Raw genomic sequence first — 109,100 nt, 5'->3', positions numbered from 1 at the left:
CTCTTCATGAGTTCATTTGCTTACTATGGAGCTGTGACTTCAGTGGTCTCTGTGGTATAAAAACATTCTGCTTGTGTGATATTTTTGGTGACATTGACAACAGATTTGTAAGTCATGGTTATGAATATGGTAATGTGCAAGTCTCCCGTTAAATTTTCTGTGCCCTAGGTAGCATGGTTGAACAGTCACATATGAAGTCGTGCGTTCTCAGGCAATGTTTCTTTGAGCTCCCAGTCTGTTTGATCACTTCTTCTTAACTTTTCCACTGTATAGTAAAAAATATTTGGTCTTTCTGGTGGTCAGATGTAAACCCTAAGTTTTGTGCCTGGTGCATCTCCTTGCCAGCAAGCTTATGTAATGCAGCGACCTGTGCAGAATGCAAGAGGAGATCACAGGATCACAGAATATCCTGATTATGAAGGGATCCACGAGGATCAAAGATGGAAGGGAACATTTTTGGAAAGAGGATTGTCTTTATGGTTACAGTGCCTCTGTGTGTGTTCATGTGCCCATGGGGGAAGTGAGGAGGGTTGTTCTGTTCTGTGGTCATTCTACCTGATCCTGGGCAAGTCTCTCAGCCTTCTTTAGTGTTGGTGCCTTCTCTTTAAATACAGCATATCCTGTGTCACTTTTTCCCAGGGCTGCGTGAAGCTACTCAGAAGCCTGTGAAAGCACTTTTCAGCCAGGGGGGTACTGTGTAAATGCAAATTAGTATATTGCTGTTTTAAAAATGCTTTTCAGAAGTTAAAACAGTATCTTTAAGCAGTTTATTCAAACTGTAGCCAAATGTCTGTTCAGTGAGCTCCAAAGCAAACTGAAGGAACTGTTTTCTTAAGTAATACTCCCTTGTAAGGAAATCTGGTGTCGTTTCTCAAGAAAAGAAAAAAAAAAATCACATTTGGGTGTTATCATATGCGTCACTTTTTATTTGACCCATGAATATTTACTCCAAGTTTCTCTGCAATTAACTTGGCAGTAATTATTAGCTGAAGAAACACTTCAGTCCCAGACTCTTTAAACTGTAAGTAGTGGATGAAGACATGAAAACACTTCCCCTGACCACGACATCCAACTGGCCCACTGTGAATCCACTGGTCTCTGTGGTGGGGCTCTGCTGTTCCATCTGCTTGTACTTTCATTCTGAGATGCAGCAATGTTCAATACACTTTCAGTTAGGAGCAAGACTGTCTAGGCAAGAACTATGTCTCAGATACTGCTACAGCATTCATTTCTAGCATTGAAAGTAAAGAAAAAGGTCAAGGTGCTGGGTTTTTTTAAACTGTGAAAAGAAACTAGATAGAAAAGGACTTGAGCTTGAGACTAACCTCTGATCAGCTTTATCTTGCAAGTACATAGAACAGTAACAGAATTCCTTATTTTTATTACTGGGCTTCTGAGAGAACGATTTCTATTTTGATGTGCATTACTTTTCATTCTAGCATATTGAAATCTCATTGGTTTTGTAATATGTGTTTTTAAGGCACTGTTACTTTTTCTTAACCTCTTTCAGCTTTGGTAGAATCTCTGAATAGCTTCTACTCAGAATTGCATTTAAGGCAATACAAGGCTCAAAATTCTTTGATTAGATTGCTTTTTGCAAAGATTTATTTCTGGCAACCTTAAAAATACTTATAATGTCAATTCTGAGGTCTTTTCATGTTGTGGATTTAACAGACAAGATACTGTCAGCTGAGCTGTGAGTCTTGCTAATAATATTATTATGTTGTTTTTTGAAAGATACAATTCTTGAAAACATACCTCGGAGGAGAAAATTCACAATAGCTATGTGCAAAATTTTTTTCTACAACAGATGGAAGAGCGTTCAAGGGTGGCTAAAATTAGTTTGAAACAGAAGATTATTCCTACAAGTACAGTAGTATAATTTGTACAAAATGAGCCAAATCCTACTAATTGTTACACTGGTGTAAATATAAGTAATTTCTTCACCTGGAGTTTCTCCATCTTTAGCCCCCCATTCTCATCTTGACAACAGCATAATATTCACTCGCTGAGACTCCAGTTCCAAATCTGCTGTAATATGGTTGTGGGTAGAGAGTTGTTGAATGACTCAGATGAATGTAGCTCAGAGTAAACAAACATGTAAATCATTTCTGGCTAGAGAGGGAGAGAAAGGAAAACGTGAGAAGAGCAGGGAAAAGCCAACCTCCAGTACGAGACATTTATGAAGGCACGATCAGCAAGGATCACCAAGTTCAGCAGATTGCAACCATCAAAAACTCAGGTCTAGATTTGCCACAGTCTGTTACCTTTGGAAATGAGAGAAACCGTATGAAGTGAGTGCCTAAAAGGCAGGTGTTACACACAAGCAGAGTTTCCCAGTTGTTGGGCTGACAGCCTGGTACCAAGGTGAGCAGGCTCATGTCAACATCTGCATCTGGCACATTTCAGTGGCCCAGTGTGAGAGCTGGGAACCAGGTGTGCTGCCTGTCCCAGAGGGAGGATGCCAGTGATGGAGGGTAGTCTCTCCAGTGTCCAATTTGGGGAAAAAATGCAAGCTAGCAAGTGATTCCTGAATGTTTCTGAACCTGAAATCCTGGAGAACAATGTGGAGTTGGTATGAGTAATTGCAGAGACCCAGCTTGTGGTTCAGATTAAGAAGTACCAGAGAGCTGAGTAGCTTTTAAACAACTGGGGGTTTCTTTTCTAGACAAGTCTCTAGCACCAAGCCAGGGCAAGGCAAAGGCTGCTCTCATTTGTTTTTCCTGCCAAGTGAGATGGCCAGTAAGCACAAATCACTGCTACAGAGCATCTTTCCGACCAGGTTCTCTTGAATGCCCAGTGCAGTTAAAAGTCATGGGAGACTGTGTGAGGAAGGCTGCAGTCGCTGTAAAGCTGGGGCAGGATTTTTATTCCTGTCAGCTGCCTGAGTGATTCTGCTTCAGCGTGTTTTCAGGATAAGTTAGGTTAAGTTCCCTCTTGGGGAAGCAAGGAATGTGCTCACATCCAGGGTTGAAATGAGGAGAACTGGGGCTGGTTTCCTCCTGCTGCATGTTCCCCAGAGTTCTGCCTCCCTGCTGCATAACCTGCCTCATGTTTTGGCCACTTTTACCATCATGGTAAAGAGGATGCTCTGTTGTTGTGTGGAGTTGTTCAACATAAAATTTGTGCTCTTCCTGACATTTCCTGCCTTGGAAAGCAACAAGGGGCCCTTAGAGGGAAGGGTGGCTGTAGGTATGGCATCCTTGTGGTGTTTTCTGTGAGATGATGGCTAGGAAGGGGAGGAACTGGAATAAAAAGGAATATTTCTGTATGAGTAGCAGGTAGACTTAGGTCCTCATTTCTCCCTTTTTTACGTTCTTTAGGGCACATCAGGTTCTATATCGTATTGGTCACCGTGGCCATGAAAGGAGACTTGACTTTGGCAGGAGGATGGTTTTTGCTAATAGGAATTATGGGTGTTTCTGTTAGATCATTAGACACGTATTATTATTTATTCTCGGCTCAGTTTCTGAATTCAAGCCAGGAGGCTGCTTTGTCCTTATTCCCTCTCTATTCTCTCTTTCTCTCTCTCTCTCCCTCTTCACATGCATTGAACATGTTCTACTGAGAACTGAAGCAATTTCCTGGCCCCTGTCACATGTCCTGCTTCCCTTTTGCATCCTTAGAGAGCAACCTGATTCACTGTTTGGGAAAGACTGGCTTAAGCACCTGAATAGTCAGATATGTTTCCTATCATGTCTGCTAATTAAATTGTAATGCTCGTTACCACGGGATCCTGTGGAAGGCAAAAGCATAAGCAGGTTGAAAAAGATGAGATGAGTTCACAATGAACAGAGAGTGGATAGAAAACATGAAGGTCTGCATGTATGTAACCTGTGGGTCCCTGCACTATGAATTGCCAGATGCAGGGAGAATGCAGAAGGGAACACAGGCCACTGCCCATCACCAGAGATAACATCTTGGGATAGAAAGATCATGGATTTAATCCATTCCTAGCACTGTGTTCTTCTAGCACTGACACATACAGCTTGCTAAAACAAAAAAATCACTTTCTTCTCAATAAAATAAAGAGGGAAGAGTAGAACGTATGGAAATAGTGCTTATTGGGCATTCTGGTTCCAGAATGATAACCAGGGTAGAGATTTCAGCCTGCTCTCTCACAGGTATTAATGGATTAACATAGGAGACTGCAAGAATTTCATTGTGTGAAGCCTTACTGACAAAGCCAGTGAGAGGATGAAGATATTTGGGGCTCAGGGTTCTGGGTGGGACCAGATGAAATAATTCCACTCTCACATTTGGTGTTTTGTCCCATTCATTCTGATTTGTGCTGAATTATGAAATGGAGTTGCTGATCTCTTACTTAGCCTCCAGCTGCAGTTAATGGAAATCTCTGTATTATGTGTATTTGAGGTATTTGAAAGTTTCCAGATGGAAAAACCTCCAGGTTTATAAAATTGCCCTAATGCCTTAAAATTGTTCATAATAGTAACAAGAGGAATAAGGATTCCTAGGACATCAGTGCCTCATCACTGAGTCTTCTCTTGTGAGGTCAAGTTAGAGGCAGGGACGTGGTCAGTGGGCAGGGGCTCTGAGGTGGGTGCCCAGGGAACAGCTGAGAAGGCTATTTCAAATAGAAGCATCTGCTGCAAGAGAAGGATTTTTTAACTGTAGAGGAGAGGTTTTGTGGACAAAGGAAGTAAAACCTGATCTATGGAAGAGGGCAGGAGAGCACAGAGAATGTTTGAACAAAAAGATATGAAGTGCCTGCAGTATATTTAAGGCTATAGTGAAAATCTTATACCCAGATTTTTCTGTTCTGTATAATACCATCAGGGGATCTTCATCTGGGAAGCGCAGACTGAGCCTCTGAAGAATCTGAAAAGTCTTCCTAAGTTTGCTTCTTCTGCAGTATCCCATTTATTCAGCAAGAAAACACAGACTAACTTCCCTCTTGAGAGAGTCTGTGGGAGCCATACCTGGAGCTGACTGTGCCCAGTGGCTCTGCATGGGCTGGTGGAGGGAACAAGGCTGCCCAGACACAACCCTGTGCTCCACCAGCCTCTTGGTTCCTTGGCAGGGAGAGCAGCTCCTGTGGGCCCTGGCTGACACCCCATGGCCAGCTTGGTGCACAAAAGGAGAGAGGTACCACCTGTCTCACTGTTCCAGACAGACCCTCAGTCCCCTCTCTGTGCTGTGGACATAAGGGGCACAAGCTGAACCCAAACCACAGGGTGCTCTGTAGCTGGGAAAAGGGCTTCAGGCTTCTCAGATTCAAGGTCTAAACCAAGTGTCTGCCTTAAAATGCACATCTTTGTTTAAGCATGGAGCTCTGTGTTTTTGGAGTGTTAGGGCAAATGTTCTGACATTTGTCTGTGGGTTTCTATGCATCTTGACACCATGCCAAGCTTGGAGTGATATCTTCCCAGCTCTCCTTCTTCACCACACACAGGGATTGGTGCTGCTGTGCCCACATGCACTTTACTAAGGTTACACCAAGAACTGGTGATGAGGGGACGTTATGGTCCTGTGAGCACGGAATGTCTTTGCTTCCACGTTATCTCCTGCAGTATTCCCTGCACCTTGTCTGTAACCTCATCAAACAGGCTGAGCAGCTGATGAGTGGGCGCCCTGCCTGTCAAAGACATGGGTAGGAATATCAGCAGTCAACAAGCCATCTCATTAGCTATTGGCATGAAATGGAATCAGGGAGGGTAGGCACCCCTCCCAAAAATAAACCCATTGCTGTCCACAGAAGCTGCAATAACCCCTGCTTGACTGAAATAGTTTGGGAAAAGAAAGGAGTTGATGAGTGTCTTGGCTGAAAGTAATAGATGCAGGATGCTGCAGTGGATGAGAGGTGTTCTAGTTCTAGCTCTTCATACAGGGGTTTCTGGACAATCTCCAGTCAAAAATAGTTCATCTGCACTGGCCATGCAGCTATGGAGTGGGTCAGGTAGCACAAATAACTAGCAAATCTTTCTGGGTTGTCTTCTGATTTTGCCAAAGATTGGAATGTACTCATGAATGGAACAAAGCAGAAAATGGGGTGGGGGTGTGCGTGGTGTTCTTTCTACAAAAATCTTACATATTCCTAACACGTCACTCCATTCTTCAAACGTAACAGTCACCAAGAGCCCAAAGTTTGTAATTATTTGTGCAAAGAGAGCCCAAGAGCCTTATTAGTTAAATCGCTCAGCAGAGAGCTGCAGAAAGACAAGGAAGGTCTGGGATTCAAGCTGCCAACATAAGGGCAAGCCTGGCCCACAGTCTGTGTGGTCTTTTTGTATGGAAGAAAGATCAAATTTATCAGTTATTAGCTCTACCTGATCCCTGCTCAGGGACATTTCCAGTTTAAGGCTAAGTTCAATTCTCAGAATTCCCAATTCTTGCCTCACTGAAGGGAAATGTGGCTCTAATCAGCCTCTTCTCTTTCACCAGTCCTGGGACTGGCCATAAGTCGAATTGCTGGTGAAAACTGAAGGGCTCCTCTGGACCTGTGAGGTGAGCAGAGAAGCAACAGCGGGAAATGGAAAAATCCCCACTGACTTTATTGAGTTTTGGATCTGGACAGGAAGAGCAACATTTTATTTCAGATAACTGTCCTCTGAGCAGTTTATTTTTGTTCTGTTTTAAGGCACACTAGCTGATGGCACCAAAATTCAGGGTGAAGTATTTGGGGTGTAATGAAGGAGTGGGGTTGCTGCCATGACCTTCCCATGTGCATTGGGATTAATCATAGAATCATAGAATCATAGAATCAATTGGGTTGGAAAAGACCTCCGAGATCATCGAGTCTAACCCTTGGTCCAAATCCAGTCCATTTACTAGATCATGGCACTCAGTGCCACGTCCAATCTGTGTTTAAAAATCTCCAGGGATGGTGAATCCACCACCTCCCTGGGCAGCCCATTCCAATGCCTGATTACTCTCTCTGTAAAGAATTTTCTCCTGATATCCAACTTAAATTTCCCCTGGTGGAGCTGAAGCCCGTGCCCCCTTGTCCTATTGCTGAGTGCCTGAGAGAAGAGACCAACCCCCACCTGGCCAGAACTTCCCTTCAGGTAGTTATAGACGGTGATGAGGTCACCTCTGAGCCTCCTCTTCTCCAGGCTAAACAACCCCAGCTCCCTCAGCCTCTCCCCATAGGACTTGTGCTCCAGTCCCTTCACCAGCCTTGTTGCTCTTCTCTGGACCCGCTCCAGCCCCTCAATATCCTTCCTGAACTGAGGGGCCCAGAGCTGAACACAATACTCAAGGTGTGGCCTCACCAACGCAGAGTACAGGGGAAGGATCACTTCCCTGCTCCTGCTGGCCACGCTATTTTTGATACAGGACAAGATCCCATTGGCCTTCTTGGCCACCTGGGCACACTGTTGGCTCATGTTGAGCTTCCTGTCAATCAGCACCCCCAGGTCCCTTTCTGCCTGGCTGCTCTCCAGCCACTCTGTGCCCAGCCTGTAGTGCTGCAGGGGGTTGTTGTGGCCAAAGTGCAGGACCCGGCACTTGGCTTTATTGAACTTCATCCCATTGGAATCAGCCCATCTCTCAAGTCTATCCAGATCCCTCTGCAGAGCCCTCCTGCCTTCCAGCAGGTCTACACTCCCTCCCAATTTGGTGTCATGAGCAAATTTACTGATGATGGACTCAATAATCTTTGTCTCTTGCAAAAATCAACTGGAAACAAAGCTCCTTCACCTGCAGCACTGACCTGTGCAGAGTAGGCAAGTTCAGGGCTGGTTTTTGTGTTTGCTTTTTTAGGATCAGAGCCTTTTTTTCCTGCTTCTGCATGCAGAGCTTCCCCTCAGCGACCAGAGGTGTGTATGTGGAGCAGGACACCTGCCTGCACCTGCATAGCAGGCGGCTTGTGAAGGTGACCTCTTCAGAAGTATCCTTCTGTCCCTCCCAGAATGGAGGCTAACTGAGCCCTGAAGTTCAGGCCCAGCCCTCAGAAAACACAGAGTTACAAATGGGTCAGTAAAAACTGAGAAGTTTCTCTGCAGTGTGACAGGCCAAGGTGAAGGGAACTAAGGAGTTGCTCCAAAGACGTGTGATTCCTGCAGCCCTGCTACAGAGCCCCTTTCATGGCAGTTCTCACTCAGAGTCCTTTAATCTGGTTGTTCTGCTTGGCTGAAGTCCTTTGACTGCCACACCTGGAGCAGTGAGGCTGCAGTGCTGTGAGAGGATGCTGTGCCTCGTTGTTCCTACGTTTGAACCAGGGTAAGAGCTCAGACATCTGCCACATCTCTGCTGCTGTCAGATTTTTCACAGAAACTACGTTGCTAGATGGATTTTCTTTTTCTGGTTTATGGACATTTCAGACCCTGATCTAGGTTCTACAAATGGCTCTGGTGCTCTTGGATGTTTGGCCAAACACATTTTTGCCAGTAATGGCTTATAGACTGGTCTCTCAATTTCTGTGATGCCTGCAGGGGAATTTGGGCAGCCTCAAGTTGTTCTTTTGCTTCATCCAGACACTGAGAGCCTGCTCTGTTCAAAAGCTTTCCAGTAGCACTGGCAAACTGAGTGCTGTTGCACACATTACAGCATGGGCTTTCCTCCCTTTTCAGGGGATGACCAGGTTTGAGTGGGTCACACAGCAGTGTGCAGACACAGAGCAGTGAGTCCTGGGCTGTAGCATGTTCCTGTGCTTAAATGTTGACACATTATGAAGAGAAAGCAAGATTCAAAAAAAAAAAAAAATCAAATTAGGCTTTTATTTCTTGTTCATTGCTGGAAAATCTGAAGTATGTTAAATGGCATTATTGCTGTGCCCATATTGCAGTTGCTGTTTAAATCGGCTTTATGGATTGAGCCTCTTAGTGTGGAGTTAGGGTAGATTAGCAGCATTTTCAGTCATTTTACGAACAAGGAAAGAGAAACACAGCAGTGTACCCGTGATCATGCAAGACTGAGAAGTCAAAGCCAGGTCTTTTCTTTCCTTGATGCCGTGCCACACAGAGCTGTCACTGAGTTCAGTTTATTAGTTCAGAAGCAATCGAACAGTGTTCTGCTATTAACATGGATACAGAAGGGGTACAAACATGCTGTGTAGATTTTTTGATGGATGGATTCCCATTGTGTTTATCTTTTATAGTCTCAACATACAGAATCTGCCTTTGTGAGCACTAAGTGGGGAATTGAGTAGTAAAAAACTGAGACCTCAGACACGAGAAATGAAGAATATGGGCAGTTCTTCAGTGGAAGTGTGAAATCTTTTATAGGAAAGATAAATATGATGGATAACTGATGCTGTTCAAAAGTACTGGTTTGTTTCTAAATTAACCAACACATAAGTAGACCTACTTCTATCTCTTAAATTTATTCTTTTACTATCTTGGTTTGGAACCAGAAGCCTAATCTAATGTTTTTTATCTAACATTCCTGTTGAATCCATATGGATCAATTATCATTATCAAGAGCATTACGTTGGTGCTAAAGAGACTGTCTTGCACCTGAAAAATGAACTCTGGAAACCGCCTCCTCAGACTGTAGAATTTGTCTAGCCCAGCTGGACCAGCTGTGTGCAGCAGGGATGCTGAAGACACAGGGGGATGTATGAATACCAGAAAGTTTTTTAGTTGGACCATCTCCATTTTCATAGATGTTGGGAGAATGACTGCACTTTGCATGAGGGCTTGAATCCATGGGAACTGATTAATACTACAAAGTAATGAACTATTGCTGGTGGAAACCCAGTGATCCATTGGCATTAGACCAGCCAGTATGTGTTTGTAGCACTGCTGTCAGTGCCTTTCATGTCTGGGCTGCTGGGGAGACATTATGGGGCAGAAAACCATAGATTTCACCCATAGGAAACATTAAAACCCAGCAGCATGTGATTGTTGCAAGAAAGAATCCTGTTTCTATTTATTACAGCCCAAGAACTTTCCATGACCTGAACATCTTTACTCTCCAAGATAATGTCAATACAGTCTTTGGGGAGTCCCCTCCAATGTTTCCTGCTACCTGAAACCCTATTTCTGCATGTTGATACAGAAGGTACCAGGAGATGGTCCCGCAAACTTGTTCTTTATTTGATTCTAAAGCTCCCCCTAAAGCTGCACACACTTTCATGCTCAGCAAAGCACTGGTGACATATGGACAGAGACATACTCCTACACTGGCACTTGTTCTCTTCTCTTGCTTTTTTTGAGGGTGCTGAGGAGGGAAGATAAAGCCCAAAAGTGAGTGACAATGGACTGAGTCAAAACGTAGCAGGCTTTGGGGCTGAGAACTGAAGAAGTTTGCTAACAGCATGTGATAGACTACGTCGGTGGAACATAACAGCATGTCACAGACCACAGTGGTGGGATGTGAAACGGGAAGCAAAGCACAGAGATGCTTTGATGTGCTACCAAAGCTTTGCAATACCTTCCCTGCTGAGCTAGAGAAGAGTTTTAATTTGGTGAGTCTAGTCAATGGCATCGTAAGTGCAGTGAAGCAGGAAGGAATCCAGGATAACTTCTCTTTTCAGTTTTACCTGTGCAATTAGGAGTTATGTCACTAAAGTCAGCAAGACAAATGAATCTGCATAAGCAGAATGAAATCCAGAGTGTATAACATGCATTTGAACAATTTGGCTCTGCTTTGGCTGAAGCAATGTGAAGGAAGAGCATAGTAAATTATTAGCTAACACTAGAAAAGGAAATAGAAAAGGAAGTTAAAAGAAAGGAGAGCTCTAAGTATTTTCTTCACTAAGATGACATATAAATATATACAGACTTAATTAGGAGGTTATTTGAAATCTCAAAGCCAACTATCAGCTTCTCACTTTTTCACAATATTTTGTTACAGCCTACTATAAAAAAGGCAGTTAATTAAAACAGATTTATTCATCCAATCATGCAGGTGTTACAAAGAGACACTGTTTCCGGAACCTGGGTATTTCTGTTCAATTTAATGGAAAGTAATAATATCATGTAGGAGGTACCTCTAACAGGCAATATTCATCCCTGTACCTTCGCGTTGGTTTGTTTGGTGCCTTCTCCCTGAGCAGACTGCAAACACTCCCTGAGACGTCCCGCATTTTAGGCACGAGGTGGAAGGATTTTCCCCCTGATGTTTTCGGTTGCAACGTTGTAGTTGCTTACATTGCTTAGTTAGACTTCGCTGTGTGCCCTCAGGATTTGCAGTCCTGTGCTAATGTAATACATAAAGTAGAGTCACCTTGACTTCGCGTTTATCAGCTTATGCAAGTGCTGACCTTTTGCTGCACCGCAACAGAAATGTCATTCCTGCTCAGCCTGGCGGTGCAAACAAACAGCTTCGTTGTCAATAACAGATATGGGAGCTGGCTGGCTCTGTGCTGGTGCCGTGGCTTTGGGAGCGTTGTTCTTGTTGAACAAACCAGAGTGGGCAATCTTCTTTTTTCCCCCAGGGAGGGATGGGGTGTGTGTGTTTGTTTGTTTAAGTGGTTTCACCTTTTTCGGGCTTTAAGGAAGACATACTGGAGGAATGCTGAACACTTCATGCCGGCTTTCCACTCACTCTCTGTGGCATTATCTGGTGCACTGTTTGCACGTGTTTTGGGGCAGCTCAAGCTTTGGGATCGTTGGCAGGAGCAAAGCATCTCTGGAGCTATTGCTGCCCCTCCTTTTCTTTCATAGAATGTTGAAGTCCAGAAAGAAATTTGGGAAACGTATGGATAGCATTTGATTTTTTTCCACTTGAAAAGTGGAACGAGTCAGTCACTGTCTAACAGTCTGGACTGTCCTGCTAAGGGTTTACAAGGAGCCTTAGTAGCTTTCCTGAAATAATACAAGGGAATTCTTGGAGGAGTCCAGCTTCTTTCACGCAGACCCCTCACTCCTGTAGTTCCCCTTGAAGGTGATGTGTGGTTTCTTGGCTAACTCAGCAGAGGTTTGGGACTGGCAGTATGATTTGCTGAGCAGGTTTTTTGGCTTCAGAGAGCATCTCACTTACGAGTGGGACACTGTTTGCTTTACCTGACCCAGCGCATTCAGAGTGAGTTTGAGTGCTGCTGTCATTAAAAGCACAACAGAAAACTCGAAACACAAATACTGAAAACACAAAATCTCAAAACACAAATAAAGGGAAACTGGGTAATAATCCTCATATTAAAAAAAAAATCCCCCCCAAATCTATTTCAAGACCTGAAATACACCCTTAGCAAAACATTTTGATTTTGTTAAGGAAAATAAGTCATCCATGACTGAGCGAGGGTGGACTGCTCTATGTCACCTCAGGGATGAAATAAAATCCAGAGTACCAGGAGGAAAAATGAAGACTTGAGGCAGAAAAGCATCTGCAACTTGGAATCCCTCCAAAGTGCATACTGTGAATAAATGGCACTTGGAGGCTCCAGGCCTGGCCTTGAGGAGAGGCACAAGGATTGCTGTGCCATCTTCCCATTGCAGGAGCGTGTGGATAGGAGACAAGCAGGCAACGTGAGGGCAAATACAAGAACAGTGGCATGGCTAGTGCAGGGTGTGATGCACAGCAGTGTGCCAGAGTCAGCTGAAAGTGGCACCTTTAAATAATTAAGGTAGAGCTTGGAGAAAAAACAGGGCAGAGGGAAGAGCTGTAGTCACCATGATAAATATATGGTGGAGCCCATACGGCTTATAGTCCTCGTCTTCATCATTCATCCTCTCCTTGGAAATCCAGAGGCAACCAGTGGGGAAAAAAACCCAAATTTGTGTGTTCAAGTACCTAATTTCTAACAAACACATGCAGAGGAGACACTCGCTAAACTGACATGGAATGAGTTAATTGCAGAAGACTCTCAGTATGTCTTTTAGGAGACAGGAGAAATTTCTGAGTTCACAGGATTGAACTGAGAGATTTAAGAGCTGCACTGATTCTCTCTCCAGCTGAAACAGCCTCTTGTAAGGAGAAAGGCTGCCAAAGGAGTGGATGAGTTCCTTGCCTTGGGATCTGTAGGATGAGCAGTGGCAGCAGCATCCCTTGCTCACTGCGGGGAGGAACTTGTGCTCATGTAGATAGAACCAAATAGGTGAATAGCTAACTTTGTCACTACCTAAAATCAGGGCATGGCTGATGCCCCTTCGTGGGCATGGCTGATGCCTTGTAGTTTTCCATGAAGGCTGTTTGGCTCAGCTTCTGCAGGCTGTTGGTCTGGCACAAGAGAACAGTATTTGTGGTTGTCAGAGGTAGTAAGGTCTACTCCACTGTGTCTTGATCAGAAATCAGTACAGATGGACCTGAACTGCAGCTCTGAAAATAGCTCTGAGAGGAAGGAGCCAGACCTGGGCCAAAGGTATGTGAAGAAAGCACATAGCAAGCAATTGGTCTAGTGGATTTTAGGCAGAATTGAAAAGATGTCTTTACTGGCAGCTAAAAAACAGAATGCAAAGGCTCCTGGAAGTGGGGAGGAGGACAGGAAAGTGTGTGCTGAATTTGTCTTCCCCCTGGAGAGCTGTGCTGGCAAAGGTAATTGGTGGGCAGGGGGTGGAAATCTCAGAGAAGGAGGGGCTGAAGAAGTTGAGGGAAGATAGGCTACAAGCACTGTAATGCTGAACAAAAAGGTGTTTCTGGTCCATTATGGCACTTCAGAACACAAGGTGTAGGGAAGCCTCAGTATGCTGAGAAGAATTTGGCCTTAGTTCATCACAGTAAAAAATTGTTTTGTTTTGTTTCATTTTGTTTTTTCACGCATACACTGGCTGTAATTAGCTACTAAATACAAACCCATTCCTTTAGTGTAGTTATAGAAAGGGACCTGAAAAATGAAGTCTTGAGAAAACAGTGAACCTGAACACTTTTGGTGAATCCAAATTAAGTCCTGTGTGTAATTAAGTGTATAGGGATGAAGGGTAATCCTAAAGAGTCAAAGAATTAATTTTAGATTTGTGACAGAAGCAAACTCAGACTCACTATTTTAATCAGTCACACAGTCTGTCTAGAAAAATCTCAGAATTTGAGGGAAGTCCCAATTTTCCCTTGTGATGATGCATGTAACATATCCTCCATTGATACTGCTTTTGCTGTCATTTTTGCTGTTCTGCTATGAAAACTTGATTGTGGGTAATAAAATTTAATGGACAATGTTCAAGAATTGAACAGCTAATTAGATGAACAAGGAAATGTGTAAAACTAACCATAGAGCTTGAAATTATGGAACTGTACATGGTCATTATGCCCATTGAAAGAGTAAGTGAAAAAAATTCCCAGGTCTTCATTTAATATCTATGTCAGTTGTTTGTTATACAGCCTGGGTTTAGCCTTTTGTATCTGTTTTTTAATCAGACACTTTATCTGCTTTTGTATATCTGCAAAGAAGAGTGCTGACAGTATTTGGAAAAAGAGAGCTGTGCAGTGAAATTTATTGAAGCTGGGAAGAAGGCTATAGATGAATTCTAGAAACAGAATATGTTCCTGTTACAGTAACCAAGACTGGGGCCTCTTGGTGTCCTTACTCGTAGCCACCAGTGATACCCCTAAAACCAAAGGAGGGAAGCAAACAGAAGTGTAATCTGAAAAACTGCTTCTCCCAAGCTGCACCAGAAAGGCAGTGGAAAAATCCCCAGTTTGCCACGTCCCTGGGACGTGGCTGTCAGATGGTCAAATGCTGCTGCTAAAACTCCCAGTTAGAGTCCTGATTACTTTTCAACCCCAGAGAATTTCTCAGGCACCTCGAGGATTTAACCTACACTTTATTTTGCCATGTGTGATGGAGTGTACTTTATAACAGACCCCATTCTGCTGGGAACCACCAGACCCTTCCCATAACTGGCACAAGAAGCCAAAGTCAGGGGAGAGCTGGGGACTAATCTCATTTCCCACACATTAATTGTGCTTGTTATGCCACAGAGCTAATGATGTGTGAGAAACTCAGCTGACGTGGTTGTGCTGCTTCTCTGGTCGTCCCTGACAGCTCTGTAGGTGTGCAGAAAGCTGAGCCTCAGGTAGCTGTGCAGTGGGGATCTGAGCCTGACACTCCTTCCTCCAGTCAGTGTCAAAAGTCCCCCTTCTCTGGAAACAGCTCCCCGAAGAGAGAATTACATTTTGAACACTGTGTACACAGCAGGAGGGAGTTCAAGAGTCCAGGACTGGGGTCAGCCTGAGCAAGCAAAAACTGGGAGTGCCACTCCAGTCTTTGCTCTATAAAGGAACCTATGCCAGGTGAAACAGTGTCCAAGTGATGTCTGGCATGTGCAGTGGTCCCTCCAGAAGTTTGCATTGCTACTCAAACTTTGTGTGTTTCCTGTGTTTCAGTGAACACCTTAAACACAGCTCACTTGTACAAATTTTATTCAGTAGGTGGGGCAAAATAGGTGAGGGTGTCTTCAAACATCACCCAAGCATGGAGGTATGAAGGATGAATAATGCAAACTGCTAATTCCATCTCCTTTGTGTGTAAGGACTGGAATTGTGACCAGCAGCGATTGTGCCCCAGAATTAACACCTCACTGAGATGGATGGGACTGTTCAGACCTCTCTGAGCCTTTTGTTCTTTTCTGGGGTGTCTGCTAACTCCTGTAGCTGTCTAAGCAGCAGATACCTGAATTTTCAGATTCTTCGCAGTCATTGAGGATGGAAGATTTCAGATGAAAAAGCAAGAGGAAACCAAAAGGAAATGAGGATTTGAATGAACAGTGCCTGTCAGAGGAGACTAGCAGTGCATCATCACTGTACATCTGCTGCTCCAGTGCCTCGTTTGAGTGAAAACATCAGTAGGGAAAACATCAGTAGGGAAGCCTTACTCTCCTCTGCAGTTTTCTGCATGTAGTTCAATCAGTGGCTAAGGTGTGGAGTGGAATGAGTTTTACTGGCCCTAGATATTCTTTCCAAAGTTGGTAGTGTCTCCTGCTTTGCTTCACCTAGAAAATGAGGGTTGATGATACTTTGTATTTTTCAGGGATCCCTAACCAGATGTGCTAGTAGGCAGGGATTTGAAGGTGGAGGGCCCTTTGAAAATAGTGCCTGTCTGGTAATATCTGTGCTGTTTGCATTTCTATCTGTAGCCACAGTTATGACTACACTTAAATAAAATTGTCTAGTGTGTGACATATTTTCTTAGCTGATATTAAGCTCTGTGTGGTACTCTTAGAAATGGTCTTGCAGGAAAGAAGCTTCAGCAGGCCTTGGCTGTAAGTAGGCCTGTACAGAAATGCACTTCTCCTCTGCCAAAAGCAGTGTTAAATTGGTGGCTGCTTTATCAGATTGACTCAAAGGGATCCTCTGTCACTACATGTGAACAAGGGTGTATGATATCGAGCTGGCATGGTTTAATGGACTGACAAAGCTGTCTTCATGGAGAACGCCAGTGATGCTTCTGCACTGAGTTATCTGAGTGATAACAACCTTTTAGCTTTATAAATAGCAGAGCAGGCAATCCTTGAAGTGTGTGGGCTCCAACCAGTGTACAAAATGCCACTGTTGCCCTGACCTGCCTGGTACTGGAGCAGAGCACAGAGACATCCCTTGCAGTGTAGATCATGCTGTCTTTTTCCTATCCAGGAAAAGGCTTACAGGGAAGGAGGTGCAGTGACCAGCAGAGAAGATCTGGCACCCCCAAAGCAAGCAGCTGTAGTACTGGAACAGGCCTCCAAGGGCAGTGGTCACAGCCCTGAGCCTGACAGAGTCCAAGAAACATTTGGACAACGCTCTCAGGCACAGGGTGGGATTTTTGGAGTGTTCCTGTGCAGGGACAGGAGTTGGACTACGATGATCTCTGTGAGTCCCTTCCAATTCAGGATGTTCTATGATTCTAGTATTGCCAAATCCCTGTGCTCCAAGGCCCATTTCTCCCCTCTCTGCCCCATGCCTCAAATCTGCAAGCTTTGGCTTAAAGCTAAGAGATTTTTAAACCTAGAGAATTTGAGACACTTTCTGTCTGGTTTCTGCATCAATGAAGTTCACTCAGTGACTCACACTCTTTACTTCACACCCTAGAGGCTAGAAACTTTTTTTTTCCCCCTCAGAAGAACACATTCTCATGTAATTATTGAACTCCCAAAGCTCAGGGCTGAAAATAAACCCTAGCCAATGTGGCTAGGCTCCCAAGGAAGTGACAAGCGTGGCATGACTGTAATCTAGTCTAGTCGTGCAGACTGTGAGCAGTTACAAACAGCACAGAACCCTGGGGAAAACTGCTCTCCTGGGGTGACACAGCTCCTTGATACCCTGCTGAGAGTGATGCTGCTTGTGGCCTTCTCCTTGGTGTGGTTTATCCTCATTCTCAATCTTAATGCCAAAAGAGTTGCTTCCAGAGTCACTTTACAGACATTGCTGCTCTGTTGGCAGAGATCAGGCTCTTGTGAGCCATCTGTCCCGTAAGAAACAATGCTGCCTCGTCAGGGAGATGGTGAGGACGATATCCTGCAAGTATATCTGTGATTTAGCAGCTCTGTGCAGGCATCCAGGGAAGACAGGCACATAAAAAGTACAGCTTTTATCAGGAATGCACAGGTTGGAAGAAACACCAAGCAGCCAAGAACATTGTGCAGGTAGATGTTGTTTGGGTGAATTAAGGAATTAGTCACCTTTCTTCTTCGCAGGTTCAGTGCTCTCTCTTCCTTTTGTTTGCAATAAATCCCAATTTTGATGTATGTCTACAGTGATCTAACCTATGTTTTGTGGAGGAGCCAGGAAAACACAAACCAAGAGATGTTCAGGGAGAGCAGAAGAGCAGTTGGTAAAACTGGGTGCATGGAAAGGAGAGGCCACAGCTACTGCCTTGTAGGGACCACACATTGTCTCATGGCTCATTCCTTTGCCAGAATTACAACTGACAGAATCCTGAGAGATGCACAAAGGACAGGAGGGGGACAGAGGTCTGTGGCACCCCAGGAACTTTCAGCAGGTTCCAGACACCAGTTGTGAGGGCTAGCTGGAAGGGAGCAGCAGCAAGGAGCCTTTACAGAGCGTTGGAGGGGAGAGGAAATGAATGTCAAGAGAGGAAAAGAAAACTGGTAGAGACAGCTGTGATAATTACCACCTTGGGGGTGATTTTCATTAACCTGCAAGATCTTCTTCTCAACAGAGATCAGACTGAAAAGGAGAAAGTGAGGCTGTGTCAGAAGAAACCTGAGAGGGAGAGGGAGGAGGGAGAAAGGGAAGACACAATGTCCTCTCAAGAGAATCTAGTAGAGAAAAGGTAATGCCCTGTACTGGTCTGTGGGTCCAACAGTGAAGACAGACCCAGGGGCAAGGTATTTGTTAACTTTCTTTTTAAGGTTTGAAAAACATTAATAGTTTAAGTAGTTTATTATTCATTAGCATAATTAGGAATACATAAGTCTAAACTCACTGAAAACAGAATTAACAAATTAACAGGTGCAGGAATTTGGAAGCAAGAGGTTTGGGAAAACAGAGCTTGAAAATTTCGGCATTAAATAGAGCAGTGAAATTGTGCCAAGCCTTATTTATGGATTTGTGCATTTCCTTTGCATAGGTCTACTCCTGTAGCCAGAGGAATAGAGCTCAATTTAAACATGAACCCCCTGCAGTTATACTGTAGCTGAGCCTAAAACCCAGAGCATACAAAATAAAATTCCTCTGAAGAAAAATTGATGAGCCTCACCTTGGATGTCTGAGGTGTCTTGAATGAACACTTAACTGAACAGGGAAAAAAACTGCAAAATTAAAACCCAAAGAAAATGGGAGAAAATTTTAGAATAGTATTTTGATGGAAGAATATAAATAAAGAAAAAAGCAGCAACATTAAGGTGTACCATAGACAAGAGCTTGGGGAGGAAAAAAATGCCCATCTAAGATGTTTCCCTTAGAAAGCCCAAGAACTGATTTCCAAGATTACGTCCTGCAGGTTTTTCAGTATGTGACAGAGTAACTCTGTGGGATATTTAAAATAAGGTTTTCCCTAGTAAGGTAGGACATTTCTAGTTTTTATCATCACCTCTTGTACAACCTTTTGTGGGACAGAACTGCTGCCCTCCATCAGGGCATGGGTCCCAGGAGAGGGGGGTCACTGCTGTGAGTTTGGAAAAGGGCACCAGAAGGCTTCCACTGTCAGATTATGGGGCAGAAGGATGTCTGCAAACGTGAGCCCAGGGAAGAGAGACCACAGTACTGCTGTTAACCACTGTGGCTGCCTGGATGGTGAGGGGCAGGTGTGGGCAAAACTCCTGCTTGGCTCTCTTTCTACAGGAGGCAGGAGGAGGGCAGGGGAAGAGCATTTCCCATCCCTGCAAAGGACCTCAGTGACACAGCTTCCCTGGAGCACTCTGACTCCAGACCACTCTGGCATTGAGGTGCCTCAATAGGCACCAAAGATCTGTTACACCTATTAAGCTGTATGTATATAATATATATGTGCATCTGTATTTCTGGGTGGTTCTGGCTGGTTGTCACTTGCTGTCACAAAAGGATGAAACCAGTAACTTCTGTTTGCTGCATATTTCCAGTCCACACAACAAGAGGATGAATGCTGTTCATCCTTTTAAAAGTCCTTTTAGATCTGTGGCTGAACAGCCACGTAAGAGCTGGGTGTTGTTGGGAGCCAAAGGGCACAAAGCAAGTATGCAACGATTAAGAAATAACATGGTTGCTCCTGCAAATCACTCCTACAAATCTCTGACCCAAATCTCTGATTTTATACGAATGATCTGGAGGTTGAACAGACAAGTTTTATGCTGGAGATATTATTCAGGAACCTTTTTAGGGCATTAATAGAAGCAAATATCTGATTCTCTGCGTTTCTTCACTTACAAGCAATATAACAGTGTTACTACTCTTCCAGGTTGCTTTATGTCTGTGCAGCATTTTTTGATGTCTTTTGGATTTGCCTGCTTAACACCCTTGAGAACAACATTTTTCCACTTTAAATGAATGTGTTTCTATTGCCTGCAGCCCTTCTGCAGGCCTTCAAAAACTGTCCAGTCTGCAGTTCTAGGCTCTTTCCTGAGCTATCTTAATGAATTAAGATTTGCTTTTGCTTCTTTATTTTATCTTCAGACTATTCTGTTTATTATCGTTGTCAGAAGAAGCTCCCTCCCACATCCTTTCTATGAAGATTTCTTTTTACTGTATGGCATTTCCACCTCTCCATAAAATATCTTGCTTTACTGCACAGCCAAGGCAGTTGTTTTGTCGAGGGACCATGTCTGCAGAGATAGCAGTGAAGAATGGTAGGACCAGGGCTGACTTGTGCAAAACCATGACTGAGACAAACTGTGATTGCCCTGCCACTGCAATCTGTAATGCTTAGTCTCCATCATTTTAAAATACGTGCGGCGAAACCTTTTGCTTGCAGACATGTTTCTCCTTCTCAGCTCTACAACCCTCCAGGTGGCTCAGACTACAGGATTTGCTGGTGGTGTGCTGGAACTAGGGTTCAACCTCATGAGGAAACTGCATAGAGAGGGGGCTGTGTCCTACGTCAGCTGGAGCTGATGCAAGAGAGACAATCCCCCCATGCCAGGTTGGAGGTGGTGAAGGAGAGGATAATCTCCCCACAAGAAGCTGTGCTGTATTCAGATCAGCTATCTGCTCTAGCGTCTTCAAATATTTGGATTTTTCAGATTTTTCTTCCTCTGCCTGGAAGCCCCTAAAAAAACCTTTTCTCCTGTGAAGGTTTTAGAAAGGAGAGATGTCTGAGAGCTTGTTCCCTTTCCACAGAGTGCAGGCATACAAGTGTCACTGCCAGGCACCAGCACCCCCATGGGAGCAGAGCAGCTGGCACTCTGCTTTTGGTCCCATTTATGAAAACGACTGCAAAATGCATGTGGTGTGCTCCCTGCCTATGGGGCACAGCTTCCTTGTATTCCTGTCCCCAGTATTCTGCATATGCAATGAATTTGGGTTTTAATTCCTCCATATTTACCGTGGTTTGGAATTTAACTCAGGGAAACAGAATTCATGGTCTTGCACGTTTTCATCTCTGCTTCAACAGCTACAGCAGCCAGAGATCACAAGCACAGGCACGGAAGCAGTGGACACAGAGCCTGGAGATGATAATGATGCCATGCTACATTAGTGCTGCATTAGCAGATAAGACAACAGGATGGCACGCTTGACAGTATTTCTCAGTTCAGTTGACATCTCTTTTTTGTTATTAGGTGGTGGAAAATGAATAGATAGCCCATCTCAAAAAAGTAGGGGACAGAGCAATGACGTCAGACAGACAAAATGAGCTTTCTGTTCTGCCTGCATTTGCAAAGATACGTACTATGAATATATTCCGGGGTTGTTTGGTTTTTTATAAGCCCCTCACAATGGTACATTTTTATTTATTGTCAGCTGCATGATGGCTGCGTGGAAAGAAGTGGGACAATTGCAAGCTGTATATACTTCACTGTAATAGTAGCTAAAAGCACATGCTGCAGCCATTCCATCACCATTTTAATAACTTCAACAGTTTTAGTAGCCGAGACTGATTTTTGTTGAAGGAATGCTGAAGTATTCCAGGGATGGGTCAATACTACCCCCTCCTTTTGTCTCACAAATAGGAGCTTTGCAATTGGCTCAACACCAGAGGTTTTTGCTGTTATCCTTCCTGTTAAGACATGCTGGAAGCTGTGTCTTGCTTTCAGGACAGATGAAATCAAATCTGAGATACCTACACTCTGCAAAGAGCCCTCTGGCAGAGCTGGAGATAGACAAGGATGTTGCATGCCCTGATCCCAAGGATGACTCTTGACCCATGTTCTGCATGGCTGTTTGGGCTGTGTGTGAGACACAACGACAAGGAGTGGATGTCCTGTGTATTATTATTGTCAGGTGAGAATATTGAGAGACCAAAAGTGTTGTTTTTCCCCACCTTCACAATTCAGATCTTGGTAGAAGCACTGAATTTAGTGCATCTCCTGTCCTAGGCAGTGCTGAAAATGAAAGCGAGCGTTACCAACTAACGTGTGTCTGTGTGAAGCCACACAACATCTTAAATCACAGTATCTCTCAATCCACCCCAAAATCCAGGTGCTTAGTGCAGACCACTGCTTGCAGACTCAGTTCTCAGCCTCTCTCAGTCCTGGCAGGACAGGGAACATAAAGGATCTCTTGTAATTTTTTGCCGTCCTAGGAATGGATCAGATCCACACTGCTCTAGCCCTAGAGTGCAATGTCTGCTTCCAGAAGCTGCAACTGCCCATCCCAGCGCTGTTCCTAGAGGAAACACCAGCTAAGGAAGATGTTCTTTCTAACCCTTACATCCAAAACAATGTGATTACTCACTGATGTCTGGGTGTTACACAGGACAAACATCATGAGGCAGGGCTGTGGTGGCTGTCAGAGATTTAAATCTGTTTTGTGACTTACATACTTTGATCTGGTAGAGAGGTTTGGAATGTACTCTAGGTGGAGGGATACTCCAAACTATCCCTTTTTTGGCTTCTCAGAAGTGCCAGTGGATTGGTGCCTCTCACCCAAATGGTTTTTCCAGTGCTACATTCCCTACTTTGGGCCAGAGCCCTTCACAGTTGGCCCTGAACTGCCTTACAAGTTACGTTGCATCTTAGTAATTTGAATCCATGCCCTTGTCTCATTTACAACTTACTGCAGGTTGTCTGTGTGTAAGCATCAGGATGCTGTGAGATCAAGGCTAGTGCCTCACACGGCCTGAACTCTGCTGCCTCTGCAGTTTGGTACTAGCCTGGCATTTTTCAGGCAGGAGAAAGGCAGTGCTGCTACTCCAGTGCTTTCATAAAGCATCAGTATTTGCCTTATAGCAGCACCAAAGAGTCTGTACCAATGGTCTGGAACTTTGCTCCTGAACAAATGCAGGATCCTGATGAAGTGATAAAGTGTTTGAACAAGTGAAAAATTGCTGTGGATATTTCAAAGAGGCAAAACTCACTGTGCTGGGCCCTGTCCAGTACCTACCAAACACTTCTCAGTATTATGCATCACCCCCAAGGAGAAGAGAGGGAAAACACAACAACAGACACTGTGGCTAAACCAGAGACATGTCAGTCATCCCTGAAAGAAATAGTGGAAGTGGAAGTAAATTCATTTAATAGGGTATGAAGAATATGCCCCTGTTCCCACCAGGAGTGAGTGAGTGGGAGCTGTATGGGGCTGAGTTAATGGCTGGGGTTAAACAGGACAACAGACCAGGATGCCTGAGTAGAGGGGATGAGGCTCACCAAGGCCCTGCCCTCCTGAGTTGCATTTCTGGCCTAACCTGAAATAGAGCCAAGACCAGTCAGTCCCCTCCACTAGGCTGTCCCAGCCAAAAATTACCACAGGAGAAGTGCTGGTTGTGTCTGAGTCCAGTGGCTCAGCTCCACTCTGCTTGCAGTGTATCCTCACCCACCAGGGAACAGGCCTTCAGAGAGGAGAAAGGGGACTCTGGCACCCCTTCCCATGCAGGACTGACCTGCAGAGCTGTGTATCCCAAAGCACCATGGCCCTGCTAGAGGAGCTGGCTGGAGGGATGCAGCCAGACACCCCTCTGTGGGGATCTGTCTGCATCCCTCCCCTCTGCCCTGGACCACTTTGCAGCTCCTGATGGCACATCCCCTCTGGAACCTGTAAGAACAAGCTGCCCTTCACACACTGGCACTCTGCTGCCAAAAAGGGCTTAATCCTGGGCCTTGACTGAAGCTGAAGTCTAGGGAGATGCAGGATGCACTGTTGCTTCAACAGTTTGGTAACAGGCAGGTCCTGTGCCTTTGGTTCTTTCTTTTGGGTGCACTGATAACTCCTCTGACTGCACTGCAGGGCAGGATGCCTGCTTTGTGTCTGTTTTTTATTACAGAGCTGCTCTCCCCGTGTCCAGCCCAGCGTGGCTGAGGAGTCTGGCTGACATTTCAGCATCGTTAACACCCCATCAGTGCAGTGTGAAACGTGCCTGTAGGCCAGCACTGGGGAAGTGTCCTCTGGAATCTGTCCCTGATGTGGATCTAAATAACATGAGAGCCTATCCCTGGACATTTGGGAAGCTCTGCTGTGGGAAGAGGAGGCTTGTGGGAGTCCTAAGCATTTGAGGCTTCTGATCTGGTCTAGCTGTTGGCATCCCAAACTCTCTGTCCATGAATTATGCTCTGGCTGGTGGAGGAGATGTAGAGGAGGATCCCCTATTGCAAAGGGAGCTTGCTCATCTTTGACCAGAAGGAGCCTCACTGCTTTGCAAGATGAAACAAAGCTGAAGCTTTCAGCAAGGAGCATATATATATGTATATATAAGCACATATACATATATATACACACATATATGTATCCCATGTGTGGTTGGTCTTGACTCATCAATTGATTATTCAGCGGAAGAGATGTACACCAAAGAGCTGGCCTTTCCAAATCAGACATACATATCTTTAATTATTGTCACCCTCCTCGGGAAGTTAAGAATTGCAGAGCTGGGACTTGAGTCAAATTGTGACATTTTGAGTTACTGGCAAAGAATTTTCTTTCGGCTTCTGTAAATTTTATGATCTGAAGTTCGAGGTTGTCTTCTTTTGCAAACACTGCTTGGATGAGAGGGTTATGTGCCACACCACAAGGCCTATATGGGTTCTTACCTATGCCTGAGGTGATGAGGAGTGCAAATTTTTCTCTGCATATTTTAAGGACATATCCTCCAATGTGAATCATGAATGACTGCAGCCTTGCATTTGTACCACATATGCTATTAGTCTCTCCCTTTTGCTCATCTTGGGCAGTGAAACTAGATTACTCATCCCTGATTTTATTAGCTGTTGGTTTCTCATTTTTTGTGTTGTACTACAGCCCTACAAGCTTTGGAAAGCACTTATTCCAGGGAATGATATATCTTATATAACTTATAAGCTGAATATGAACTTCCTGAGATCATCAGGCCTTTGCTAAATGGAATTTGCACAGCCATAGGCACCAGAAGGTCATTACAATTTTATGATTTTCAAATACTTCTGAGGTTGTGTGTTTATTCAGTCATGGGTCTTTTTGCATTTAAAAGCATCAGAAAAAATTTCTGCTTCTGGTGGTGTGATGGAGAGACATCATGAGAAGCAATGAGACTTAGGGTTGTAATCTGGTTCCCACTGAACCAGAAAAATCAATTTTCTGGAAGAAGAGGGTATCTTTGGAGAAGAAAAGGAATTACAAAAGGTTACAAAGTTGGTTTTATTTCCTCATACTGGGCTTAGCCAGGCATTATTAGTAAATAAGATCTAGAGCACTTAAAAGAAGGATCCAATCACAAATTCAATTGGTCCATTAGCTACATGTAATATTATTTACCTAAGTGGCCCTTCTGGACCATTTCATAACTCAGGTTTATAACCTTTTCTTAAAAAGATCAACAGTACTGAGCACGCAGTGTGTGAACACGATGAAAGAGGCCATTTTCACAGTTATGGGCCATGATTTCCAGACCTGGAGTCAAGATTAGAATTGCAAAATGAGGAAAATACTGTGTCTGAAATACAAAAAGGGAGAAATATCCACAGAAGAAAGGAAGGAAGGAAGCAGTTAAGCAAGATGTGTTGCAAAGGATCAGTTCTTTTATTGAGCTGATACAACTAGAAAGTGCAGGTGGGTTTTACAGCACATAAACTCTTCTGCAGATCCGACAGAGAAGATGTAGTGACATTTAAAGCCACACAAAGAGTTTTGCCAACATGTGTCAGAGTGAATCTCCAGTGGGAGGGAACAACCAGCCGCTCTGTGCAGCTTGGCAGATGGGGGGGTTTGTGGTCTGCTCTAATGTGTGATATGAGTTGGCTGCTCGTACAGAGTCCCATCAAGTGGGAAAGGTAACTCTTTTCTATTGATCTTGTGTTCAAGATCCGTGTTTGATTAGTTCCTCAGGTTGTCAGATGCTCACACCAGCTCAGAGCAGTGAGTTCTGATAGCTGAATTCTATACCAGTACGAGTCTCTGCTGCTCTCATTACAGAGGGAACTCAGCCATCAGGAGCAATGGTACTTTTCTACCTCTGAGTCAGCAGCATGAAAAGTCAGACGATGATAAAAGCAAATAAAATCCAGGAAGGTCCTATTTTATAATGAGCCTAGAGGTACATGGATATAAACTGGCACTGGCTCATTCCTTTACAGTTATCCCTTTTAATACAGGTCCTTCTGATTCCCATGAGACAGTGGCATGTGGGAGCATGTTGTGCATGTAAGGTGGAGTGGCTCAGCTGCTAACAGATCCTAAAAAAATTTGTAGCGACAACTCATGGCATTTTTAGTGGCAAAAGGCAGTGCTGTTGAGTGACCTTTGCCTGCCTGTCTTCATTAACCATCTCTGTAACTAATGGCTGCTACTCACTGCTTCTCCCCTGCTCTTCCTTTTCCTTGCCCCCTCCTCACTGCTGCTTGCCCATTGCTCAGGCTGCCCCCCCAGCCTTTGCCTGTGTCACCACATAACTCTCCAGATTCTGCAATTTTCATCATGTTCTCTCTCTAACAAGAAAATGAGAAAAGAAAGCTCATTTTTTCCCTTTCCCCCTTGGTGTTGAAGCGATCACTGGTTCAGCTGGGCATGATCCATGAGTGTGATGAGCTGACCATTTGGTATGGAGTTGTGCTAGAGAGTGGGAGACTCACAGGGGTGTTGAGGACAGTGCAGTGTCTTGGAGAGTGCTGATTGCAGATGTCATACAGATGGTGGCAGGTATAAAGCCACTTTTTTGTTTTCAGCCAAAGCCATTGTTTCCAACCCTTGACTTGAGTAATACCATTCCCTTGTGGTTGTAACATCTCCATCCCACAAGTCCAGTCCAAAAGTAGGCAGCAGGAGATTCCAACAAACCTGCCTGTGGCAGCTGTGACTCTTCAGAGTGAAAGCCCTGTTGGTGTAGGCGATAAATAGGTCTGAAGTGAGTGGTGAAAGATGCAGAGAAATTTTTACAGTAATAGAAAAACCATTTTAAGTTATTAGACAAAGTAATGTGGCCAGAAGCCTTCCTTTTCCAAGCCAGACAAGCTGTTTCTGCCAGGTATGGCTGCTTTTTAGGGGCTAAAACTCTGATTTCTGTGTCAGGCAACACAGAAGTGGTGTCAGGCTGAAATGGCTTGGAGATTTAGACTTATAGTTCAGGGAGAAGGACATCCCAGCTGGAGAGTGGTGATAGAGTCCAAACTGAGTGCGAAGTCCTCTTCCTGTATCTTTTGTAGTTTATTATGTTTATTATAGTTCTCTTGTTTCTCTGTACCTGTTTGTGCTGCAGGTATCACCACTGCATTAGCCAGTCACTGAATATTGTCTGAGGCGTCTCCAATCAGGCATAGACTGGAAATACTTTCTTTGCCCCAAATATTAACTCAAGTAGCAGAAAATGCCTCTCTGTGAAGATAATTCATATGGAAAACATGCATTTTCAGGCTGTCTGCACAGATTCCAAAATTTTAATGTTTCTGGTTTTGCTACCTTTTAAGAACATCATTGCTGCTTCTCCCTGGGCAGCACCTACCCCTTCTCTTCCCTGGATTTAATCAATATTTTTGTCATTTTTTAACTGTTAAGCCAGACACATGACCAGTCTGGGACAAACAAGTGGTCTAGGGTCTACCAGCATTGTCTGCTTCACCAAGAGGTGCTGCCTCCGGGAGACTGGTGGTATTGAGAAGCGACAGCGAGAGCAGGGATCCTTGTGCTTGTTCATTCCATCCAGAGGTTTGACTCATGCTCTAATAGACAATCCTGAAGGAGAACGACATCAGGTTTGGAAGATTCATCTGTAATTGCGCTGGATCTCTGGCTGAGGGACAGCTCAACAGCAAAAGGTTTTGCTGAAATCTTCCATGTAATCCAGGCAGGGTGTTTTGGTTTTGGGGTTTTTTTTGATACTGCATGCTCTCATTTACAAACCCAGTCAGCAGCACGTGTTTGTTAGGCTATGCAGTGTTGGCATGTGAAGAATTCAGGAAAACCATTCAGGAAAATCAATCATCAGTCTTTCCTGTTTAGTTTCATTGCAGCTTCTTATGTGCCTGAAGTATTTACAAAATGCTTTCTTGGACTGGGAGATGAGATTCCACTGAGGAGTTAAGATATCTGAAGCTTTCTTTTCTTTCTACAAAACTGTTGGAAAGGAAAGGGATTCAGTTCTGGCATGATGTTTCATAAGGTGACATTTGTTATAACTCATTGCAAATGTTACTCACCATCTACAAAGTGTTCAATTAAACTGAAGAGCAGTGAAAAATTCCACTTTAGTAGCTGCACTTATTACCAGAATCCCTCAGGTTTTTTGGAGCCAACATATTCCCCCTGGAGACTTCTACGCAGTGACTACTGTCCCCTGTGACCAGTCCTGCTGATTGGTGTTCCCTGCTCCCATCAGCCAGATTGTCACACTTGGACAAAATTTCCCTTCCCGTTTGGGTTTATCCTTACTTTCCCAAAGATCTCTTTGGTCATTAGTTGTTAGCAGACCTGTGCTTCATCCTTTTGTGTCCTGTTAATATCTCGGTGGGAATTAGCTGGACCCTTCATAAATAACATTTTCAAAAACAAAATTTGAAAATGACCTGTGATCCTCGATCCTTTTGAAAATCAGAGTCCTTGGTTATTGAAACTTGAAGCTTCTGAGTCACTGTGACTGTTCCTTAGTTCTAAAAGCTTTAGTGGCATAATGTTTCCATAGAAAATAAGCCAATATATTTATAGTTTCTATTCAGATTATAGTCCTTCTGCCTCAAATGCCTTTGTGTGTGCCTTGAGACTGAAATGTTGGATTCTATGATTCTGTATGTGCAGAGACATGTGTGAGCAGTATGGGAGTAACTCTGGATATGTAACAAACAAACTTTTCTTGCACTTGTAGGAAACTGGGATACTGAGTGAGCACATTTTCTGAGGTGCCAAACTGGCTGTTACAGATCTCTGGCTCCCCAGGAAGTTTGCAGATGCAGCTTTGCTGTGTGCTACAGCCACCCACTGTTCTGCAGTGTCAGCTGGGCTGGAGCTCAGATCCACCCACTCCCACCGTACCAGGCCCATCACTCTGGAGCTGAAGGCAAAATGCAAATGTATGTGCTCTGTGGAACACGGCTTCCCTACGGCAGGAGGAGATGGAAACGAGAACCCATGGCTTTGCGCTCCCAATTCCCCATCAGAACCACAGGAACCTCCCTTTTTCCCTGGATAGGGCACTAAAATGGAACAAAACTCTAGCTAATTTGCTGCAGGAAGCCATTGAGCTTTGTGCAAGGAGATAGAACAAGCACTCCAATTAGTTATAGCTGCTGGTGTCCCCTGGTCCTGACTTGGTGTCGTTTATCAATGCCCAACAGAGGTAGACAACACTAGTTCCTTTTTTCCTTACCTGTGAATACCTGTCGAGCCCATGTTTCCTATTACTCCAGTCACCTGTTAGGCTCTTAGGGAACCATAATTCATTCAGTTTGCTGCACTTGTTCCAGGGCACAATTTACTTCTTGTTTTCCTAGACCTAAAAACAACATCACAGCCTTTGGAGAGCAAGGGTGGGGGCTTTCTACATCAGCCTGTCTTTAGGTCCTATTTATAAGTGAGGAGAGTGAGAAAATATGTTTAAAAACATTCAAGCTTTAAAAATAAAACTGTGACCTAGTCAAAGAGTAAACATTAAGGAAAAATAAAGACCTATTTTAAGAGATGGAAGCAGAGAAGAAGCAGCAAAAATATTCAAAATGAATCTATTACTGTAAATAGGAGGGCGTAAATCAGCAGCTTCTATCACTGGCAGTTCAGAGATGCTGAGGACCTGCACCATCAGTGAAAAAGGAGGAATTGAAAAAAATATTGAGTGGGAAATAAAGCAAAGATGAGAAATCCACCTATTTGCACATGTGATAGGTTATCCATAAACAAGATCGTGCTTCCGACCAGATAAAAGAAATCAATGGCATAGTGTTTAAGTGAAATTAAAAAATACACTGACCGTCTGTCATTCTACATTCCTCTCCTGAGCAGTGGTGTCACCTTTATGCTTTCAGGAAGCCCTTTAATGTGGGGTTGCTCAGGGGGTGTTATGGTCACCATGTTGAGAATAAAATGTCTTAAAAAGGGATCGGAAGCTTTTACCGCGATGGACCTTTGGAAGTTTGTCCCCTCCGTGTCTGTTTTGTCACTTATATGTGGTTCTTCTCCCGCACAGGTTGCCCAGTCACTATGAACAATGGCCCAGCTATACTACAAAAAGGTAAATTACTCACCATACAGAGACCGGATCCCGCTACAGATCGTGCGGGCAGAGGCAGAGCTGTCGGCGGAGGAGAAAGCCTACCTCAGTGCTGTGGAGAAGGGGGACTATGCCAGTGTGAAACATGCCCTGCAAGAGGCAGAGATCTACTACAACATCAACATCAACTGTATGGATCCTCTCGGTCGCAGTGCCCTTTTAATAGCCATAGAGAATGAAAACCTGGAGATCATGGAGCTGCTGCTGAGCCACAGCGTGTACGTGGGCGACGCGCTGCTCTACGCGATACGCAAAGAGGTGGTGGGAGCTGTGGAGCTGCTGCTGAACTACAGGAAGCCGAGTGGTGAAAAACAGGTCAGTTTAGTGTTCCTGTTCAATTTTAAGCTATTATCCTGTGTTAGGAGAGTGGTACTGCACAGAGAGGTGCAGTGCAGCACTCGTAAAGCACAGTCCTTGGTGCAGGTCCATTGCTTTAAATGCCCGGAGCAGATGTGGGCAGTCCGGTTTGGATGCGTATTTTCCAGTCTGAACAAACATTTTCTGTGTGACTTAAACACTCAGCGTTTTCTGTTTCACTCAGTGTTTTTTCCAGCCCTACAGTGTTTGTGGACATACTGATTTACAGGTTGATTTATAGATGAGTACTTTCTAAAGGAATTTGTGGCTTTCTGAAATTACATTACAACCCGTAAATGTGAACTATTGCCATGCTGTTGTACTGATATTAAGTGGAATTGCTTTTCATAAGTAAATTCTGAAAGCGCACGTGCTTATAAATAACTAAAAGCAAGCAAAAGTCTGCTAGGTTTCAGTCCTTTGCTGTAGTGCAGACATACCATCTTGGTCTCCCTCTCCAGGGAGCTCTAGGGAAGAAATTCTGAGGCAGAACATAATGTTATAGCAAGAGCTAAGCTGCTGTATAGCTGAGCAATGAACAACTGTGACTTGTAGGAAGGATCCTTAGCTACAAAGCCATTCCTAAGTTACATAAGGATCTTTGTGAAAATCCTGTCACTTCAAGTGTGACATATCACACTACCCCAGCTGTGTTTTCTGGTTTTCTTCTTGTCATTTGTAAATATTCCTGCCAATAATTGGAATAAGTTAAGTACATTACTGACCACTGACAAATTTTGCATATTCACTGACCACTGACAATTTTTTGCATATTCACTGCTTTAGAAAGGAACATCCGAAACTTGGGTAATCCTTATATATCGAGTCTCCTTCTGTAGGCAACACATCCCCCTGTGTGTGAAGGAAGAAAATGATTAATACCAGTCAATCATAGAAGAAAACATTTTCAATGGATAGGCCCCTTAGTACATAGTTTTTCAATAGTCATTTTGTGTAGCCAAAGCAAACAATAAGGATCAACCCTGACAGCATTCAAGAGTGCTCAGCTTAATATTTAGAAAAGCAGCATTCTGCATGCTGTAGCAATGTGATTCTAATGTGTGATTTAAAAACTAATCTTTTCTATCAGACCTAGAAATTGAAATGATAGTACTGGGTTTTAGTCCGACAAAATATAAGTAGCAAAATATGGACCACACATGGAGAATGAGCCATTTTTAACTTAGTCTTCTAGCAATTCGAGCATCCTACAGCTCAACAGAAAGCAGAATAGAAGTTTTTTTCAGTGGCAATGAGGAACTGTCAGTAATTATTGCAGGTTAATAACAAGTTTCTCCTGAAATATCATGGAAAGCAAGCGATAGGATTCCTGTGGATTTCTGTGACATCTCTTGCATAGCAAAACTTGTGTTCACTCTAATTCATAGCCTTGCTGGGTTAACTGGGCAGAGATAAAGGTCCATGAAATAAGGTTGATTTATTGCAGCTGAAATTCAGCTCCAGTGTCTCTAGTTCAGTGATCCATTTCATGGTAGGTCTGTTTAATTTTTTGTTATCTCTGTGCCAGCGTGCAGCTCTCCTTCTGTAGCTAGGATTGTATCTGCTGCAGGGTTTACAACTTGGAGGAGAACACGTGTGGGGGAGAAGGAGATGTGGTGCCAGTTTCAGCTTTATTTACAAAGTTCGTTACAAGACCAGATTTCATCGGTGTATTTTAAACTAGTACTGGCTTGATGCAAGATTCTATGTACAAGCTAGGATTAACTTCCCTGGCTGGGTTTCAGGCTCTTCTGTAGACTGCAGGAAGTGTTTGGTGGTAGGGGGCTGCAGGACTGGACTTCTGTTTCAGCAGTTTCACTGATCGTTCATGCAATGATGGTAATTAACATTTATTTCATTTATAGTGATATAACATTAGATGGAGAGAAGTGCTTAGTTAAGCAAAGTTGGGAAAAAGTTGGTTAGCTTGTCAAATCACAAAGCTAGTATAGGAACACAAGTTCCTGATGCTAATTCCACAGCAGTATCAATATACATTCATTAATTATCTTTGCTGGACCCTTTCTCATAAAGTCCTTTAGGAATCCCATGCCTAATTACTTTAACAAAAAGCACCTGATAATCAGAGCAGCACAGCTTTGTTCTCATCAGCTACTTACATGTTCTAAAACATATAGAAAACATGGGGATTTTGTTGAGTAGTAACACAAATTCACACTTCGTGGAAGGGTTTCTATCTGGCTGAGAAATTTGTAAGATGGTGTCACAGCACTTCTTATATATCAGGTTTAGTGTAAACTATTCATTAAATGTACACAGGGTTCAGTTTCACCAAACAAACCTGAGTGAGAGCAGCTTCTCGGACCACATGTGACAGCTTGTTTCCCATCAGGGGCTGGTTGTCTTTGCTGTACTCCAGGCAAAGGTGCAGAAGCAGCATCTTCTAATTACTCTGCCTTAAATGCTCATTCATCTGAGCCTGGTGTCTGCAAAAACCTGTTCATTCCATTCTCCTGCTGTCTGCTTCTGAGCTGTTATTATTTGCCTCTCTCCCAAAGTCTGGTTTCTCTGACTGCCAGGCACGAAGAGCTATTTGAGTCTGTTCACATCAGCTCAGTTGATTGTTGTCTTTGCATCTCGAAAGCAGCTGAGTAGCATCATTCAGGATAATCCATTTCATGGGCATGTGTCTTCTCTCACTCCCACAGCCTTATCCTCATGCCACAGTCCTGATGGGAAAGTGTTACAGGTTGTGTTATGTGGGGTCACTGTGACTGTATCTAGTTTGCAAAAGATATGCCCAAAATGAGGTCGAAAACCATGGCCCTTTGACCTGCAAAGCTGCAGGTTCTCTCACCGGCCACAGAGTCTCTGCAAGCTGATATGTCCTGGATGCTCCATATCTGTCTCTTGAGAGCTGCCTGAGGGGAAGAGTTCTGCTTTTCCCCATGTGATGACCTTTTCAGGGAGCAGAAGTAAAAAAAACCCTTTCAAATATAAGAAGTGACCTCTGTTGTGCTCCTTATGTAAGAGAATCAAGGTCTCATTGATGATGTGAGGGACAGGGAGAAAGGGATGAAGAGGCTGGATGGCAGAGGTGCCTGGATCCTGTTATTCAGAGAACTTTTATGAATCATTACTCTGCAAACCTTTGCTAGACTGCTGTTTAAGCACCATTTACTGAAAATGCCATGAGAATGGCAGGGGTAAGTCATAGCCAGTAACTATAACAACACAGCTCCCTCACTGCAGTGTGAGGGGTGTCTCAGGAGAGGAGGAGATTACTCTGTTTACATGTGGAGCATGTGAGAGCCGGGAGCATGAACCTCCTCCCTCCAAAGGCTGCTGCAGAGCACATGCTAGATTAGTGTGCTGAGCAGTGATGTGGTAGAGTAGCTGTATTTCCTTTCAGGTTTATCTCCAAGCAAGACTCATAGGCTATTTTAAGAACTTAAAATTTCTTCTCAAATCCATTCTGTCCACTCTGGACCACTTATGGCCACGGTTTTGTGTGCTGCACTGAGTCTCCTGATAAAGATGAGGAGAAGACTTTACCAGTTACAGCCAGAATAATGGCTAATACATTTACTGCTGAAAGACACTGTTGGCTATGGGTGATTTTGGGGTCAATGAGAGAGTTGTCATGGTGCAAACACCTTAGTTTTGCTACCATGGGAAGCAAATGTGCTGATGTGCTTCACTCCCAGCAAAGAGTAAAGCCCAGGCTTTAAATGACCCATCCTTTTCTTCAAATTGGAACTGTTGGAACTCTTCAAACATACCACACCACGCTCTGGGGTGGACTCTCACATTTTTCTTTGTGTCCGTGTGCAAGTGTGGTCCTGAGTGGTGGAAGGTGCCTGTGAGCAGAAGTTGGGGTGCTGAGGCTGTCACAGCCCTGCCCATCCACCACAGCACAGATGGGAGCTTTTGTGGCCTTGGCAGGATGTGGTCTGGACATGGCATAATGCTAAGACAAGTTCTCAGGGAAATAAAGGAAATTCGATTATCTCCTCAAAATAGATTAAGTAACAAAAGAGCTTTTCTAGTTCTGTGATTTTTACAAGTTCACTTGTTATTTCCAAATGTTACATAATTTACTCCAACTAATCCTCCAAGCTTTTTAAACCATAGTTCACTTTGACCAGTCACTTTGTGTTGCTAATTGGTCACTTAAGTCATAGGGTAGTTTGGTTTTCCCCAAATAGATGATAGACATTGGGAAATCAAGCAAAATATTCATCAATATTAAGAGGAACAACAGAATAAACTAGTTTTCATGGAACCTAGAGGGTATGCAAGTGTTGCTCTTCCTGCGGGGATCTGTAGTATTTCCTAGGAAGTAAAAGTGAGCCTAATCTGGTGCAATAGTTATTGTTTGATTTTCTGGACAGTTAAGAGGCTGATGTTGTATTGCATAGCAGCAGAGCAGTAATATATGTGTACGTGGCATGGCAATCCACACTCAGTGGTGAGTGGCGTGTTATTCTTAAATAAGACAACAAATCACTGAATAACCACCAGAAAGAGTGGTAGACAGAAACAGCAAAATTCAGCATGTGCAGATGCAGCATTGACTTTGGCCCAGGCTTAGTGAGTCAGGTAGCTCGTGTGTTTGGGGCTTGGAAGTTAAAATACAAGTAGCCTCTGCATGAGACAGGTCCAACACATACAACGGCAAAACAAGACCTTAATGCTATTCTGTAGGTATGGAATAGCAGATATCTGGCTGGGGTCCTATGGGGTTGGAATTAACAGGGAACTTAAAATTACTTCTTTTTTTTTTTTTTTTTATTCAGTACTACCATGGGAGCAAGGGAATGTATATATGAAGCCTGTTGAACGAGTTTGCCTTTCCAGTAAAATCTTGTGTCTCTCAAACTATTTGACCTTTGAATTTTGTTGCATTTTTTTTTCTAAAAGTCCTCTTAGATATTCTTTTTACTGCACAAACATCAATACAGTGGGTTATGTTTTCAGCCAGGCTGGATTCTGCACCTAAGCTGCACTTAAACGGCGTCTAATTTCCAGCAAAGAGCAGGAAATGCATGTCCAGAGATTCACATTCACCTACATATTTGATTCACTTTCAATTTATCATTAGTAATAGTTGCATTTCCTGACATTTTAAAGCCGCTGAAATTAGCACAAATTTTCCCTGTGACTCCAGCTGAGGTCTTCAGGGGCATTTTCTTTACAGCTGCTTCTGTGAATTCTTTGAAGCAGCCCCAGTTCTCCACTGTGTATCACAGCTCTCAGTTTGCACAGATCTTGCCTCATTTTTTGCCTTGCTACACAGCACATCAGGCACAGGCTGTGCTGATGGCTGAGCCCTCCTTCCATTCTTTAAGGAGCTCTAATCAGTCATCTGAATTACTGCACATTCATGGTGTAGCCTTAAGCACCTTTCCAGGGTAAAGGTTTTCTTCACATCAGAGCTGACATGGACTGTTCACATAGGGAGGGTACGAGCATCTCTCTGGTATCTGTCGAACTTAGCAATTTGCTCAGGGCAGATGGCTCCAAATTAATCTGGCTCACAGATTGGACTACAAATGCAATTCCTCAGTAAACAGAATAAACAGAAAAGGGATCACAGTATTTATGGCTGTGACTCAGTTTGTTTCGATAGGCCAAAGGCCTTCTGAATCAATGAGACCTCAACAGATCCATATGTATTCCAAAAGAAGGAGCTTTACTGAAACAAACTCTGGAAGAATGTGGTTGTGAAGAGGAAATTATAGAGAATAAAAGGCAAATTTTCAGTCTTAGTTGCTAATCATCAGATACCTGCTGGTGAAAAGTTGATGCCACTTGATAGTGTTAGAGAACTTAAAATTTAACCTCAAAAATCCTCTTTCAGGTGAGCTGATGAGTGAAAATCCACCTTAATCTTCATGAAGATGTCATAGATCAATAGCCTAGAGACAGTCTTTTGTAAACCAGAAAACAGCGGTTTCATTAAGCCATTTTTTTCTTGCCCAAATCCAGTAACCTTCTTGATACAACGTGGTTTAGCTTAATTTTCCTACTCACACCAGATTCTTGTTCTGCAGTCAGAATCCATTGCAAAGTTTAACTCTTATCACCAACAGCCCTTGATTTCACAGACTTACTGGTGCTTACTAGATGTGCAAACTCATTGTCAGCCCTGTGCTACCACTGATGGGACTGTTTAAGTCAAAGGAAACAGTTCAGTTCTCAGATATCTCATGATATAAAATCTAGATTCTGCAGGCAACTGGGAAGAGAAGAGTTTTAGAAGCAGCTGGTGTTCCTCATACTCTGGCTGAAGGGAATCTGTCTCACCTTCAAGCAAAATGCAGGTGAGACAGAACAGGTCCTGCCCTGTGGGACCTGGGGTTAGTAGCTGTGGGAAATATTATCCTATCTCCTTCAGTAACAGGTTTACGTTTCTTTTAGAGGTGAAGAAGAGACCTGGGGACTTCGCAACTAAAATTCCTGATCCCTTCAGCACTGGCTCCTAATCTATAAACTGAGGATAGATATGGGGATATCACTCACATAGAGAATGAACAAAGTCTTGCTTATGTGCTGGTAGCAGATATTCTGGGTGCATGCACCGTCTTTTTCTGGAACCTCGCATGAAGTACAGAGTTATCCCAAAGTGAAGAGTGTAGCCCTTCTGTGACGTTAACCATTACATACCAGCAGTGTTTGAGTTCTTCCTTACTTTATGAAGATCAGCTAATTCAGGGAGTTGTTGCTGAAAACTAGGCATCCATATCACAGGCAGGGCCTCTTCTGCCTGAGCTCTGGCTGTCCAGCACTGTAACACAGAGTATAACAGGCTGGTGGGTGTGACTCAGTACAGGTGCTGTGTCCTTTGCTATGACTCAAGACAGTAATTTCCATGTTAATAGGAGAGCTCCAAAGTGAAAAGGGAAGGCTGAACCTGGTGAGATACACTGATTGACAGCAGTTTCTCAAGAAAAGCAGCAGTTGAGAAGAAAAGGGCCACAAGTTCTCAGTATGGAAATATTTGAAAGGCACAATAAAGAATAAAGGTTGTGTCTGAAAACAGAGGACTAGCTGTTACTGCTCCAAAACCTAATGGCTCTGTTAGCATCCAAGCTTTTCATTATTTTTATTGATGCAGTAATAATTCACAGCTATAGTTAACATGCCTTTGACATTGGCGGCTGCCTTCAAAATGAATTCCATCTAATTAAACTAAACAATAGAGAAGTCAAAGACCACTCCAGTTAATGACTGCATTTAACCAGAAGTTTCTTTCCTCCTTCCCCACTGCCTTGTTCTCTAAATAGTCTTAAGTGTAGGTGAACAAGGTGTGAGGCAAAACAGAGAACTGGGGTGATACTGGACCTAAGGAGTAGCATCAAGGTTAAGGCTTGCAGGCTGCAGTGGCAGCTACCAGGCATCCAACAGTGGCAGTAAGTCACTGGTTCCTTCTCCTGGGTCAGCCTAAAGTCTGTTATTAGTTCCTAGGAGTGCTGATGGGGTCAGGCCAAGAACTGCCTTACAGCATGTTCAAATGGGTCGTGCTTGTGATTGAATATACAGCCACATGGAGAAGTTGGGAATGTGCCGTTATACGAGATGCTTCCCAGAGAATTATCTTTACTCCGGAGGAGTGATCTCAGCACTTGCCTGCATTGGGCAAACTGTGCAGCGTATTTTCAGTCAGATGCAACATGTTCATGGGATTCAGCTGGATGGATGAACTATTGTAGGGGAACTATTCGTAGGGGAAAAAAATCCTTTCTGTGTTCCTACACAAGTAAACTTGTGGGCTCTCTATAGACCTGTTAATTAAGGGGTTCAGTTTCAAAGAAATGTATTTTATTACCTACCCAGCATCCATGAATATGCCTACTGGACTCACCTGCCTTTGCTCATAAGCCCCAGTTACAGCATCACCTGTTCCCTGACATCACACAGCACATGTGTTTGCCTCTGGTCTGTATGACTCCCCCGGCCCAGAAGTTTGACCCAGCTGTCTAGATTTACAGATACAGATGTGTGGGAGAGTCTTCCTGGGGCAATAGTTGCAACACGTTTTCCAAGGGAAGCTTCTCTCTATGGGGAAATTGAACGTAACAAATTACAGGCTCCTCCGAAACAAAGTCTGAGATCTATAAAAATCTATACAGAACTGCAGGGCAGATTGGCAGGAGTCTCCCAGCCCTTACCTGGCTGTTGAATAGGGCTGTGCTTGGGTGGCAAAGCAGAACGTCACCCTTATGGCTTGTTTCTCCCTGTGATGGGCAGTATTTTGGTGGCAACAGTGGGCAGGGATATCAAAAAAGGCATTGGCTGAGAACAGTATTCTCACTGCTTATCTCTGCATTGCTGCAGCAAGGGAATGCTGTAATCCAAGGTCTTTGCTCTGTCATTGCCTTGGGAGAACATGTTGGAAAACCGCTCCAGCCTGCAGGAGGCTCAGGGCCACGTGCACCGTCGGTATTTAGTTCATGGCAGTGAGAGAGGGCTCCTGTGCTCCACTTACACACTCCTCAGGCAGACAGGTGATGAGGTAGCACCAGGCTCTGCAGCATGAAAGGCGTATCATTAGCTAGATTCTTTCAACTTTTAGCACTAGGAATAACGGAGGATGTCACTGTCTTAGTGGGAATAAACAAAGATCACAACCATGCAGATTTTATTCACATGCAAGACCATGCCACCTGTCTAGATTGTAATTTCTTTTCTGTTGCAAACTCTGTTGGGGTCTTTTCATAAGCCACAGTGTCTTCTTGGTTAGTAAAACAATGCCAAAAGCACAACTTAATAGTTAAAATATGTAGTGACTGGGACATGGACAGCCTCGCTGGTCAGCAAGAGAATAATTTATTATTTATTTCAAGCCTCTATTTATAGAGGAACTAGTTTTGTTTCTAGTCTGTGAGCTAAGCATCTTCAACCTATCAACAAGCAACACTTGGCCCTATAAAATTACAGTATGCACATTTCTACCTATTAACAACTAATGGCCATCTTTACACCTATCAGCTTTCAACACCCTTTCTTCTTTTCTTCAGTCATTTTCTTGTTCTGGGTCACAAGACCTTTGACTCCACACACCTTGTAGACACTTCCTCCCACCTTCTGCCACATTCTCTTCCATTCTGGCAATGGCCTCTGCTCAGTTAACCCTTTGTGTGCCTGCTCTGGTCACGATCCTCCACAGAAATGGGAACAATGACCCCCCTGGTTCGTGAGTACCCAGATGTTTCCTGTGCACTGTCCGACAGCGCTGGGCTGGCAGAAGGTGCAGTCACTTGATCCTCTCTGCGATGGTGTTTTATGAACAAATCTGATTTTATTTATTTTTTTTTTAAAGAATATGGTCAAATAGGAACACAACCCAAGCAAAAAAACCCCTCCCTTTTCAAGCCCTGTTAGCAACGTATTACCTCACCTAAACTTAATGAAACATCTTTCACCTGCATAAGGTAATAAATTGCAGGAAGAAGGGTGTTTTATGTACAAAGATGACATAAAAGGCTATAGATAGCATGTTGATTAACTTATATTAGCACATCTTGTCCTTGTTACCACTAGGAATAGATGATACAGAGACCAGGTAAAATAAATTAAAAAGCTGGACAACTTTCCCTCACAGAATAAAACCTGAAATATATTAGAAAAATAGTAACCATAATAAAACAAAGATTACCTTGAAGATGGAGGCTGCAGATTTCCAGATAACCATGGACTGTCTTTCACCATGCTTGGGATCAGAGGAAAGCTTATCCATAAAATGAAAAAATATCTAAGGTGAAGCAACATTCCAAGGCCTTTAGAGTAGTTAAGAAATTTATAGGTCTGGATTAAGGAAGCTCTTTAACAAAATTAATTTCCAAACTTAAAAACAACATTAAAAATAAAGACTAAGCCCTAACAATTTTTACTCAAAACAGCTGCTCCTTTCACAGAATAACTCTTAAAATGGGAATGAAGAAAGGTGGTGGTGGTGGAGAAATGAACAAACAGCATTTTATGATTCCAAATGGGGGGGGAAATCAGCTTCAGGCATATATGAACCTAGGCTGCCTATCCAATATTCAGGAAATAATTCAGTTTACTCCCATGTCAGCAATACTGGACTTACAAGTGTGTTGGTATCAGAGAGTCTCAGGAAACAGCTCCAGCAAGCAGCCATGGAATCTCTGCATTTTGGAAAGGCTGTGGTAGATCCATAACATGCTGTGAGCCAAGTCCTCATGTCACTTATGCCACTTCAGGAACTTCATTACTGTCTGGATTTGTAACAGTCCTGAACTTTTGTCCTATGTTCGTTTTAACTGGAGAAGTGTCATCATTCAGCAAGCCCCAGGCCATGCAAGTGTATGACAGAACCAAGATTCACTGGGTAGTTGGTCACATCACAGAGATAATGTGACATAACATGTAAGCTGTGACTGCAATGAGCTTCTCAAACATTCTCACACAGATGAGAAGGCAGAACCAGGAGAGGGGGCAGCTGCTTGTGGCACAAGACTGGTCTGATTCCTCAAAACACGAGTAGGAGCCCATGAGCCCATCTTCCTGCTGGATTCAGTAGTTCTTAACTGGAGCGAGACAGAGGAATTCAGGGCAAAGCAGACTTCAGGCTGCATTTCAGTTCAATTCAAGAGGTTCAAACTCGAGGTAACTCTTTACAGCGTCCAACTGTGACTTGAAGAATAAGCCCCACTGACTGCACTCTTCCTTCACTCATCAAGTGCCTCATCTCTCCTCCACCTGTGTCTGAGGGTGGCTCAGAGGAGAGTGCTCTGTCTGCAATGACTTGCCACAGGCCATTTCAGTGTGTATTTGCAAAATCCTTTCCTTGTAAGGCTTCTCTCCTTATTCCTCTTTTTTAATCCCCAGCAAAGGAGAAGTTATTATGTAGCATCAGCCACAAATGGTGACATCTTTTGAAAATCTTTCTGGCTGTGTTGCATTCCCTAAACACATGACTGAACACAAGCTCTGATGCAGTTCTGCCACTGTCAAGTGCACTAGATTTCAGTTTAGCTCTGAAGACTAATCCCTTGAGTCTACCTCCATTTTTAAACACATGGATAAGAAGCCAAATTAAAACTGGAAGAATCTAGAGCAGATATATCTGTATTGTGCTTTTGTTTACTGGTTATGGAGAAAGCTGTTCAGTTTTACAGGTATCACAAATTTAATTTTTCACGTTCTTTCACTAGCAATGCATTATATTAGTTAATGACTATTAAAAATTCCGTGATTCTATATCATGCTGTTTTTTATTCAAAGGTGCCTATTTTACTGTTAATGTGTACCACCCAGTAACCTTGTATCAGCATTTGGCTTGCTACAAGGCACTAAAAAGTACTAATTTTCTCTGTTTTGCAGTATTAATCTGAGGGGCAGAAACTTTATTCAACTTTACAGGCATGGAAGTCACTGGGGAGATTTTAGACCAGAAAGAGCCTTTTCTTCAGGTGGATATTTTGTGACAGCTGTATTGAAGTCAGTGGAATACTTCAATAATAGTAGAGCTTGCTCATAAGTACATCTACAACGTGTGCCTTATGCCAAAGTTGTAAAGCTTGTTCATAACCAGCACAAAAGCCCTTAAGTATGGTACTTTTTTAAATATCTGTTTGTGTTGTCCATTATATTTCATTTACCAAATCACATCATTCCATGAATTGTGCTAGAGAAAAAGCCAACCTCCCTACACCTATACAGATACTGTCATCTCTCTGATACAAGGCATCTCTCAAGGCATTTTTGATTAAGATACTCAGTTACAGAAACATGCACCACTGTATCACCTAAAATTAATGCTTAAATTTATACAAGCATGTAACATTTTCCCGGAGACCCATTATAAGGTTCCTTCCAGTACCTAAAGGGAGCTTACAAGAAAGCTAGAGAGGGATTTTTCATAAGGGCAATGGGGAAAGGCCTTAAACTGAAGGAGAGAAGGAGCAGATTAGATATTAGGAAGAAATTCTTTGCTACAAGGGAGGTGAGGCCCTGGCACAGGTTGGGCAGAGAAGCTGTGGCTGCCCCATCCCTGGGAGTGTCCAAGGCCAGGCTGGAGCAACCTGGGCTAGTGGAAGGTGTGCCCATGGCAGGGGGTGGAATGAGATGGGCTTTAAGGTCCCTCCCAACCCAAACCATTCTGATAAGGAAAGTAATCCCTTTAGGATTCTGTCAATGAAAGAATTTGTTCATGGGTTCAGGCAAGGAGCAGGATTCAACTGACCATGCCAGTCAAAAGACATATTTTTCAAGACCCTTTTGCTGGCAACACTGCCTCTGTCTGTCTTGCTCTACAGAGCTGCAGCCAGTGGTACCACAGGACTATGATTCTGAACAAAACCACTGTCACTGCTAAAGCCCTTTCTGACCATCAAACCTAAACTGATGTACAAAATCTTTTTAGAATGACAAAAACTGGTTGTGCCTATCACTACACTTGTGGATGGCACATGCACTTCCCCCATACAGCTGCACACAGAAAAGAAACTAGAAATAGGAAATCCTGGATCAATAAGTTGCCCAAGCTTCCATTTCTATAAGTGTTATATTTGTAGCTTTCCAGCTAAGCTTGCATGAGTTTGTTTTGGCAATTAAGAAATCTTCTGTAACACACAGTTGAATCAAAAGGTATCCAAGCTGAAAATAAAGAAAATTAATATATCTACATTTTATCATGGGTATTTATTACACTGGTCCAGGTGAGCTGATAGTTTATGAAATGAAGATGGCTTGAAAATGGGGCAATTCCACCTGTAATAGGCAACAGTATTATTAGATCAGTTATTTCCAGACGAAAGTGGTGGCATTCTCAATGCCAGAACATTCTCAATGCCAGAACAGGATGCATGTTTATCTGACCCAAGAATGACATGTTTATCTGTTTCATCCGACCCAAGAAGTTTATAATTAGTGATTAACAAAACTAAGTAAAGGATTTTGTGGTTAGGCTTTGCTTTTTTTTAGATATTCTCTATTGCTTCAGATCTACAGTTGAGGTCCTGAAGCCTTCAGTAACTGGGAACTCAGCTGTGATGTTCACATTTTGTGTCACTTTGTTCACTGGCAGAGCCAGCAATGACATCAGTCACTGCTGAAGGGTTATGTGGGGAGACTGCAGCTGAAGAGCACCTGTAATTGCTGAGCAGAGACCTGAACATGAAGGAAGACCAGTGTCTGTCAGGGTCACCAGACCATAGTCAGGGGCACAGTCAATCCAGGGGGGAAGAAAAGTGTAAGATGCAGACACAGAAAAATGACCCCAAATAGTCATTAAAAAGAGCCAGACTCCCCTCAGAGTTCAAGATTCTGCACTTGACTGCCGAGTTCCCTTGCTGCAGAACAGCTTTTTTCATCTGGTTGTCCCTTTATATATGCATCAATAGATGACAGATGCTATGGAAACACTGTAGAGTGCTTTGAAGTCTTCTGGTGTTTGAACCAGTATTTTAGCTTCCATGGTCTATAAAAGGCAAAAGGTGTATTCACATTAGTCTATCAGTTTGGTTAAGGACAACGTTTTTGAGGTGAATCTCCTCAGCTTTCACATTTATTGCACCTTTGTTCACGTTTCTGAGCAGTCTTGGAACACTTGAGCTGTGTTGCTTTTACACGCACTAAACCAGAGGACCTGCTCCAGGGAAGATACCAGACCAGATTAAATTCAAAGTAAAACTCCTGAAAGTCCTACAGCAAGGCCATTGTACCTTTAGAGCCAGCTTTTTTCCTTTTTCTCTCTGTAGTTTTGTTCCTCTTACCCTGTACTCATGACTAACATCAGCAGAGATTCCTGCTCTTCCTAACCAGACCTCCCTTCCAGCATTGCAGTATTTGCTGGAAAACTTGTTTTTCTGTTCAGAGGAAAGCTTAGCTATACTGAACAGTGCTTTTCTGTGAGCTAATCCTTCATTTTCTTCTCTTTTAGTGAATTAAGCTTGTTTCTTCACCCTCCTTTTTTAAATAAAGGGGATTTCTCACTCGCTGCAGCATCATTCAGAGAAGCAGTGGTAGAGTTGTAAACAGCCTACTTTTATGAGGATTAAATCTAGGAAGTATTCAGTCACTTGTTGTTAATGGCAGTGTTAATTTCTCAAGTGAACATTACCAAGATGAAATACAGGCAAGACTCTTCTCCTATGCCAGTAGTGGCAATAAGATTCTGAAGGACTCAGCTTAACAGCTTATGTCAAGTGATGAGGTTAATGGAAAAGAATTTTGTTATTCAGGTCACTTAATGAAAATAACCTTGGAAGAGCTTAGCAGAGCCCTTGGGGTAGAATAAATTATTCCTCTTCTTGCTTCCATCACTGTAAGTTAACCCAAGACACAGAAGAAGCTGATCTAAACATGATCTCAACCGGGCAGAGAAGCACTGGAGGAACATCAGTGATGACAGTGTGTTGTTGTAATCTCTGCTGTCACTCCAGTGGTAGCATAGAGCCTTTGAGCACAGGCTAGCTTTGCACAGCCAGAGCTTTAAAACAAGACAGTTTATGATGCAGGTTATCAAAATGCTGCAAGAAGACAGCAAAAATGCTTACCACAATTTTTTGGCCAACGCACAGCCTTTGGGTCAGCCAGACACAGTAAAGAGGCCACAGCAGCCATCAGTCACACTGCTCCTGTTTTGTGTGTCGCTGGTTTGCTTTGCTGCTCAGAAATAAGCTTCAGCTCTGGTGATCTGAGACCTTACACTGATGCCCTGTGTCTCTGAGCACCACCATTTCCCTCCTTATCCCTCAATTAAAAGTGCTGGAAGCTGCCCAGGAGCACATGCCTTTATCACAGAGGCTGCTAGAGCCTCATGAAGCACTGCACCATTTTGAGAGTGAGGGCTGGTATGTGCCAGAATAAAGGAGGAGGGGTCACTTGGTTTGATCCCAAACATTGCATCAATAACTTTGAGTGCCCTAGATCCAGATTTAGAAAACCTCCGGAACAGACAGGAGTAGCACTATCCCCACCTGTAACATTACTACCTTCTCCTCAAGTGCCCATTTCATATTCCAAGCAACATGAATAACTCATCTGTGGAAAGCTGAAAATCCTTTTCACAGCCCTGGGTACAATAACTTCGATATAGAAAAACAAGATTAAATTTGACAGTAATAGGAGTGATAGAGGGGAAAAGTGTTCTTCCTTCGAGGCAGAGGCTCTGAATACAGCAACTGGCTGAAAAAGGAGGGGAAGAAAGATAAATGCAGTTATATTCAAGCATCAGGACTTAAAAAAAAAAGCTTCTAAGAAAGAGAAAAAAACCCTGCACCTTTCTCTTGACATTTAACAAACTACCGAAAGGAGCTAAACAAAGGAAAAGGAAGAGAGTCAAAGACCTTACAAAAAGAGCTGCTTTCAGCCATTTGTTACTAGATATCTTCAAATACATTTATCCAACCTTGCTAAGAGACACCAAGCCCTCTGTGACCCACAGCAAATCCTCACTACTGTTTTCTCTACTTCCCCATGAGCCCTATTTATCCTCTCCCTCCTGCCTCTGTAGGGACCAGCCTGAGTAGCAAAGGCTCTCTACACCCGTGTGTCTGTAGGCTGCCAGGGATTTAACTCCTCACGTGCCACATTTAGGGGAGCAAATTTATTCCCCAAAATCCCTCTAGCCCCCCAGTGAGCCCTGCTTCAGTCACTAGCCCTACATCTTGATGTGTTGATCACATTTGGGATCATGTTGTGCGTTGTGAACAGGCTCTGTCCCACTGTTGCATCTGTAGAGGTTTATTGATGAACTTTAGCTCTTTTGTGCTATAGAGGCCCTTCACTCCCAGGGAACTGACATTCTGTGACTGGAGCTTCACTGTCTCATAATCAGCCTTGGGGGTATCCTATGGAAGGATTTTTAATCACTTACCTCATGATACTTCATCACATCTATACTTTAGGATTTATACAGACTAATATTTCCTGTCATTACGACTCTTTGACAACAGTTGTCTCAAGCACCTTTGACATTTGCAAGGTGAACCAGACCTACTGTTCACCAAAAGCAGCATTCCTCCCTCCAGCAGCAGGATGCCAGGTGCCAGGGCAGGAGTGGTGGGCACACAGAGGACGGTGTGTTTGAGTGGTGATTAACACACAACAAAGAGACCTGCCTGTGCTGCAAATGGAAACACTGTGTGCTTGGGATGTAAGAGCATTTCCATCTCATTTAGCTCTCTGCATACAGTAATAAGACACAACAGGGTGTGCATTAAGCTCATCTTTCAGGAAGTGCAATAGTAGCTGGAATGCACAGCCTGGAGTGGCTTATTTCTAGTGGACTGTGGCTCATTAATTTTACATTTAACTTTTTTCAAGTTCATTTAAAAAAAACCCCAGTGAATCTATTCTGAGGGCAGTTATTCGATGTATCCTTACGTTGAAAAGTATTTTCAAATAAAATCAGTAGGGAAAAGAGAAGAAGAGCTTTTCCCACCTGCAGACCAGTGTTTGGTTTTTGCAGGACCTGCTACAAGAAGGTTCTTGGCCTGCCAGTGCAGAATATATCATGCAAATAGTGATAGCTATGGAAGGCTATTCAGTACTTACTCTTTTCTAGATTTTCTTTTTGTGCAATTACCTGTGCCTTTTGTCTTCCTTTCTTTCATCCCTTCGTTTTTTTTTTCTCTTTTGGTGTATGAACCAATACCCATTTCAGATGAGGTTTACATATAAAGCATTTGGATGGGGATGGGACTGACTTTTCAGACTGGAAGATGAATGGTCACAGGTTCCTGATTAGGAGGCAGACTGGCATGATTTGGGGGAAGATGGTTTTGCCAGAATAGGAGTGTGTGTGTGTGTCCATGGCTATAGCAGGATTTAAAGAACAGAGGGTGTTATAAAAACTCTGTTTTGTTATGACGTCACTTCAAAAGTATGAAAGAGGGACATCTGATTTCTGCTGTTCCACGTGAGATATGACTTCATCCCTTTATGGTTTATCCCTTCATACAGGTTCCAACCTTGATGATGGACACCCAGTTTTCTGAGTTCACTCCAGACATCACACCGATCATGCTGGCAGCTCACACCAACAACTATGAAATCATCAAACTGCTTGTCCAAAGACGGGTAACGATTCCACGCCCACACCAGATCAGATGCAACTGTGTGGAATGTGTCTCCAGTTCGGAGGTGGACAGCCTGAGGCATTCCAGGTCAAGGCTGAACATCTACAAAGCCTTAGCCAGCCCTTCATTGATTGCCTTATCAAGTGAGGATCCCATTTTGACAGCCTTCCGACTGGGCTGGGAGCTGAAGGAGTTGAGCAAAGTGGAAAATGAATTCAAGGCTGAATATGAAGAACTTTCACAGCAATGCAAGCGTTTTGCCAAGGACCTTTTGGATCAAGCACGGAGCTCCCGAGAACTGGAGATCATTCTCAATCACAGAGATGATCAAAGTGAAGAGCTGGACCCCCAAAAATGTCATGATTTGGCAAAGCTAAAGGTAGCAATAAAGTACCACCAGAAAGAGGTAAGAGCCGTCTAAATGTGAAGGTATTGGGTAAAACAATTCATTACTCACTATGGGTTTATTCAGTGTTTCTGGCTCTCAGGTGTGATATTGCATGGAGCAGAGAACCCTGTGCACCTGAATTAATCACAAACCAGCAGGCTCAGTGCACCTTGGTGACAAGGTGGATTTGATGACAGTTGAGGGCAACAGGACTCGGATTTGCTGCAGTGGGCTACGGCTTCTACAGTACCAACAATTTCTGTTTCAAAGCTACTTGAATCCCATTTCATTGTAACCCATCCCCCTGCAAAGAACAGCCTTCAGACATTTCCAGGTCTGTCTCTAAAAGCTTTTCCCAGTTGCTGCTTTTGTGCAGGAACCCAAAGCTAGAAGGGGTTGCCTAGCTCATAAAGGTTGACTCCTTGGATTCCTCATTGACTGCAGGAAATAGTATAATACACAATTCACTTCCTGCAGCCACCAAACACTTCTAAGCACCCATTCAACACTAATTCATAAGGGTCAGAGAAAGGAGAGCAGCTAAGGAGAGCAGCTAAAGAGAGCAGGAGAGATCTGGAGCACTGCTGCTGTCTCAGGTCTCCATGCTACCAGCAGTTTTATTGGGTGAAAATGCTTGTGTGATGCTCAGAAGAGGATCACATCATGCATATACTTCTTCACACTTGTGACACCTCAGGTTGATTCTTGGCCCTTGATCCATCTGTGTTTTAGGAACTGAGAAGCAATTCCCAGAAATTCAAACTCCTTCCTGTAGTTCCAGAGAAGAAAGCCATACTTCAGCTAAAGGACACAGAGCCTTTCAGAAGCCCTGCAAATCCAGAGATTTATGAGTTGATTCAATAAAGGCCATGAACTCCAGAAGAATGCTGACCACAGTTTCATTAGTTGGCTCTGGATTTTCTTTCTCTTTCCAAACCCAGACAGAATTTAGTAGATGATATATAACTGTTGGCCAGTGATATTCCAGGTTATCTGAAGGAGGAATTGAGCTGCTTGGTTGAGGAACTGAATTGCAATGTCCCTCACATTCCTCTGTGTCTTGGAGGGTGATGTGGGTAGCAGAAGAACCTGCTACATTCCTCTTTTCACTGCCTTCCCCAAATTCAACGCTTCATTTTAGGCACCGACCCAACATGATATGATAACATTCCACCTCCCCGAATGGCTGCTCGTGTCATCCAAAGCACAATAGTCAAGAAGTGAAAGATGCAGATTTTCTTTCATCCCTTTGGTCTGTTGTGCTTCCTGAGTGCCAGTGCCTTTGATGCAATGAGCTGGAGCCAGAACCTCAAGCTTCTGGGGTTCAGTACTTGGCCACTTACTGCCCTTACTGGGCTAATCCAGGTTGTGCTTTTCACTCGGGCTGTGACAGTGTTAGGTAACACCATAAGTTCTTTAGGGACACAAAAAAGTAGTGAAACATTAATCTGGAAGAGGGTAATACAGGTAATAGGGTCAGTGTTCACTGAGTCTAAGAAGGGCCAGAAAGACCACTTCTGCTTTTTCATTGACCTGACAGCCACAGATGCTGCTCTCACATGCACCCCTCAGCAGCCAGGCTACCCCTGGCACTGCTGTGTGTAGATCACTGCTGACCCTGATGTCAGGTCACTGCTGGCATCCAAGTGTAAGCCTGTGGCCACCCTTATCTCGTATTCACATTCAGCAAGTGCAAGTCTGAAGGACTTCACTGTATTTGAAATGTGGTGGTGAACAGTCCTGAAGATTTTTTGTTTTAGAGTAACAAATTTTTAATCTTGCTTGACAGTTTTTATCCTTTTTTTTTTTAGGCATATTTGACTTAATTCCAAGCATATGGACAAATTCCATGTTTTGTGACACACTCATGACAGTTCCAGCCTATAAATTATAGCAAATATGCTCTGTGTTGCCAGCTAAAGTCTGTGCTGTTTCCAGGTAGAATACTGGTGGGCTGGGGCAGAATGAATGAGGTTGGGAAACCAAATACTGAACCCCATCATCCTACCTAGTTGTTCACAAAAACCTGATGCATCCTGCAGGATGATTGTGGTTTTCTTATCATGTTAATTAGGCCATCTTATCATGATAATTAGTGCAATACAAAACCTCAAGCAAGATACAAACATCCTGCCAGATTCTGAAAAAATGACTAGGAACATTTGCCAGGGAGATGCTGAGAAATGTTTTTTAATCATGATTGAAGAGCATCAGACTAAAAGAATTTTTGTGGGGACAGGAAGGAAAATAGAAGCGAGTTTGGTTTCGTGAAAGAGAGTTCTGCAGAGAGAAACAGCAGACTTTTAAAAGCAGAGCATCTTGTTCCGCTGAAGCTTTTTGTCTTAACATTAAATGGGACTGGATTGGATGGAGAAGCTTTTTATATCTTAATGTTGACAAAAATAAAAGTCAAATCTCTAGTTGTCTAAGACAAGAATCCAAAATTGACTTTGGTTATTTTCTGGGGTGTCAATTGTTATTGCAGGTGTTCCTTCTTTCTATTCAGCATAATTTCACATTGTTTTTAGAATAATTGTTAGACAAATTTCCTGCAGCGTTTTGCTTTTTGAGTGAAGTAAACCTCAAATTTCCCTCCAAAATATAAAATTATTCCATTTCAGCCTACTTGGGCAGACAAGTTCAAGTTCAAGACTATTTTCAAAGAAGTTGTTAAGAGGAAATGGGTAAAGAGATCATTGCCTTTTGATGGAGGAGCAGGACTGTGTGTAAATCACTTTGCACCAGCGTAAGTGATCTGGGAATTCAAGAATCTCCACCAGACACATTATTCAGTGTTCTTTCAAGTGAACCCACCATGCCTTTCCCCTCAGCCCCCACTGCACTCCCATACTGAAGAGAAGGTGCTGGTTTGTTCCAGGTACAGAAAAGTAACAGCCTTCAAATTTCTAGTGCAGGTTGGTGACCCCAGCAGTGAACATACAGGACTGAAAAAAATCCCAATGGGAAAAGCTAGATGTCTGTGGTCAGATGTTGGAACAGGCTGGCTAGGGAAGTGGTGGAGTCTCCATCCCTGGAAGTGTTCAAAAGGTGTGTGGGTGTGGCACTTGGGGACATGGTTTAGTGGTGAACATGATGGTCCTGGGTTAATTGTTGGTCTCAATGATCTCAGAAGTCTTCTCCAACCTTAACGAGTCTGTGGTTCTATGAATTATTCTGTGTGCTCTTGGTCCAAACTGTGCCCTTGGAGGAAGGCTTTTAAAGCTAAATAAGTGCTAACTGTGCAGATGAATAGACAGTAAATTTTTTAACAGAGTATAATCGGGTTAAGTACCTAAATCCTGTTGGAGATTAGACATTTATCTTGCTGAGGCATTTGCTGAATTAGCTTCACCTTTTGGTGCTTAGCTACTAGAGAAAAAACCTGATCTTGCCCTTTAAGTGTTAGCAAACAATTAGCAACCAGCCCTGCCACAGACACACCTCCCTGTTCTCTGCACCGAGTCCTGTAAACACGCTCATGGAGCACACAGTTTATCTTTTAACCTGGCCTGAGTGCCTCAGTCTTCACAGGGAGCAATGTGAGCAAGGATTAGCAAAGGGAACCACTTCAGATGTGTTCTTCCTTCAGAAAGAGAGCAGCCTCATCCCAAGGGCTCCAGCTCAGCCAGTACCCCCAGGTACATCCCACTGCCAGTGCACTTCTGCCTCGTGACACACATACAGGTTTGTCTTTACAGTGATAGAAAAATCTCTTATTCTGTTTTTTTTTTTTTCACCAAAAAACCCTGGGAGGTGGAAGTTTTGATTATTCCCAACCATTAAACCTGTTTAATATTCTACAAACTGACAAATGTGTCGCTTATTACGAAGAAGAACTTTTTCCTTTGCAGGAGGGTCAAAACAATGGAGAATAAATTTCTTGCTTTTCGTGTTTGTTCTTAATACGCCCATAAATCCTAAAGGGTAAATTACTGTTTAGGCAGATGGAAAAAAACTCAGTTATACTGAAAAGATTAAAATGTGCCCTAAGGTAACTTTGCAGTATATTTTATGGCAGTAAATGTTCAGAAGCTCCTTCTCACTTCTCATTTCAGGTGTAGAATGGTTGTGTCCTCAGGTTCAACTTGCAAAAGAGCCCTGATTGTTTCTCCAGAAGATAGGAAGGACTTAATAGTTGTGATCCCTGTTTGTGTGATAGTCACAAAATATTAGAAAAAATGATGACAGCACTAGTACACTGGGAAACATGACTAATTACATCTAGCACAGACATGGCAGTTTTCTCAGTCCACTGTTAAAGAAATCATTTTCGAAGGATTGCAGTAATTCTGGTCTAAGAGACCAGCAGGTTTGTCATAAATGCTCTGTTGTATATAGCATTTGTCTTTGTATTATTACTTCTCAAATTCCTTTATTCATGACTAATTTTGGAAGGAGAAAGATGCTGAGAATTTAATACAAAAAGACACAGTTCAGCTGTTGAGGATCAGTCTTCACTATGCTCTTCTGGCACCAAATTAGCTCTGCATTTGTTAATTTGTTTGCATTTCTAAGAAAAGATGGGGAAAAGTCATCTCTTAGGATCTTGCCAGTCACATAAAGCACAGTTGTCTATACAGTGTGTATTGTTGTATTAGAGAATCAGAGCATAGGCAGCATGCAAATAGAATTTTTATGTCCTTTAAGTTTTTTTTTTACATTACCAATAATGTAGAAAACCATAGTGTAGCAGTGAATGGGGTCTAGAAGGGCAGATTTCTCTTTGTATTTAACATTCTGCTGTGCCACAAGAATAGCAATATACATTCACCTTATTCCTGTTTTCTGTCACAGGTCATTCACATCTTCAAAACCAAGTGAAACATCACAGTAGTGGGTTTTTAATGGATTTTTCTGCTGCTGGTACTGGCAAATAGCTCTGGGTTTAGTTTATGTGTCTGTAAAAAACGCACACAATACAAGACACTCAGAAAAGAAATTCTTTTGCCTGTGACTATATTGCTTAGCACTTTCATGGAATTAGATCAAAGGAGTGCACAAATTTCCTCTCAGAAATCTTAACTGTAGTCTCTCCTCATCACTGTGCTCTAATCGATGGCAGGAAAGGAGAGGAAGAGATTTGTTTGCTTTCCCAATTCAAAAGCATTGCTCTTTGCTGTTTTCTCTTCAGGATGAATCTTCAACGGTTTTAGTCCTGGTTTGTTGTTTTTTTTTCCCCCAGGACATTTACATAGACAAGTACCTCTTGAGATACAGTACTGGAGTAAATGAATAATCATTCCTGCCGTGCCGCATATTTTTCCACTGTGTCTTGACTCTTGTCAACTGTGTGGCTGCAGTCAGAAGCACAGCATCACTCTCCAGGGAGCATGCATAAACCTGGAAAATTTCTGAGGGCGCTTCAGTTAGCGTATAAAAAGAGCTTATAAAAATATCAGAGATGCATGAAAAATGAAACGCGAGATCTGTGAAAATCAAAGCTCATGTCCTCCACCTCTTTACCCATTTTGAAAGCCATTCAGGTATCCTGATGGATAGCCACAGATCTTTCTTTGCTTGTAGGCATAGCTAAGTTATTCTCCTGTGGGTTTGTCTGTTTTCTTGCTATACTGCCTGGAGGAATAACGATACAGGGCTGAATATTTGCATTGTGCTCTTTAAAGGCATAATGAAAAGCCTTCCTTGAGCATGCACAGCATAAGCAGGCTTTTACTTTCGGATTTCTGGAAGGAAATCATACCAGGTCGGGAAAAGATCTTCATTAGGACTAAACAGGGGAAGCAGAGCTGCTCCTTGTGGAAGCTTTTTTTTCATTTCCAGTGAATCTGGAACATCCACATCCCTTGGGGTGTTCGATGGTGAGGATGATGTGGTTACACCATGTCCAGGTCTGTTCTACACGCAAACCTGAGTGTAAGTTTAGGGATTTCAGAAGCGCTGAACGTGCAAATGTGACCTTTCCTTTTCCCACACCACCCATTCCATACAACAATCCACCGTTGTTGTATGCAGCAAAGTTCCCACCTGGTGTGTGGACAATGGCCTGTGCTAAATGAAGCTGTTTTTTCTCAAACTCAATCCCAGCAGGCTTTCATGCACGTGGTGCTAACAGAGCTGTTATCAGCAGTCTCAGAGGCAGGACTTTGGCATGGCAGGTGGGGAGATTTGTCTATATTTGCACCCTTAAAAGAGTCATTCCTGTTGACTACTGGTGGGGCATATCTCAGAGCCCCTACTCTATGGGCTCGTGCAGTTGCCAGATCTGTTTGTTCGGTTTTGGAAATTATCTTGGAAATTTTAACCTCTGCAGCTGTTATAAAAATTAGGACAAGAGTCATTGAAGTATAACTTCTCTCCAAACTTGGAAGAATAAATAATATTCAGAGAACTGGTGGTTCACCAGTTTGACAAAGTGGACTTGAATGTTTATTTGAGGAAACAGTATTATTTGGTATATTATTCATGTAACACCAAAATGTTCTAACTTGATGAAGGTTAGCCACATATCGCAGCTGTCACAGAGCAGAACTGCAGAACACTCTCTTTTGACAGCAAAATCATCTCTGACTAATCTTATCATGTGCAAATTTGAAGAAAAAACCTTGGTCAAGGACAAGGACTCTGCTTGTGTTAGTGTGATGTATAGCAGGCAGTAAATGCCAGGATCATTCTTTCAGTCATTTTTGGTGCCTTGTGCCTCTGACTTAATGATCTCCTGGACAAAGACAGGAAATACGTTGAAAGCCAAACAGGTTGCACTGTTTTAAAAACACTCAAGGATGAGTGAGTTTGTCAGTTCCCTTAACTGCAAGTTCCCCATCAGTCTTCTTGCCAGCAAGAGAAGAGGCTTGGGAAGCCAAAGCCAAAGTACAGGACATGACTGATGGGCTTTCTACAGACAACAGAAACTGGAGAGAAGTGGCACCTTCTGTATGGTATCAGCCAAGTGTTCAGTCTTCCCACATCTGAAGGTCTGGAGTGTATTTGGAGTCAGCTTTATATCACTGGGGAAGAGTATATCATGTTATTTCATACTTCACTTTGAATGACACCCTGAAATAATACACTCTGTAGAAAAACCATTGCTATGGATTCTTTCATTTAGGTACAGAAGTGATCACTGGTATTTACCCGATTTCTGTGAATTTCAACTTCACTTCTGTGGCTTAGAGAAGTGAGTTATGAAACCCTCTACAGAAAAGAACTGAGATTCCACACCCTTGCACCTCCCATGTATACATCAGATCCATCATTGTCCAGATGAGGTGACTGAGAACACAGTTACCTCATAAGTCTTCGCTGCAGGAGAAGTGAGATGAATAGATGGGTTAATCATAACACCCTCCCAAACTGAGATCTTGTGCAGACTGACATTTAAAAGTTGTGACTGCAATTTTTGTTCTTGTTCCTTACAAACCCCAGCTGGCTGAGTAAACATCCTCACCCCTCAGCAGCGATACTACTCAGGAGCAGAGGTGGCCTTTAGAGGTTCCCAAGAATGAGAGAAGTGTTTATACTGTGCTAACTTGCTCATTCATGGATATTGGAGTAAATTTACTCATTCAAGAAAAGATAAAAAGAAGAAAGAAAAAAACCCCGAAAATTAGTTTCAGCGTAGATGTGTGTCAGGTCAGAGAGGAAGCAAAGGAAAAATAATTTTAGAACTTTTTATTAACAGTAATTGGGTAAAGTAGGTATGTGTTTAAATATACTTGTGAATGACTTTTAAAGTTTTCATGTTTGCTTTACTTATCACTTAATGTAAATGTTAGAAATCCACTAGGGAGAATAAACCCAGTCTTTTATTTAAAAGTCAATACCTTCCCCACTTCACCTAAAGCCCCTGAGAGCTCCCAGTTTTCATTTCCAGGATCTGTAACTGCTGAAGTGCTGCCTGCAAGAGGACTTAGGAAACACTAAAAGATTTGTCTCCAAATGGTTTTTAGCCTGAGTGTTTTTCCAGTGCTTCTGAGGATGTGTCCAATATGTCCTGTTCAGCTCTTAGAACCCAGGTGTGTGTTGGGGATTCACTGACTCTCTCTGAGGTGAATTCTGCTTGTATTCAGTGTACTGCAGCACTCTGCCTTTGGAAACCCAGCCTAGATCTATTAAATCTTTGTAACAGAACCATATCCTGGGATGCTTGCTGAAATACATCCCTCAGGAATTTATTTATCCATGTTGGGCTCTTGCTCAAGGTCTGACCCAGAGGAACCCTGTGCTGGTGGGGTGTTTGCTGCAGGAGCACTGTTCAGCACCTCCACTTTATTCACTGCTGAACTTAATGCACTTAAATCCTGCTGACACCAACCGTAAATACAAACCTACAGCTAAACACACCTTTAAGCACTCTGAGTAGACATGAATTTAATTACAGGCTTAAAGATTTTATAATTGCTTCTTCCATGGGTAGGCATCCAGGATTTGCAAGCATCTGCCTTTGTCCTAAGATATGTGGGACTTCTTTTATTTAAATAATTTAAGCTAATCCAACATGAATGTGTTAAAACTGTGAATTTTGATGAAACTGTGGCAGGCTTTGAGAGGTTATTCAGTCTTTCCTTTTGCCAGCATTCACATCACTGCTGAATTTGCAATTGCTACTGCTTAAGCTGAGTTCATGTGTGCTATCATCAGAGAGATGTGGTATGAAGACCTTTAGTTAAGATTCATATGGCATCATAATTTAAAATATTTGAGGCCATATGTTCATCTGTGGAGGATCATGTTCATCTGGAGTTTGTTTTATTTGCCAGCTGAGGGTTTGAGCAATTTGGGCAGCACCAGATTTTCTTGAAGGACTCAGTCCAGCTCAGCTGTGTGATCTCCTTAGTGGCAGGAATGCTGCCATTTGGATTTGCATCAGTGCTTCACTGCTGGTACTAACAGGTGTGTGAGTAGCAGCTGTGTTTTTGATACGATATTCATTCTGGAAAAAAAAGATTATCCCTTGGAAGTATCTGATAAGGAATGTTGAGTTGTAGTCCCAAGTTATACAGCCTCCCCTCCAACTACTTTGTCTTATTTCTTCCTTTTTTTTTTTCCTGTTGCAGAAAGTACTTAATTAACATGATGAACAACCATTAGGTGTTTACCCTCTGCAGCTCACACTTCAGCAGCAGAATGTAAATAACTTTGCAGTCATTAACAAGGTTGAACTTTAAAAAGAAATATGCTACAAAAGAGGATTTTCTTATTCATCTCACCATTTGCAACACTGCAAACTTGAGGAGGCTGGTATTTCTTATCTAGAATATCTGGTCTCACAGGGCTCACTGGCTCTCTGCAGCAGGCATCAAAATAGGCCACACACAGATTCTCTCTCCTGTCTTGAGATAATTTAGAAATGGGGCTCTTTGAGTATTGCCCACTGGAATTTCCTTTAAGAGCAATCAAACCACTGCATTTCCATTCTTCCTCAGAAGATCTGTTCCTTGGTACAAATGGAGGGAGAAAGGTTTGTCTGGCCCTGGAAGTGTTTTGTGCTACTTGGTTCCTAGCAGGAGCATCCACAGGATTTGGGAGTTCAGGAAGAAGCTGGATTTTGAAAGTCCAGTTCTTTGCATAACATTTCACCTTGCTGAAGTCAGAGTAAAAATGATGACTTCAATGAGTGGTGTGATCCATTGTACCAAGTGTTACAGACTGCTTGGACTGTTGGACAGTATGTATTAAGCTTTTGGGTTAAGACATTAAGATGTGGCGTTGATTGATAAACCCAAGTCTGTGATAGGACTGACAGTGCAGGACTTTTCAGTATCTACATGGGAGGAAAGAAATTCTAGGCAATTAATTCTGAAAATTCAAGTGCAAAGGCTCCCCAGCTGTGTTGGGGGGTGTGGGGTGGACACCCCGGGTGTGGTGTCTGAGTGGGTCACCCCTGCCACTGATGTGGGATGGAGATGAGGGGCACAGACGTGCTGCTCCCACCCTGCCTGGCCACACTGTGCTCCCCAGCACAGGGGGAGATGTGTGTCTTTAGAGACATCTCCCTTCCATCTGCCAGAGGGGAAGGTGCAAGGCAGCACCTCTGCGGGATGGGACAGGACTTCCAATTGAGTGGAGAATGGCAATGGCATTTATCCTTTTCATGAGAGTTTGGGGTCATGGGAAATCTGCCTTCATTGCAGATCTAACTAAACTACATACCTATGCTGCTACATCAGACACTGGAGTTGCCTGACTGTCACACAGGCTGCAAAATCTACCTCAGTTCGTGTGAAAATCTGCCTTTCCAAAGCCAAAATAGCTTTAATTGTAGAAGGCAATAGCATATTATAATACCCCCAGACCCAGTAACCTTGCAGGCATCCAGCTGCTGTGTTTGAGATGCTCTGGGGTACAGTGAATCTTACCTACTCAAATGAGTGTGAGATGGGAACTGAAGTTAATTCCATGGCTCCCATGCCATGTTTGGCTCTCAGTGGGAACCTCCCTGGGAGCTGGCGTAGCTGACTGATAGAAAAACTCTGTCCTGCTTATTAACACAGGGCTCAGCAGTTGCAAATTAGTGATTATTCATCTGTGAACAGCATTCACTCTCACCATCCACAGCAAGAGTGCAGACAAGAACTCCAACAAACTCCAAACAGAAAAGGCTGTTGGCAGCCGTCAGGATAATCAGAATAAAGGCAGAGAGATACTGTGCTCAGCCCCTGTGATGTCTATCAGGGAGCTATTTCAGTTGCTCCCTGAGGCATTCATATCTCAGCCCATCTGTGTCTGATCCTAAATTACTTATGACTATGAGAGATCAGGGATTTCCCCATAGATAAGGGGAGGGGGGTGGAACATAATTTCTGTGTTTGATATTTATATTAATGGCAGAGCACGCAGAAAGCATTTAATTCCCAATAAGAATTTAGGTGACTTAAAAATATCAGTAAAGATTAGTTATTAAGAAAAAGACACTCCATCCAGCAGCTGCTTTTTTCCCTTACAAATTTTCTCCTTGCTATAGGATTAGGTGGCAATGAGTATGATGAACACTGAAGATTAAGTTCTCTAATAGCATGATCCAGCTGCAAGCCAAATGTTACACAAAGACCCTGGCAAGACAGGAAGAAAGAGAGAACATAAAAGACTTTGTACTACAATAGTCTCTACCCTCAGAGTGCTTCACAGCTATGACTGGAGTTGCTGATCTCACTTCTTGGAAAGGCAAAGATACTCATCCCCATTTTCAGAGGCCAGGAGACAGAGCATCTTGCTCCCAGGTGATGCAGGGGTGGTGGACTGTCATGGTTTGAGATAGCCCAGAATCCAATTCCCTAGCTCCATCCCCCCTCCCACATCTCAACCTAATGTGAGATGGGTTTTTCCAGACAAAACACACCAGACTCAAAGTGGGGGAAAGGGAATATATTACAATGACTGTACAAATAAATACTATAACACATTATACACAAAATCACAACTATCTCTACCATGACATATAGTATTTACAATGGATCAGATCTCCTCTCCCCTCCAAATAAAAGTCCAGGAGGGAAAGAAGGACAGATCCTTTCCAGTCTCTCAGGGCAGCAGCTTCTTCTAAGGCAGCAGGTTCTCCTCATCTCATGCATGCAGCAGTAACTGGATTGTTGTAGCTGGATCTCTGTTCAATACACACAAGGGGGTCTCCAGGCCCCTTGGCCCGTCGTCTCCAAAACGAGGGTCTTTCTCTTCCGTGGACTGCGTAGCAGGGACAAGCTCGCGTCACCACGTCATACCACGAAGCTCAGGGGTCTTCGTGGCAGTCCCTTTCCTCAGGGGATTCAAATTCCCCTTTGCAGAGCTCCGTGCTCTGTCTCAAGGCTGCTAGCTTAGCAGCAGCAGCGAGGGGGGCCAAGGTCAACCCCCCCGCATTCCTTCTCCGTCCCGGTCCAGCTTCCCAGGACGCTCTGAGCTTCTCAGCTCCTCTCTGCAAGTGCTGTAGCACTCCAAGGCTCTTTCAAGCAAGAGTCCATCATCTTCCTCCTTCCAGGAGGTCTCAAAGGAGTTTGGGGGGTTTGGTACAGTTCCTACCCCCAGAACTCTGAAGTTCTGCTGCGGGCTCTCTCTTCTGCTGCTTCCTCCGGTTCAGTTCTTATCTGTCCTGGCTCTTATCCAGAGTCTCTGGACACTGCCGCCGCTTCTGCTCTGTCTCTGTAGCCCCCAGCTGGGGCTGGGGGGGGGGCCAGAGGCCCCGAGGGGCTCCGGGCCCCTTTCCTCGTGGCTGTTACATCATGGCTACTCTTCTACTACCCAAACTACAACTCTTCTCTTCCGGTGCTTGTGATATGTTTACATTTCTGCAGGAGCGCTCATTGGACAGAGCTCCAAAACTTCCAGGGGTTTCCACCCCTGGGGGTTACCACTTTTCAGCCTCTGGGGGAAAACAAGGTTCAAACCACTACATGGACTCACAAGAAGGACTCGGAGTTGCATCTTGTCCCCCAGTTACTCAGCGAAGTGTATCTTCAGCTAGGGACAGGTTCTGCTTGACAGGTCATGGAGAAGGAGATGCTTTTGGGATTACCTCCTCTAGAAATGCATCTGCAGGCTTATCTACAAGTGGGGACCACCCTGGACAATGTTGTGCCAGCAGTACCATGGGCTTCAGAGCATCCATCATGATTCCACCCCAGCTGGCAACTCAGCCCCACGCAGCTGCTCTCTGCCCCACAGTGGGGTGAGGGAGAGAATCAGAAAAGTGATAAAACCCATTGGTTCAGATAAAGACAGGTTAATAGATGAAGCAAAAGCCAAGCATGCAAGCAAAGCAAAACAAGGAATTCATTCACCACTTCCCGTGGCAGGCAGGTGCTCAGCCATCCCCAGGGCTCTGCAACACAGAACGGTGATTTGGGAAGACAAATGCCATCACTCCAAATATCTCCCCCCCTTCCTCCTTCTCCCGCAGTTTTAAATGCTCAGCATGAAGCCATATAGTCTGGGCTATCCCTGGGTTCAGTTGGAGTCAGCTGCCTTGGCTGTGTCCCCCCTCCTTGGGCAGCCCCAAGACGACTCAATGGTGGGGCTGTAGGAGAGGCAGAAAAGGCCTTGGCTCCATGCAGGTGCTGCTCAGCAGCACCAAAAACATCCCCACCCTGTTTCCAGAACAAATCCAAAATACAGCCCCACACCAGCTACTGTGAAGAAAATTAACTCTTGCCACAGCACAAACAAGGACAGCATCAAATGTTTAGTTCCTATATTAGCTGAATTGAGCATAAATGCCACCTTTTGGAGGCATCTCTTTTCATTAATTCAGCTGTCAGCACATTCTCTGTCATGTTCGTGGGATGGTGTCTTGTGCTGCCGTTTTAATAGAGATTGGAGGCTCCTATAATGCAGCAATCCTTGGAAAAAATGCTCCATACTTAACAGCATTGGAGAAATAGTGGTTTGTAGTCACATATTCTCTTAAACAAACAGAGCTCCTGGTGCAGTACATTTGCCTCTTATTCTGGGCCATCTACAAAACTGGACAATAAGCAGATTTTTAAATTATCAGCATCTCTGCTTTTCATTGTGCAGAAGCTTTAACTGATACCAAATCCTGTCACACACAATACATTCATGTGAAATGATGAAAGGCTGTGATATGCACATGCACTATTTCTATCTATGGCACATGAAAGGCTTTGCAAAAAGGTGAGAAAACATATTTGGGCCCATACTTATAGGCTCATACTAAACTTTGACTTAGGAAAGGCCTTGGTCTAGTGTTGAAGACGTCAACTTGCTCTTCCAAACCTCAGTTCTGCTATTGGCACTGAAGAAATTCGCTCAACTTTATGAAGAAATTTGAAATGATGGATGATAACAGAAGTTCCACAATACTATTAGGATTTCAGGCTACTTCAAGCCTAGAAGGGCTGTAACTAAGCTTTTTCATGTTCTTGTATTTTATGTGCATTGATTTAGTGCTATGAATCCTAGACAGCCTTTAATGAGTTGAATATTCAGTGGTTTAGTTTAGTAAATGAATTTGATGGTTTAGTCTAAGTAACAAGGAAAGGAAAGTTACCAAAAAGCAATCAATTCTTTAGCCAGCACACCAATGACTTAGTTGACTTCTTCATGATAATTCATAATTCCAGTGTTTCTGCAAACTGGAAATTTTTTGTTTTTTCCATCCAGCTGCACTGCTGGAGATTTAAACAGCAATATTTACTGATTTTAAATCTGTAGTTAGTAAGATGGACTAATACAAATTAATAAAACTTATAGTGGTAAGTGCTTGGCCTTGTCTTTAATAAAGACAGCATCTGATGGTTTGTGGCATTAGGGAGAGCCTCTTTCCATGTATGCTTAAATTTCCCATGGGCCATTTTCAGTGAGGTTGGGACTGGCTTGATCGGAAAACTTAATGGCTTTTTCCATTTCCATTCCCTTTTGCCAATCTGCTCTTTAAAGCTGCTCTTTCATGATGTGTGAATTTCTCTCCATTTGAAGAACTAACATCAGATACAACTGAAAAAGCAGATTTTAGAAATGAGCCATTAGGCAGAGAAGAGGCGCTTTTAAGATGCTTGCAAGTTGCACAGCAACCAGAGGAACATATAGTCATTTGATTTCTCAAATGACTTTGACTTTGACTCAAGGGAAAAACAGTTTTGTTCTCCCCTTAGAGCTTTCTATCATATGTGATAAAGAGAAAATGTGTTTATAACATTTTCTTCCTGGAAAAAAAAAAAAGAAAAAGAAAAAAGAGTTGTGCCTCATGTCAGAGAAGCAGGAGTTGTAAATCAGTGCAGAGCATATCCAGTAACAGCTCCTGTTTGGGATCTTAAATGAGAAGATAGAGCAGTGTAACCTCCTGTTTCTTCTAGATTTTAAGCATAAAGCACTGACCCTTATGAAATCAGAGATTAAACCCCAACCAAACAGCCATCGAGGCTTGATGGTTTTTAGTTTCTGTAGAACTGTTTCTTTAACCTGCCCAGAGCAGCTGTGGCTGCCCCATCCCTGAAAGTACCCAAGGCCAGGTTGGAGCAACCTGGGCTGGTGGGAGGTGTCCCTACCCATGGCAGGGAGTGGAACAAGATGAACTTTAGGATCCCTTCCAACCCAAACCAGTCTGAGATTCTGTGATTTTATAATCACTGTCCCCAAGTGTGGAAATGCTACAATGACATTTTTCTGATCATTACAAGGTCTTGGCTTTTTCTGAAGACCCTGTCAGCTATTGCCCACTTTCTGCTACATGCATGTGCAGGTTGACTCCAGATCACATCCTCTTCTGATATTCTTTCCCAAAGCCCTCTGGGACAGAGTGTCATACTTGTATGCTAGATGCAGAAGTCATCAGAAGTTTATTGTTGTAATAACACATAAAAATCCAGCTTCATAAATACCAGATAGTCCTCTTGGAGATCTTATTTTCAATGCTAATTTGGGTCATTCTATATATTTGAACTGCCCAGTCCAAAAGTGGTCTGTTTCTAATACAAACATCTTGTTATAATATATAAAATATATTAACAAAATCTAAAAATACTTATAAAAGTGAATAACTTCATCACACTGAGCAACTAATTTTTCCTTTTGCTTGACCTTGGTTTAATCACTTTGAACACGGTGGTGACAGTGTTCTGCTCATATAGGCTGCTCTGAGAACTGCACTTCAATGTCTTCCCAATATTGGGCAGCTTTTGTGGTGAATGAATATTGAAAAAAATATCAGTGTGTGCTAAAGCTTTTATTAAATTAATGCCTCTTTCACACTGAATCTGTTCTCCTGGTGACTAAGAGCTACAGGAATGTCTAGGTGCCTTTGGACATGACAAGAAGAGCCTTGTACCTGTCTCATAAATGCACATGGGATGGCTGACTCAGGATGAGTCACTGAGGGCAGTAGTAATATATATGTTATATGTGCTTCTTCCAGAGGCAAAAAATCATACCAATGTGGGGTGGCAAAACAGAAGGACTCCTGTATTCAGTAGCCCTTTTGGTACCACAACATATTCCTTCACAGAGCTAGTTTAAATTGCAGTGGTGAAAGAGTGCTTTGCCTGATAAAATATTCCCTGAGGGCAGTGAAGAGTGTGGTGGCACCACATCCCCCCAGAGATCCCTTTTGAATACAGGTGAGCCAAGTTCACACAGAATCACAGAGTCCAGCTCTTAGGTGAGTGGCCCATATGGGGATCAGACCCACCCCCTTGGTGTTAACAGCACCGTGCTGAGCTGATCTCAAATGTAGTGAACAGTAGTGTCATCTTCAGGTTACTCCCTGCTTTGAACCTCCTTCATAGGAGGTCTCTTCTCCTTCATCAATGCTGCTACAACTGTTTTTGTGTCCATTGCAAGCGTGATTCTTTCTGATGTAGATATATCCAATCATACATATATTGCTACAGGAGCATGTTTATCCATAACTCTATCCATGCTAAGCTAATTTTTCTGGTTTAATTACAGCACAGTGAGTATAACAAGCATCCTCAGAACAATGGCTGAGATTTTCTTTGAATTTCCAGTACAGATTAGAAATCAAATACGTAAAGAAAAACACAGTTGTCTTGGTCTTGCAGACATCTCTAGTTACCTCTGGGTCTGAAAAGCTTTGAAAACCACGGGGCTGTCCAGGTATAATCAGGAACATAAAGTCTTCTGGCATAGAGCAGAAATATTGTGGCTTGAGTTTGAAATCCCAGAGGCTGTTGGGTATCAGAACAGTCTGAAGTCGATGCAACCTGAGCTTGTCTGGTGTGGACTCACTGAGATGCAGTAAATCACCATCACAATGCTATTTTTTACAGAGTGAAAGTAAACTCCCAAGTGTCACTTCTGGTGCTGTGATCAAAGATTTCTTTTGGCCTCCACTTAATCTCCTGCATTTTAAAGCTGCTCTCTTCCTGAATAGCGAGGCACAATTACAAATGTGCTGTCCTGCTTTCCAACAGATGTCACCTGGCTACACCTCACATTGCTGCCTCATGCCCGGCCCACACACACATATTGCGGCCTCCTTGCACAGAGCCACGTGCAGCACCCCCCACAATTCTGGAGACATTCTCTCTCTCACACACACACCCTCAGAGGTTTACACCTTTTCCCTCCTGTCTCATCTTTTAGTCACTTCTTGAAGATGCTGACAGTGCTTTGTTTGAGGCAGTCGAAACCTGAAACCTTCTGAAAAGAAACGTGCTCGAACACATGGGGAGAGAAACAGCTTGTAGTAAATTTTCATCGTGTCACTTTTGCACGAGGTTTTTGTGTGGTGAGTGGCTGATCTACATGAGGATGCTTCAAACAGAAAAATAATACTTCTTCTGCGAGAAAAAATCTTAAATCCTGTATAGAAAAATAAGAGCGAAATCTGCCTCCTTTCTCCCTCCTGCCTCCAAAATACGCTTTTCCACCCCATAGCTGGCCCTGAAGGTATTATGAGGGTTTGTGTGGGCTCTAACACATATGTGAGGGGGAGTGCACATGAAGCCCCAATCAGTAATAGTCTTTCTCTCTTTTTTCCTCAGTTTGTTGCTCAGCCAAACTGCCAGCAGCTACTAGCAACACTTTGGTACGATGGTTTTCCAGGATGGAGGCGGAAACACTGGGCAGTAAAACTGTTGACCTGTGTCACCATTGGACTGCTGTTTCCCGTGCTGTCCGTGGCGTATCTGATTGCACCGAAGAGCAGGCTGGGACTGTTCATTAAAAAGCCATTTATAAAGTTTATCTGCCACACCGGCTCTTACCTGACCTTCCTCTTCATGCTCCTGCTGGCGTCGCAGCACATCGTCAGGACTGACCTTCACATGCAGGGGCCACCTCCCACCATCGTGGAGTGGATGATCCTGCCCTGGGTTCTAGGTAAATCCCAAACACGACAAAGCTGAGCCACAGTTGCCTGACTGGCACCCGTGGCAACTGTGTGGGTACTCATTCCTGATCTCAGCATCATCAGCATGTGAAGAGATTTGGCAGCCAGCTCCAGAAACTGTGCAGAACAGCTGGGCTCCTTCTGGAACAACAGATCCTGCTGGCCTAGGGCTCTTCTGCTGTTCTGTTGCCATCTGACTTTCCTTTAGACATGACCCTGAATAAACCGTGGCAGATGCAGCTCTCTCCCTGCTTCCCCCGTGCTCTGTGCAAGGAGAGGGTTAGGAATTAGCTTCTGGGTCACACACAGTGTCACCTCTCCTGCTGGTTCAGTTCTGCTGGCTGGTACACAGCAGCAGGCAGTGCCCAGAGCCTGTCTGTGCTCCTGCCTGCTCCCTGCCTGGCTGCCCCAGGCAGTGTGCAGGTACCAGCCCAGTTTATTCCTGGGCTGCCAGACTCCTAAATAACCTGCAGGAAGGTGAAAAAGGGAAGATAAGTCTCACTCTGTGCTGATAATCACTGACCAAATCAACATCAAATACTCTAATATAAGCAGGAGAAGGAGAGAGCCCTGATTATAAGAAGGTTAAACATGAGGCTCTTATTCCAGTCTGGCTTGGGCAAGCACAACTGGGAAGTGTCTGTGTCCTGAGGGCAGGATGTACAGGTGAGGTAGGGTGAGATGAGGTGAGTGAGATGAGATGAGATGGGAGAAGAGCAGACAAGCATAGTTTGATATATTTTTGATGAGACTATTTAGCCTTCCAAACTGAGGTCTAACACAACAGCAAGTGGAAACCTGTGGGCTCCATCAGGAGCACAATGTCTCCTCTGATTCAGTGCCCTTGCTGTGCCATGAGCATGTGGCACCACTGTGAGCTGGGGTGTTACTGCCAGACCTGCTCAGTGCTGGAGTTCCCACTGCAGGACCTACCATGGCTCCTGGGAGCTGCCAGAGCCCCAAGTCTCCAGGGACATTCAGTGACATGGACAACCACTGGGCAATGGTTTCCACACCTTTATAGCTCTCCTCCAGCCTCTCCTTTCCCATACCTGCAGGCTCCCCTCTCCTGGTAGCACCAGGACACAGCTCCTTGTTTCTGTGTTCCTCCTGGTTCTGTGCTGAACAGCCTCAGCTGTTCCCTGTGCCAGACGTGATGCAAAACAAGGAAGGAAAGTGGGATGTTCCCAAATCACTTCGGGTGGTGACCCAGGGCACTGTACTCCTTGCACAGCTCTACCCACAGCCTCATTGTCTGATCAAACTGATTTATGGCATTTGAATGCAGATGTTGGTAGAAACTTCAGAGTAAGCTGAGGAAGTTAAATGTCTTCCCTGAGCTTAGGTGATCACTTTAAATTTGTGGTTAAAATTGAGGGAAATGGCAGGCTTGTCAACAAAATTGATTTGCAGATGAAAGAAAGATAATCCATTAAAAAAAGCACATCTTACACCTGCCTCCTCTTCTTGAGTTCCTTTGTTTCTGATAAATACAGATATTGTAGGACTGTTTATTAAATGGAGAAATTAGAACAGTTTCACCTGATTAAAAGTTATTATTTACGAAATATTTTCCACTATAAAAGGAGAACAGACACACACAGCATTGCTGTAACTATAGTAACCAGCAATGATAACTCACTATAAATACATTGTATGAGTTCTTCAACAGGATTCTTTTCACTGATTTATTTTATTTTATTGTTTTGTGTTCATACAAAGACATGGAGGCAGCTGTAATAAGATTACTTTACTGGCCTTGACATTATGCTTGTCTGACTGCTGACCTGCTGGCTGGCAGCTGAACAGGTCAGATTGATATTTGGGTGTGTGCAGCAGCTCATTTCAATTTTACTTGCTCTTAAATTGAACTTTCAGCTCCTTAAAGTTGAGTTGCAAGTAGCATATCAGTGACCACTGCAGTATCTTGTGGTTAGGTAGGGGCAGCAGTTTGAGAAACTATGTTAGTAATAACCTGGAGGTGTATTGGGGGGGGGAATTTTATGTTTGGTTGGTTGTTGGTTGTTTTTTGTTTTGTTTTTGTTTTTTTTGTCTTTTCACACATGGTTCAGGTCTTCTTTCAAGGATAATATTGGAAACTGGGTAATTCAAAAATACCTGGGGCTCTAAAGACATTCTCAGAAGCATGTAGGGGTTGAAGGAGCCTAGCTGCCATTTACTTTTTAATGGGACTTAGGCTTTCAAAAATACTTAAACAGATCTACAGTAAAGGACATACAAGTTACTTAAAATCATAACTGTATGCCAGGTGAGTTTAGCAGAAGTTCAGAAACTGCTCCTCACTCCTCCAGCTGCAAGGAGGTACAGTGAGCACTAGCAAGTGCCAAAAATTATTACCAGAAGGGATTTCAGAGTTGAGATGATGGGCTCTGGCTGTATCCTTGGGAACAAATACTCACCTCACAGGACCCCTGGCCACATCTGACATGAGATGAGTCACTGCCAAGGGAGGCAGTGCCAGGCTGCAGTGCCCTTTTTCATGCTGAGTCTTACCTTTTCTCACAAATAATCCCTGTGGGCTTTTTGTTCAGCAAGATGCATAAATACAGTGACTGAGCAGAGAGAATGAATTCACATCTTCCTTCTTTGGTGTGATATTTCCAGGTCAGGGAGGAACTGTACTGGCATGTAGAAGCTGGTACTAGGGTTGCTAGAAAAAGTCAGGAAAAAGTGTCTAAGAGGGGAATGAATTGCTTAGAGCATCTATGAGAGCAGAAAATCTATTAGAAACAACACCTGATACAGTTGCTAAAATAGTTTATTCACACAGAACAAATTTCAGCTGAGCCAATCCACTCATACTGGTTATAATAAACATGTTTCAAGCAGTCTCCTCGTGTGTGTATCTGGAGCTCTGGGTAGGAAACCAATGTCTTTTTCATCTTTCTTTAGACTACATTCCCCACAGACTTGTAAAATGTCTCATAATCAGCAGCACTACACTTTGTAGAAGGCAGAAGGGATGAGACATTTTTTCCAAGCTGTTAATTTCCAGTTGTCTGGCAGTACATCAGATATGCACAGTGCTTTAATGGCAAATAATGCCTCGTCATGACAATGAATTCTCTGCCTTTCTTTCTACAGGTTTTATCTGGGGAGAAATCAAGGAAATGTGGGATGGTGGATTCAATGAGTATGTACATGACTGGTGGAATCTGATGGATTTTGCAATGAACTCCCTCTATCTTGCAACTATCTCCCTTAAAATTGTTGCCTATGTCAAGGTACAGTAACTTGGAACAGAGAATTTGTAACGTGCTTGTGGGAACTGTAGTATGCAGGGTAAAAACTGTACAAATCAAAATTACAGATCAAAGAAAATAGCTGCTTTTCAAGCGGTCCAGTTTTGAAAATTCACCTGGAAAGCTTATTAATTTGTTTGGAGAATGAATGTCCTGCTCATCCTCTTTGATTAAGGAGATTGTTTGGGCATTGGGTAGAAATTTCCCCACTTTCTGTCCCTTTTGTAGCTACTCAGTTGCCAAAGCTGTTCGTGTTCCATACTGACACTAGACCTCCTTCAACCATGTTAGACATAGTGAAAACATGATTTTTAAATAAAATGGAAAACCAAGAATAGGGTTATCTTAAAAAATCTACAGGCAAGATTTATAATCTCTAGTCCTCCAGATCTGTAGATTACTAATCAGAAGTTTGTGAAAGGTCTACTGAGAAAAGCAAGATGGTTAGTAGGAGGCTTCTATCTGATAAAAAGGAGTCAACTTACTCTTCAATACATAAATTATTGGCAGGGAAATGACAAAGGAGCAAACTGGGGCTTTAACATCCTGTAGATTCTTCTCTGTCATGTTCCATTTGTGCTAGGAGTGCACATCAGAACTCATCCTCAAAAGCACCTTCCACATTTATGAACTTCTGATGCTCCAAATTAGCATATGCATGTGGTTTGAAGCCAGAGGGTGGCCTGAAGCACTTTCCTTCTGTCTCCCTTTCTCAAACATGAGACACAAATGGCATCCTGTAAAATTCCTTATGCAATAGCTCTCTTTGGCTTCAGCTGAGCTTCGTGCTTGGCCTGATTCTTTCCTCGGTGTGAATCAGCAGTAGCTTCACTGCAGTCAGTGTAATTACTCAGGTGTAAATAAAGCAACTGGATTTTGCTCCTGGGCCACTCACACCCTTTCTGGTTTTGCTGTGCTACTGTGTTGGTTTTGCCCTGGTAGAAGGGCACTACTTCTTGTAGCCAAGCTCCCAGTAATCAGGACAAGCCCTTCCCCAAAGCAACCTTGTTTAGTCCTGCCCAGCATGTATGCAGGCAGAGAGGGAAAGAGGAGAAAATTTCATAAAGCCCATTGACTCCAAAATGCAAACAGCCCTGCTATGGGGCCTTTGTAAAATGCTGAAGGTTGTGTCTTGGTGAGTCATGTTTTCAAAGGGAAAAGCTTTAAGCTGATGGTGCTCCCTGAAGAGGCAGCTCTGTAACAGCATCAAAGCAGGAACAGATTATGTCTTTTATTCTCCCAACTTAATTCTTTTATTCAGAACCGGTGAGGAAATTACAGACTTGAAAGGTTGGTCTTTAAACCGCAAACAAAACAAAAAAATTATGGAAATTGTAAGATTTGGGAACAAATCTTAAAATGTTAACAGTCTTGTTCTTTCTCACACACAAATTACTAGAGGAGCTGTGTATCCTTGGATTTATACAGTCACATAATGAGATTTAAACTCACAGCCAAACCACAGGTACAAATGATATACAGCTTTGTTTGTGTACTCTGTAAGAACTACAGAAACTTGCAGGTTAACTACAAAGACCTATATGCCAGCACACAAAAGAAGGTTAGCAGGAATATATCTATTTGAGCAGAGATCAAACCCTCTTGGATTAAACCTGGCTGATCTAAGGTCAGCACCCAATGAGGATCAATATCAGACAATTCTGAGAGGTCCATAAAATCTGCTAAAGGATCAGTTCTGAAACAGATGGCCACAGAAGTTCCCTTCTGACCTGTGTCACTTAGGGGTTGCAGTATGCTCTGAAACATGAGGATTTATAACTTTGATAATGGCTTCAAACCATTTTGCGACACGACTTGTTATTTATAGAACAGCCCTGAGCTGGAAAAGGTTGGGATATATGCCAATATACCATATTCTAACGCTTCTGAGATCTTCAAAGGATTACATGGACATTTAACTTCCTGCCAAATACCAGAAAAACTAAATTGCATACTGACATTTATGTTTTCCATCCTTGTTTTTACGTGAAGACTTTTTTTTTCTTGATTTATCTGGTTCCGAGACCTGGCTCTAATATTGTCCGATACCAATTAAATCTTCAGGTTAATTATAGGGTAGAAATACCTTCTTAATCAGTTTTCATTTGCTGCATTGATTTATCATGTAATGAGGAATGGTAAATGTAACAGCCTGATGTAATTTATTTGTACTGTTCTGTGTACATCTCTGCTGTGTTTAATCTTCTGAGTAGACACTAAGCTAGGTAACTGCAGCCTTCCCAGATACCCAGCTTCATTAGATAACCCTAATGAAACAGCAGATTTCACTGTTACCTATGAGGCCAGGCTGCTCTGAAGAAACTATTTTCCAAGGAAGGATATACCATCGGTTTATAAAGGGGCAAAATATTACCCTAACAAGTTGCTTTAAAAATAGGTATGAGGCACAGAAGACCTTTTCACATACCTTTATGTGCAGTCTGTGCTGAACCCTAGCAGAGAGCCCCTGGGCTGCTGTGTCCAGCCAGGCTGCAGAAGAGAATTGGGAATAACTCTGCAAATCTGCTGTCCAGGCTTCCTGATCCCAACCACCCACCTCTGCTGCTGGATAGCCACAAAAAGTTAACATGCCTGCCTGTTTGTAAACATTTTAAGACCTATCTTAAATCAAGCTAACTGTCTCAGGCCATGATGTTCATGTAATAAAGAACAGTTTGGAAATGTCAGAAGCAATCTGAGGTCATGCTGAAATGCCTTTGTATCATGTCTTGTCTCCTTCATACAGAGGATTAGTTTGAAATATCAACTTGCTTTTAGCTACGTCCTTGAAAAAATCGGGAGCATATATTGAACCTTCAGATTTAAATAGAAAGTCCCTGAAATCTTGACTGTCAGTGTGATATTGGCAGTAATTCCTTTTAAAAGGTACAAAAATTATTTTAGGGGTCCTAAACACGCTGGCTACACTATTAGCTCTATTATTCTAAGTACATTTTGTTATACATGTTAAATGAGCAGAAAAAAATATTAAAAGGACAATTGTTCCTTGATATTAAATGTTTTTGACTCTGGTATCTGGTGCCAGTGTCGTTAAACCAGAGCAGTTACATTTACAGAACCAGCTCTTTTGTGTTACCTACTTGCATCTGGATGCACTTTGCTCAGAAAATGCTCCTGCTTTTACAGTTCCATTACAAACCCAGTTAATGTTATGGTTGATGCACTCAGTGTTTCAGCTGTAATTAAGACCTCTGGTTTAGCACTCTCCTAAAATTGCCATGACAAATTAACTAATAAGAAAATTAATAGGAAGAAAGCATTTTGGTTCTGGGCTGTTGGCACTTTTTTTTTTTTTTTTTGAGATTACTGGGGAAGGAAGGCATCTGATAGCTCATTGCTTTCCTTCTTCCCTCCCTTCTCCCTCCCTCGCATTGTTCCTAGAATGTGCAGTGTTTTGAATGTGCAGTCATATTTAGGAGGAAAAAGAAAAAAAGTAATTGCGAATTTCTCTCTGGATCCTGCTAAAGTCTGAACCCCTTTAAATGCTGAAAGAGAAGGAGATTATTTATGAACTCACGGACCTAACAAACCCACCTACAGTGAACTCAAAATTCAAAATTCAGAAAATTTTAAAAAATCTCGAATTTCTAAATTTAGGCTAAGAACGGCCAACATATCTGAAACCCACATCTCACTCTGTAAGGGGGTCATAATCTAGAAGGCAGTTCATAAGAAGGCATCATTAAACCAAAGTCTCTGCCCTGATCAAGTCAGCTTCAATCCTGAATCCCGAATGTTAGTCTGACAGTAGCTGAGACATTAAAAGTTTAGAAGTACTTCTTGTGTCACCAGTGCTGGTTAGGATTTACCCATGAAGGGTTTGTTATTAGCAGGTGTGGCTTTTTGAGTTATCTCTGAGTAATTGCAACATAATTCACTTTTCTTTCTTGTTCTTTCTTTCAGTATAATGGTTCCCGTCCAAGGGAGGAATGGGAAATGTGGCACCCGACCCTCATTGCAGAAGCCCTCTTTGCAATATCCAACATTTTAAGTTCCTTGCGTCTCATATCCCTTTTTACAGCCAATTCCCACCTGGGACCCTTGCAGATCTCTCTGGGACGCATGCTGCTGGACATCCTTAAATTCCTTTTTATCTACTGTCTGGTGCTTCTGGCTTTTGCAAATGGACTGAACCAGCTTTATTTTTATTATGAGACCAGTGCCTCGGAGGAACCCAACAACTGCAAGGGGATCCGATGTGAGAAACAGAACAATGCCTTCTCCACGTAAGATATTCTTTCCTTTCTGTTTTTAAGACTGACTTCCACTGTCCCCTACATTACCTGCCTTTGCCTGTTGTCTGTCACTGCACTGAAAGTGCCTTTATTTATTCATCTGCAAATACCAGGAGAGGGGTTTGACTCTGCAGGAAAGGTGTGAGTTAACTGGGGCAGACATTCTGCTGAGCTCTGCTGTCAGAAAGACTCTTGCTTAGGTCTGGAAGTGGGAGACAGTCATTTTAATTCTGCACCAAGGAGTCTCCCTACATGATCCTGCAACTTAAACCTTATTATGACTATGTACAGTTTCAGTATATTTGAGAAAGCAGGTATCCTTTTGCCACAGTAATTTTTTTGTCTAATTCTGGAGGAAAGGAGACAAAGCTGAACAAAATGTAGAAAACAAGGGATAAACCCAATAAAGAAAGGTATTAATAAATAATGTCATACAGCAAAAACAACAATCTCACCTAGACCATTTTTACGTGTCCATGACGTTGCAGGCTTCTCTGATTTCCTTGCAGTGGGCTGAGACTAAAATCCCAGCAAAACCCTTTTTGCTGGGAATGCTGGTACTTTACGGAGATGTTGGCATGGAAATTGCTGTGAGGACAGCTGGCAGAGCTGAAAGAGATAGCACATGCTGAAAAATAACATGAATTGTCTTTCTGATGTATTTGTTTTAATTACTAATAGTAGAAATAATTATAATAATCAGCCCCCACCCAATTGTTCTTGCTGCTTGCACAGTACTTAACTCACAATGGGAAGAGAAATAAATAAAGCACAGTCTAGAAAAAGGCCCATGCCCTACAAACAAGCAAAACAAAACTGTTGTCCACCATTTTATGCTAAATTAAATGAAACTTGTCATGATGCCCGATAATTCTCCACCCTCTGTCAGCTGAAGGCTTGGGGTTAAGAAAGGATTTGGGACATATTTGCACTGTTATCAAAAACAGATGATGGCTGAGGCCACATGACTCTGATGGGAGAGGAAAGGTTCCAGCATTGTCCTGTGGGCTCCCTCCTTAAAGAAGTGTGGGATTTTCATGCCTTCAGGAGCATCATGACCTTAGAACAGGTAGATCAGGCACATTTTCCACTGCAGAGCAGGACCACCAAAGGCCTGATTAATTTTTTCATGAAACCCTTGTCTGTCTGGAGGAAGTGAACGAAACTGCACAGTGCTAATGAGAAACAGAATTAAAGATTTCAGTCTGTTTTTCTGTTTAATTGCTTTGCATGCCCCAGAAATATGTTGTGCTGCCCAGGCAAAGGAATTAAATAACAAGTAATATTCCTTGATCTATGTCCATATGGATGCAGCAGAGGGAAGACGGTTTGACCAGCGCAGTGTGTGTTAAGGGGCAACTTCTACCTCAGAAAGGGTCAAACCCACAAAGTTCAGGACCAAATCGTGCCTTTCCCTGGAACTACAGTGAACAGATGCATTCAGTTGAGCATTCTGGTTTGGACTTGTCACCACTGCAAGCCAGTTGTTTTACAGATTTCATTGTATCAGGTTAGTGGAAAACAACAGCAGGATTTGACTCAGAAAAACAACCATCCTCAAGTCTGTAAGGTGTAATGTCTTGGGAGCTAGAAATGATACAGAATTAGCAGAAAGTGTGCAGATCAGCTTAAATACAGACCACAATTTCTCCTACCCTAGCATTCATTTAACCCCCCTGCCAAGGGGAATGTAGCACAGAAAGGAAATTGAGGGGGCTCAGCCTTTGTGGCAAAGGTTTGTGTAAAACAAAATCTCAGTGGGAGGGGATCCATTAGGAGTGAGGTCTCCTGGCAGGGGACAGAACACTCTGCAGGTACTTTTTGTTTGAGAGTCGCTTAAGAAATTTATTCAACGTGTTCTTGAAAGTTTAAATAGTCGTTATTAACACCCCCAGTACAAGGTAACATTTGGCTGTGAGCAAAAGCACAGCATGGGTTGAGTGGCTGGGAAGGAGCAGCTTGCAGATCCAAACACTGTCGAGCTGGGGCAAAGCAAACATGGCTGGAGCCAGTTCAGCCAGGGCTGGTGGTACCCCAAGTTTGCTCACAGTTCATTCCTAGCAAAGGAATAAATGTAAAAAGCTTTCAGTGAGTGCCCTGATTCCCACCAGCATTCCTAGGCAGTCACACAATAAGCTCTAGTTTTACCAGGGAAGGAAAGAGGATGCCCCTTGTGTGTGCCCAGCTTGTGTCAAGTGTGACACCTATTTACTGGCTCATTATTTCCTATTACTCTCAAAGGGGTGGGCTTAATATTTTCTTGTGAGGAAGTTTTCTGCGTTTCAAACACAGATCATGGAAAAGTAATAATCCTTTGTGACAGCAACAAGAGGAAGTCATGAATAATTTAACGCTTTCTGCTTTGGCCCTGCCATCCCTCAGCAGAGTGCCTGCTGCTTAGGCAGAGGATTGGAAAATATGTTCATAACTGTGATGCTGGCAACTGAAGGAGGAAGAAGAGAGTGAGGAAGAGAAGGAAGGGGTGCAGGAAGTCACACCTTGCTGCCTGCTGTGTCCTCACTGGGGCCATTTCCCCTGGAGTGCAGGTTCCCATGGCAGAGGGGGGCACTTACTTTCTCTCAGCTGCCATGGAGAGTGGTGGAGCTTTGAGAATTCTCCTGTTTGGTTAAGGTACAAAATACACTCAGCAGGACGGGACAGTCTCTCGATCACTATTTCCAAAATTCCATTTTTTTTAAAGCTGCTTCCCAGAGTAGTGTGAGTGCCACCCGAAACACGTACTGTAAAAAGAGATTGTGGATCTGTCCTGTCATTAAACACTAAGGAAGGAGTAACCAAGCCTGACTGCTGTGCAGAGCTGCAGGAACCAGCATATGTCTTTTTCAAGGGGGACCACATGTCCACATGTAAATATGTTGGCCCTAGTCTGGGCCCGAATTATACATTATACATATATAAATTATATATGTGTTAGTTAATATTATGCCTCCAGAGCAATTCATTGATCACATCTAGGACTGATTTCACTTTAATGACAGGAACCTCCATCTCCCATGAGCCTACAGCCCAAGCAGTACTTCTAATGCTAATAGTAAAAATACTATAAATATTTTGAAAGATAGCTAGCACTCCATCATTTTTAGTAGAGAAAAGTTTAGCATTCTTTGGTTAATCCTTTGGTTAATTTTACCACCTCACTTATTTTTACTTAATAAATGTACCAAACAGCCCAACGACTTTTGGAAGAAAGAATTTTTGCTTTAAAGAGTCTTTATGATTTTGGCCAGTGAAAAACATAAGATACATCCACAAAGTACAGAGAAACTAAATCCTCATATAAGGCATGGGGGTACATGTGAACAGGTGCCTGGAAATGCTGGAAGAACAGGTTCTTGGTATGTCAAGTAAAGTATCTGAGTTATTTGTATTGATTTGTCTAGTTGTTGCATTTGAAAATATCTGCTGACCTCAGGCCAAAATGGAAATGCTTAAACTGGCATATAAATGTCATTTTTGGATTATATAAACGTCATATTTTGGAAAGCCAAAAGAAAGATGCTCAAATAGAGCAGTTATTTAGATTGCTGCTTACGTATCTGATGTGACTGCAAAAGGTCACTTGTCTGTGGCTGAAGCAAAGAGAGACCTGGTATGATCTCATCAGCACAGTGAGGTTGGGTCTGGTTCATCTGTGGAGAGAAAGATTTCAAAAGAAGAAAAAACTGTTGAGCTGAATGACTGTGATGTCGTGGCTGATCAGGGGTTGCAGATGCTGCCAGGGCTCTGCCCTGGATGGGTGGGAGCACCAACCTGCCAGAGTGAGCAGTGTTTTTGGGCAGGTGCACTGCAAACAGACTGGGTCATAACAGCTGAAGCAATTGCAAGCTTTCAGCCTATATTAGAGCAAAAGGTGCAAGTGGATGTGATTTCTCATCTCTCTTACCTCATGGTGCCTCATTGTTATGCACTATTTAACTACCATGCTCATGCTGTACGTGGGGATGGGTTCCCTGAACATGCATCCTGCAGACACGTTAATGATGCAGGCAGTGATTAAACAGGAGAGTTTATAGATAACAGCAGTATCTCAGTGTGGCAGTTTTAATTAGAGGGAAAGGGAGCCTTGGGTTTCCTTGGGGCAGTTAGGCTGGTTGCATCTCACAAGGACACGGACAGGGCTCTTGAACAGGTCACAAATGTTGTTGATGTGACACAATTCCCACATGCATTGGCCAGTGGGTCGCTGTGGCTGGAGCACAGACTGTGCCCAGGGAGGATAAATGGTTGTACTGAGAGGCTGCTCTGTGATGTCTCCCAATATCTGTGTTCCCTACCTGAAGACTGCCTGAACCAGGAGTTGTTTTCCATCCCCCAGCATCAGGTAGCCAAGTAAAGATCTTTTTCTTTGCAGACTTTTCGAGACCCTCCAGTCACTCTTCTGGTCTGTGTTCGGTCTGCTGAACCTCTATGTCACCAACGTGAAAGCCAGGCATGAGTTCACAGAATTTGTTGGGGCCACCATGTTTGGGACCTACAATGTCATCTCCCTTGTTGTGCTGCTGAACATGCTCATAGCCATGATGAACAACTCCTACCAGCTCATTGCTGTGAGTTATCTCCTTCTTTTTGCTTTTATTTTTCTCTGTGTGCCTCATTTGTTTGACTTACAGCAAGTGTGTACCTTCTGGGATGCTGGAGAGTGCTGCCCCCAGTTTTTGACAGCAGGTAGTTGGGATTTCTGCTCACTAGCCTGAATCATGCTTGCGGAGGAGGTTTTGCTCTGTTTGTGATGCTTCTGAGCTGGAAAAGGCTTATGGGCTGTGATATGCCTCTGTCTCCTCCTGTAGAGTAACTTCACTGACCACCTTGTCCTTAGTAGCTGATTTACACTGTGGTAGAGAGAATATAAAGGGAAACCTTCCCACTGCTTCCTGATGCTTCGTTTTGACTTGAGAGGTGGGTGTTATATTACATTTTTTTATCCTCTTACTATTTTCTCATGTGAAACTGTGTGTGTCAGGAGCCCAGTCCTGCAATTTCTTTTTCCACAGTGTTCCCACCTGAAATCAGATCATGTCCATCTGTAACACCAGCCAGTCTCCTGGAAGCTGACTCTGCAAACCCATATTCTGAGATTTCTGAGCAATCTCAGTGCAGGATGGATCTGAGCTGAGGCAGCTCAGGGCTGCCAGTTGGCTGTAGAGCCAGTTTGAAACTTAAAATTTCATTTGAATGTTGAAAACTGGTTTCTCTACTGTAATCTCATTCTGTGTACTCAAAAGCCAATCTGTACCTTGATGATTAAATTTGTCAGCAGATTGAAAGCTAAAGCAGCATGGCTCTACATTTTAAGGCTCTTCAGGTCAGAAGCAGCATGGAAGGAAGTGAAATCTTATGTGCATAGTACTTCAGGTAAACCACTTGACACTTGCTTTCCAGTTCTGACCCCTAACAGGGTAGGTTTGGACATAGTGAGGTGATGAGCTCTTACATCAGCTGTGAACAGAAACAGGAGTTGGGAAAGTCAGGTTTGTCCTCAGCTGGTCATTCGGAAGCACAGGCAGAGCAGAGGCTTGCTCCTCTGCTTTAGGTGACTCTTTTTTTTTACTCTAGAGAATGGAGGATAAACCAGAAAAAAACCAGAAACAGCACCAGCTGTCCTGCTATTTCCATTCCCAAATTCCTGGACAAGTCTCTGGGGAAATGTGGGGGTGAGCTTCTATCCTGGCTAAAACACACAGAGTATTGAGTTGTGCTTGAACAGGTTCTACAACTGTTGTCGATCATCTCCTGATTCAGGTGGCTCCTAAATTCACTTAATCAAACTGAGCACAGACCCATCAAATCGGTGATACTTTTGGACATCTAATCTTTATCATATTAGTAAGTATGAGAAAAACTGGACTTTCCAGATGAGCAGAAAAGCAGTTTATCACAAAGACATTGCTGCTTTATCAGTCTGTTTCAATGCTCTAAGTGCTTTCTCTTTGTTAAGTGCTACTCCTCACATTCCAGGGAGACTGGAATGAGGGACAGAAAACAAAGATTCTCTCCTTGGCCATTTCCTTCCATTCCCTTTCCTTTATTGTCATCAAATAGGCTTGTCACTAAGACAAAGCCCAAACCTAAGACTGACTAAGAATAGCAGTATTTGCTATTCACTGGGATACAAACCACTCATCATTCTTTTCCCTGAATAATTCGAGTGATGCAATGACACGTTACAAACAACCCCACATGAATTAGAGAGACCCATCATAACAATTAACTGAAGTGATTGGTCCAGAGAGGGCTGTTGTATTAATGGGTCTGTATATGAAGCAGCTGGGAGCAGTGACTTGCTCCATCAAAGTCTGCACCTGAGAGACCTGGGGATAGAGGACTGAACTCACCAGATAACTGAGGTGTCACAGTTCAGCGTGCAGCATGAGCCCCTGCTCAGGAGAATGGTAGTGAAAATGCTGCAGGATGCTTCTCCATCACTTCAGCTGTCACATTGCAGTTGCTACCAAGAGCAGTGACATTTCTTGGGAAGGCAAGAGGCAGTCACTTCCTATCTCTTCTCGTGCAGTGCATGCAGCTGGGTTTTTGAAGCTAAATTTCTGCGTGCATTCTCTCGGGGACAAATTTTCTTCATGTGTCTTCTAAGGGCAAACATCAATTAATCTCTTCCCCAAAGAAAACAAGTCATTAATAAATGTTGAGCTTTACAAATGTGGGTCATTTTTTAACCTCCTGTAATGATGTTCACCTCTTTCTGAATCACAGCAGACTGGTTCCTAGACTGGGCATTTCTTCCTCCTGGTGTTGATATTATACTGAATATGCACAGAATGACAGCATTCCAGGGAGGGAGGAGGGGAAGAAGCCCTTGGGGTGGGGTGGAGACCTTCTTCTTCAGTGCATCAGTAGGAAATCTTGTGCCATGTGCAGCACTCTGCAGAGAAATAAAACAAGCTAGACGTGGAGGATGAGCTGGGAGTGCCTCTCTGCTTGCTGATTTCCCTGCAGTGGAGTGGTGAGGACACCTTCATTAATTCTGCTTGCTAATGAGCCAATGGCACTGCTGCAGTGCAAACTTTCTCCCCTCCTTTCTTCCAGGGACAAATACACTAATGCATTTGTAGCAGTTATTCTTCAGGTTAGCTTTTCTCCTTTGGCTCATATATACATGAATTTCTGCCGTGAGGTTTGAGACAGGAGAATCTGAGTTGCTCCTCCTTGGCCCTTTGTTGTGTTTCCCCAGTATGGGGATTTGGGCTTGGTACTTAAATATGCACTGCAGACACAGAGCACAAAATCACAGGTATCTGTGGAAGACAGAGCAAGGCAGGCAAAGAATAAAACCTCTGCACAGCTTTGAGTGATTCTTGACTCAGAGATGGAAGAATTTTTCTGCCATAATTTTGTTGGTTTTTTTCCTAAGCTACTTCAGACTTCAATAAATACGTATTTCATGGGGTGCCCTGAAGCAGTTTCAATATTGATTATTTTCATACAGCCAGTTTTTCTCTTTGGCCAAACATTGTCAAGAGCTGGTTGTGGCAGACACTATCATTCATCGACAAAGTAAAAAAATCCAAATGCACCCCAAAATCTCCATATGCTTTGAGCTGTTTCAGTGTGGGAGGATCTAAATGTTTTATACAAGCTGCACAGAATGGAATGGGATGTTATGCACTGCCAGGTCCCTCATCTCAATACCTTCCCAGATGTGACAGAAATACCTGAGGAGGAGGAGGAGGAGTATCCTCTTGTCACGGTGACCAGAGGACAGTGGAATGATGTGAGAGTAGCCGGGTGGCTCCATCATTTGTAAGTGGCAGAAAGTAACTGAGTGGGTGATGAGGGGATGAGGACACTTTATGTGATGGGCTGTTTCTCCTCAGAGTGCCACTTGACTGCATCTGAAGTTTGCCAGTTTGTAATTTTTTCAAAACAATGCAATAGTGGGTGTTACTGGGGGTGCAGGTGCATTTTGGCCATTCTGGTGCCCTCAGGTGCAGGTACATTTTGCAAGGAACTAGCAATCTATGCATGTTTTCTGAAAGCATGCTCCTTATGGACACATCCATGATATTCTGGGCAGTCATGAGAGAATTAGTCACTGGAACTGTACCAGCAGTTCTGACTCGGAAGCCACAGGAGCAATCTCGATGGAAGAACAGCAACTGAGACCCAGGTACAGGAGGAAAACCACAGGACTGTGAGCTGGTGATCAGAGTTCAGGTGAGTTGGAGTGATCAGTGATGCACAGCAGCACTGGCACTGGGCATCCCACCCACATATTAGAGAGATGTAAGCACTTGCAGCTTTCAGATGTTTTAGGAAAGTATAACGATACTTAACACCTCAGGGTACTCACCAACTCACCAAAGTGGGTCTGAGAAAAATTACATCTAACTGCTGTTTGGGAAGGTGTTACAGCCTCTGGCTGTGATACAGTGAGCACATGTGATGTTGGTAATGACTTCACTCTAGCAGTGAGTATTAAGTTATGAAACCATTTTGTATGTTGTGTTTTGAATCCTCCTCTTGGTTTGTGTGTCTGTTATTTCAAGCTAGTTCATGTCAGACAGCTGTTATTGCAAAGGACTTTTAAAGAAAATATTACTTGGTGGTTTTGCTAAGGAGGAATTTTATGAACCAATAAACTTAGTTCGAGGTACACAGCTGGCCAGTGTTTTGGGGTGGTAGGTTGTCCCCATACAGAGGTAAGGCCAGTTCCTCAGTCTGGTCTCAAATCTAAGCTATTTCAAAGTATTAGGAAATGTTCATCTCAGCCCCACTTCAGAACCATTAATTTGAATTTCTTAGAAATTGAAATGTTGATTTTTAACTGTCATACAGCAGGAAATTAAATTATCCTCATGTTATGTTGCCAGTGCAAGCTGGGATTAATATCTCTTGGAACTTTTCATGGTACTGCAAAAAACTAGATTCTCGAAGGAGGATTAAATGGCTCTTCCTTGGTTTGTCAGCTGAGTGAAATATCCCTCTTTGGCCCTGAGAGCCTCCTGCTGACCAACATGTACATGTGCTGGTCACTACCCACGTGCAGACCCTGTATTCATTGTGCAGGTAACACACTCAAACCTTTTCTTCATTCTGTAATTGCCCAGGTCTCAATTACTGTGCTAAAACTCATCTGTGTCATCAACAATAATTAACTGAAATGGCAAATTCTCTTGCACCAACTTGGTGCCTTTGGTGACACTTGGACAGGCTGATAGGACAAAGGGGAATGGCCTTAAACTGCAGGAGGGGTGGACTGAGGTTACATATTAGGAAACACCTCCCTGTGAGGGTAGGGAGGCCCTGGCACAGGTTGCCCAGAGAAGCTGTGGCTGCCCCATCCCTGGAAGTGTCCAAGGCCAGGCTGGACAGGGCTTGGAGCAGCCTGGGCTGGTGGGAGGTGTCCCTGCCCATGATCCAGATGATCCTTAGGGTCCCTTCCAACCCAAACCATTCCACGCTTCTATGATTTCTGTTACATTTCCCTGTGGAATATGATCCATGTGAAAAAATGCTGGACCCCCTCCTTTCCAGTTCCCTCTTGGGTAGCTGTAGCACACCTTTAGAGGAGTGGGATTGATTCCCAGCACTAGCTGCTCTCTCTGGTGCTTGTGACTGGATGGGGGGAAATAGGTTGCAGCAGTGGTGTGTTGGGATGCTACCATACAGCAAGAGGCCTTGTGTGTGAAATTAGCCCTGGAGCCTTGCTCAGACTGGCAGGCAACTTAATTGCTTTTTGTTAGCAAGCTGAAGTATTCATTTGAAGGTGTAGAACTGTTTGTCTTTTTGCTGGCTTTGGCCTAATTACATGTAACCCATGGACTGGAATCAAGTTGTTAATATTCATCTGGTGTTTGCAGAGCCTCTAAACAGAGGCACTTGATGTGCTCTGGCTTCACATGCTGCATCTTTCTTCTGTTGTTAGACCAGACAAAGCTAATTCTCCATCCCTGGGCCCAATCCTGCAAGCCCTGCCCAAGCAAGTATTGTCAGCAGGATCAGAAGGTTAATCCTTTCTGTTGCTTTTAATCTTTGAAACCCCAGATGTTTCTGCAACCCCGTGTACCACCATGGCCAAACCACTCTGGGTGTTATTCAGAGCAGAATCATTACATTTAAGTAAAAAACAAGACAAGCTTGCCATCTGTAAATGACCTCTGGCTGTTTTAAGATATCACAGGGAATTTGCTGATGGGTTTGGGGTTTTTTTGGTGTAGTTAACACACCAGTACCCCCCTTGACAGGTCAGTAAGTCTCCGCCCATTATGTGCAAAGAATTGCAGCAAGGTTTGTTCTTGCTACATGATAGAAGTTGAAGTATCCAGATGGAACCACGTAGGTTGCACCCCCCTGCATTATCCCATTTTTTATTTAGGCCTGACAAGCTCAATTAGCATTATCTTGTGCTTCTGCATCGAGGGGACTCTTGTTAGAAAGGCAGAAGAAAAGAAGAAAAGTGAAAGATGAAGAAAGAATGTTACTGAGGAAAAAACAGTGAAAAACTAAAAGAGATTTATCTGGGAAGAGCTTTCCCCTGACGTGGAGCAATGGGAACAGCTATATTATTAAGAATTCTCTGAAAAGAGACTTCCTGGATGCCAGTGCCTCACAGATTTGCTTTTCAACACTCTAGCAGTTAAGTTGATGCTGGTGATGCAGGGAAACAGTATATGCACAACCCCATCCAATTAAATGGGGAGTTGTCTGCTAACCTGGATGCTGTGTTTCTGTTTGTGGTCCTGTCCCCCGCAGCCCTTCAGCTGCAACCCCTGCTTTTTCTGGGGAGAAAATGGAAGCTTCTCTCCTCAGTCAGTGCTATCTGCACAGCTCAGGGTTCACTTAGAGACTTGAGTGATCTCATACATTTGTAATTCATCCTTTTCTTTTGGCTCAAGGACATATTTAAACGATCAGGACATAGGATTTTTTTTTATTTTGAAGCAGTTTTTCAGTTTTTGGCAGCTAAGCTCAGCCACTGCATTTACTGTGCAAGCAGGCTGACTTCCAGAGGTGGCAGGCACCTGCTTCTCCCTCTGGTGCTATGACCTTTACGGGCTCAGTAAAACACATAATCCACACCACTCCTTCGCTGAGGAAAGGCAGTTTATGACCAGTGATAAAAGAGCAAACCACTAAAGCATTTGGTGCCTGAATACATGTACAGAGTTATGTACAGTCGTGCAGGGAGCAGGGAGTGGGACTCCAACACCACCAGTCTTGGCTCCCAGCTGACTCTGATTCTGAGGAGACACCATGAGGTGAAGCCTTGCACCTCCCAGTCCCCCTGCAAAACCCACAGGCTGCTTCAGCCCAGTTTTTGCTGCATTTTGCTCTGGTCTTCACCAAGATAACATGACTCACATGCTGGCTTTTAGGCTCTCCCCCTGAGCTTAAGCAAACATGGTGGAGTGCCATGATTTGTCCTTTTCCTTTGAAACCTATCTGCAGCTCCTCAGCTTGGGAAGGCAAAATCAGACTAAGTACTTTGCACATGGAGTGCAAGGTGGTAAATTTTGTAATGCTCCTTCTTTCCAGGGCAAGTTTGTGCCAGAGTATCACACTGGCTCTCGATAAAGCTGTGTCCAGCAGAGAGAGCTTATTCATCTAGGAGAGAATCTAGCTGTGCCAAGATTCCCATCCTCCAGCACTGTGTGGACTGATATGATGGAGCACCCCGAAGCCATAAGGCTGAGAATTGAGCTCGATTTCTAAGTTTTACTTAGGACCACTGATTGCTCAGAGAGGAACATGTACTTTCTTAAGCCCAGCAGTATCTCCAGTGTAATATGTACATGATAACTTCTGCAATTTTGAGTTTATAGACTCATAGAATTGTTTGGGTTGAAAAGGTCCTTAAAGAGCACCTGAAACAGAGCAAAGACCAGTCAGTCCCCTGCACTAGGCTGCCCCAGCCAAAAGTGACCACAGCAGAAGTGCTGGTGATGCCACCCAGCCACCACTGGCACAGTCCAGTGGCTCAGCTCCACTCTGCTTGCAGCCTGTCCTCACACACCAGGGAACAAACCTTCAGGGAGGGGAAGGGGGACTCTGACAGGGATAGGGAAGTGCCTCGTGATCCTTTGTATCTGGCTCCCACCAGTCCAGCAGCAGATTGCAAGACATTTCTTCTTCCTCGGAAGTTGAATGCTGGGCTGACTGGCTATGCAGGAAAAAAATCAAAGATAATATTCTGGAAATAGTCCAAGTAGAAATGAGGCTAAATTCTTTTTCGTGGTACTAAGTCACCAGCACTCACTTAGGGTTAGCTGTGCCTTCTCAGCCCACCATTTCTCTAGGGGTATGTGTGAATTACTTGATTTTGACCTGGCAGGAGGGAGTTACCATTATCAGCACAGCTGTCCCTTATCTTTCTGACCTTCAGCATGAAGAGAGGCTCTTATCAGGCAGCGTTAAAGGAGAGAGAATGGGTGGCAGGAAGAACAAAGCCTGGGTGATATCTTTCTCATTGTTTCTTCCTCCTGGGGCTTTTTAGAGAACTTATTTGCATGACCTTCCTACTGCTCCAATTTATTTGGCTATGAAAATAAAAACAGGACTTTACTGGAATGTGACTGCAGAAACAAAAAGGTGTCAGTTCACATCATTTAACTACACTAAAAGCAGCACAATCCCCACTTCTCTATGTTTTCTTCAGTATTCCTTGGCTTTCTCATTAGTTATTCTTTCCATCCAAGATACTGGTGGGAGGTGAAATGTAATTGATTTATATATATGTATATATAAAACACACACACACACACACACACACATATATATATATAACACCTAAGTACCTTGTGGAATGCAGTGCACTGCTATAATAAAAACTTCAAACATGAATATATATTCTGCACTTGGAAGATATAAATAGCAGAGATACTAAAGCATGCATTTTCCATATACAAACAAACTGATTCCCCAGGGCTGGGGGAATCAGCCAACTCCCTCAACTCCCTTACAGTGTGGAGGCCTGTTCTGGGAGGGGATGGCCAGTACCACAGCTCATCTGGCAGGTCAGCTGTGCTGTCACTCAGAGGGAATGCCCCTGCTCTATTTAGAAGCCACTCCCAAGTGGTGGACCTCAGACTCTACCAAATTAAGGAAACTTTTCCTAACTTCCTGCACTACTGCATGTTCTTTCATGGGCTCTGCAATGAGTAGGATCTTCCCCCAGCTTTCAAGTTCTTAAGGCTCACAGTCCCAAAAATGGCTTCTCTGCTATGTAAAAATTTAGATTTGTGTTTTTTTCTCCCTTGTGCTCTGTTTGCTTTCCTCACCTAAGAGCCTTGCTGCTCTTGTCTGAATTCAGGTCTTTAACTCTATCATGGTCTAAGAATTCACTTTATCCCAGTGCCAGTATTTATTTGTGAGTATTTCTTCAGGACTTGCCATAGACATCCTTTTCTCTTTCTGTGCTGCAGCCAAAAGCCCCCTGCATCCCTCTGGAGCTGCTGTCCAGGGAGCTGCTCTCCCTTTCCACCCCCCTGCCTTGCCTGCTGCATTCCAGCACTCCTTTGGTTTTTATGTGCTGGTTTGCCTCTGCCATGGGTTTCTCATCCCCAGAGCATTGCCACAGCTCCTCTTCAGAGGGGGAGTGTGGGTCCACTCAGCTGCCTTTGTTGCTGCTGCTCAGGACTTTGCTTTGTCCAGTGCAGCCTGTGGTTTTGTGCTGGTTGGTACTTTCATCACTTCTCTGGCTGTCTCAGTCCCTAACTGTTCTAATTGCTTTTTCTAATGCTAAATTGTCCTCCTTTAGAATTTTTCTTGTGTAATTTTTGAGATTGATCCTATTAAGTTCTTACCATTCAGTATGTCATCTCCAGCATTGAAAGGAAAGTAATTTGTTGCCAGCTACAGCTGAATTACCTATGCATTAATTGCCTTTGTAATTCCCTGATTTTTTCATAGACTATTTCTTTCTGTGACGTATTTTTCTTTGAGAAATGTGAAGCATTCTTTACATCAAATAGCCTGCTTGGATTTTTGCTGCTTGCTTCTCTGAGTTCGTCACCAAACACCCAAGCTCTGCTGATGTTATTACCAGTTTGCCCAACATACATTGCAAAATTAACAGCTTTGAAACTGCACAAGAGTTGACTGTGTCAGGTTCTGTAAAGATTAACTTTCTCCTGGCCCTCATTCTGCAATGCTTTCTGTTCAAGGGCATCTTTCTTGTGCTAGCCTGCTTAACAGCCAGCACTGATATATTTTCTGTGCTGCTTCCTGCTCTGGGTTTAGCAAAGAGCAATAAAGGGGCACGTGACAGAGAAACACATTAAATAGTCTAATGACTTATCCTGCGTTTTACAGCACAGCTAATTACATAACAGAAAAAGCACCTTTGAAGTTCCTGTGCCTCTCAGGCAACCACCCTCCCTTATTCAGGTAGATGTTACATTTCTCCCTCCTTCCCAGAGGAAAGCACGACAGCTTGGGCACATCCCAGTCTTGTGGGGCTGCCGGTGGCTCTTCCTGAGGTGGGACAGCAGCTGTCCTGCTGCAGAAATCACACAAGCTTCTGCCAGCATTCCCAGCAGAACTGGAAAGCTTCCCATCCCTCCTTCGAAGGCAGTCAGCCACAGCCAGCCAGCCTGGTCCTGAGGGCATTGTCACAGCCATCTATATCCGCATCTGACAGGCAGCAGCCCACTGACTGCTGTGTAATAAAACACAAGAACGGCACGTGCAGCCCTTTTTGTGCCAGCCAGAACAACACTCGAGATCTCTAAACTTTATCCTTCCAAGTGGGCAGAAGCCCTTGCATGTAGCTGAAGTAGCTGATTCTCTTGTGATTGTTGTACAGTGGAAAAGGTTGAGGGCCTCAGCATGCCTTGCTGCCGAGTGTTACCATCATCTCAGCATTAGGTTTCATAGAATCATTGAGTCACAGAATGGTTTGGGATGGAAGGGACCTTAAACATCATCTAGGGACCTTAAACATCCAACGGCCGTGCCATGGGCAAGGACACCTTCCACTAGCCCAGGTTGCTCCAACCTGCCCTTGGACACTTCCAGGGATGGGGCAGCCACAGCTTTTCTGAGCAACCTGTGCCAGGGCCTCCCCACCCTCACAGGGAAGGACTTCTTCCTAATATCTTATTATTAATATCTTATCTTTCCTGCCCTTCTGAGCTGAGGCTCTGCACCAGCCTGATCTGGAGCAAACCACAGCGTGCCAGAGTTCAGGGAGCTGCCAGAAGCCATTTCAGCCTGGCAGCCTGGAGCTAACTGAAATTCAGGGCTATCCCAGTGCTTCCAGGGATGCCAACTCAAGAGTCAGGATACTGGGCTCCCATGTCCCAATTTGCTAGAGCCTTCCCACAGGCCAGCCCTCTGCTTCAGCTTCTGTGTGCTGAGATAAAAGCCACAGTGATTTCCTCCACCAGCTCCCTCGCCACGAGGGAACTGAGATACTAAAGTGGTGAAGAGGTTGAGGAGCACCGTGGCAGTGGTGAACCACCTCAGACAGAGGGCTGACACCATCTGCCATTGTTGGGTCTCAGGACCCGCTGGGAACCTGGCTGTTATTTGGCAAAGATGATCTAACTTGTATTGCCCAACAAGCAGAGGGTGATCGAAATCTTTATAGAAAACATCTCACAAACTGTAAACAACACGTTTTCTACACAGAGATAAAGATGGAGATTAATGCTTGAATTATCCTGGGTAATTAGCGTAGCAGGTAATCGCTTAAAATCTGGCACATCTGTGAATACCTGACTTTGACTGAATTAGAAGGTGTTTGCAACTGCTACAGTAAGATGGCTTCAGCGATCCCACGGAAAATCTTTGTGGGAGATTAATCCTCACTTCAAAAGGCAGAGATTTGCAAGAGGATTATGTGTCCAGGATGACACATTCACATTGTTGTAGGAAGCAAGGCCCTTTTTTTCCTCACAGCCAAGCCAAGTGCTGCTTTCTTTGAATTCATGTATTCTTTGAGCTTGAGGGCTCGGCCCTCTTCAGTAGAGTGTTTGATAGCTGAAATGCTGAACAGTGCTTGAAAGAAAGTGATGACAAGAACAAGGGCAAAAGAGAGGACAGTGAAATCCAAACTTGGTGTTAAAAATCCTAGAGCAACAAGGTCACACTTGCAAAGCTACTGGATGCATTTCTTTAGCTTATTATAAATGTTACAGAAAAGGTGTCCTCTAAGAACACTTTGAGACAGGTCTGTGAGTATCCTGTCCTCGCTGCTCAGATTCAGGCAGCTCCCAAAAATGTACATCTTGCTTGTGGTCCTGCAGTCACTGAGGAGACACCTCAAACCTGGAGTGCATCTGGTGGAGCCACATTCCCAGCCAGTGCAGTGACTGTTGTACTGGCTGTAGCTCATGAGTGCTTCAGGTTTGAATTAGGTATGGGATGGATGTTGAATCATGGTTCTCATGCTACTCAGCACAGAGAGGAGAGTTAGGAGAACTATAGTTTTGTGTGCAGATTTTACTACTTACTGCACTAAAGAGAGCTCTAACCAAGAAAATGGTGGTTTCCAAGCACACAAAGACATTCTCAGTAAAACTGAAGTGTTTCTTTGCTATACATTTCCAACACAAAACTGCTGCCAGGAGCTCTCATCTGATTTGCTCAAGTTCACAAAACATCAAGGTGAATAATTGAGACAGGCTGAGTTTGTAAACCCTGGGGAATTCACCTCAACAGAACCAAGAAGGAAAGAAGAGATACTTAGAGCTTCATGCAGAGGGTCTGGTCTGTCTTTTAAGAGAGGTTATAGTGCACTTGTTTACTGAGATAGCACAAGAAGAAATACAGGTGGGGTTGAAGCCAGCACCCATCAACCTCATTATGGACAGATCAACAGGGGCTTGTTCAGACCAACCACAAAATGTCCCCAAAGAGAAACTCTGCTAAGTTTCAAAACACTCAGCCCCTAGTAAAGCCCATGTAGTCATATAATCACAAAATGCTTTGGGTTGGAAGGGATCTTAGAGGTCTTCTTGTTCTAACCTGCCATGGCGGGGACATTTTCCACTAGATCAGGTTGCTCCAAGCCCCGTCCAACCTGGCCTTGGACACTTCCAGGGGTGAAGTGTCCCCTGCAGTTATTATAAAATGAAAGAATAAAAAGAAAACACCCTGTGCAGAAACACTTTTTAGCCCTTTTTTTCCTTCCTTTCCCAGAAACAAGTTTGCAATCCCCAAGCTTGGGGTTTGCCTTACTCTTCAAACAGTATCCACTACCAAATTACATCTTCACCAGGACATTCCCTTTTATAATATGCTGGAGGAAATTGCTGCCCCACCACTGACACTGGACCTTTGATGGACCTTTGTAGAAGGGAAGAGTGGATTTATGACCTTCTCCAAACTACCTTCTCCCTTCTGAATCCTCAACAGGACATTCACACCTACTTCTGTATTGCCAAAGTCAAATTATATGTTTCTATCCATGATAACAGTCTTTGCACCCTCCTTGCCCTGAACTCCCTGACTGTCAGCACTGCCAGGTGTTTGTAGGTCCTGCTCACTCACTTCAGGGCTGTGTAACTCAACACTGATCCCATGCACTTGTTCCCCCCCACAAAATGTTTTTAGATGCTTGAACCAGCAACACACCTCTGGTTGGCAGTGTTTCAACATGCAGTCACCACTGGGTTTTTCCTGGTAGTGAGCAGGGGAGGCTTAGGTTTGATATCAGGAAAAATTTCTTCACCAAAATAAGTTGCCCAGCTCTGGCAGGAGGTGCTGTCCAGGGCAGAGGTGGAGTCCCCATCCCTGGGGGTATTTAAAAGATGTGTGAATGTGTCACTTGAAGACATGAGTTGGTGGTAGGCTTGGCAGTGCAGGGGGCATGGTTGGACTTGATGATGCCAGAGGGCTTTTCCATCCTAAATGATTCTGTGACCCTGTATCCAAGTGGAGCACACGAAGCTGCAGCTCGGGCCCCTTCTCTAAGAGAGATTTGATCTCCCACCTCCCAGGTGCCCCTGAGCTCACCTGGTCTGTGGTGCTGGTTGTTCCTGTTCTGAAGACTGTTTCAGCTCAAGTTGCCCAGACCAGGAAATGTTCAGGCAGAAAGATGGCCTTTAGGTCTGAGCAGGGAGCAGCCAGCCCTGCTCCTGGAAGAGCCTTTCACTCTGAGCAGTTATTAAGCAGAGTTGTCCCATGGGCTGGTTGTCCCTAACCCAAATTCTGGGAAGGAGGAACAGCAGCTGCATGGCAGCAGCATGTCCTGCTCTCCCTGAGCTCTGCAGACCTGGTTGCACCCTGCAGGTAGAGACAAATAAAGAAAACATGAGCAGGAGTTGTTCTTTTTTTTAAGGGTAGCAATTATTTCTACTGCTACAAATCGCATTTTTTACTACCCAGAACTCATTTCCACCAGCATCAACTTCTAACACTTCACTGTGATGCTGCAGTTTCCCTGTTTGTGGATCTGACTGTGTAAGAGGAAAAAGGGGCATGTCAGGCTGCATCTCTGAGGCTACGTGTGGCCTGCAAGCAGCCCTTTTGGTGAGCTGGCATGGCACAGTAGTGTTCTGGGCTGATTCACACTGTCTGCAGAGACAATACACTCCTGGGGCACTGAGACAGTCCTTTTAAATCGAGAGCTGTGCATAATTTGAATGCACTACTAAAATGGAGTTCAGCTGCACCTCACTGTCAAAATGTGAGCATATTTTACCCGTGTCAGAGCACTGGAGTGTAGCCAGAAAGCCAGTGTAGTCATTTTTTGGGCATGATGTTCAGCCATATTTTATTAAACTCCCTGTTCTACACTTCACTGCTTGGCTCTGTGAGCTGCAGCCGAGCATCCCTCACTCAATAAGCTGCTTGTTCCATCCTTGTTGAAATCTCCTTGTAAAATTAAAAACCCGCATTGTCCTTTTCTCCCACCTTGCACTGTTACTTAGCCTGAATCATCATGGCTTTGGTTTAATCTCATGTCAGATACTGTTTCATGCAAATGCCAAACAGCTAAAATGTCACAACCATCAGCATGAGATCTGCTTTGAATTGCTGCAGCATCTCTCTGAGTGCCAGCTGTAGGTAGCTACCTCTGCCGTGATGTTCAGGGAATGTGCAGTTTGTTCCTGGGCAGAACAGCCCGTTGGCTCCATGGACTCGATTGCAGACAGATGATTTGGGGAGCCCAGTTTTGAAGTCTGTAAGATCAATCTCTTCTGTATTCCTTTCCTGGGGATTGTATAGACCCTGTGCCTCTCCATGCAGCTGTAAAATGATGCTATGAACTTCCCACCTTCACTTTGTTGGGATGAAAAGCACTAGAGCAAGCAAGCTATCACAGTGATAATATAATGTAAAAAACCCACCAACCTAACAGTAAAATGTCTCCCAGCTTCTGGAAGGATAATGCAGAGGCAAGATGTAAAATATGGCACACATAAAATGTGTCACTTCCTCATAAGAGCAGAATTAATGGATGCTACAAAAAACAAATCAAAAAACATTATTAAAGATCTTTTTCCAGGAAAGAATATGAGAATTCATTGGATTTAGGCATGAGAAACGATGGGTTTTGATAATGAAAGTGTTAGCAAAAAGTAAACTAAGAAATGTGTTTTTGTGCTTCTTGGGGAACTTTCGTATTGGTGAACTTGTATTGTGTGAATAAGCACAACCTCTTAAGGACAAAGATGGGGTTTAGCACTTGAAATTCTCTTTGCTGGATGTTGCTGTCCTCTCATTTCTCAGTGCTTGGTATTTTTACACTCCAGCTACATTTTGCAGCAGTTCTTTAAGCACACCCCCAGCAAGGGAGATGGAAGAAGCATTGCTGCTTTGCCTGCAGCTGGAGAAATCCTTTATTGCTCACGTCACCTCCTAGGCTGTGGGTATTCACTGCAGGAAAACCTGCCTGAAGCTGTTGATGGTCTCTCTCCTTCCCTCACAGGACCATGCAGACATTGAGTGGAAGTTCGCACGGACGAAGCTCTGGATGAGTTACTTCGACGAAGGTGCCACTCTGCCCCCTCCCTTTAACATTGTCCCCAGTCCTAAGTCAGTCTGGTACCTTTGCAAGTGGATCCACAACCAGCTGTGCCCAGGAGATGACTCTGACAATGAACAGAAGAGGCATGAAAACCTCAAAACATTCACAGTAAGGAGCTCGTGGGTTTGTACTTCATTTTTTGAGGGTGTTGTGCATGTTTAGGATCACAAGGGCCACTGCTCTGCTGGGGCAGCAGACAGCTGCTGGATCATGACTTGCTAAGAGCCATTAGGAGCTCTAAAGACTGGAGCAGACAGGTAACACACCCGTGTCTCTCTCCTTCCAGGAACGACACGCTGACAACCTGATTCAGAATCAACATTACCAGGTAAACTCTTGAGCATGTACAGTTTTTACTCGCTGTTTCTTTCTTCCTGCTCATTTTCTGACACTTCAATTCTTGCTTGCTTCTAGAATATATTTTGATGAGTGTAGGTCCTCTAAGAGGATTTTGCTTATCACAGATTAAAACATTTCCTCACTGGAGGTAGATGGTTCAGTAAATCTCTCCTTGCCTTTTGGCCCCCTTGAGCAGTGAAAACTTGCCAGGTATCAGTCTGGCTGCTGAAGCAAAGGTGACATCCCTGTTGCCCTCTCAATTAAAACTGTTTCTGTGCATTTTTACACTCTTGAATTGTTCCTCTCCTGCTCTTTTTTGTAAAGCATCCCTAACTCAAACAGTGTTTGGGATTTGCTTTTGGTTTGGATGGCTCAGAAAGAAGGAATGGTTCCTTTGTTGAATCTTGCTGGTTTTTCTCAGCCTGCCTGTCATCAAGGACTCATTAAAGCCATCCTACAAATGGATGAAACTTTATTAAAAACACCAGCTTCAGACCTTGAATTCAGTGGGATGTATTATGCCAGCATGCTGGAAGGAAAAAAAATTCTGCAGAATGTTAGGTGATACATTAGGCTCTACTGCCAAAAGACATTGGTAATTTGTCTTACTTAAGACATCTCCTACTTTTTGAAGAGTACTTTTATCTGAAGTTGATTGTTAACATAATTAGTCACCTTTGACAACAGATGCTTTCTGACTTCAGAGCACAGGTTATGGGTAGCAACAGTGGGATTTCTTAAAAACCTCCCAGCAAAACCATCTTCATGCTTGGTGTCGCTCAGACTTGTTATCCCTGTTTATGAAGTGGAGGAAATGAAGGGCAAGTTTGTCCATGGAACATACACAGAGAGCCTTGGTGTATGTTGGCTGGCACAGGTAAATGTTCAAGCTCAAAGTACCACTTTGCCTCAGTAAAGCCATCAGGGAGGTACATGAACAGAGCAAAATGGAGCTCATCCAACCAAAAACACGGAGTGTAGCCAACATCCCAGGTAACACAGGGGAGTGAGAGCCCTTGGAGAAGTCACTGAGGGTGTGATTCAGTCCTTTCAGTGCTGCCCACTGACACTGCAGCCACCTTGAAGGGAGTTTCTGACCTGCCTTTAGGGCAAACAGAGGCAGCTGGCAGATGTGCTTTGAGGTGAATGCCCATTGCACCATGGGGTCCTGGCTGCTTTTCACATCATTTGCTGCCAACATGCCCTCCTTGGCTTTCAAATACTTTATAAACATCTTCAAATGCCAAATTTAGCCTGTCAGGATACACAAAATATACACATGAGATTGGTGATTGTAAATACTTTCAGCAGCTGAGATCAAATGGCTTGAGCACATCGAAGAACAGCAAGAATTTTTTTCTCCACAATTTTTACATATACAAACCCCAGGACAAAACACCTGCTTAACCTGTAGCCAGCAACTGAGCATCCAAGGTGGAAGGTGTATCAACCTTTCCCAAGGTTTGCTCTGTTTAAAAGGAAGCATTCTGTTTCTAATGGTGAGTGGTTTTGGTTTTAGCCAGCAGAGCCAGGACAGCTGCTGTTTGTAAGAGCTCAGGGAAACACAATAAGAACAGTTTGGGCTGAGCCAGCAGTTGAATCACTTGGATTGTTTCCTATTCCAGGAAGTGATAAGAAATCTTGTGAAAAGATATGTTGCAGCAATGATAAGGACTTCCAAAACCAACGAAGGCTTAACTGAAGAAAATTTCAAGGTAATTTATTATTCCTCAATAATAATTTATTATATTAATTCAAATAGCCACTTGCAGAGTTTGCACTAAATTATTAAGATGATTTGTAATGTGTGGAAATAGGACTATGACTGGAGCTGGGAATATATCTAATAGGCATGTGGGGGATTTTGAGCAGAGAATATTATTGAGTGTCTTCTCATATGATCACCTCCCAGATTTTAATATACAATATGTTATTTCAACAAAAGTGTTAGAAAAGGGTAGGAATGAAGTATATGTGATTTGTGTCAACATCATGTTCCTAATCCTAATGCAGACAGAGCCAAAGAATGAGTTTGGCTTATTGAATATTAACACTCATTAACAAAATTCAAGTTGGGCCTATCAGCTAAACAGGATTCCTGCCATATTTCTGCATTTCAGCAGCCTTCCCTCTTCTATAACTGTCTTATTTGACATTTTGGGGGATCGGGGTGGGCAGAGGAGGTTGATCAATGAGACCAAGTCCCCCCAGCCTTTGGTGACAAAGACCATGTGAGGTCTCCAATTCCCTGGCTTACCAAGACATTATTGTTTGTGTATGTGGTGTTCTTGTAAGTGTGATTTGATATCAGCCACTGACACAACTGACCAGCTCTCCTGAGGGAATGTGACCATTCACGTCAGATAAAGCTGCCGAGAGTAACTTGTTTCTCCTCATGCCCTAGGAATTAAAACAGGACATCTCAAGTTTTCGCTATGAGGTTCTTGACCTCTTAGGAAACAGAAAGCCCCAGAGGAGGAGTTATTCAACCAGCAGCACAGAGGTGTCCCAGAAGGATGAAACAAATGAGGACGGTGCTGGAGAAAAATCCAGAGCCAAGAGCGTGTCTTTCAATGTAGCCAACAAAAAAAAGGACTTCAATGTATCTGCCCTGATTCAAACCATGTCTGGGATCGATATTGTGGAAGAGAAGCCAAAAAGCAATGGGATCAGTAAGCGCTCCTTTGTCCGAAATGGAAACAGAGTTCAGAGACTCTCCAGCTCCAAGAAGGAATCCTTCAAGAGACTGGGCCTGCTCTTCTCCAAGATGAATGGACACGTACCTGAACCCAGTTCAGAACCCATGTACACTATTTCAGATGGAATTATTCAGCCACACTACATGTGGAAAGACATTAAATATTCTCAGATTGACAGAGAGAGAGAAGAGAATTGTTCCAGAAGTGAAATTAACCTCAATGAGGTGGCCTACAGTGGGAACACAAGACTCACAGGACAGAGCAAGGAATGTCCTGTGGTTTGTGCCAGCTCCCTTCACTGTGCTTCCAGTATTTGTTCCTCTAATTCCAAACTTATAGACTCGTCAGAGGACGTGTTTGATTCCTGGGGAGAGGCCTGTGACTTGTTCATAAACCAGTGGAAAGATGGACAGGAGGATCACGTTACCACTCGGCTCTAAGTAAAACTATCTTAACACTCACTGGAAAACCTACCCAAGAATTGGTAATTGTTTGCTCTCATCTGATTCAGCATTACTGTTCCCTTTCTGTCCACAGGTGAAAAAAAAGTGTAAACACACTTATGTTAGCCTATTTTATAACCATCTGCACATTTTTTAATTTATTTTTTTACACTCGCTAATACTAAACTAAAGGTTTCACCATTTATAAGGTCACTATAAACCACAGGAATCCCTTCAGATGTAGTCTTAGTCTTCAGACCCCACAGACTTCAGATGCACTGGTGGCTGAGGAAAGGATTTCTCCAGTGGTCCCACCATCATTCCACCACAGGTGGGTTTCCCTGCTGTCCAACACCGTTGGCTCTGGGTCCTGCTCAGTTTTCCTCATCAACACGACCAGCTGGTGAGCAGGAGGATGAGAACCACATTTAAAATCTTTTTAAAAAGGGTTTCAACATATAGCCTGTTCTTTGTTTCCTTTAAGCAATATGACTTCTTGTTCTTTTGGCTGTGCGTGTTTTTTCAGGTCATTACATTAATATTGTAAATTGTTATTGAATATGAGACCCCTTTGATCAGCCAGCTGGAACATGTTATTATTTGTTTATTTGCCTAATTTGCCTAATTTGCCTTTTAGGGAGCAGAAAGACCTTCCAGTTAGGCTGACAGTGGGGACCAGCACCTGGCTTTGCTACCAACTTCTGTGTAGATGAACTGACCCCAAACCAGCCATAGCTGCTTGAAATACAAACCTATGTGTAGTTTGGCTGAACCAAAGCCCAGCTCTAAGCCTTGCCCTTGTTTTGCAATTCCTAATCTTATTTCCACCACTGCATTCACTTTTTGCTGTACCTCTGATGGATGTCAGGCTTCAGGGAGAAAACCATCCTGCCTGTGTATGGCAAGGGCTAAGAGGGATCATCTTCCCTGGGCCCCTGAGCTGCATTTCTCAAAAGCAGCCTAAGTAGTAGAGGCTCAAACTGCATCAGCAGCACAGAATGGCTCTGCAGCTCCTTTTCTGAGGTGCAGCAAAAAGGAGTGTGGCAGTAGGTAGCATCTTTTATCTCCCCAGTTGTGGTAGTGGTAGTGTCTGTGGCTTACCACTGTCACTACTTTAGTTCCAAGGAGCATCAGAGCAGGGAGAAGACAACCTCATCAAGGGCAAAATGGTTGAATTCTTAACAGTGATTTTTAGGTTTTGTGTTTTGTTTTTTGTTTGTTTGGGGTTTTTTTAATTTTATTTTTAACAATGTGATACTTGAACTTTCTTCTGCAGTGTTGCTAAGAAACACTTACCACCACTTCAGAGCTGTTATTAGTCAGCTGCTTTCTTGGAGGAACCAAGTCCTGAGGAGGAGCTCAGGAATGGCTTTGTTCCTGCCCTGGTGCAGGGCTGTGTTCCCAGGAGAGGGTATGTGAGCTGCAGCATTTCCCAAGGGCGGCTGCCAAAAATCACCTCATCTGTGAACTGAGCTGTGAATTGCCTTTGGAAAAGCAGAATGCTGGAAAATCTACTCCTGCCACTGCAGTGGGTCAGATTTTACCAGCAAGGGGCACTAGCAGCTCTTGTGGCAGCATGGAGGATGGGGAGGAGAGGGATAAGGGTTGCTGGGACACCTGCAGCTGGATACTCTGCCCAGGTTTTAAACCTGGCTCCCTTCTTTTGTGAAGGAAAACCACCTTGTTGGGTTTTTCCTTTGGGCACCTGTGCAGCTTCATGTAACAGGCCCAACAGAGCACAGAAATCAAGCAGGAATGTGAATGATGCAGCCGGTTCCTGAAGCAGAGCTGCAGGTGCCAACACACTGGACTCATGGAAGTTTCCAATACAGACCTCAAAATACAATACAGCCCTGGTGTCAAGAAAAATCAGCAACTAGGAGCAGAGACTCAAAAATGTTTCTGTATTCCTAGAGTAAAATGACCCCAGTCTTGTTAACAGCAGGCAGTGTAAAACCCAAAATATTTAAGCCTCTAGATGTGTTAGCTAAAGGCAGAGTGAAAGGCATTTTGTTTCAACAGATTTCAGGCTTTCATGCTAATTGCAGGGTTAGAGTTGTCTTTGAAAACTGCATCTCCTCTTCCTTCATGGAAGGCTGAGCAAAGTGACATTTGTGCTACACAAGGAGACTTGCAAAATTCAAGGGTCAGGAACAGCTTGGTGATCATTCTGTGAGGAAATCCAGCACTCCTGTCTCTTAGAAGCAAATCCATCAATGCAGGAAGGCTGCAGTGAGAACCCACCGAAAGTAATAGAGCAGCTCACACTTAAAGCCCCACAGTTCAATAAACCAAACCGAGCACATTTCTGTAAAGATGAACATTAGCAGGAGCTGCTGCAGGGGCATGAAGGAAAGGCTTTGAATCCTTTGATGCCTCACCTAACCACCCTGCAGATCTGTGAAGTCTGCTTGACATGGGGCCAGCAAATACATTTGGTATTTCCTGTGTAAGGAGTAAGAATGAAAACAGTTCAAGTACAGTTATGCAGATTACACCAAATGGGCTTGAGGCTGTGCCAGAAACAGAGTTTGTGTCCTTGGACAGTGGAAAGTCTTAAGAACAAGCACACTGCTACTGGTGATGATGATATTGTGTCATTTAAACACAGCACTGCATTAACAGGTACAGACAACAAAACAAAACGTAATTAACTCTGCAGTGCTGCCCCCAAAAACGTAAAAATCCCTTCCATGCAAACTGTGTGAGTCATGTTCTCCTGCTGTGGCCTGAAAGGGCGGGTGTCAGGAGGGATAAAACTGTCTGCAAACCCCCTTGTAATGCTGTGCTAAAGGGGGAAGGTACATCACATGGCTGCTCAGCTGGGGCTCCCCCGGGGGTTTGTTTCATGACTCAGATCCTTCCTTGCTCCCAGCTATGAGGGAGTTTGAGCTGACTTTAATTTAACAAAAATATTTGATTTGGCTGTGATTAATGCATGTGTCCAGGAGTTTGCAAACTGTCAAATTGGTCCCCCAAAAGGCAAAATTCTCTGTGATTGCATCTATGCATCCCCAGCGGTAGCAATAGACTTCATAGCAGCTGATGAATTATTATTTTGCTAAAACAGGAGCTTCAGGGGAGGGAAATTGAAGTATCTTCTGCAAAACACATTTGATTGAAAAAACCAACCCCGGTTTTGGTTAATTCACTTGCAGTTACAGTATTTGAGATTTCACCAGCATTCTTCCATTTTCAATTGCTCAAAAAGAAAACACATTTTAGTGAAAGTTATTCTCAGTGAACAACCACTGTGCTGTCCCTGCAAGAAGCAGGGTAGGAGCCAAGGGGACATCGAGTTTCTCCTGTGAGGAGTTAAACTTTTCCTTGGCTTGGGTTCAAGACCTTACACAGCTGAGCTCCAACTGGTACACACTTGGCCTTTGTTCTCTGGGCTTCAAGACTAATCCATAAATATATGCAAAGAATTTGGAATTAGGAATAATAGAGATCTCAACCACTTGCCTTTCCTTAGGTTTCTTGCTCTTCAAGTTGCATTTTTTCTCACCTCCCAGCCCAGTGTCATTTTCACTGGCTTTTTAAAGCAGCACACCTGCAAATGGTCATGGAATCACGGAGCTGTTTGGGTTGGAAGGGACCTTAAAGTTCTTCTTGTTCCAACCCCCCTGCCATGGGCATGGACACCTTTCACTAAACCAGGTTGCTCTGAGCCCCATCCAACCTGGCCTTGAACATTTCCAGGGATGGGGATCATCAGCAATTAAAAAGTTAACAAACACCATCCAGGATTAAGAATATCAAGTAGAATTGTGAGATGTTTGTACTCAGGTGAGAGATCATATAAATTGCTTCAGGAACAAGACGTTAACTGGCACATCTGTGCAGATTATTTGGGTACCTGCATTGGTACATCCCTCACTCACTGGTATATATGTAAATACTCTGTACCTGTACCTGTGACCCCGCAGAGGGCAGTGGGCAGAGCCAGGGGGGAGCAGGGTGAGCTGAGCTCTGCTCCCCGCTCTGCCACCGACTCACCCGTGACCTTGGGCAAGTCACTCGGCCTCTCCAATGCCTCAGTTTCCCCATCTGTAAAATAGGGATAATAACACTTACCTACCTCGCAGGGGGGGTTAGTTCATTATTTATAAGCACTTTCAGATCTTCAAATTAAAGGCGCTATATACAGCAAGTAGTTAATATTCGTAGTGGTAGTATGTACTTTTATTTTCTTACAACGAATTCAGGTTAGGATTTAACTGTATGTCCGTTAGGATAGTTTTCCATGTAGGGAACTAGCAAGGTTTCCCGTGAAGGGAATTTAGGGGACTTCTACAGTAGACAGAGAGCAGGAACTGCATACCCTGGAAGCCTAAATTCTGACACCCTTGCTTTTGTTACTTATGTCTCACCCTTAATGTCACCTTCCTGTGTTTGTGTTTCATCCTTTTTCCAACAGTCCATGTAACGTGATTTTTAGCAGAAACAGCCACTGTAAATATTAAAAATATTTAAATAAATATAATAACGTACAAATATAAACATAAACCCTTACCTTCTAAGGAGGTTAGAACTGGTTGGTGCAACAGACTTCTAAGCATGGGGAGGTTCCACAGGCCCAGCACTGATGCACATGCACACCAGTATACTGGAACAGGGCTTTAGGAAAATTTCACCACATCACCATCTCCATAGTAGTCACTTTTCAACCTATCACTGGCAAGGGCAGCAAGTCACATGGGTGTGACTGGTGTCACTGGAGCAGGATGGCTCTGCTGCATGTTCTGCCCCAAGAGAGGGTAAAGGCAGCAACAGGGCCCCGACCTCAGGTAGCAGAGTGTGGCCAACACAGTGCTACTGGAGGAACCATCCTGGACAGCAGGAGAATGTCTCCTGCATCCCTACAAAGGGGCTTTCCCCTCAGATTTCTCTGTACAATTTATTTTCTTCAGTGCTTACTCAGGATAAAGGTGTGAGGTTTGAGCAGCAGGAGCTCCAAGATTTGACTAGCAGAGTAAGGGCACTGTGAGCATTCTAAGCTCCATTCCAGGAATATGAGGAGTTGCAGGTAATGTGCATTGGCTATCTGGACATTACTAATGGTGTAAGATATCTTACAAAAATATCTGGACAGTTACTAATGGTATAAGCAAGGATCTGACTGCTGGGTTTTCAGGCACCTGCTGCTCTTACACCATTGAGCGTATGTTCTGCTTCCCTGGGGACTTCTCAGCTTTGCTTTGCTATTGCTACTTTTCTTTCCAAAAGGCCAAAATCCCAAAGAATAGCATATTTCAGTTAATCAGGAAGAGATTCAGTTTTGGTTTAACTCCTGGTTGAGTTCTCCTTCAACAAGTTAACTTGTCCTGTCCCTCAGACATGTCTGTGAGAAAGCTCTGCACAGGCTCAAAGGCTGATCTCCAAAGAAACAGGAACCTCCTCCCACCTCTGTTGCAATTCCACACACAGAATGGCTAAAAATAAGCAAAAATATCTGAACCACCAGGGATACCTAGAATTAATGAAAGTTGTTACTTAACTAAGAACTCCCTGGAGTTGGTTTTGGGGTGGATGGACTGCAAGGACCTCTCCTTCCCAAGAGGGACTCTCTGGGCCCTCCAGCACTGTATCCCCAGCTGAGGCAGGTGAGATGGCTGGTCACACCTTCCCAGGTGTGCTGGAAGCATCAGACACTCTAATTCATGTAATGGTAAAATGAATTGGAATCAGTGAGACTACAGTGGATAATAAATCCACTCAATGGAGAAGCATCTAAAATAAACTGTTCCCAGTTTGCAGTGAATGTGTAACTTGAAAGAGCTATAAAGTCCCTCCCTTACTGGATTTTTCTGGAGGAGGTGGGGACCACGCTGGGCTAGCCACATCAGCATATTTCCTAAATATCTAATTTCATTTTCACACTCTTTCCCCATTTCAGGCCATTTTTACGAACAAGTAATTTCTGTCCTATTCACGTAACTGCCTCCACCCAGACCAACTACTTTTTGTTTGATCCTTATCTTCCAAATGTTTGATAGTATTTTGTGCTCCATGGAAATACTTTTACCTACTCTTTTTTTTTTAAGGTGTGCAAAGCAAAACCAACCCCCAGCCATAACAGCAATAGAACCTCCTAACAGAGCTCAAACCCCTTGCAATTTTAACAGCCAGACTGATCCTGCAGTTCCTTCCTCACAAACAGAATCACAGAATGGTTTGGGTTGGAAGGGACCTCTGGAGATCATCCAGTCCAACTCTCCTGCCAAGGCAGGGCCATCTGACAGACCCTTCTCAATCAATACCCACCAACTACAGGCTCCAGTGCAGCCCGTTCCCCCTGCCTACCCTGTCCTCTGCCAGCATGGCTTATTTGAGTTATTTGGGGGATTTTTTAATTTTCCTCTCCCATTTAAAGCACTTCCATCTCAGCAGTAACTCCTAAGCCAGAAGAGATGCTGTGCTTAGGCCTAAGATGTGATCTGTCAAGGAGCTGGCCTTTCAGCACGTTAGCTAACAGAACACTGTGATACCTTCAGCCAACAGAGCGAGATGCCTTTTGACTATAAATAGTTGTTTTGCAGCAAGGGGGCACTTTTTGGTCTAGCTATTTTTTGGGTATTGTACAGTTATTTAAAAAAACTACTGAATGTGTTAATGAGGTGGGTCTGGGAACTAGAGGGCTAAGGATCTTTTGAGAAGCAAAAGACAGTAGCAGATGCTTAAGTACTCTGTTTTCTATCTGGTGAGCCCCAGAGACCGGGCTGACTCTAAAAACGGTTTTTTTAAGAAATCAAATTTTAATATCAAATATTCATTTCAAAAAAAGCTACCACAGAAACGGCTTCACAGCGGAGCATATTTTAAAATACCATTTTACTTCACTGGATAAAAAAGGTGAGGCTTTTTTTTTTTCCTCCTCTCCTTCTTCTTTAGTTTTGGTCAAAAACTAAAGCTTTTTCCAGGCAAAAGAGCTATTAGATGTAAGAATCTAAGACAGAGTGGCGACCTCAGCATTTGCCAGTTAAGTGGTAATAGCCACCTCTGGAGAAAAGGGGGAGAAAAGGGCAAGAGCAAAAAGCAAAAACAAATGCTTAGTTTTATGTACTTTTCTACTTGCATCTCTTCCATCTGTAGTGCAGAATCCATGTCATACCCTCGTATAACCTGTACAAAATGAAACATTGTACATAATAGATAAAATTATTTATTTTATGTGTATTTTTAGCTTAACTGTAAACTGGAAAAAAAAAAAAGGCATTTAATTTTTTCCCAAAAATGTAAGCCTATTGAAAATCAAGGTGTTTCTACCTTTTCAAGATGTAACATTTCCAGCTGCCTATTGATAATAAATATTTATGAACAGCAACAGATCTGACCTTTTATAGTTTTTTAAAAACGTGTGCAGCGCAGACTTCTCAAGGGCTCTCAGTGGTCAGAGGAGCACTTAAGGGCTCTCTATAAAGACTTTATTGGTATTTTCATTAAAAAAGGCATGACACAGTCCTGCTTACCTCCTGTGAAGTTGGTCATCCAAATCTGAGCAAGTGCTTATGGGCGAGAACTAGACAACACCTAGCTGGGGAAAAAAACCCCAAACAAGCCCAAAATATTAATTTATATCCTGGCTACAAAAGAAAAGAGCAAACCACTACAAGTGTTGGTAAATAAAGTGCGTTGCCTGAATGCAATTACTCCTGTACAAAGAAGTCTAAGTAAGTGTAATTTCATTTTAATTTCCTCCCCGAAGATATCCTTAGACCAGCAAAACTACATGGGCCACACTGGAATATACAGCAATATAGCTAATAGCATAAGAGAGTCATTAAGCAACAACTTCTAACTGTATTAACATAATTTGCTTATGGAAAGCTGTCCTCCAAGCAAATCTCATTGAAGCACTGGAGATACGTTTCAAAAGGTTTCCTTCAACCACCAGAGTCTTTTGCTCAAGCCTCCAGTGAAACAAGAGTTTCCCCAAGTTAAACAATGGCAATATCCCTTTCCTTGGAATGCAGAAGATTCCTGCACAAGGGAGACAATGTTAACACACAGAGAAACAAACACTGTCCATAGCAAAAGCTGCAGCAGAACCCAGCAGCACCGTGATCTATGGCTACAGAGTTTTAAACTCCCCCACAAAGACTAAAGGCTACTACCCTTTTTTTTTTTTTTAACAGACAGGGACTTTCTGAAGTTAGGTGGGCACATTGCCAGTCGCATCAGAAAGCCCAGAAGTTCAAAGTTAAGGCACTGTGAATTCCCAATTGTGCTTCCTACAGCAGAAGCAGGGACTGAACCTCAGAGGACAATGACTTCCCCCTGCTCTGTGCCCCTGCAGAGCAGACAGATGTGCTGCAGAAGAGAACACCAGAGCTGAGCGGGGATGGGGGAGACAGGGGGACTGAGCACTGGAACAGATTGCCCAGAGAGGTTGTGGAGTCTCTCTCACTGGAGATATTCCAGAACCCTCTGGATGCAATCCTGTGCAATGTGCTCTAGGATGACCCTGCCTGAGCAGGGAGGTGGGACCAGATAACCCACTGTGGTCCCTTCCATCCTGACCCATTCCATGAAGAAGCTTTGCAGTGTATTTCATCTCCTCTTACTTGCGCTTCCTGAAAAGTTAGACAAATCACACATTCACATAACGATCACAAACATCAAAATAAACATTTTTTTTTGTTTTCAGCTATGACAAATATTAACAAAGTACTGGTTTTAAAAGAGTCAAACCGCACAGGTTTACGTTTGATTGGAAAATGCAAATAGGGAGGGTAGGGAACAGGAAAAATACATAAAGGAGGGGGTAGAGGGAGTTAGATGGTCCATTAATTTCATCATTAGAGGATATTCCACTTTCTCTTAAAAGACCCTTTTTTTCTCTAGCACAACCAAGTCAAGCAGCTACCACAGCCACACTTCTCTGGGGTAAACCCCAGCACTGCAAAGCTAGTGGCAAAATGTTCACCTGCCCCAGGGAGGGCAAGATTTACCATCTGTAATAAAAGTATTGCCATAAACTGAGCCTAACACATAAAGCCACCCTGTCACACCTCAGGCATCTGTTCCTTGTGCAGCAGATCACCCCACTTGCAGAGAGGAGCAGGCTGCAAGCACTGCTCTGAGCCTGTGGCTCGTACTGGCTGAGCCATTCCCTGTGTGCTGCAACTCACACTCGGCTGCCTGGGAAAGCTGGTGAGCAGCAGTGACTTGATCTTGAGTAGCAGCTCCTAGAGACAGGCCTGCCCTCCAAAAATTAATCTCTGATCTTACTTCAAAGCTATAAAGTCCTGGTTAAACAGTTTTATTTTCCTCGTGAAAAAACGCAGTTACTTGGAAGTCTGGCTCTGGATTTGTATGTTGAATATCTTCTATACATAATGTAGCCTTTGATGGTGTAATTTTATAAAATAAAAAGGTAGCCAGCAGCACTGCAGAGAGAAATGGAAGCTGGGAGTGTAAAAAAGCCCAGCTGAGCTAGAAAAACAACTTGCTGTAGAAATTGGTTTGGTTATATGAGCAAACAGCACACGAGCTCTAGCAAGTGATAACCCAGTGGGCAAATGCTGCTGGCAGGCAGAGTCAGCGTGGTCTGTCTCTACAGTATTTATAATCATTATCTTCAATAACAGATGGATTTTGCAATTCAAAAGACATCAGAAAGGCTGCCCAAGAGCAGTGATGCAGTGGCTGTTAAGGCAGGACTGGTGCTGCTCTGGCTGCAGAGTGCAGGGCAGGGCAGGAGCTGTGGGGCACACACAGGCGGGCAGCACTCACAGCCTGACTGCAACGGGCACAGGTTGGGCATGGCCTTTGGTGCAAGATCAGCACCTCTGCCAAAATATCAGGCTTTTACCAAACTGTGTGGTGAGTGGTGTTCAGACAACACTGGCACTCTGGTGTCTGGCGTCACAGAGGCGAATGCAGTCACACTGGAGTCTGCTCCCTCTGAGGGCAGCAAGACTTGCAGCACTTCAGAGATACTGAAATACTTAAAACCACAAGAAACTCACATCCTAAAGCATAAGTACTGCTTTTCTTATCCTGCAGATTCAGAAGAATCCCAGAATCACTAAAGTTGGAAAAACCTCCAAGACCATCAAGTCCAACCTGTGCCCGCTGCCCACCTTGTCCCCAGCCCAGAGCACTGAGTGCCAGGGCCAGTCCTTCCTGGGACACCTCCAGGGGTGGGCACTCCACCACCTCCCTGGGCAGCCCCTGCCAACGTTTAACAACCCCTTCTGTGAAGAAACTCCTCCTGAGTGTCCAACCTGAGCCGTCCCTGGTCCAGCTCGAGGCCATGTTCCTCGTCCCATTGCTAAGGAAAAGGCTTGGATCTAAGGCTGGTTTTAACAGCCACGAAACCAGAAGTGCTCACATCTAAGGACAGCAGGCCATGGCACTGCCAGTTCATGAAGCCTTACTGCACAGCCTTCAGGTGTTAATTTAATTTGAGCCCCTGTCTTTCATCTGTGAAAACCTCAGTGAAATAAAGGAGGTGGCAAGTATGACTAATGCAAACTTAGCTGCATGAATCTTCTGTCTCCCTTTTCAAGGCTGAAAAGTCATCTACAAAAAATAAAGAAAAATGAAAAAAACCCCCACATTCCAGGTTCAAATCCTTGCTTTAAACATTTATTATTAGGCAACATGCTTCAAGAATCCCAATAAAGAATGAAAACAAAAATATAAACACATTGATGTGAAAGAAAAAGATCGTTCCAAGTAGAAATCAATCTCATGGATTTTTTCATCCTTCTAATTAAAAGGTAAAATATGGTTATGGCTTTAAGTTACATCCCAATACTCTGATTCACAGCAATTCTGCTGGGCATGAAAAACCCAGAACATTGGTCTGGTACCAAACTGTAACAGCAACTATCAAATGTATGCCAAACTAAACAGGTTTGGAAGGTGACCAGGCTGACACTGGATTCCCCCCCCAAAAAAAAAAAAAAAAAGACCCTGATACTGCATCTTGGGACCCACAGACAAACACTACCCCCCCACACACACAAAAAAAATCACCTCTCAAAGCAACCCCCCGAACTTGGTGTCATTTTGATGTGAATTATCTTACAGACTCTGAAAGGGCTGATTAGCCACTGCAACACTCAACCCTAAAACTAAGAGTTACTGTTAGCAGAGGGATGCTGCAGCCAGAGCTGGCAAACTCTAGCTGAAGAAATGACTGAGGTACAAAGCAGGTGAGATGTGTTTTAGGTAGAACTGTAGCTTTTTTGGGAGCTGTTTCAGTTAAGTGATGCAGAGCTACTGTATTGCAACCCCTCTGGAAAACAGTATTGAAATGAAACACTGGCATTCACCTTGATTTCTGTACCATTCTAAGCTCTTTTGTGGTTAATAAAGAGGTGGCATTTCCTGATTCAGGGAGAGCAGTCATCAACCAGCTCCAGGACACACTGCTAACTGTTCCCCACAGCCCACACTTGGTAGTTTAAAAAGTTGATTTTAAGGTTTAACAGCCCCAGCAAAAACATATATCAAGTCAGAGACAGCACTGTATATCAGATCCATAAATAAGACATATTATATCAATGATATCCATAAAAATTACATTAAAGTGGCCAACAAGGCCATGATAGCCCTGGCTAATGCTGAATAATCCAGGTCTTAGATGGGTAAGCAAAACCATACCAAAATCAGGACTCTGTACCTAAATTATCAGTCAGTTTTCCTAATTTAAAAAGGAAAAAAAATAGTTGACTCTCAGACATTAACTAGTACCAGAAGATAAAACACCAGTACTTTAATGTGATAACCATTTGTGTAGAAAAAAGCAAGGCTGTCTCAGTGACAGTGGAAGAAAGGAGGCATTATTCATAGCTAAAGCCTGAAAGTGGAAGATATTCCCTTCAATGCTTGACAGCAATTGTTTGAGATATGACAGATGGCACACCTGTGACTGAGGTGGAAACACACTTCATGACTCCAGCATGGACACTGTACTTAAGTCTGTGCTGCTTTAAAGTTCATAAAATGCATACTGTGATATCTTCCCAAAAAATGTCCATGCAAGTCAAGTGTTCCTCTAGAGGCAGAAATACAAAGGCCACCAATTACTCTATAAATAATTTTGTGTGCATGTTTTGTTTTAAAAATAGCAGTCATACTCAAATTAGGTATTCAGGGGTAATTTTCATCATGCTTTGGCTTTTTTACCTGGCTGCTCCATCTTGAAAAGCCATCATTAAATTGCCAAGTTAAATGTACAGAAATTAGAAATAAGAGGAGACAAACCAAAAGCTGAGTTTGCAACCCTCCCACTAAAGGGTTACATTATCTTAGGGAAGGGCAGGGAGGAGGGGAAAGTCTCAGGAGTTATATGGAAACAGTGTCAACTCCAAAAGTGCTTCATGAATTCAAGACAAAACTGTAAGGAAGTGACTTGCCCCCCGTTTTTTTTTACTTAAAAGGGATACTGATGGAAATATAATTCTTTCCCCTCCTAGTTCTGCAGTTAATCCCCTTTTCACCACCACTTCGCTGTGCACAAGGGAAAATTTATTTTAAAAAGTCAGGATGGGCCCAGACAGTTGATTTAAGTTTTGTGAAATGGCAATTGTGCCACTGTCTGAAGCTCCGGACTTCATCTCCTTATCCAGGGTAAGGCTGTGTTTGGACTTGGAAGACTCAAATCCCCTACATGAT

The 109,100-nt window shown here is 43.4% G+C and overlaps 1 protein-coding gene across 4 annotated transcripts; it reads left to right on the top strand.

Annotated features, from left to right (window-relative positions):
* The first annotated feature begins 10,274 nt into the window (after positions 1–10,274).
* TRPC5 (transient receptor potential cation channel subfamily C member 5) lies at positions 10,275–103,796 on the top strand. Of its 4 annotated transcripts, none has more exons than XM_027662407.1 (11): positions 10,275–10,369; positions 29,915–30,313; positions 47,255–47,776; positions 65,170–65,506; positions 68,622–68,761; positions 72,704–73,026; positions 77,408–77,603; positions 92,888–93,094; positions 93,273–93,314; positions 94,951–95,040; positions 95,730–103,796. In XM_027662407.1, the coding sequence occupies exons 2-11, from the start codon at positions 29,936–29,938 to the stop codon at positions 96,462–96,464; spliced, it is 2,970 nt and encodes a 989-aa protein (XP_027518208.1). In that variant the 5' UTR covers positions 10,275–10,369; positions 29,915–29,935; the 3' UTR covers positions 96,465–103,796. The 4 variants fall into 4 exon arrangements, with proteins under 4 accessions (XP_027518208.1, XP_027518209.1, XP_027518207.1 ...); XM_027662408.1 differs by lacking the exon at positions 10,275–10,369 and having other exon boundaries at positions 29,914–30,313; positions 95,730–96,508; positions 102,515–103,796; XM_027662406.1 differs by lacking the exon at positions 10,275–10,369 and having other exon boundaries at positions 29,914–30,313.
* The last annotated feature ends 5,304 nt before the right edge of the window (positions 103,797–109,100 follow it).

Source organism: Corapipo altera, unplaced genomic scaffold (assembly GCF_003945725.1).
Source record: "Corapipo altera isolate COAL_440 unplaced genomic scaffold, ASM394572v1 326, whole genome shotgun sequence".
NCBI classification, from domain to species: Eukaryota; Metazoa; Chordata; class Aves; order Passeriformes; family Pipridae; genus Corapipo; species Corapipo altera.
This window is presented reverse-complemented; position numbering and strand designations above follow the sequence as displayed.

Excerpts from the sequence above, each read along its gene's own strand:
- TRPC5 (XM_027662407.1), top strand. The coding sequence starts at position 29,936 with ATGGCCCAGCTATACTACAAAAAGGTAAATTACTCACCATACAGAGAC. Across the intron at positions 47,777-65,169 it reads TAAAGTACCACCAGAAAGAG|TTTGTTGCTCAGCCAAACTG; the intron begins GTAAGAGCCGTC and ends TTTTTTCCTCAG. Across the intron at positions 68,762-72,703 it reads AAATTGTTGCCTATGTCAAG|TATAATGGTTCCCGTCCAAG; the intron begins GTACAGTAACTT and ends TCTTTCTTTCAG.